Source organism: Triturus cristatus, chromosome 5_2, assembly GCF_964204655.1.
Source record: "Triturus cristatus chromosome 5_2, aTriCri1.1, whole genome shotgun sequence".
Classification (NCBI taxonomy): domain Eukaryota; kingdom Metazoa; phylum Chordata; class Amphibia; order Caudata; family Salamandridae; genus Triturus; species Triturus cristatus.
In genome coordinates, this window is record NC_140588.1 from 647,133,752 (window position 1) to 647,277,930 (window position 144,179).

The window sequence follows — 144,179 nt, forward strand, 5'->3', positions numbered from 1 at the left end:
TTAGCTGTTTGCCCTCCCACAGTCTTGTCAAATCTTGCTTTTGAGCTGGCACCGCAAATCTGTTCCTTAATCAATATATCTATTACTTCCAGTAAAGTACGATCAGACTGGAAGGTGGCTTGATCAGGCCGATAATAAAAAAAAAAAAATTGTACCCACTGATCTAGCTAATTACTGACCTATTTCCTATTTCCCTAAGCTACTGGAAAAAGCATATCAATCATCAACTGACAATCTACCTTGAGGCTAACGTTATTAGACAGCGCTCAGTCTGGCTTTAGACCAGCCGTGGGCGTAGTGGGCATAGTGGGGCTACGTGAAGCAGCGCGTAGTGTGCCCAAATCTACGCACACTACGTGCTCCGCGTAGCCCCACTATGCGCCACCCACCTCTCGCCCACCCTCCTTTTAAAATATACCCTAATTGTAAATTAAATAATAGTAAAGACACTTACCTAAAGCGCGGCGTCTCCAGGGCTCCCTCTTCCTGGTTTCCAACTTCTTCTGACAAATGCGCATGCGTGGACGCCCGCGCATGCGCATTTCTCGCTGGAAATGCGCATGCGCGTGCGTCCGCGCATGCGCCTTTGTCTGAAGTAGTTGGAAACCAGGAAGAGGGAGCCCCAGAGATGCCACGCTTCAGGTAAGAGTCTTTACTTTTATTTAATTTACAATTAGGGTATGTTTTAAAAAGGAGGGCGGGCGGGAGGTGGGTGGTGGGTGGCAGGCAGCTACGCTTCGCCCTGGCGTTCGCGTAGCGCTGCCTGCTTCGTCTACTTCGAAAACTGCGAATCAGGCAGCGCTACGTACACTACGTGGGCGAAGCGTAGTGTCTCACCCAGGGTTACTTTAGACCTCTCCACAGTACAGAGGCAGCAATGCTTGTGGTTACTGACCATATTAAATGTTTGATTTGTCAGCAGCATTCGATACGGTGTACCACACCAAACTTCTTGACAGACTCCAGGATTTAGGGATCCAAGGAATGGCCCTTTAATGGTTAGCAGATTTCCTCTCACAGAGATCCCAAATGATCATCCTTGGCCCGTACTGATCCAGATCTATGCCTCTGGAATATGGAGTACCCCAGCGCTCCTGTCTGAGCCCTACACTTTGTAATACTTACATGGCCCCCATTGCTAAGATCGTCAGATGTTTTGGGTTTGAGATTATTTCATACGCTGATGATATGCAGCTATTATTCTCTTTTGGCTCCAACTTTTCCGAATCTAAAGCCCCATTATCCTACGGGATGAAGGCTATAGCCACTTGGATGTTGGAAAACCGACTGCAACTCAACCCAATGAAAACAGAAATATGGACAAGCTCAACTTCTTTGGGCTCCAGCCCTTCACCCAAATTGGTAGTAAAAAACCTCAGATTCCGTTTAGACGAATCGCTTTCTATGAAAGAAAACACTTAGGCCACCTCAGTGTCCTGCTTCCATATGCTTCGTCTGTTGAGAAGAGTCTTCCATCTTTTACCATGTTCCTCAAGGAAAACCTTGGTTTAAGCCTTGGTAATCAGTTGCCTTGACTACGGCAACTCACTCCTGGCCTTCTTCATTGAGAATCTACTCTCTAAACTTCAGGTGGTCCAAAACACTACGGCACACTCTGTTTCCAATCTCCCTCCGCTCCCTCTGCCTCAGCCCCACTTTTGCAGTCTCTGCACTGGCTTCTGGTGAAAAAGAGAATTATTTTTAAATGATGCTGCCTAACCCACCGTGCTCTTCACAGCCAAGGGCCTTCTTTTCTAGCAGCTAAGCTTCTGCCCTATACTCTATTGAGACTTCTTAAATCCCGCGATGAAGCCCTGCTTAAAGTCCCCAGGTTTAGGAAGGCCAGGGCAGGCTGCAGATCTTTGTCTTTCCTTTCCCCCCACATTAGGAATAATCTGCCTATGCAACTTTGGTATTGTGAAAAGCTTTTAGAAAGGCTCTTAAGACCCACCTATTTTAGGTCATTTCTAGCCTGTCCTCCTGTCATGGTCCCGTGCCGAGATATCCCTTGTGGCTGATTCGAGCACGTAATAAATTAAAATAACATAACAAATTAAAATAACATAACATAACATACACCCAGGGCCAGTAAATTAAATGCTACTAGTGGGGCAGCAGCTCACTTGGACAATGTAAAGGATACTTAATATTATTAAAGCACAATGGTTGTTACCATTGGTATAGTGATGCTGGGACACTGAGCACCTTTTTCTATGGTGCTATAACACAGACATATTATTTGCACACATATTTTGTGTCCTGTGTATTGCATTATGTGTTATTGGTCTTCTTTTTCAGCATCACTATACCAATAGTAACTGCCATTGCACAAAGATAATATTAAGCATTCTGTACATTGTCCACATGAAGCGCAGTCTCTTTAATACATGTTAATTGCGATGGTTCCTTGTGAGTTAGGTTGCTTGCAGCACCTACTGAGCAACCCACCTAAGTAGCCCTTTAAAATGAGACTCAGGTCTGCAATTGCAGCCTGAATGCTGTTTAAACTGCAAATCCGATTTGACAATAACCCATTGCCAAGCCTTAAACTCCCTGGCTCTCTATGGTACTCCTTAACACCTTAAGATTCATGGCCCCAATGAAACAGGGTTAAACCTATGGCATGCAACCACACGGTCATTTAAACTAAAGGAACCAGGAGCTTTTGGTTAGGTCCAGCACACGTGCTTCTTTAGTTGATAGCTTGAATGTAAGAGTGTGCAGTTCTTTAGATGAAAAAATAGTCTGTAAGGTCAGTTGAATGCGCTCCCATAGGAGAAAGTGCCCTTAAACATCCCGAAAGGTGTCATTCTTCATCATCTGGGTTTGCTCCTTGTTTAGCCGGCACTGCAATGCCTGACGGGCACCTGCAAAGGGGCTCTTTACAGAAGATCTTTGTATTTATCCATCTAATGAGTGTGGGTGTGTGGGGTGTAGAGAGTAGTGTGGTGAGAAGGGAGATTATAATAGGTTTAGTGATGGTGGGTTTAGATTTTTACTAGTGAAGCTCACTAACCTTATTAAAAGCAACATTGCTCGTGTGGAATGCAATGGTCCTAAAGAGCAGTCATGATTAATTCGAGAGATGTCAACATGTTTCTTGCCTACTTTAGCCCCCAAGTTGTTTATGGGCAATTCGTCAGGACCGAGCAAAGGTTACCTACACTACAGCGTACCTGATTCTACAATATATACTTATAAGTCAAGTAATCAGTCAGAACCTACGCAAACAAGGTAAGATTCTACCTTGGTAATCAAACTGACCTGAAAGACAAAAAGACAGACAAAACAAAGAACACATATGACGTTTTTTAGAATCTGGTGTATGTATGGCAAAGAAGTGTATTACAAATGTCAGCAATTTCGTGTTTCTCTCCATATAAAAGGAGGAGCCTTGCAGTTACTCCTTGCATCAGAATGCTTTGAGTTGTCTTTTCATTGTGTTCCATGTACCCGGCTAACCTTTAAGTTTTCTTCCTCTTCCCAAGCCTGTGCCAGCCCTTCTATTATTTCCTTCAGCCCTCCTGTTGGCAACATCTGACATCAAGCTCTGAGCCCTCCTGCTTAGCCACCAGTTCCTACTATTGGTGACCTCAGGTGTCAGGTTTCACACTATCCTCATCAGGCACCATTTACACCTGCTGGCAATTTCTGTGGGCTAGTCTTGCTTGCCATCTCTGAAGTCTTTTCTCTCAGACTTCCCGGGGTGTTGTGCCTTTTTTTTTCTTTTCTTTACACCTTACTATATGGAGATCTCTGACAAGCATGTGGAGAGATCTCCATGGTAAAGATGAGGAAAAATGTAAAAAGTTTAATAAACTTCAAATGTAATTTTGTTATCATTTTTGTTAAAAAGTTATATATATATATATATATATATATATATATATATATATATATATATATATATATCAACACCAAATGCTTACTTGCTTAGTACGAAGTAGGCAGGACACAGCTCCGGGGTTTCAAACGATTTTATTACAGCAAATGAAGTGTGCAAAGAAGTCCGTGAAACGCTGAGGCAGACGCGTTTCTAGCCGGGATACGGCTTTCATCAGTGCCGGAATCACAGGTATGATTGCTTCACCTGGAGTTCTTTAAGACATTGAGTTCTTAACTCCTCCTCCTTTTACCAGGTTTGTACCTCCTCTCACAGCGTTTGAAGGCAGGCTGCATGCTGGTTCATGTAGTCACTCGCGGAAACTTAATCAAGTGATCAAGAAAGTCCAAAACACACAGTGGTGTCCCCAAACTTGGCGATATTCCACATGTTTCGCCACAGCTTGCCAAAACAGAATTCTGTCCGATTCATGCCATACGTAACCCCTTCTCAGGCAATAAAGTTACGCCTCCTCTCTCCCCTTGCAGTAAAGTACTGCTCCGTGGCAATTACCCGCTTGGGGGGGCTCTGCGTTTGCAATTTCGTTGCGCCTTCCACAAAAATTTGTTGACTAACGTAGAGCGCCTGATCGAGAGGGCGTGTCCTGGCCGGTGTCAACAATACCGGCTATATATATATATGTTCAATCCAAAGTGCCCAAAGCAAAGTGCTTTGGGCACCTTGGATTGAATATATATATATATATATATATATATATATATATATATATATATATATATATATATATATATATATATATATTACCTACTGGCGGTCGCCAGTAGGTAGTTATAGTTAGGACCCCTTTTCCATAGGAAAACCTCAACATTCTATTTTGAATAACTTTGGCGCCGGTCGATGAATCCTCGCGAATTTCTCAAAATAGGTGGGGCGCTACGCTCCGCTCCTACCCTGAAAGTCTCGGGGGGATTCGTCAAGCGGGGGCTGAGATAAAAGGGGGGTCCCAAAACGCATTTTTCCCATGCATTTTTCCATAGGACCTTTAGAACGAGCTACAGCCCGAACGGCTGAACAGAATTACTAGAAATTTGGCAGAGAGGTAGTCCCTAGGTCAAGGAAGTGCCTTTTGTAGGTTTGGTGTAAATCTGTTCAGTAGATTCTGAGAAAATAGCCTTTAAATCAATATATATATCTGAGCCCGCTTACGGTACGCTTACCGTACGCTTACCGTAAGCGTACGGTGGCGTGCGCGAGCGCGATTCTGATTGGCTCTTAGATCTTAGTAAACATTCGAATCGGCCGAAACCAGGAAGCGGCGGCCGCCATTTTGTCTCTCGCACTGAGTGTTGTTTATCAAACAAGATGGCCAAAAACATGTTACGGGGCTGTTTTGACAACTCCCTCCCACATAGTCATGTTGAGGGAGTCCCCAAACATCCCCCAAGAGCAAAAACGGTTTTATTTTTTTTTCGGCAATTTCGCCGAGTACGCTTACCGTACGCTTACCGTAAGCGTACGGTAAAAAAAAAAAAAAAAAAAAAAACACTATCCACACTTACCCCACCCCCTGTGCTTTTGGTGGCCGTAGGCCACCAAATGTACAGGGCTTATTAATAGGTAAAAAAAACTAAATTTTTGCAACATGAAATTATAAAATCGAAATAAAAAAAACACTATCCACATTGACCCCAACCCCTGTGCTTTTGGTGGCCGAAGGCCACCAAATGTACAGGGCTTATTAAAGTTGATAAAAACCGTGCACGGAACGAACTGCGTTAAGTGGGCGCGCACGCCTCGAATGGCGTAAAGTAACTTAGCATTTAAAAAACCGTACAAATTCACTGAAAAAACCATAGGTTTCACACACGTTATAGTTAGGAATTAGCATTTAAAAAACCTTGCAAATTCACTGAAAAAACCATAGGTTTCACACATGTTATAGTTAGCGGAAATTTTACTGATAAAAAACCAGTGAAATTGCCCCGTTATAGTTAGTGCTGGCAACTATAACTCACGCGACCGCAATCTTCTGCTGATGACATATGTGTCTTTATGAAAAAAAAATATTTGTAATATATGTATAGCTAAAAATGTATGGAAGAAGACATGGGCAAATAAGTGTCTAAATACAGTATTAGCATCAGCAGAGGATTGCGGTCGCGTGAGTTATAGTTGCCAGCACTAACTATAACGGGGCAATTTCACTGGTTTTTTATCAGTAAAATTTCCGCTAACTATAACATGTGTGAAACCTATGGTTTTTTCAGTGAATATATATATATATATATATGTGTGTGTGTATATCAATGTAGAACAAAATTAACACAAACGTGGCCGCACTGTGAACTTACCTGCAAATAAAATGTTTAATTAATTTAAATATACTAAATTAAATTCCTGTTTTTAAATCCTACCTAAAGTAATTTAAAAAAAAATATTAATAATTATTAAACATTATGAATATAACTAATTATAAAGTAAAAGTAATGTAATTATTTTTCATTTCAAAAGAATTTTATTATTTTAAAAGCGCAATATGAAACATAAGATACAGGCCAAAGTGATACAATTGATATCGGACAATAAGGTAATAAATACATTATGATAAAACTAATTAATAGGGAAACAAATCAATGTCATTCATTAATCTGCAGATATCAGATAAATAAGTTACTTAAGGAGGGAAGACCCAAAATGATATCTGGCAAAGAAATATATCAAAAGTATCACCCACAGATGGCAAATTAGGGAAAAGAGGGAAGAGAAGAAAGGAAGAAAGCAAAGGCGGAAAGAGTAGGAAAGAGAAGAAGAAAGAGAAAGAGAGACAGAGAGGAGAAACGGAAGAGGAGAGGATTTCCAAAGGAATCACCCAACACAAGACAACACTAACCAGACAAATCAAAGGGAAATTGCGCCACCAACCCTTCAGAGGCCAACTCCATGTATGAATCTAAGGCTTTCCAAACACCAGAGGAAATAGAAGGAGAAAGATGAGCATGGTCCTCTGACGTATGAGCACTACGTAGAAAGGAAACCCAAGCCCACCAAGTATGATAAGAGACGGACGAAAAGGATTTCCACTCCATGAGAATTACTTTGACTGCAATAGTTAACAAGAGGTCCAACAAGTGTAACTCCATGGGATCTAAAGGCAGAGGGACTGGGGACGCCAACGGACCCAAAAGAATTAATGGAAAAGACAGCTGGAATTTGATGTTAAAGATGAGCATGAGGTGTTTGTGAACTAAATCCCAAAAGGAATGGAGAAGGGAACAATCAAGGAACATATGTTGAAAATCACCTGGTAAAAGCCCGCAGCTCCAGCACAAATTGTCTTCTTTAAGATTAAGTGAATGCAGACGAATGGGAGTCCAGTGAAGAAGATTAATAGAGAAAAACTTAGACTGCGTTAGGGAAGGGGCAATTTTGTTACGAAGAGAAAATTTACCAATATTTTGCCAGGTATCAGGAGAGATATGAGCAGTAACACTCTGATCAAAATGATGTACCCATTTTTGCTGTGTGACAGTTTGGGAGGGGAGTGAAGAGGACGATAAAAATTTGTAAATCCGAGACGCAACGTGACCAGTCCTAATCCAAAGCTGAAAAAGCGTAATCGTAGGGGAAGAAGGATGAAGGTGTAATTTAGCAAGTGCAACCTTAATCTGAAGAAAAGTATAAAAATCTAAATTAGATAAAGAGAAATGTTGAGCAAGGGATGAGAAAGGGGAAGGATCGTTATTAGAATCATAGAGATGTTTAACAAGTGAAACACCCTTCCCAGCCCAGTAAGACATCAACTCAGGGTCAATATTAATTTTGATTTTAGAATTGCGCCAAATAGACGACCATCTAGTTTTATGTAATGGAATTGCTACTCTCTTATCAACCTTACGAACCGCAGCAATAGTGTCTAAAATAATAGAGCGAGAGAATGGAATAGAAAGGGTGTTTGTGGTTAAAAAGGATGCAGTCGGCAGTGGGGAGGCAATTCCTGTTCTATTGTCAACCATGCTGGAGCATGAATAGATGTAGAAGAAAACCAAAGGGCAGCCTGGGACGCCAGAAAAGCAGTTTGATACTTCCCCCAATCAGGAAAATTACAGCCGCCCATATCATAAGATTTCCATAAAAATTTATAAGCAATCCTAGCCCTTCTATCATTCCATAAAAATTTAGAAGTAAGCAAATCAAGTTCATGAAAGAAGGAATCAGAAAGCCTTACTGGAAGCATAGAGGAAACAAAATTAATAATAGGAGTGATCATCATTTTAAGGGTCTGCATACGGCTCCACCAAGAAATATGCTTCGGAGACCAATTTTCTAAGAGACGTCTCACCTTAAGAATAGTTTGGGATTCATTGTAAATAGCCGTAGCATATAGGGTGGAACAGAAATGGATACCCAGATATTTTAGCTGTTTAGATTGCCATTTAAAGCCCGCCGAACCCATATGAGAGGAGAAGCAATAAGCATTTAAAGGAAACATCTCTGTCTTATCTTTGTTCAGAGTGTATCCTGAGACTTTTGAAAAAAGAGCAATCGTATCCGAAATAGCAGGAATGGCCAGTGCAATATCATCAGAAAAAATGAGAACATCATCTGCGTATGCAGCTGTTTTTATTTGATGAGACCCAAAAGAGAACCCCTTAATATCTGGATGCGAGTCAATCATTCTGAGGAGAGGATCAATGGATAACAAAAATAAGAGAGGGGACAAAGGACACCCTTGTCTAGTGCCCTGACACAGGTTAAAAAAGGAAGACGTATTCACCCGTATATTAGCCCTAGGACGGGAGTAAAGAGACATAACCATACGAATAAAGGACTCACCAAGATTATGTGCACATAGAACAGCTCTTAAAAAAGGCCAAGAGACCTTATCAAAGGCCTTTTCAGCGTCAAGGGCCAAGGCTGCCGCCGGAAGATTAGATCGCTTAGCGGCACCAAGAATATGACAAAAAGTACGAATATTATCCCGTGCAAGACGCCCCTTTACGAAACCTGTTTGTGAAGGATGAACCAATTGGGGAATAAAGGACTCTAAACGTTTAGCTAGAATTTTAGCAAAAATCTTGGCTTCCATGTTAAGAAGGGAAATGGGACGAAAATTTTTGGGATCTGCGTGATCCTTCCCTTCTTTGGGGATAACTACAATAGTAGCATCAGCCGCGGAACCAGACACAGAACCATCCTTAATAAAAGCATCAAAAACGGATTGGAGTTTCAGGACAAGCACGGGAATAAAGGTTTTATAAAACGCAATAGGATAACCATCAGGACCAGGAGCTTTACCAGACCGAGTAGCTTTGATCGCGGAAATGATTTCATCAGAAGTAATCGGGCAATTTAATGATTGATTATCTTCCTCCGAAACAACTTTCAAAGGAACCGACTTCAAGAACTCCTGACATTGTTCAAAAGAAGCTTGAGCCGACGGGGTATATAAGTTATTATAAAAATCGCGGAAAACATCAAGGATTTCTGCAGTTTTAAATTTTTTCTTACCAAACTGGTCAGTAATAGAAGGAATTTGGAAAGTATTACAAGAAGATTCCTGAAACTTTAAAGTGGCTGCAAGAATTATGCCCGCACGATTTTTTAACAACAGTCTCTTAGATTTCTGAGCCTGCAGGCCAATATGAGCTCTCTTAGTGACTATAGTATTGTACGAATACTTTAAATTCTTAATAGATTGGAGGCAGGTCTTGTCCTGAGAATGTCGAAAAAGGGATTCCTGACGTTTGATCTCATCTGCTAAGTCCGTGAGTTCCTTTTTAATGGCTGCATTCCTCCTTGACATACATTTAATGACCTGACCACGGAACGTACATTTGAAAGAGTCCCAAAGAACAACAGGGGAACTGACCGACCCAACATTCTCAATAAAAAAAGTCTCAATGTCATTAGAAAACTCTCGCACCAAGGACTCATCATGTAAGATTTCTGTGTTGAGTCTCCACGAACGAGCTCGTGCCCTAGGGACAAAGGACGTAAGAGTAAGTGTCACTGCGGCGTGATCAGAAACTAAAATAGGGTGGATAAGCGGAGAAGAAGAAGATTGAACCAAAGAAGAGTGAACCAAAAGATAGTCAATGCGTGAAAAGGACGAATGAGGGGAAGAAAAAAAGGAGAAGTCACTACCAGTGGGATTATGAAGACGCCAAACATCCTGAAGATGGGTAAGAGAACACATATTAGTCATTTGTTTGTGTGCTTTAGGGGGACGAAAGTTAAAGGCAGAATTCCTATCCAAGATAGGGTCCATTGGCAAGTTAAAGTCACCACCTACAATAAGATTGCCAGAGTGAGGGGTATCCTCGAGCTTTTTGGTGATAGCATTCCAAAAGGACGGGTCATCCTTGTTGGGGGCATAAATATTCATGACAAATAAGTCAGCATTACCATTGGACACCTTAGATAGTAACCAACGTCCCTCTGTATCCTGTTCAGAGGAAACGATAGATAACCCAGAGTGTTTAGAAACTAAGGTAATTGCCCCATTCCTTTTACCACAAGCATCCGAACAAGCAACATCAGAGACCCACTCTTTCTTCAGAAACAACGCCTCCTTGGCAGAGAGCTTTGTCTCCTGAAAAAGGACGAGATCTGAAGAAAGAGACTTACAGTAGTCCAAAATCTTTGACCTTTTTACTGGATGATTTAACCCTTTAACATTAAGGGAAAGTATATTTAGTCCAGACATAGAACCAATATTAGGAAAAAAAGATATTCCATATGTGACATATGAAGCGCAAAAACCAGGAGAGCTAACCAGCAGACATCAACAGCCAACACACAACAGGGTGAGACCAAAGAGGAAATCCGAAGAGAAAAAAGGAAAGAAGAGGAAAAGGACAGCAAGAGAATACGCAGAAAGAGAGAGAGAAGGGCCCATCCGGCAGGTCAGGAAGAGACCAAAATCATAGAAGGGGGGACATGGGAAAAAGAGCGAGGGCCAACAGGAGGAGTAACAACAATGGCATAAAAAGCCCCAGAACAGTGCATAACTGATTATACATTAAAAGGGAAGACTATCTAAAAGCTAAGAACTGGAAATAATGATAGCTACTTAGCTACTTAGAAAACAAAGCGAAATGAGAGACTATAAAGGCAACACGTTTGACCAAATTAATGTATACATAACAACTAAAATGAATCATAAAGAACGGTAAGAGCAGGAAAGATAGAAAGCACTTTCAGGCAATAAGAGCTGATGGAAAGTGAACTAAAAAATAACAATATTATAGGTAGAACCATACCAAAGCAGACTCTATCAAGAGAAAAAGGAACATAATGAAGAAAAAAGAAGAAATACAATCTAAAGCATACTATATGATACAATATGAGAAAAATAAGTGAAACATAGTAAAAAACGGTATATAACCTTCTATCAATATTACAGTCAATGAATCCCTATGGCAGTTAAATAAGAGACCTAATACTATATATAAATGTGTAAAATCTATATGCAATCTTATAAATAACTGATCATGAGTAAATAAAGCCATATACACACAAATTAGCAGAATAAATATGCTTGCCTAAGTAAGAGAACATGTAGATAAGAGAGGCATAAATCTATCAAGTACAAGGCATCTATAAAAAACTAATCTACTCGAAAAAGACAATTAATAACACAATGTAATCAAAACACTCAATGAAAAAATCAATAAAGTAGGTATAACTAGCAACTATATGAACATCACATATTAACTCTAAATATAGCCATAAATAAACACCTAGTAAACATATATGCTTAAAACACCTAGACACACCATACAACAACACGTTGATAACGCAACGGAAAACACAATGACCTACTCCGTAAAATACGGAATAACAGGAAACAAACATGAAGCAAAAAGACCGACCACAAAGGGATAAGATAAACCAACTTTACCACAAAAATCGACGCACCTAACGAAGACATGCAACGGGAGAGGAAAAGGACCATGACCTAATACGTCGAGAGACAAACCGGGGAGGCAAGGAGTAACAAGACGACACGCGAACAGGAGTGAAGTCAAGCCAACAAGAAAAGCTACCACAAAAAATTAAAAGGTTTATACAGTAAAACTAACAACACTAAAGACCAACACATCATACCGATAATAGGGAAACACCAAGAGACGACAAAAATACGTCAAACCCAATGAGCATAAAGACCACCGCGCAGATCTAAAAGCAGCTAGACTTAATAGATCTGACAAAGACAAAAAACAACGCAATATATGTAGCCACATCAGGTGCCAGAAGAACCAGGAACATGTGAAGCCCCTGTTTGAAGATCCATCTGCAACTCCATCTGATTATCCAAAAACGAAGCCAAATCCGCAGGTTCGTCAAAAATCCTGACACGACCTTTGAAAGTAATGCGGAATTTTGAGGGACCAGCAAAAGAGAAGGGGATATTCATCTCAGACAAACGCTTCCGGAGATTAAGAAAACCCTTTCTCCTTATCACCGTGTCCCTGGCAAAGTCTTGAGAAATTGAGATACGATGGCCATTCCAAGAGACAGCTCTAACCTTCCGCATATGGGCCAAAATCTGCTCTGTATGTTGATGACACAGCGGTTTAAAAATTATCGCCCTTGGTTGCGTAGCAGACTTGGGGCGAAAGGAGGGGACACGGTGTGCCCGTTCCAGTTCAAAATCTTTATTGAAAGAAATTTGTAGTGTAGATGGAATCCATTGATAAAGAAACTCAATCATGGAAGATGAATCTTTCTCAACCTCCTCTGGAAGACCAAAAATACGCAGGTTGGATCTACGATTACGATCCTCTTGTTCAGTGAGGTCTTTCCTCAATGCTGCCATGGAACGCTCTATCTGCGTGAGAGATCTAGAGTGCTTTTGCATGGTATCCTCTGCGCCACTAATCCGTGCTTCTGTACCTGAGACACGAAGGGAAAGGGCCTTGAAATCATTCCTGATGGCTAATACCTCCACCTGCAGCAAATCTGTATTTGTCTTAGTAGACTGCGCAATTTCATAGACCTCATTAAGGCGCGTCAGGATGGACTCAAGAGTCGAATTAGTGTCTTTAGGAGCAGACTCAGGAGTTGGGGATACCTGTTTGGACCTCTTAAGAGATGCTTTAGAGTCCTTAACGTCTTTAGCATTCGGTGAAGGGGCCATATTCTCAGCCATAGGGCAAACCACCTCCACAGGAGCAAAATACACCTCCTCAGATAGAGCGAGAGCAAGAAATGTCAGGGGCTGTAAAACACTCAATGTGCGAGAGGAAAAATGAACAGGAAGGAATAATGTACTTGCATCAAAAGAGCCGAGTAGAGATTATGGCAGGCGATCCCCGTCAGAAAAAAACACCACACAAAAAAAACTCACGTGCTGCAGGCGCCAGTAGGCACACACCGACACCTGAAAACAACCAAAATCAGGCCAAGAGCAAGGAAGTCTCACATAGGGAAGTGGCAGTGCGTCTGATGAAAAATAAAGTAGCAGAACCCACAAAAAAAAACACGCAGTGGGCAGCACTACAATAGGCGGCAGAAAAAAACAAAATAAACTCAAGAAAAGTGAAAAAACGTCACCAGCTCCTGTATGCCTCCATTCCTGACAGGACAGACCAGTAGCGTCGTCGTGAAGAGGTGATAGTACAAACTCCCTCACAGAAGAAACAAAATGGCGGCCACTCGTGCAGACATGAAGCGCCACCTCAAAATGCCGAAATATGGAGTCTGGCCACTCTTCATCACCAGAAAAGACCCTTGTGGCGTACACGGCAGTTTCCCAGGCAGGATGTCATCCTCTGCGCTGAACAGGGCATTCCTCAGCGGCAGAAATGTCTCCGTCGGCCCCTGCTCTTTACGGAGCTCAAGCGCGATCCGCCATTTCGCAGCGGCGCGCAAGCCACGCCCCCCAAAGTAATGTAATTATTTAAATGAAAATTAATGTTATATTCATTTTTAAATTAGAGATGTTAAAAAACTGTCTTTTATTTTTATACATTGTTGAATCTTAACTTTCAATTATTTATATTGATTACTATTTCAAATATTGTAAAGTAATTTAACATTATTTCCTATGGGTCCCTATTTTAAGTCCTTATGATTATTTGCTAGAGAAAGCACCTTTGACTCATAAATGGTGAATAGCCCAAAGTAATAAAGTTAGCTTTGCGAAATGGCCTGCAGAGCATGTGTTTTCATGATTTTAATTTAAAATCAAAATCTTATCCTATTGCATTTTATGAACAAAGATGTGATAATTAAAACACACCTGTTGGATTTGTCATTACCTGTATACTTTTACCAAGAAAAGTAACAATATATCGGTGGTAGACAATTGTCACAATCCAACACGTTTGTTGAATCAAAATGGGAATTGCTGTGCTTAAAGAAGCAAGGAGCATGATGTCCTTGCACTGGCTAACACTTTTACATTTGGAGTAGAGCATTTTTATCTGTAAGTCATTCAGTCCAATGGCAAGATGTTGTCTGAAGACAAACCTCATTCACTTCATTGGCATGCACTGAGAGACTGCTGACTCTCTGAAATGCAGTTTCCTGCACAGCAATACAACTAAAGTTCAAACATGGCTGCAACAAGTATACAAGTAACTTGTACCCTCCACAAAAAGTCTTCTAACAAATAATGATACAGACAGAAGGAGGGTCATGTTCTTTCATAAAATGGTTTAACAACACCTGTCATTACAGCCTTTATTGCTGGAGGGGTAAAAGAAGACATAAAGGAGAATCTGCTGTTTTATGTTCAGAACTTGAAAGCAGCACAGCGTGAACAGAGAACAGGTCATGAATCTATGAATCACAAGGATGTAAGGACGCTGTAGCTCGCGCACAGATGTGATGATTTAATTAGCTTATAAAATGTAATTTATTTATGTGCAAACATCTAAGTCACGATGACGTAAATTAGGAAGTTTGCAGAATAGAGATTGTTGGTGGTTTGAATCAAGCAGTTTCTCAAGACGCATCAACACACTTCAATAGAATTTCTCCATCGGGTCTATTCGGGTTGGAAACATTTGGCATGAGAGAAAGACTTGTCAATTGACTGACTTTGGCAAAGGCTTAGTCAATTAGTTTTCTTTAAATTGTCATGAACACTTAGCATAAATATGTGCTCTTTCTTACTGTGAATTTAACTTATTTGTTTTTAATATGACCGTCTTCAAATGCAATACCCTAATTTCCGTCCATGGGCTAGTTAGGTGTCATCTGTCTTCGATCATGATTTGCATCCTAAAAAACCTTTATCAAAACATATTATAAGCAACAACTGTTTTTCTTCTTTAATTCAGGACATGTTTGTAGGTATTAAGAAAAGGCAGTTACAATCTCATAAATATAAATAGTAACAACAGTCTATCTGTTCAGGTCAATGTCTTTCATGAAAGTATAGAGCCTTGGTAAAAATTCATAGAAATAGTTGTCTTTATTCTCATGATAATAAAGGTCATTAAAATAAGAAGATCAACTCAAGTCATGTCAATATTCCTTATAGCAGATCATAAAATATAAGCATATAATTCGAGAGAGAACCACCCGCAATGTGGTACCCTTAGAAAGCTTAAACTTAAAAGAATCAATGGTGCATTAATCATTTTATAACAATATATTAGAAGACCAGAAGCATAAAGTGCAGTTGTGCTCTATATAAAACCAATTAAAAAAGTATTGTCCTCCTCTGGGATAAAATACACTTCAAGAAAGAAGCAACAGAATGGCAAGTGCCATGATCATTAAGTTGCTGGAGAAAAAATAGAGCAACTTTACACTTAGAAAACCTGTACCTATGTAACAATAGCAATACAAATCTCCTTGTAAAAGGTAGGTAGCAATAACAGAATGCAAGAAGGACTGACATGATTGCTCGTTGTATGGACAAATACCTTTGGTTGCAGTAGAATACTGCCATAGTGGAGAGCATCAATGGTGTAACGAAAGTTGAGGGCCCCCCCCTGCAAGGTACATGGAGGGGCTCCCATTCCGGTTTTAATCCAGAGCTCTAAGGCCCAAATACTGGGCGGAGGGGTCCCCCTGCAGCTCGGGGGTCCCCCCGCACTGCGGGGATGCGGGGGCCTGTGTTATGCTCCCTGGAGAGCATATCAGCCAGTAAATCAAGCCCAGTCTAAATCAGGTCAATAATGTTCACTCATTCACATTTGTCACATAAAGTAAATAGGGAGCAACCTCGGGAGACATCTGGATTATGCAATAGCCTCTCACCACTTGTTTCACCACCTCCACGGGCTCCCTAGAAGCCTGCCTGTGCTTAATAATACAGTCCTGTGCCCAGTATTTATCTTTTTTCATAATAGTCTCAGGGCTCACAAAGAAACGTGCGCAGCACAGGGCTGAAAATGTGTCTCTGATATACTTTAACCATGGAATGGTCAGACCACAGCTACAAGAGAGGGAGTCTCTAATGAGAGCCCCACTAAAGGGGCTGCATTAATGGTGTCTTGCACTTGCTCCATGCCTAATTCCTGGTGCAGAGAGAAATGCATCTTTGAAGAAGTAACCGTCAACAGGCAGTGGCAAAATCTCTTCCCCTCCACCTGGATCACCCCAACATCTCTACAGCCAGAAATTCCCATACAATATGTTACAGTTGGCAGACATTTCTGTTTATACATTTCTGGAATCAGGGCAACTGTCTTTCTGCCAATACACGTTGCAAGGGAAAGTTGGTACCCAACGTTAGGGTGAAGCAAATGTGTCTGCTTCTTACACAGGGAGACCAAGTGCAACCATCATCAAAGTCCAGGCCGAGTTATGTAAAGGAGCTCAGCCAGTCCAGTATTCTGCCACCTATGCTTAAAGTACAAGTTTTTGTATCTCCAGGTAAGCACACCATTGTAAATGTTTTTGTTAAGTTTGTCTCTAATTCCAGGCCCTTCATAAATGACAGAAATCTTGAAATGAAGTTATTGAGCCCATCGGCCATTCTAGTGAGAAGGACTGCAAGGGGGCAAGTAAGCAAGAGCAACTCATCTTTTGCAACTATTAACTTAATATATTGCTTTTTCAGGGCCCGATATTTAGCTTTATGTTTACTTGTAGAACAATATGGCAATTTACTTTGTAAACTGAAGAAAATATCAGGGTTTATCAGGCTCTAATGTTGGGAGGAATCAATACTTTCCCCAGACTGAACTGCAGAAAATGTCAGGTTTTATCAGGCTCTAATAATGGGAAGAAACAATACTATCCCCAGACTGACTCAAATAACTACCAAATTGACTGTATTTTCTTCACATTTCTGTGATGGGAAGTTCTGGAATCCGCATGGATCCACAAAATTTGAAATGTTTGAGGTTTGCAGGGCATTTTTGGTAAGAAAACATTGAGGAATCCACCCGAGGTCCAACACCGTGGATGTTGCCAGCTATTTAGTTTTCAAAAATATCTAGGAATGATAGATTTCCCTGGGTGGTGGCTGAATCCACACCCAAATTCAATAGCTACCCCAATTTCTGATATCTCCATATTGTGCTTTTTGGTCTTTTGTGTTGCATGTACTAGGTCAAGGAATGCAAGTGAGGTAGGAGGTTGTCGGTAAAGGGATGCAATGTTGGGCGGTGGGACGTCTTGTGGATCCATGCAGGTTCATGAAGTTTAGGACACAAAAATATGAGGATAATTGGGATTTATCTCTGGCCCATAAGTAAAAAACTACACTAAGAGCAATCAGCATTGCTTGCTATATGGATGTGGATGCTTTAGTTCCACGAGCAGCTAAAAGATTGTTGAGGCTTTAGGGGTGGGTTTAGTCCTCTTGTCAAGATGAGCCAGACCCCATCCCATTATTTTATCAACAAATCTGCCTGACATCCAGTGGGATTTTTTTTCCTCCCCCCATGGAGCAAATGGAGGCAAACCTTCTGTATTCCTCCAGAAAGACTGGGTTGCCCCTTTCGAGGTGGGGGATGGCCAATGCTGGTTGGCCCCCAAGGGGTAGAATAAAGGCAAAGACTTCAATCATGACAGGCCTCCTATGTGCCACTCGTGGGCAGAATGTCTCTATTGCCCTTCTGGGGTAATGATATACCCCCATCCTTTTGTTTGTTTGGTTACATTTTAAAATCCCCAGTGTCCATTGAGTTTTCTGCCTCCAGAGAGGGCAAATTGGGGACAAACCACCATCTGTCCTCCAGGGAGCAGGAAGAAGACTCTGTTGCCCCTTTTACTATGTCCCAAATTGAGGGTGAGTTGTTCAGCTTTCCAGTGATATCTTCCCTTTATCATTGTCCTCTGTGAACTGCGGAAATGGGGCTGGTTTCAGCCCTTTCTGCACTTGCAGGGAAACCAGGAAGCCATTTTCTGGGTGTCAGTCCTGCAACTGACATCACTGCATCACTGATATAATGACATTAGCTGTATGATACGATTATCACACCACCATGGACCAGAGAGGGAGAGTCTCTTGACTGATCTCTGTGTCCATAGCATTCAATAGTGAACACTGTGGATGTGAATGTCACGTCCTTATCACCCAAGGGATTGAATGTTTATTGGGATTGTTATCCTTACTAAGTAGGTCTGTTGGTCAAACCTGTGATGAACCTGTGGCAATATTCTATAAGAGTTAGGAATTATCTACAAACATTTTTTGCTCTGGGGAAAGAAACATTATTTATTGCTGCTACTTTTTCTTCCTGTGCCTTAATCAGCCATTGACCCAATAGGTATCCCAGATATTTTTTCTGCTTACTTTGCAGTTTAATTTTTGGGGGTAATTTTTTAATCCAGCCCTATTAAGAGTAGTGTGGAATTTCGTTATATGTTCTACATGCTGTGACAATGTAGGACTGTAAATGGCAATATCGTTATTATAGGCTCCTGCATATTTATGGTGTGGTTGCAGTAGTGAATTCATCATGCATTGGAAGGTGGAAGGAGGCCAAGACTGTATTGGGAATTAATGTAGTCTGTTAGGAGTCAAGAAAGCTGCTATTTCTCTATCCCTAGGGTTTAAGGGATTCTGCCAGTATCCTATAATTCTAAAGAGATATTATACTGGAATTCTCCTAGCCTAATTTCATCCGGATGAGGCAGAGGATATTCATCAAATTTAGAAATGTTATTAACTTCCCAATTTCAGTGCAAAACGTTTTGATGCCATCAGCTTTTTTGAACTACTACCCCAAGTGTAACATTATATGTACCTCCTTTTCCACAGCTTGTCTCCTTGCCCCGCGTATCCTGTAAGTTCTTTGTCTATTCATTGTATCTTGCTCTGTAATTATAGAATGATGGATTACATGAGTTTGTCCTGGCATCACATAAAATATATTGGGACATTTCCCCTGTACCTCCATAAGATTCCCATTTGCCCACCCTTACAAACTAACTCATTTTTGAGACTCAACAAGACTGATCAGGTTCACCTTTACTGGGACCAGGCCTTCCCAATTTGTTAGTAAGTTCATATGATATATTGCGTCTCTTTCAACCACCTTCCTAACTCTACCTGATAAGTAACAGGAGCCTCTATTTTTAAAACCTTATAACATCATTACCATTGACTTTAGCATGTATTATTAGAGGTTAAAAGAAGTAGCAACGCCCTAACCCCTAGTTGAAATGTTTTCATTTTTTTTTGTGTCATAATTCAGTTTTTGTTCAGTTTTCTCCTCTCCACATTACTTTGGAAAAAAAACTTTAAGTTCCATATTTGGTCCATAGTTGGCTGGCATACTCCAGCAGTGACTTCCCAGTATTTTGCTGATTCTCCCATACCTCCTTAGACATGCAGGCTAATGCAGCTTGATTAAATTTAGTGAGAACGTTCTTTATTTTTTAATCAAGCCTCATTCAGAGTAGTGTAGAATTTCTTTATATTTTCTGCATGGTGTGACCATCTAGCACTGTAAATGACAATAACATCAATATAGGCTACTGCATATTTCTGATAGGGTTAAACTAGTGAATTAATCAGTACGGTATGATGTTACCATATCAATTTATTTGTCCTATATGATACAGTATATAGTCCAACCATTATTGGACCACTTCAAATGTGTGTGTACTGTAATTTCATTAATTGAAATATGTAGAGGGCCTTCTCCTGGTCTAGGTCAACGATCATATACAGTTTTCTTAAATAGAGAACCAATCAGTGGCTGTTGGCTAGAAACATCACAGACTCCATTAAAGGTTGAGGTATTCGCAATTGCAATGGTTGATCTTTTATCCCTTTCTACACAACAAACCATTATTCGTTAAAATAAGGTCCTTCTGCCATAGAATCTTAGTCCTCCTAAGCTTTTGCCACCCTCCTGCAAGCCTGGATCCTCCATCTGAGCTGCATGGAAATCACAATCCACTTTCAAGTTTTCATGATTACAAAGAATCAAAGAATGGTAAATTCTTGTTTCTTTACTGAGCTTCTTCCTCTTTTACTGTTCTTACTTTTTATTAAAAGGAGCCTCTCATGTTTCTGAGGCATACAAGGATTCTGACCACCCTTCAATAAAGTTTAAAGTCCTGGATAATCTGTACCAAGTATCAGCACGTTAGATAACTGGGACACTGCTACCACTCATACATACGTTAGCTTATCCATCCTGTTTTGGATACTGACCATTGCCATGGGATATTATCGTTGTTCCCCACGTAGACACCTTATTTTAATAGCCTCTTCTGGGATGAGCATTTCTGTATTTATGTGTTTTTGGCTGAATCACTGACTCTTTGAAACAACACTTTTAAATAAAAGTAGTTATTACAAGAGGGCAAACCTGTTCCTTAGTACATCCAAAATAATCACACAGGATATCCTAAAAACAGTGAAAGGCACATTTTAAAAAACAAGAATAAAATGAATATTTCTTACATGGTTAAAATCTCATCTAAAAGCCTATCACCCTAAAATGACTTCTATGCACTAACCTAGGAGAGCATGTAGCAAAGTAACTTGCAGTCTAGAGTTTCTTAGGAAGAAGCATTGCACTACATACCTTGGTGACAGCTCAGGCTATAGTTATCAGAAAAGCTGCGGAGGAAAGACAAACAGGCACTGTGGTAGCAGCCACCATCAGGTATTCCCCTCTTATCAGCATCAGGCAAGATCCATGATCTTCTCTGAGTGCTGTCAATTAACTAGATCCCCTCAGACTGTATTTTGCAGGATAATCTGGGGTGAAGGGCCTCAATCCCTTAAGGGTCGAGTGGTGATCCTTAAAAACTAAATATTATCTGGAATGAAAAACCTTTTAAAGAATTTCAGCAATGTAGTGCATAGATTAGGGATGCCATGGAAAGGGTAGGTTCTAGATATCTCTTTAAGGCAACAGGAGATGCAGGGTCATCAATTCAGACTCCACTTCTTTGAAGAATTATCTAAGGATGTCCCTTGATGGCGTTGATGTATTGATAAGGGAGCACTTCCTCAAGAATGAGTCTTACATCAGATGTTAAATCCAGTTCATTATTAGTTTGAGTGGACTCTCAGTTCTAAAAATGGTAAGAGAGGATGACATTCATGCTAGTTATGTTATTGTTCATATTATATATGACAGTGTGTTGGCAACATTGGGGAAACGTGTTGTCTGAGATGGAGTAGCAGGCCTGGTTGGAATGGAGTTGGACCTTAGAGACTTTGCGTCACTGTATTCGGTAGGGCATCCACGTGGTTACCAGTAACCCATTCCAATCAGTGTAACTGGACTGGAGGTTTCCTGATGTAGCAAACAGGCCATTTTGCAAACTCTACTTTCATATGTTCCTCTTCCATTTTCTTTGGGCAGAAGCTTGTAATACAATCCCAATCATCACAATGAAAGCAGTAAGCTCCTGCCTGAATACAGGGCACCCTCAGGACCTACCATAGTCAGGTTTTCTAGGAGTTTTTATGCTGTCAGTTCATTTAATTCCCCATAGCCAGCGTCTTTCCTTTTACCAAATTGCCCTTTTTATAATTCTTCCTCCTTGTGCCTGGGGGAATCCTACAGTTAACATGAGATTGCTATGGCCTTTCACCCACCTTAGCGCTTAGAGGCTGTTTCGGAATGTAATAATTTGTCAGCTAAATCCTCAATTTGCAACAATAGGGCTCTTGTAGGTTACCAAAATTTCTCTTTTTCTTGTCCTAATTTAATCTGATATGCTATGTAATTTATGACCAATTTCTGAAGAATGCTTTACTTAATGTCTAGTGTGAGCCCTCTTGTATTTGTCAACTCAAATGCAACCGGTATGTTCCCTGTGAAGAGGGTTCCTGTATGCTGACCCATCTTTCTTCCGGTCGAGCTGCCCCTTGGGCTGTGTTTGAAATTACGGAACACATCCGGGTCTTCTCCTTCAGTGCCCTTCTGTGATGCTACTGAGGGGATCACAGCATAAGCTTTTTGTTGACTGAAGACTTCTATCAAAGTTCCTACAGCCTTTTCAGACTGTGGGAAACCTGACTAATCTGTTGGGTTTGTTGCAAAGAGTGCTGCTCCTGTTGACAGGTATTGATAAACCTTGCTGTTATCTTTTCGAGTTAATGCTGGCTCTCTGCTGGTTCATGGATTACAGCGTCCATTCCTAGCAATTGTCAAGGAGGACCATCCTGAATCACTCAAGCCTTCCTGCCCATAAATAAGGTCCTATTCCATATTAGGCAGGCAGACAAATGGATGGATGGATGGATGGATGGATGGATGGATGGATGGATGGATGGATGGATGGATGGATGGATGGAAGGATGGATGGATGGATGGATGGATGGATGGATGGATGGGTGGGTGGGTGGATGGATAGATGGATGGATGGATGGATGGATGGATGCATGGATGGATGGGTGGCTGGGTGGCTGGGTGCGTGGATGGATGGATGGATGGATTATAGTTGTATTTATTTAATAATTTAGACCTAATCTTTTAAATCCAAATTCCTTGCGAATGTAAAACGTGTAAAAACGTATTGGAGCGAAATGTTGTGCACATATACGAAGTGGTTATGATTTGTCATTGAACAACCTACTCAGAAAACAACCTGTAAAATATCCAAATTACTGCGCTGGCGTCCTTGTCTCTTAAAACTCTGACCGCTCAAAGCAGCATTGCCAGAAGATGTGGATTAGCCTGACAGGAATGCAATATTACACAGCGAGTTAATGAGGAAAACAAATTCAGGAGATAAAATGATAGCTCGTTAGCTGCGCATAATTGTATGTACGGTTGCCTGCAGAAACAGCTCTTAACATATTAAGCAATCATAATCATTTTATTTGAATTTTCTCTTGCATTTTCCCCTTATCTTTATCGGATAATTACCTGATTGTGTTTAGAGCAGCATCCAGAGAAACGCTTCCTTTTAAATGTAACTGTTGCCAAGCATTCTCTCGGCCCACCCCTTCTGTACATAGGGCACAAAAACACCGCTATCAGGAAAACATAAAATAAATTGTGTTATGTTGATATGAACTGTTCATAGTCATTTTGTTTTCTCTAATTACATTTTGCTGGAGCCAGCATGTCTTCCATCTCAGTCTCCATCCCTAATGGATCCTGCGCGTCTTGTCAGTTTGCAGTGAGGTGGTGGTTGTACAAATTAGGCAAAACAAATCCACGTTCCCGACGTCATTCCAGATATTTTGTTTCTTCTCTTTTTGGCGGACTAGACTCTTAGGGCCAGATCACAAAGCATCTTTAACTTTCACTGTTGCATGTCTGGTGATACGTTAAGACACTTTGTGCCACAAACATCTTTCACTGCTATTTTACAAACGCAGAGTTCTTTCGGTAGTAATGGGCAAGAATGCGAGTGCGTATCTGTTGTGAGGCATTGTGTTGCAGTGGTGATGTGCTCTATTGTGATTTTTGGCTGATGTTGCTATTTGCGCTGCATTATTGCAATGAAATGGAACGTAACAAAGATGAACACATTTTCTTAGCACACATTCCCACCTCCATAAATCTAGGTTTACGCTGCGGTGCAAGGTGTTTGCACCAAGCATTGCCTTACTTACTACCAAACAATGTAGCAGCACGAGTCAAAATGTCCTATGCCCCGGCCGCCACGCAATTGAATAGGGTTCCACTAGGCTGCAAAACCGTCTGTACCTCGTCAGGAATATCCCAGTGATCTTCAAATTCTTCTCAGAAATAATACTGCATGCAGGATCTGTGCATGAAATAATGCTGAATTATTTAAAGTCCACAACCAGCAAATGAATGGTTTGGCATTAACACAGGTGATTTCCAAATTTCAATCTCAGGTGTTTTTTGCCTTTGTAACTATGATAAAATCACGTATTGCCTCAGTAAGCACGCACAATAAGTTTCAGGCAACAGTAGAGCACATCTTAAGGTAACATCAGCTACCACTCCCACATCTGTTTTCCTGGAGTAGACTTGACTACCAAAATCAGGAAGGTGTTCCCTCCCTGCTACTGCTTGATCTATCAGCTGCATTTGGCACCATGAACCAATCATTGCTCACCCACTGGCTCGCCGTGGGTCTGGACTTGCTCAAATAATTTTATTTGACAGAGAACAGACAATTTAGTAATCAAAAGGGAATGGATCACTTGTACCTGTAATTCCAGGGTCGGGTGTTGTGACCTGCGTTATAACCCTCAAGCACGTGCAACAGCGAGGGCGGTATATCTTGATTCTCCGCCTCTATGAATATGAAGCGGTACAAAAGGGGGTGGTGATGGATGGAGCATCAGAACCAATCAAACACTCACACCCAGTCAACAGATGTGGGTTTGATCCATCACTGTTCTTTAGCCCACTCTGCCACCCCAGTTCAGACATGGCCATATGCAAATCAGTCTGACCCTGTGCCTCATGGGAACAGTCCAGCCCGAACTGCCAAGCCATGCCTTCCCTGGACAGGAAACAAGCTTCCTAGGACCGGTTTCTGGCATTTCAGCCATCTTCAGCCAGGCTTGCTTGAATCCAGTGGCAAAGTGAGCAAGGGACTCACGTCTGAGCATACCCTGCCAACTGAGGCACAGGGTCAGACTGATTTGCATAAGGCCATGTCTGAACTGGGGTGGCAGAGTGGGCTAAAGAACGGTGATGGATCAAACCCAGATCTGTTGACTGGGTGTGAGTGTTTGATTGGTTCTGATGCTCCGTCCATTACCACCCCCTTTTGTACCGCTTTGTTCGCCATAAGTTGGCAGGGTATGCTCAGACGTAACTCCCTTGCTCACATTGCCACTGGATTCAAGCAAGCCTGGCTGAAGACGGCTGAAATGCCAGAAACCGGTTCTAGGAAGCTTGTTTTCGGTCCAGGGAAGGCATGGCTTGGCTGTTCGGGCTGGACTGTCCCATGAGGCACAGGGTCAGACTGATTTGCATATGGCCATGACTGAACTGGGGTGGCAGAGTGGGCTAAAGAACGGTGATGGATCAAACCCAGATCTGTTGACTGGGTGTGAGTGTTTGATTAGTTCTGATGTTCCTTCCATCACCACCCCCTTTTGTACCTCTATGAACATGAAAGCATCATCATAGGGTTTAGTTCTGGAATGCTTTCCTCCACCTGGAGGTAGGACCACTGTTTCTTACAGTAGTGACCAGAAATAGGAACAAAAGTGAGGTGAGGGTAGGTGAGAGTGAGTTAAAATTGCTTCGCTCTACTTCCGAAACACTCTTCATTCAGAAGGAGTGATAGCAAGGTTAAAAATGAGTTGGTGCTTCTATAGTAGTGTTAATGTTTTATAGCACCGTGCTGTTGTAGTGAAAATCAAATGGTCGGAAAACAGACAGTACCACCTCATTGTTATCACTCAAGCTCCCTTTGTATCAATTGTAGGGTCCTACAAGTTCACTTGCTGAGTTTAAACTTTTTGAGGGTGTATCTATCCATCTTGCAGCCCCGCGTAGATTATATGTTTTTACATTCTTTTTCAGTGTGCCTAATGCCCAAATACTCATCTAGCTTCAAGGAACATTTTCAGATTCTGACACCTTCATGACTGTATGATTTCTGCTGCGGATTAGATGCATCCAAAACACACTCAAGTTCAATACAGACAAGACACACCTAATCATTCTTAGAGATTAGCCCAACAGCAGGACCTATGCTTTGGGGCTCTGTGTCATAGGACACCCTCACACTTCTAAAACTAAGGTTCGCTTATTGGGATACACTGAAAACTTCTCTTCCTCCTCTTCACAAGTGAATAAAAAGACTTCAATCTATCTCTTCCTAGTACAATTGATCAGGAGTTCTAAACCTCTGGTTGGTGCAGTCAGGTGGAGTGCTCAGCATGGCAAAGTATATGGAAAAGTTATTTTACCGTCTAAAGGTCTCCACCCTGATGGCGGAGGTCTCTGCATTGTAAAGTAGAGGGAAAGTAAAACATTTTTTAAGAAAAACTTTTTTAAACTATGTCTATGTTAAATATTAATGTAAAATAGTTTCAGACATATATTTTGCAATGTATAACTGAATAAATAATGTGGAAGCAGTATTAACAACATTTTGTATTTCAAAATCTTTTAATTGAAATTTGTAGCAACATAAGAATAAAAAACAGACAGCTACTACATCCATTGCTTTATACAGATCAAGTGTTACAGATTGCTTCCAGGTGGATACAGCTTGTTAATGAGAACTTGACCCCTTAAGTACCGGTGTTTCTACGTCCCGTTTTAAACCTTCAGCACCACAACGCCTTCTCAATGTTTAACCCCCCTGCTGTAGGGACTGTGAGCTAATATACAAATGCGTTCTGTCTTAACTGTGTGCCCCAACCGAGGCCTAGTGAGCGTTTCAAAACCAGAAGAAAAGAGAGAAAATAAAAAAACCTAACGAGAACTTAACTGGTGTATCATGGTGGTTGTGTTCCAAAGTGGCAAGCCGTGTGGGGAGTGTCAGCGGGCGGGAGAACAGCTGCTCCCATGCAAGCAAAACCTAGGGGAATCTCTACTTGGCTAGATGTGAAAGAGGTGGAGGGCCCTCAATCTGGGGCTGCACGCAAATAAGGGAAGACTCTCTGTCAGGTATTCTTTAAGCGGCGACCATATGTAATCAAAACCCTTCCTTGTGTCCTCTGTAATGTCCGTCAGACGCTCCAAAGCTAATGCTCGCCAGAGCCTCGCATGCCACTGGGTCATGGATGGGCCTCTGCCTTTTTCCAGGCCGCTGTGACCGCCACCTTGGCCGCACCCAGGCATAACTACATGATGGCGTGGTAACTATTTGTTTGCTTTTTCAATATCGGATCTCGGAGCCCTAGGAGGGTATGTTCAATTGTCTCCGGAATGGGGTAGCCTAAGATCAGTTTTATTTGCAACAGGATGTATTTCCAGAAGGGCCTAATAGAAGGACAGTCCCAACAGATGTGCCTGAAGTCACCCAACAAGCCACAGCCACGCCAGCATCTATCTGAAGTGTTAGGGAATATTTTATGTAGTTTCTGGGGGTGCAAATACCAATCATACATTATTTTGTAATGAGTCTTGCCGAGGTGCATAAATCGGTTATGTTTGGTTATGTCTTTGTATAGACGGCTCCACTGCTTCTCCTCCACTGGGTTTGAAAGAGTAGAGTCCCAGAAAGCCCAATGTCTCGGGCGCTCCTGCGGGGTCAGGGACCAGATGAGCGATTTAAGAAAGGATATAGTACCCTTGGTGGAAGCCACTGATTGTGCAAATTTCTGTATTGGGAGCAGATCCCTAGTAGCAGCCAGCCGCTCTTGTGGTTGTTGCACCCAGTGTTTGAGTTGTGCGTAGTGGACGCCCTTGGAAGGCGCTAGACGGAAAGCATTAACGCATTTCTAGAAGGACATAAGTTTCCCCTTCTTAAATAGGTGCAAAATCATTAGGCATTCCCCCTGTTTCCATTGTGTAGATGGCCCCTCCCTTAATGCCAGGGGTATGTCAGGATTAAAATGTATGGGTTGTAGTGCGAGGGAAAGGTCAACAGGGCGAGCGCTTTAGTAAGCAGGTCCCACACATTCAGGGCAGTGGACGTGGGGGTGCTAATGTATGCGTTCGGTGACCTGCGTTGTTTTTTTAGCCATAAGAGCTCCCATATGGTCCTGCCCGTTATCTGGTGGTCCATATGGAGCCAATGTTTTTCAGACTCCCTAATAGACCACTTTGTTATAACACGGAGCTAGGCTGCTCGGTAATAGCTTCTGAAGTCTGCGAGCGCTAGGCCTCCCTCTGAACGAGGCCTGACCAGGACCCGGTGCGAGAGTCGGGCTCTTTGTCCCTGCCAAATGAATTTGGTGACTGCCTTTCTTAAATCGGTGAATAGTTCCCTGTCCAATGGGATCGAGAGGCTTTGAAATAAGTATAGAAGTCTAGGGAGAATATTCATCTTTACTGCATTTATTCTCGCAATCCAGGAGGTATAGGCTGATTTCCATCGGGTCAGGTCTGCCTTAATGTCTCAGCAAGGGCAGAAAGTTGGCCTTGTAGAGCCCTGAGATTTTTGGCGTGTTCTTAACCCCTAGATAATTAATGTCTTTGCTTGTGCAGCAGAAGTGGGAGGATTCTTTCATTTGTTGCCATGTCGGTACCGGCAGGGTAAGGTTGAGCAGGAATGACTTTGCCCTATTCACCTTAAATTCTGAAACTCGTTCAAAACGCTTGAGCTCCCCCAAGATTGCTGGCAGCGAGCTCTGCGGGTCTGTGATGGGAAGCAGCACGTCATACGCAAAGAGGGAGATCTTGTGGGCGTCAAAGCCGAAGATAACCCCCTTAATCTCCTGATGGTTTGAACTTATACTCACTGCTAGGGGCTCAATAATGAGAGCAGACAACATGGGGAACAGAGGGCAGCCCTGCCTTCTCCCTCGCGCAAGTGTGAAGGTGTCAAATGCCGCCCCGTTTACAAGGACTCTTGCCATGGGGAAGTGGTAGTTGGCCTGAACCATGCCATTGATCGAGTCGTCAAAGCCAAATTGCTTCAGAGCTCGAGCTAGGAAGGCCCAGTCTACCCGATCAAAGGCCTTCTCTGCGTCCAGTGAGAGGAGGGCTGCGGGTATGCTCTTCTTCTGTACTTTTTCAATGATGTGCACTATTCTACGAAGATTGTTGTGGGTCTGATGGCCTTGACTGGTCGGTGTCGATCAGTGCTGGGAGAAGGTCTTCTAAGCGAGTGGCCAGGATTTTGGAGTACAACTTGGCATCTAGATTCAGTAAGGCGATGGGCCTAGAGGAGTTTGGGTATGACTGTAACCAGCACCTCCCCCATAGTATCTGTTACCCTGCGGGCATTCGCTATTTCGTTTAATAGGAGCACCAGATGTGGCTTCAGTTCAGGAGCGAACGTGCGGTAGAAGTGGGAATTAACCATGTCCGGTCCCGGTGCATTCTGCAGCTTCAGGGTGTCTATTGCCTTTTGATACTCCTCTCTAGTGATGGGCCGACTCAGTTCCTCGTTGCTGCAGGCCGAGACCTGGGGTAAAGATAGAGACAACAGGTAGCTGTCCTGTTCTCGAGTATTGACTGGGGCTACTGAATACAAGAATCTGTAAAATTGACCAAAGGCATTAGCTTTACCCTCTTCAGTGCAGTGGGAGACGTCTGCGTCATCCACTATCAGCTGAATATATTCTTTTTCTTGTTTTGCCCTTAGTTGTCGTGCCAGTAATGTGCCTATCTTATTGCAGCTATCGTACCCTCTCGCCTGTGGCCTCAGTATTGTATGCTCCTCTCTGATAGTGAATATGGCTTTTAATTTACCCTTCAGTGAGGTGACTGTGCGAAGTGCATGGCTCAATGGGGACTCTTGGTAGCTTTTTTCGGCACCCTGTAATTCTTTCTCCACGAGGAGCCTCTCCTCTTGATTTCTAAGAATTGTGGCTAACTCTATACACTTGCCCCTAATGACCGCCTTGAATGCGTCCCAGTTGTTTGTAAAAGAGGTAAGGGCTGGGTCATTGTTCCTAAAATATTCAGCAATTACCTTACGTATGTCATCCCTAAGGAGTCTGTCCCTGGTGAGAATGTTGGGGAAAAAACACCGCCTATGTTTTGGTTGCGGAGCTGGCCAGTTTAGTAGGATCTCTAGTGGGGCATGATATGTAAGGCAAATCATGTGGAACCATGTATCCACCACCGCGCAGAGAAGGGCTTGGCTGAATAAGTCGTGGTCTATGTAATGTAATGTCATAGCACATTTGTAGAGCGCAACTGTCACTCCGAGGATCATCATGGCGCTATTCTGGAGTAGGTTTTATGGATGTGAGTAAAAAAAGGAAAAGTCCCTTTTTGTGGGGTGAGTTTCCCTCCAGACATCCAGGAGGCCTAAATGCTGAAGCTTCATTTTGTGAGATTTACTGAATGTCCCACCCGCAGCCCACTGAGGGTGTGTCGTGTCGAGCGTAAGGTCTCATGAGGTTGAAGTCTCCCAACAGCAGGACATCTCACATAGCAAACCCCTCCAAGGTGGTAAGAAAGGAATCTAAAAAGTCCAGTTGCCCCGTGTTTGGTGCATAAACTGTAGCTATGGTGCAAGCTCTCCCTCTATTCTCCCCCCGCACCATTAAAAATTGCCCTGAGGTGTCGGATTTAGTAGCTTGGTGGTTGAAAGGGAATGAAGAGTCAACGAGGAGAGCTACTCCATTTTGCTTCGTGGAGACCGATGACCGGAAAATCTGGGGATACTGCATGTATTTCAATCTACCTTCTTCACTTCTTTTCAGGCGTGTTTCCTGAAGAGTGGCTAACAGAATCTGGTGGTCTGTTAGAAATTTCCATAGGGAGTGTCTTTTATTGGGGGAGTTAAGCCCCCTTACATTCCAGGATTGGCAATTAACTGCCATGATTCAGGTTATGAGTATGACCTTCCCGCCCCCTAGTACTGCTGTCTGCAGACTCTTGCCCTCCCGGCACCCTCCGCTTCCTCCACTCCCCACCCCCTTCTGCAAAAATAAAAAACACTATGATACTAAACACATATAACAGCAACAAACTTAAACTGTGAGTTGTGATGTCCTCTATCCCAAAGGAGGGACTCAATTTGATCAACCCCAGGAGCGTGCCCATTTCCCCTCCCAAGAGCCCCTTTTAGATTATAATTAGGGTATTAACACCAATACTTCTGTATCTCTTCTATATAGCACTTCTCTGACATTTTTCCAGTCGCCTTGGTCGCAGTTCAAGAGTCTCAGTTCGTGAAGTGTCTTTAGGGGAACACTAACCCTTCGTGCCACCTCCTGTGCCCCCCACAGCCTAGCCACCAGTGACGGACTGACTTTGGGTGTTCTACCAACCCAAACTGCATCCAAGATGCCAAAAAACTTCCCACCTCAGTCTGGTGTTTTCTTGTCTCCACCACCAGTGGATCTCCATGGGCCCACTCCTCTCCGTTCCTTCGTTTGGACCCCTTAACTGCTCTGTGACTTAGACTCTCTGGAGGAAGGAAGCGGACTGATTCCCAAGTGTTCCACCGCTTCCTCAAACTCCGTGTAATGGAACTGCTTGTTGTCCATGTGAAAGACAATACCGAAGGGGTAGGTCCATCGATACTTAACGTGCCTCTCTCATAGAGCTTCCGTAATCGGCAAAAACTGCTGCTGTCTTGCCAGAGTGGCTTGGGCTACATCTCGGTACAGTGAAAAAGTGGCATTTTGTAAGGAGACTTTCTCTGATCCCCTCGTCTTTTGAAGCACCAGTTCTTTTGTTTTGAAGGAGCTGATCTTCACCAGGGCATCTCGTGATCTCTTGTTTGATCCGGGCAGTTTCGGCCCCACTCTGTGAGCCCGCTCGAGCTTCACCTCTGGGCCTCCCTCCCCGATGACTGTGGAACGCCTCTAGATCAGGTCCCTCGCATCCTTCCTCTAGGCCTCTAACCCTTATGTTGTCTCACCAAGAGCGATTCTCCAAGTCTTCACATTTGAGGGTAGAGGCCCTTAGCTGCTCACGTAGTTTAGTTGCGCTCTTCTCCAGTGACCTTAGTCGGTCCTCCAACTCTTGGCATTTTGCTTCCACATCCAAAGTGCGTGCTCCAACCGAGTCCACGTCTGCTTGCAGAGCCACCATCTTCCCTCTCATCTCCATTCTAAAGGATTCAAAGGAGGCGTCAATGTCTGCCTTGATATCTTCTCTTAACTCTCTTTTGAAATCCCTCAGGAAGCCAACAAATCCTCGCGAGTGAGGGCCATGCTGCCCCCCTGTTGCGTATCACCTGCCTTGGCTGAGCCTGTGCCCGGTTGGGCAAAATAGTTTGAGGCTTTGTTGGCCGCGATTTTTTTGGGTGGCATATGGGGGCTGGAGGAACAACCCCCCCCTGGGCCTTCTCCATTAGTGGGCTCTTTGTTGGACCAGAGCTGTCTTCTCGTGGGTCTCTAGGACCAGTGTCCCCACCAGCCCTCTGGGATCTCTGCTGGACCGCTGGACCTATTGCAGGCTCCCTTTCTTCCTGCGGTGTCACTCGTAATGGGGCCCCCTGGTGGAAAGACCCCACGTGCTACTTCTGAGGATCACTGCAGGCGAGGACTGTGGCCATGAGGCTTGGTGCATTCGACTGATGGTGTGCTGTGAGAGAAAGGCGCCATTTTGAAGTCAGGCATTCCCCCACTGCGGGTCAGACTTCCTATTTGGAGTCCCGCTTTCGGTAGTCTCGGTTCTGGGGAGGTCACTCGTATAGTGGGGAGGGGTTGTTTTTCACCACGCTACCCCATGGATCGTGCTCCCTCTCACCCTTGTAATACTGGATTGGTGTACTGGACTCGGGTCCGTCTCGAGGCGCTGAAGAGTGTTTCTTCTCCTGGTGGGGTCCCTGGAGTGCTCCCCTTGCACTGTCTTCCAATCCTCGGATCAATGCTTTCGAGTCAGTACCTCGATCAGTGCCCCGCCGCCATTTTGTAGTGTGGGGATTCAAGTGGTGGAGAGTTTCTGATGCATTCCGGGCCTCCTCTCCTGTCTGACCTGCCTTTGACGGGTGCAGCTGGGCGATTTATACCCTGAATTTATTGATTTTATCAGGGCCTGAGACGGAGCCGCTTGGAGTTATGTCCGAGCGGCCATGATGTCTTTTTTTAAATATATTGCATTACTTAAAATATATTACATTACATTAAAATTACTTTTCTCAAGGTTAATTTACAAAAACTACTTCTAGATAAAGTTAAACACATTTTATTATGCCGTAATAATTATTAGAAATAATGTATTCAACTGATTAAAAGAAATGTACTTATGTTTGATAACATTCAACAACATTTATAGTTACATTGATTTTTAGATGCAGGAAAGTTATAAAAATATCTTATAATTAAATAAAAAAGCATACTATTTGTACATACTTTTTAAAATATTAAATTGTGTTTATACATATGTTTGTCTAATGTAAGTAATTTTATATAAATTAACATTAGTTTCTAAATAGTTTATATTTAAGTCCCAGACTCCATAGTTTTCACTGGGAGGTGGTGACGACGTGTCGTCTACACTTTTGAGTAATGTTAAAATCACAAGTGTAAATGTAAATTGACACATGTGGATTTCTCACAAGGTTAACTCACCTTTGTGAATAGCCTGAGATAATCAAGAATGTTGATCCAAAAATAAACATCATCCCCAGTGAGACTCACATAGAAAAAGGACCACAAAGTTCACAAATACATTGTATGGTCCAAAAATGACAGGTCGCAGGGAATGGGAAAAATTAAATGTGAAAACAAGAATCCTATCTATTTAATACTGGCCTTACAGCCATGTCCAAAATGTACCTCTGCCAGGCTGGATTCTAAGAAACAAACAAAGTGATACTAACAAATGTTGATGAGTAGAACTTCCCAGTGTGACAAAAGGTAGCCAAGAGAGTGGGCAACTTTGAAAAAACAGTTTAAAGAAATGTACAGTAATTATGTAGAGAAACCTTGGGTTTAATAAATGAAGCAACGGATCATGAAATAAAAGGTATGCATAATCAATGAAGAATAATAATGAGTTTATCCTCATTCAGTTTGATTGGATCAAAAAAAGTACAAAAAGAGCAAAGATGTAGTGTCAAGTCTCCTCTTGTTTAAAGAAGGCAGAGGAGAAATTTTAATTATGCTTGCAAAAATTTGTGTGATTCAAATGTTTCACATAATGCAAAAGTCCCACTATTACATGAAAAGGGGCATTAGACAATTTCAAGAAATGTTTTGATTGAATCCATCTCCTGCTGCTATCTTGTGAAACTATTTTACCTGAAGTAGTGCTCGCATGAAAAAAATCGTACAAGATACTGCCAAATCACATTTGCCCTAAAAGTGTGAAGCAGTGAATTCTTTAAAATATTTTGTGTACTTTTGTGTGGGTGAAATTTTGTAATTTTCTCCTACGTTTTCATTCTTAGTTCAAAGATCTACATAAGCGTCAAAATCAGCGTCCACCATGCTTTGCTAAAGCAGTTACTATTCATAAATTGCAAGGTTGCAGCTTGGACAATGCACTGGAGGATTCTTAGCCAAAAGTGTTCAAAGACGGAATGGCCTATGTCACTTTTTCAAGAGTGACAGCACTCTCATGATTATACCTGTTTGACATTGCTGTGGGAGAATTTATGGTGGACATATACAGCTAGCTTAAAGAAGAAAGAATTAGTCTGGAAAGCACTTTGATTTGGAACACAAATGTACAAGATGTGTTACAAAGTGAAATATGATTTGAAAAGTTTGTCTACATTAATGATTCATTGCAACATGAAGTGGTAGCTCAATTAAATAACCACAAATGCAAAACATAACATTTTGAAAAAGGCACAGGTGAGTTTCAGATAAAATTGAGAGTTTGTCGATAAGGAATGCTTCTGATTTTAAAATTGCTTAAACAGAGCACAGGGGGACACCGAACTGTGTAGTAATTACTTTAGGTCACTACACATTTTACTGGAAAAACACTGTTGGATGGGCAGAAGATAAGAGAGAGAAAAAGACAAACAAAGAATGTTTGCCTAGGAAATTAGTAGATGCATACTTAATCTTTCTTGAATGCAAATATTTTAGATTTTGAAGATCGATGGTCTGATATCATAACATGCACATACTTCTTCATCGACCGCCAGGAATTCAAACAGGCACAAATACCAAATTTAACTTACAGCGAATGAAGATAAAACAAAAATGAAAGCAAAATATAGTGAAATGAATAAGAGTTAGTGAAAACATATACAGATATTAATAATGTGGTGTCAATAACCCATACAATGCAGAAAAAAGGAAAATCATTGTTTACTTCAAATCAATTTTATTTTTCCTTTTTTAAACCATAGTTGCTTCAGGAGGATGAAATTAACAAGCTACACCCACTTTGCTTCAGCTATCAACTAAGCTAAACTGTGGTTGGGGAAATTGAGTCTGACAACCCATAAAGCATTTTAAAATGAGTCGAAAAATATACAATCTTCCGTCCCCATATTTACTTCTAAATAAACTGGAAAATGGTGAAAAACACAGGATTATATAAATATAAGAAGAAACTTCAAAGATTGTTTTTTTTTCCTAGAAGCATTGCAGGTGACATTACTTGTAACATCACTTATGGCATCAACTGTGTTATAACAGCATAGAACAAAAACAAGGAAAAATCACAGGGTAAGATATAGAGAGAATAGAGTAAGACAGAGAAAGAATCAGTATTAAATCGAATGAGAGGAAACAAGCATGAAAGAAACAGACATAGATAGATGGGAAGATAGAATGAGACAGAGGCACAGAAAGAGTGGTAGAGAGAGGGAAAGAAAGTGGTAGAGAGAGAGAGAGAATTTGTGAAAGTGTCCCAACAAAAGCATGAGTGAACAAGAGAGACTACAAAAGACAAGCAGAGAAAGAAAACGTAACTGAGAGATAGAAAGACTACAAAAGAACAATAGCAAACATAGAAGGGGACAGATGGAAAGAGAATGAGAGAGAAAGCAGCCACCTTGGGAAGTGAGAGATACAGCTATGGAAAGAGGAAGATAGACAGAAAAACAAAGTAAAAGAGAGAGCAAAACATGTAATTGGTAATGGAGTGAGAGACAGAGGAAGGTAAACATACAAACAGAGAGAGCCACAAAAAAGGAAGGACAGATAGCAGGAGAAAGATAGAAAAGAAAAGAAAGTGAAAAACAGCCAGAGACTGAAAGAATCACAGGAACACAAACTTACAGACAGAAAAAGGTAGAAAGACATAGATAGAGAGAAAGACAACACAGATAAGAGCCATAGACATATAAAGTATCTTTAGACAGGACACATGACACAGTCATAGAAAATCAAGTGAATGTATGAAACATCCAGGACAACACATTCTACGTGGCTGACTGGACCAAAATAGGGGAATATACAACAAACAACAAAATTAAGTAATGCAAGGGCACAACCAAGTCTAACAATGTCTGCCATTTGACAATGACAAACAAAAACACAATTTAAACAATGTAGTATATAACTGTAATGGTCTAATCCCAACACATACAAATTTGTCAAAATCAATGTCAGAAATATTGTCAAAAAAATGTGAATGAAAAAATATGAAATCATAAACAATATTAGATACATTTGAAAAACAAACTTGCAGTAACACATTATTAGAGTAAAAATAATAATAAACACATTAATGCTTTAATACTACAGTGCAAAGGTAAAATCCAAGTTTATTACCACAGAAGAGCACAAGTGATATGAGTTAAACTGTTTTATTGATTCACAGATTGGATATAACAATTAATTTACAGAGGACAACAACTACCTTGATACCTTGATATTTACAAGGTTATTTCAATGTGATTTTATGTTACTGCAGTATTTAACTCTTTTGTACACAAGAAAAAATGCCATGGCCTACATCACGTATGAAGATGTGCAGAGTGTAATATACTCTTTATTACCACTGATGGAAGGAGGGGCATTATGATTCACTCAATAGTCATAGCCCTTCCCACACATAATATTATACATATCATATCAAACTCTGCTCAACTTAACAATAAAGTTAGAGTTATGGTAAGAAAACAAAACCTAAAAACTGAAATTCACCAGTTATGGTTAGGTAAATTAACCATAAATTGCACACCCCATCCTGCACACCTTATGACCAAGCCTGAGTGAAATCTTAATTACACCAGTAGAACTTGCAAATACCCCTAATGTGTGTTATGTACAGTGTGAGAAATTGGTTTGTTGGTTGACTGGGGTGTGAGCCCTGGTCAACCAACAGCCACAAACTCTGGCAGGGTTAACCACAATAATTCACTACATTAACCTGTTTTTATCCTGGATAGCTTTGCCAGGCGTAGTCAGGCTTACTCTAAAGGCAATGTGCAAATGATGTATGCAGCACATAAACAGTAATAAAGTGAATGCACATTACAAGTAGAATCCCACACTATTTTCGAAAAATAGATTATTAAATTATTTTAGACCAAAACAACAAATATCCAATTAGTAGAACTGCAGTTATGATTTTTTTTTTGTAAAATCAGTGCCTAAAAGGTCAAAGCGCGAACGGGGAACATCTAGTTGTGTGACACTGGTTTAAAGTTGAAATATATTGCAGGCAATGATGGAGCGCTGGTAGGATACAAGAAGCGTATTGGACCCAGTCAGCTCTTGTCTGCGGACTTAAAAATAATTTTCAAGAAAAAGGTTGTGAAACGGAAAAAGTCAATGGGTCACTGTTGCCGAGAAGGGAGTGTCATAATCAGGAAGCCTCTGTATGAAGTTGCGGTTAAGATTTCTATGTTTGGACTTAGTTACTTTTTTGGAAATCAAAAATCTTTAGTGGGACAATGCAGGAGGCTCTAGCAGAAGACCGCGTCAGGAACTTAGATACCTCTTTGGCGATGTTCTGCTGAACAGGATTTACTGCTGCAGAGAAGAATGCAGCAGGAGTCACAAAGTTAGCCCAAACAGAGATGCACCTTGGGCGGATCCACAAGCAGGTTGGTCCCAGTGGTTTCTCAGTTGTTAGAGCAGTTTTTTGCCAGAAATGTTCTAAGTCCCAAATTTTGGATTTTGGCTATCTGGCCACCTTTAGCACCACACCCAAGCATCCAGGACGGATGGGACATAACTTGGAGGTTCAGGATTCACTCAAACTGTATCCAAATGTGGGGGTTCAAGTTGGTGGGAGTCTTTTATGTCCCTGTGGCTATAAACAGGAGGCCTAGAAACTCTCCCTTGGAGTCACTATGGTAGTCCTGGGTTCAGGTGAAGGTGCAGGGCTCAAGCAGCAAGGTTGGACTCAGCGGGTTTAAGGCAGGTTCCAGTCAGCAAGGTAATCCTTCCAGGTGCAGCAAAGCAGTCTTGTGACGTACACAGCAGGCCACAGCAGCAGGCAGTTCTCTGAGAGTCCTTCTGCAGGTCCAGAAAGTGAATTAAAGAGTGGATCTGAGGGGCCTATTTTTACACCTAGTGCCCTATTTGAAGTTGGGAGAAGGGTTATTCCTTGCAAGAGTGTTGGATGCTTTGAGGGTGAATGCGGTGGAGTGCGTGCTGCAGAACTGCATACACCTCCCCCAGCAGCAGCTGATGCACCGCTGGGCCAACATCTTAGCGAGGGAACAGGACATGCTTGATCTTTTTTAAATGCAGGACAGAGCTGGAAATTGAATCTTCCTATAGTATTTTATTCCCAAACGGGTTGAAAAAGGCCAACCTGATCACAAAGTTTGATATTTATAATTATGGTTTAACTTTGTTCATCCTGAGCAGATAACAATAAAAGAAAACAAAAGGCAACACGTGTTTGGCCCCCTATGGCACGCAGGTCTGGGGTTTTCTCAGGGCTAATATTGTAGAGGGTGTATAAAAAAGGAAAAAAGAGCCAGTATAGAGGAAGCAAAAAAAGACATAAAATTTCAAAATTAGTGAGCGACGAAAGTAATAAATGAAGTGGAAGGCAAGAAAGACGTCAAATGTTCAACATAGTCAATAGTAATCAATTAACCATGTGATCAAGTTGGATTTTTTACAAACCATTGGGGAATACAACACTATGGAGCAATTAATTTGCCAGCTCTGTCCATCTAATTGCTTAACCTGTTAGGCGTCAAGATTGCGGGTTGGCTTTCAGGCCCTATAGACCACAACCCCAGGGCCAAATATAATAAAAAAAGGGAGGGGGATGTGCAGCATCAGTGCGGCAACAAATCAAAAGTCTGCTCCTAGACTTTGAGGGACTTTGTTTTTGCTCACAAATGACGGGAGTTTCAAAAATGCTCAAGCCATGTGGGAACATACATAGGTTTCCCTGCTGGCTCCCCAGGACACATCAAATGAGCTGGCCCCAATGATGGTGTCTCTGGGGCCATAAAAGGCTCATTGGTGAGGGCTATGCAGCCCTCTCCCATTTTTAGAACATTTTGGCACCAGCAGTGGGCTCCCTGTGACCTATAATAGTTCAGTGAGGGGGGTCAAAAACCCCCTCTCCATACTTTAAGAATTGAGCCCCCGGGGATGGGGTTCCCAGGGCCAAATTCGGCTTGCAGCAGGAAGGCCACATGTCCTGTCCCCTCTATTACTGACATTTATGAACTTCTGAGTTTTTTTTTGTCTAAAATCTTAATGTTGTTACTGACAAATTCACCTAACTATACCATTACTTTATTCCTTTAAGTTTATTCCCTGAATTTCTAAGGTTTACTTTTTAAATAAAAACAGATCTTTTTATCACACCTAACTATTGTTATTACAGAACAGTTACTGCATACTGCAGAGAGTGTTCCAAAGTTGATAGTGAAGTCTAGACTCATAGATAGAGGCATTAAAAAGCAGACCCAATGAGTCAAGTCTTAAGGAGTTTTTAAAATAGCAAAATGTCCTCAGTGACCCGTAGTTGTAGTAGAAGAGCGTTCCATACCTTGGCTGCCAAATAGGAATTAGAGCTGGCACACTATAATGTTAATCTAACCTTTGTTTTTATTAGTGCATTTACAGTTTTTTTTTAAATGTAATTTATCATTATGATACATATATTTTATGGCAATAATAAAAATATGTGTGCATATTTAATTTTCACAATGTGGATAAGAATATATAAATATATTTATATATTTTGTTAATGCATACTCTCAAATGTAAATTACACATGTGTATTGAAAATAACTGAGTATATATACTCTCGGTGGGGTGTCCATTAAATAAACTGCACTCGAACGCGGGTAAGCTTTCCCCAAACGCTTTTTATTGGTATGGAAAACACACTCCTTCAGTCCTTGTATCATTCGACTGCAAACGTCGACGCGTTTCGAGGCATTCCCTTCTTCAAAAGCGTAGACAGTCACACGACGGCCACCCCCAGGGCTTCTAAAATAAACAGGTGGGGGCTCAAAGGCCCCCACAAGCCCTGGGGACCACCACCCCCGGGGCTTTTCGAAAATATTTGCGGGGGCCCCCCAGCAGCGGGGACCGCCACCCCCGAGGCTTCTAAAATAAATAGGTGGGGTGCTCAAAGGCCCCCCAAACCCCAGGGACCACCACCCCCGGGGCTTTTTGAAAATATTTGCAGGGGACTCATGGCCCCTCCACAGCCCCGGGGACCACCACCCCCCATGGCTTGTGTTTTATTTTTTTTTTAAAACCTAACCAGTGTGGGGGGGCTTGATCTTGTCATTGGTAATCCGAATTCCATCCTTCTCGAATTGATCCTTCCATGTAATTGGACAGACCACTTTTGCATCACTTACCTCATCCTGGAGTCAGTGCGAGCAAGTAGAGCCCAGCCTAAGAACCCAAAACAGTTGGAAAGATGTCTACTCACAAGATCTGACTGCTCTCTGTGATAACATTCTGCCCACTTCCTTGAACATGTCGGATATCCACGACCTTACGGCCCACTATAACCACTCAATGCTTAATGTACTAGACTCGGTTGCACCACTACATCTTAAAAGTTTGTCCTCTAAACTCTCCAAAACATAGTTCAATGATAGTCTTAATTCCAAAAGAAGAAATTTGAGACTTGCAGAAAGGCTGTGGCGATCTTATCTATCCCTTGAACATCCCTACCATCTAAGAGCCCTAAGAAGCATATACAATAAACTCATGAGATGCTCAAAGGCCACCTTTTTCAGAAATCAACTAGAGGAAGCAAAAAAACATCCCAAAAAACTGTTTGAACTCATCAAGTCTCAAGCTAACAGTCATCCTAATCTCTCGTCACTGGGTCAAGGGACACTGCCGAACTGCGAAGAATTTGCTGACTTCTTCATGGATAAGACTATTAAGATTGAAACTGAATTACGCTCTGCCCTTGATCACCTGTCGATCAGTCCACTGAACACCCTCCTTCCCCCAGAGTTGGTTATCACTGACCCTGCACAGCCCCACCTCCCCAAAAACAACACATCCTGGAGTCTTTTCCAAAACTTAGAATAATGCACTAAATGCAAAATGCTGTAGAATTTGAAACCTTCCAATCACTACAATGACCCCCTGCCATCAAACCTTTTCCCGGAAGTAAGAACCTCCTTACTAACACTTTGGACTATGATCGTCAATGCATCACTTTGGCAAGGTGCTATTCCAGATTGCCCAAAATTGGGTCAAGTTACCCCGATTCTAAAAAAATCATCTGCTGATCCCACGGACCTTCATAACTTTTGCCCAATCTCCAACATCCCCACCTTGGCAAAGCTCATGGAGAAATGTGTGCTCATCCAACTCTGTTACCACATTTACCATTTCCAACACCTGGACCAATGCCAATCTGGTTTCCGTCCGTGCCATAGTACAGAGTCTGCGCTAACACACATTGTCGGTGATGCGCTAAGAATGTTGGACCATAACGAGTCATGCCTACTGATCCTTCTTGACCTTTCATCAGCATTTGATACTGTCAAACACGATAACCTAATTGACCCCCCAGAACACAGGATGGGTCTGTCTGGGCCTGCACTAAACTGGTTCTCTTAATTCCTTCATAACACATTCCAAAGCTTCAAGGTGAACCAATCCCTGTCCCATCCTATGCTGGTCACTCTTGGGGTTCCCCAAGGTTCAGCGCTTTCTCCCACGCTCTTTAACCTGTTCATGGAGCCTCTGACAGAAATTCTGAAATCATCCAACATTCACTATCAAAAGTATGCGATGATACCCAACTATACCTGAAGATCGCCTCCCCCAAGGACATTCAGTCCATCAACTCAGTCATTATGGAAACACAAAGCTGGCTGACATGTAACCACTTGAAGCTAAATGCTCTCAAAACGGAATTCCTCCAAATCGCACCCCACAAGCAATCTCCGGTCATGAGACAATGGTTGAATCAGCTGCTGCTCTTAACTGTAGACCTCACCTCGTTGATTCGGCAACCTCTCTGAGTATTATGTTAGACAAATGTTTGAACATGCAGAAGCACATCAGTACCCTTACCACAGGAGAGAACTTCCAACTCAGCATCCTAAGGAAACTCAAACCATATCTCCCTGCTCATGACCTAAAGGTTGTAGGCATTAGTGATCTCAAAGCTGGACTATGGTAGTGCAACGCTTTGCGGTTTGCCCAGAGTGAAGACACCTCCTGTAAGGGTTGCTGCTAGGCTCATAACTGGCACTAAAAAATACAACCATATTTCTCCGAACTTGCTGGCCCTTAACTGGCTTCCATTTGATGCTCGGATACAGTTAGAAATTGCATGCATGGCACACAAAGCCATCCACTTCAATATTCCGCTGTACCTCGCTCAGAAACTGGAGGTCTCATGTGGTGTGAGAGCCTCCAGAATCACCAGCACCCTATTGCTCAAACCACAAAAATTAAACAACAAAAAAAGACCTACAATCGAGCCTTCTCACGTAGGGCTCAGAGGATCTGGAACTATCTTCCCCCCGAAGTCAGGGTGAACCCTTCCACAGTTCTTCTAAAAAAACAAGTCAAAGGGCTGATGAAGAAATTTCTGCCTCAGTCTGACTATTCCATTTGATATTGGGAATTTGCCGCTGATTTGTGGCCCAGCTGCCTGGTTCACGAAAATGTCGGACTTTATAAGACTGAGAATTTTTCGCTTTGTTGGTTCTGTTTTGCTTGCTTGTACACTTCTTGATGTATAAACTGTAAAGCGGTATAATATCCTCGGTGGTCATGTTCGCTCTATATAAAACTTTCTAAATAAATAAATGTGAAAGGCAGTATATGTGAATGTTGGAGTATATATGTGACTATAAGTGAGAGTGTGAGATTGTGAGAGTGGCTTTATGGATGAGTGTGTGCTTGTGTCAGTGATTGTATAAGAGAGTAAGTATGTGTTAGTATCTGTATGAATAAGTGAGGTGGTGTGTGTATGACTGTATTGGTGAGTAAATGGAAGTGTGATTGAGTCCGGGTGACTGACTAGGTTTGTGAGTATCTCTGTGGATGAGTGGCAGTATGTTATGTTATGTTATGTTATGTTAGCCAAATGTATAAAGCGCACAGCCATTATAGTTAGCTAAACTAACTATAATGGCCGAATTTCTCTGTTTTTTTACGAGTGAAATATCCAACTAGCTATAACGTCCCTGAAACCTGTGTTTTTTTCAGTGAATTTCTAAGTTTTTATATTTGCTAATTCCTAACTATAACGTCCCTAAAAGCTCTGTTTTTTTTCAGTGAATTTCTAAGGTTTTTTAAATGCTAATTTCTAAATATGCCTACATAGGTAGGGCATTTTCAGGAAGAGGAAGAAAGGAGCAAAAAGAAGCAAGAGAAGTGCAGAAAGAGGCAACAGAAGTCCAGAAAGAGGAAAAAAGGGACAGAAAGAAGCAAGATAAGTGCAGAAGAACCCTACTTTGAGTGTACCTTACAACAGACTCATACTAAGTAACCTAATCACTAATCCTTCTCCCAAGATGTCTTAAACCTCACTTTTTTCTTGAAGGTTCACTATTAACTGACTGCTCAGAATGTTAGGCCTACCTACCAAATATTAAAGAGCAATCATAAGCATATCACTGTTGTAATTCTGACCAGGTTGTGAAGATGCATGCATGTCTCTACTTTACCGAGTGACATGTTACAAACAAATAAACATAGAAATACTTGAATACCTGCTCATAATACAGGGCACATGGGTGTTCAATAGTATATTTGAGGGGCTCTATAACACCTCAATACATAAGACATGTCTGCCTGTGCAACTGAATGACAGAGCAGGATTGAGAACATTGAACCACCTATAGCATAAGCTTCCCACTTTTTAAGGTACCATCTCCCGATGCATAACACATGTGAGAATACATATTCAAGTAGACATATACCTCAGTCACAAGAACTTGCAGGTCTTTAAACTTGACAGCTTGCACTTCCCATTTGAGTTCAGAAAGAGGCGAGGGAAGTACAGAAAGAACCATGAGATGTGAAGAAATAAACAAAAGTAGTGCAGAAAGAAGGAACAGAGATGCAGAATGAGGCAACAGGGGTGCAGAAAGAAAAAAGAGTAGTCAAGAAAGAGACAAAGGGGCTGCGGAAAGCAGCAAGAGAAATGCAGAAAGTAACAAAAGAAGTGCAGAAAGAAGGAACAGAGGTGGAGAAAGAGGTAAAAGGGGTGCAGACAGACACCGGAGAGGTGCAGAAAGAAACAAAAGAAGTACAGAAAGAAGGAACAAGGGTGCAGAAAGAGACAGAAGAGATGCAGAAAGAGGGGTATAAAAAGAAAGAAGAGGGGTGCAGAAAGAGGCACTGGGGGACAGAAAGAAACAAGAGAGGAGCAGGAATAAGAAAGAAGTACAGAAACAAGCAACAGAGGTGCAGAAAGACAGATAAGGGGAAGAGAAAGAGGCTAGCAAAGTGCAGAAATCAGCAACAGAGATGAAAAAGAGGGGGAAGAGGGGTGGAGAAAGAGGCAAGAGAGATGCAGAAAGAAGCAAGAGAGGTGCAGAAAGAAACAACAGAAGTGCAGAAAGAAGTAACAGAGGTACAGAAAGAGGCAAGTAGAGAGCAGAAAGAGGGAAGAGGGGTGCAGAAAGGGGCCTTAGGGGTGCAAAAAGAAGCAAGAGATGTGCAGAAAGAAGCAAGAGAAGGGCATAAAAAAGCAACAGATATGAAGAAAGGGGGAAGTGGGGTGGAGAACGAGGCAAGAGAGGTACAGAAAGAAGCAAGAGAGGTACAGAAAGAAACAAAAGAAGTGCAGAAAGAAGGAACAGAGGTGCAGAAAGAGGCAAGAGGGGAGCAGAAAGAAGGGTACAGAAAGAGGCACAAGGGTTGCAGAAAGAAGCAACAGAGGTGCAGAAAGAGGCACGTTGAGTGCAGAAAGAGGGAAGAGGGGTGCAGAAAGAGGCATGAGGGGTGCATAAAGAGGCAATAGAAGTGCATAAAGAAGCAACAGAGATGCAGAAAGGGAGAAGTGGGGTGGAGAAAGAGGCAAGAGGGATACAGAAAGAAGCATGAGAGTTGCAGAAAGAAACAAAAGAAGTGCAGAAAGAAGGAACAGAGGTGCGGAAAGAGGCAAGAGGGGAGTAGAAAGAGGGAAGAGGAGTGCAGAAAGAGGCACAAGGGTTGCAGAAAGAAGGGACAGGGGTGCAGAAAGAAGCAAGAGAAGTGCAGAAAAAAGCAACAGAGGAACAGAAAGAGAGATGAGGGGTGCAGAAAGAAGCAAGAGCAGTGCAGAGAGAAGCAAGAGACATGCAGAAATAAAAAAGAGAAATGCAGAAAGAAGCGACAGAGGTGCAGAAAGACAGATGATGGGTGGAGAAAGAGACAATCAAAGTGAAGAAAGAAGCAACAGAGATGAAAAAGAAGAGGGAAGAGGGGTGGAGAAAGAGGCAAGAGGGGTGCAGAAAGAAGGGAGAAAGATACAGAAAAAAGCAAGAGAAGTGCAGAAAGAAGCAACATAGGAGCAGAAAGAAGGATGAGGGGTGGAGCAAGAGGCAAGAGAAGTGCAAAAAGAAGCAGAGATGCAAAGAGGGGGTACAGGGGTGGAGAAAGTTGCAAGATGGGTACAGAAAGAAGCAAGAGAGATGCAGAAATAAATAAAAGAAGAGCAGAAAGAAGGAACAGAGGTGCAGAAAGAGGCAGGAAGGGTGGAGAAAGAGGGAAGAGGGGTGCAGAAAAAAAGCACAAGGGGTACAGAAAGAAGCAAGAGAGGTGCAGAAAGAATCAAGAGTAGTGTAGAAAGAATCAACAGAGGTACAGACACATGCTAGAGAGGTGCAAAAAGAAGGAAGAGGGTGCAGAAACAGGCACAAGGGGTGGAGAAAGAAGCAAGATATATAGAAAAAAGCAAAAGAAGTACACAAAGAAGGAACAGCGCTGCAGAAAGATGAAACGGGTGAAGAAAGCGGGAAGAGGGGTGGAGAAAGAGTCAAGGGGGTGCAGAAGGAAGCAAGAGAGCTACAGAAAGAAACACAAGAAGTGCAGAAAGACGGAACAGAGGTGCATAAAGAGGCAAGAGGGGTGCAGAAAGAGGAAAAAGGAATGCAGAAATAAGCAATGAGTTGCAGAATGAAACAAGAGAAGTGCAGAAAGAAGCAGCAGAGGTGCACTAAGAGGCAAGAGGAGTTCAGAAAGAGGGAAGAGGGGACAGAAAGAGGCACAAGGGGTGCAGAAAAAAGAAAGAGAGGTGCAGGTAGAAGCAGGAGAAGTGCATAAATAAGCAACAGAGATGCAGAAGGGGGAAGTGGGATGGAGCAAAAGGCAAAAGGGATACTGAAAGAAACAAAAGAAGCGAAGACAGAAGCAATATAGGCGCAGAAAGAGGCAAGAGGAGTATAGAAAGAGGGAAGAGGGGTATAGAAAGAGGCCCAAGGTGTGCAGAAAGCAGCAAGAGAAGTGCATAAAGAAGCAACAGAGATGCAGAAAGGGGTAAGTGGGGTGGAGAAAGAGGCAAGAGGCATACAGAAAGAAACAAGAGAGTTGCAGAAAGAAACAAAACAAGTGCAGAAAGAAGGAACAGAGGTGCAGAAAGAGGAAAGAGGGGAGCAGAAAGAGGGAAGTGGGATGCACAAAGAGGCACACGCGTTGTAGAAAGAAGCAAGAGAAGTTCAGAAAGAAGCAACAGAGGAGCCGAAAGAGGGATGAGGGGTTGAGAAAGAGGCAAGAGAAGTGCTGAAAGAAGCAACAGAGGTGCAAATAGGGGGAACAGATGAAGAGAAAGTGGTAAGAGTGGTGTAGAAAGAAGCAAGAGAGGTACAGAAAGAAACAAAAGAAGAGCAGAAAGAAGGAACAGAGGAGCAGAAAGAGGCACGAGGGGTGCAGACAGAGGGAAGAGGGGTGCATAAAGAAGCACAAGTGGTACAGAAAGAAGCAAGAGAGGTGCAGAAAGAAGCAAGATTAGTATAGAAAGGAGCAACAGAGGCACATAAAGGGTACAGAAAGAAGCAAGACATGTGAAGAAAGAAACAAAAGAAGTGCAGAAAGAAGGAACAGAGGTGCAGAAAGAGGCACCAGGGGAGAAGAAAGTGGGAAAAGGGGTGGAGGAAGAGGCAAGGAGGTACAGAAAGAAGGAAAAGAGGTAAATAAAGAAACAAAAGAAGTTTAGAAAGATGTAGCAGAGCTGCATAAAGAGGCAAGAGGGGTTACAAAAAGAGGGAAGAGGGGTGCAGAAAGAGTGAAGACGGGTGCAGAAAGAGACACAAAGGTTGCAGAAAGAAGGGACAGAGATTAAGAAAGAAGCAAGAGAAATGCAAAAAAAACAAGAGAGGTGCAGAAAGAGGGATGAGGGGTGGAGAAAGTGGCAAGAGAGTTGCAGAAAGAAGCAAGAGAGCTGTAGAAAAAAACAAAAGAAGAGCAGAAAGAGGCATCAGAGGTACAGAACAAGGCAATATCGGTGCAGAAAGAGGGAAGCGCGGTGCAGAAAGAAGCACAAGTGGTACAGAAAGAAGCAAGAGATGTACAGAAAGAAACAAAAGAAGTGCAGAAAGAAGGAACAGAGGTGCATAAAGAGGCAACAGGGGTCAGTGAAGAAAGAGGGAAGAGTGGTGGAGAAAGAAGCAAGCGGCTACAGAAAGAAGTAAGAGAGCTGTAGAAAGAAACAAAAGATGTGCAGAAAGATGGAACAGAGGTGCAGAAAGAGGCAAGAGGGGTGCAGAAAGAAGTGAGAGGTGCAGAAAGAAACAAGAAGAGTGCAGAAAAAAAACAACAGTGGTGCAGAAAGAGGGATGAGGGTTGGAGAAAGGGGCAAGAGAAGTACAGAAAGAAGCAACAGAGATTCAAAAAGGGAGAGCAGGGGTGGAGAAAGTGGCAAGAGGGGTGCAGGAATAAGCAAGAGAGATATAGAAAGTAACACAAGAGGGGCAGAAAGAAGGAACAGAGGTACAGAAAGAGGTAAGAGGGGTGTAGAAAGAGGGATGGGGGTGCAGAAAGAAGCAACAGTGGTGCAGTAAGAAGCAAGAGGGGCAAAAAAAGAGGGAAAGTGGTACAGACAGAGGTAAGAGGGGTACAGAAAGAAGCAAGAGAAGTGCAGAAAGAAGAAACAGAGGTGCACAAAGAGGCATGAGGAGTGCAGAAAGAGGGAAGAGGGGTGAAGAATGAGGCACAAGGGGTGCCGAAAAATGCAAGAGAGGTGCAGAAAAAAGAAGAAAAGTGCAGAAAATAGCAACAGAGGTGCAGAAAGAATGATGAGGGGTGGAGAAAGAGACAAGCAAAGTGAAGAAGAGATGAAAAACGAGGGAAGAGGGGTGGAGAAAGAGGCAAGAGGGGTGCAGAATGAAGAGAGGGAGGTACAGAAAGAAATAAAAGACGTGCAGAAAGAAGCAACAGAGGTGCAGCAAGGGGGAAGTGGGTAGGAGAAAGAGGCAAGAGGGATATAGAAAGAAGTAAGAGAGTTGCAGAAAGAAACAAAAGTGTAGAAAGAAGGAACAGAGGTGCAGAAAGAGGCAAGGGTGTGCAGAAAGAAGGAAAAGAGGTAAATAAAGAAACAGAAGAAGTTTAGAAAGATGGAGCAGAGGTGCATAAAGAGGCAAGAGGCATGCAGAAAGAGGCAAAAGGTGTGCAGAAAGAATCAAGAGGCGCATAAGGAAATAATTGCAGAAAGAAGAAACAGAGTGCAGAAAGAGGCAAAAGGGGTACAGGAGGAAAATAAAGAAGTACAGAAAGAAGCAACATAGGTGCACAAAGAAGCAAGAGGAGTGCAGAAAGAGGGACGAGGGCTACAGAAAGAGGCACAAAGGGTGAAGAAAGAAGCAGGAGAAGTGCATAAAGAAGAAGGAGAAGCAACAATCAATCAATTAATCACATAATTTGTAAAGCGCACTAAATACCCGATAGGGTATCAAGGCACTGGGAGGGGGGAGGGGGAGAGATGCTGTTAGTGGTCGAAGAGCCAGGTCTTGAGTTGTCTCCTGAAAGACAGCAGGTCTTCGGTTTGTCGCAGGTCGAGGGGGAGGGCGTTCCAGGTCTTGGCAGCGCAATGGGAGAAGGACCTGCCTCCGGAGCTGGTTCTCTGGATGCGTGGGACCGTGGCCAGGGCGTGGTCAGCGGAGCGGAGGTTCCTGTTGGGTACATAGAAGGAGAGTCGACTGTTGAGATAGGCTGGGCCGGTTTTGTGGAGTGCTTTGTGTGCGTGGATCAGGAGTTTGAAGGAGATTCTTTTGTCGACGGGGAGCCAGTGCAGGTTCCTCAGGTGGGGAGTTATGTGGTCGCGGCGCGGGATGTTGAGGATCAGGCATGCGGAGGCATTCTGGATTCTCTGTCTGTAGTCTGCTGAAAAGCTTGGATGGGGCTCCGGCGTAGAGGGCGTTTCCGTAGTCGAGTCTGCTGCTGACTAGGGCCTGTGTGACTGTTTTCATCGTGCTGGTCGGAATCCATCTGTAGATCTTGCGGAGCATGCGGAGGGTGTTGAAGCAGGTGGAGGAGACTGCGTTGACTTGTTTGGTCATGGAGAGTTTCGAGTCGAGGATGACTCCCAGGTTGCGTGCGTGGTCGGTGGGGGCCGGGGTGGACCACAGTGAAGTGGGCCACCAAGAGTCATCCCATGCAGAGGGGTTGGATCCGAGGATGAGGATTTCCGTCTTGTCTGTGTTCAGTTTGAGGCAGCTGTCCTCCATCCAGTTGGCGACGGGCTTCATTCCTTGGTGGAGGTTGGATTTGGCAGTGAGGGGTTCCTTTGTGAGTGAGAGGATCAGCTGAGTGTCGTCGGCGTATGAGATTATATTGAGGTTGTGCTGTTGGGCGATGTGTGCTAGAGGTGCCATGTAGACGTTGAACAGTGTCGGGCTGAAGGAGGATCCTTGAGGGACGCCATAGATGATCTTGGAGGCCTCAGAATGGAACGGGGGAGGCGGACTCTCTGCGTTCTGCCGGAGAGGAAGGAGGTGGTCCAGTCCAGGGCCTTGTTACGGATCCCTGCGTCGTGGAGGCGCGTGTATAGTGTGAGGTGGCAGACTGTGTCGAAGGCGGCGGAGAGGTCCAGGAGGATGAGGGCAACCGTCTTGCCATTGATCAGCAGGGTCTTGATGTTGTCTGTGGCGGTGATGAGGGCGGTCTCGTGCTGTGGTTGCTGCGGTATCCTGACTGGGATGGGTCCAGGATGTTGTTGTCTTCGAGATGACGGGCGAGCTGGATGTTGACTATCTTCTCGATGACCTTTGCTGGGAACGGAAGCAGGGAGATGGGTCGGACGTTCTTGAGGTCGCTTGGATCCACCTTGGGTTTCTTCAGTAGGGCGTTGATCTCTGCATGCTTCCAGATCTCAAGGAAGGTGGCGGTCTCGAAGGACAGGTTGATGATTTTTTGCAGGTGGGGGCGGTGGACTTGCTGGCTTTGTTGAAGATGTGGTGCGGGAGAGGGTCAGATGGGGAACCGGAGTGGATTGTTCCCATGCTCTTGATTGTGTCCTCGATGCTTACGTTGGCCCAGGTTGTCAGGGTGTCGTGGGCGGTGGGGTGCAGTGGGTTTGGTGCGGTGTGGTCGGCAGGGGGTCGTCCGGGGTCTGAAGCTGTCATCGATGTTGGTGATTTTCCGGTGAAAGAAGGTGGCGAGGGAGTCACACAGGGCTTGCGATGGTGGGATGTTGTTGGCGTTGGAGCTGGGGTTGGAGAGCTCCTTGCTGTTGTGTGCTTTGTTTTCGAGGTGGTCTGTGAAGGAGGTTCTTTTGGCGGTCCTGATGAGGTGGTGGTGGTTGCGGATGGCTTCTTTGTGGGCAGCGCGGCTGTCTGGCATCTTGTTGTTGTGCCATATGCCTTCCAGTTTCCGGCAGGTGCGTTTGGAGTTTGGAGTTGAGTAGTTCCGGGGTGAACCAGCTGACTCTTCTGCTGGTGTCCTCTTACTCCACCCCACTTCACCCTTTCTGCATCTCGAACGCTGGATGAACGACTGCGCCAACACTATCGCTCCACTGAAAAACCCCACCAAGAAGCAAGAGAGGCACAGAAAAAAGCAAGAGTAGTGAGGAAATAAGCAACAGTGGTGCAGAAAGAAGCAAGATGAGTGCAAAAAGAGGGAAGAGGGGTACAGAAAGAGGGAAGAGGGGTGCAGAAAGAGGCACTGGGGTTCCAGAAAGAAGGGACAAAGGTTCAGAAAAAGCAAGAGAAAGCAGAAAAAAGCAACAGTGGTGCAGAAAGGGAGATGAGGGGTGGAGAAAGAGGCAAGAGAAGTGAAGAAAGAAGCAACAGAGATGAAAAAAGGGGGAACAGGGTGGAAAAAGTGGCAAGAGGGGTGCAGACGGAAGCAAGAGAGGTGTAGAAAAAAACCAAAAAAAGAAGAGCACAAAGAGGGAACAGAGGTACAGAAAGAGGCAATAGAGGTGCAGAAAGAGGCAAGGGGGTACAGAGAGAAGCAACAGAGCCTTAGAAAGAAAAAAAAGAAGTGCACAAAGACAGAACAGAGGTACATAAAGGGGAAATAGGGGTGCAGAAAGAGGTAAAAGGTGTGCAGAAAGAAGTGAGAGGTGCAGAAAGAAACAAAAGATGTGCAGAAAGATGGAACAAAGGTGCAGAAAGAGGCAAGATGGGTGCAGAAAGAGGCAAGAGGGGTGCAGAAAGAGGCACAAGGGGGGCAGAAAGAAGCGAGAGGTGCAGTAAGAAACAAAAGAAGTACAGAAAGAAGAAACAGAGGTGCACAAAGAGCCAAGAGGCGTGTAGAAAGAGTGGAGAAGGGTGCGAAAGAGGCACACGTGGTGCAGAAAGAAGTAAGAGAGGTGTTGCAAGAGGCAAGGGGGTGAAAAAAGAGAGAAGAGTGTTGCAGAAAAAGCCACAAGGGGTAAAAAAGAAGCAAAACATGTGCAGAAAGAAACAAAAGAAGTGCAGAAAGAAGGAACAGAGGTGCAGAAAGAAGCAACAGGGGTGAAGAAAGTGGGAAGGGGTGGAGAAAGGGATAAGGGGTTGCAGAAAAAAGAAAGAGAGGTGCATAAAAAAGAAGTGCAGAAAGATGGAACAGAGGTGCAGAAAGAGGCAAGAGGGGTACAGAAAGAGGCAAAGGGGGTACTGAAAGAAGCAAGAGGTGCAGGAAACAAAAGAAGTGCAGAAAGAACAAAGAGAGGTACAAGGGTGCAGAAGAAAAACAAAGAAGTACAGAAAGAAGCAACATAGGTGCACAAAGAAGCAAGAGGAGTGCAGAAAGAGGGAAGAGGGCTTCAGAAAGAGGCACACGGGGTGTTGGAAGAATCAAGAGAGGTGCAGAAAGAAGCAAAAGAAGGACATAAAAAAGCAACAGATATGCAGAAAGGGGGAAGGGGGTGGAGAAAGAGGCAAGAGGGATTTAGAAAGAAATAAGAGAGGTGCAGAAAGAAACAAAAGAAGTGAAGAAAGAAGAAACAGAGGTGCAGAAAGAAGCACAAGGGGTGCTGAAAGAGTCAAGAGGGGTGCAGAAAGAGGGAAGAGGGGTACAGAAAGAGGCACTGGGGTGCAGAAAGAAGGAACAAAGGTTCAGAAAGAAACAAGAAAAGTGCAGAAAATAGTAACAGTGGAGCGGAAAGAGGGATGAGTTTGTGGAGAAAGAGGCTAGAGAAGTTCAGAAAGAACAAGAGAGATGCAAAATGGGGGAACAGGGGTGGATAAAGTGGCAAGGGGTGTGCAGAAAGAAGCAAGAGAGGTGCAATAAGAAACAAAAGAAGTGCATAAGGAAGAAACAGAGGTGCAGAAAGAATCATCAGGGGTGCAAAAATAGGCAAGAGGGATGCAGAAAGAGGGGTACAGAAAGAGGTACACGGGTTGTAGAAAGAAGGGACAGAGGTGTAGAAAAAGCAAAAGAAGAGCAGAAAGCAGAAAGAAGGAACAGAGGTACAGAAAGAGGCAAAAGGGGTGCAGAAAGACAGAAGAGGGGTGCAGAACGAAGCTCAAGTGGTGCAGAAAGAAGCAAGCGAGGTGCAGAAAGAAGCAAGAGTAGTGCAGAAAGAAGCAACAGAGGTGTAGAAAGAAGTAAGATGAGTGCAAAAAGAGGGAAGAGGGATGCAGAAAGAGGCACAGGTGTTCCAGAAAGAAGGGACAGAGGTTCAGAAAGAAGCAAAAGAAGTGCAGAAATAAACAAGAGGAGTGCAGAAAGTAGGATGAGGGGTGGAGAAAGAAGCAAGAGAAGTGTAGAAAGAAGCAACAGAGATGCAAATAGGGGGAAGGGCTTAGAGAAAGTGGCAAGACAGGTGCAGAAAGAATCAAAAGAAGTGCAAAATGAGGTAACAAAGGGGCAGAAAGAGGCAAGAGGAGTGTAGAAAGAAGCAAAGGAGGTGCAGAAAGAAAGTGCAGAGGTGCAGAAAGGCAAGAGTGATGCAAAAAGAGGGATGAGTGGTGCAGAAAAAAGCAAGAGAGGTGTAGAAAGAAGCAAGCAGAGTGCAGAAAGAAGCAACAGAGGTGCAGAAAGAGGCAAGAGGGGTGCCTCTTTCATGGCATGAGGCATGAGGGGAGCAGAAAGAAGCAAGAGACATGTAGAAAGAAACATAAGAAGTGCAGAAAGAAGGAACAGAGGTGCAGAGAGGGGCAACAGGGGTGCAGAAAGAGGGACGAGGATAGAGAAACAGGCAAGGGGGTGTAGAAAGAAGCATGAGAGCTGCAGAAAGAAACTAAAAAGTGCAGAAAGAAGGAACAAAGGTGCAGAAAGAGGCAAGAGGGGTGCAGAAAAGGCAGAAGGGGTGCAGTGTGAGGTGTAGAAAGAAACAAAAGAATTACAGAAAGAAGTAACAGAGGTGCAGAAGGAGCCACTTTTGGCACCAAGGACCCCACACCCCAGTGCATGGCCTCTTTTTGGGGACCGCGGGGAGCCCCAATGCCTCTGCGGTCCCAGCTGGCTCCCCGCCTCCTGCGGGAGACAGCATTGCTTTTGGGCAAGGTGAGTTGCCCTGGGGGTTGGCAGTCCCCAGGGCCATGAAAAGCTCTTGGAGGGGGGCTGCACAGCCCCCCTCCCAACATGTATGTAGCCCTGGGGAGGTGGATCCCCGTATTTCAATAATTTGTGCCCAGGGGAGGTGTTAATCCCTGGGGCAGTTCGGGGCGGGGCAGGAGCCCCCGCACACTTCTGAAATTGTATTGAAGCCCCGGGGAGGTGGTGGTCGCGGGGCTTGGGGGGCCCGTGAGACCCCCACCCTTCATTTCAGTGTGCCTTGGGTAGGTGGTCTTCCCCAGGGCAGTGTGGGGGACAGGAGCCCCCCACACTAATTTACATTATCGAAGCCCCGGTGAGGTGGCGGTCCCTGGGCTTGTGGGGGCCTACGAGGCCCCCCACCCTATTAAATTTGAAGCTCAGGGAGGTGGCGGTCCCTGGGTCTACAGGGCCCCCACAGACCCGCACAATAAGAATTCACTGCTCGCAGGACCTGGCCCACCCAGGTGCTTAAAGAGACAAAGCGCAGGAGCCCTGAACAGGCCTATGGGGTCAGGTTGTTTCTACCCTGTCCCCTTTTCTTGATTCGGTTCAACAGTTTCTGGTTTGGATGTTGGCAGCCACTCAGAATCAATCTCCTGCTCAGGAGAGTTCGCAGATCCAAAGTGGTCACCAGTTATTGATATCTTTTATTTTTGAATTTCTCAGGAACTACTGAACGGATTTACACCATTTAAAAAAAAGCTCCCTTTCTGAATCAAGAGCTACCTTTTTGCCACATGTGGTTTTATTCCGTTCAGCAGTTCAGGCTGTAGCTTTGTCTAAAGTGTCGTAAAATTAACATGGAGAAAAAGCATTTTGAGACCCCTTTTTTTCTTGGCCCCCCTTGACGAATCACCCCAAAACATTCAAGTCAGGAGCTGACTGGAGTGCCCCATTAGTTTTCAAAATTTTGCGAAGATTCATTAAATGGCGCCAAAGATATTAGCAAAAGTAACAATCTTTTTGAATAGAACTGAGGTCCTAACTATAACTACCTACTGGCGACAGTATACATATATATACATTACCTACTGGCGGTTGCCAGTAGGTAGTTATAGTTACAACCTAGTTTCCATAGGATAAGCAATTTTTGATTTGCAAATAACTTTGGCGTCGTTTGACTAATCTTTGCGAAATTCTCCAAAAATAAGTCTATCCAGGTCAGCTGCTATCCTGAAAGTTTGGGGATGATTCGTCAAGGGGGGGGCAGAGATAAAAGGGGGTCCCGAAATGAGTTTTTCCATGTTCATTTCCATAGGAACTTTTGCGACGAGCTGCAGCCCGAACTGCTGAACGGAATTACCCCAAATTTGGCAGAAAGGTAGAGCTTGGTTCAGAAAGCGACCTTTTTTTTAAATGGTGTGAATCCATTCAGTAGTTTTTGAGATATTAAATCAATTTCCCATAGGAAATTTTAGCCAAGGCTACAGCCCGAACTGCTGAACGGAATTACACCAACTTTGGCAAAACATACCGGAGCTCTGTCTGTGCGAGATACCGCTTTCTTGCTGCGTCTCCCTACATCAGCAGGTAACGCACCGTTTTCCCCCATCAACAGCATACCTCCAACAACATTCTTGGGCCAGCAAGTCTCCCTCTATGAACCACTTGTTGGCTCACAGCTCTTCGGGTATGAGTTCTCGGGCCTGCAGTTGTATCTGTGAAGCCAAGACTGGAAATATCTTGCAGGTCTCTCACTGCGAGATACACTCTTCACGGTCCCTCTCCCCACATCACTGTTCCGCAGCTATACCTTTGGAAGCCAATGGCCAGCACTGTTTCCTATACCAGTCGGCCCGCAGGTGTTCCTCTGTGAGCTGGTCCACAGCTCTCCCTCTGCGAACTGACGGGCAGCGGTTCTCCCTCTATGAGCCTGCCAGTTGGCTCGCAGCTCTTCATTTGCGAGCCAGCCCGCCGGCTCATAAGTCTCTGAGAACAGATGCAATGGAGGCAATGCCCATGCAGGTCGGACACCCAACACTGCTCTGACATACCCCAGCAGGAGCTCCTTGTCTACCATCCCCCCTCACCCGCACCCCCCACAAAAAATGTGACAGTCACGTTAGGGAATCTGGAACATAAAAAAATGGATAATGTTGTATAGATTTACATATAAAACATTTTATTAAAACAAAACAACAACACATAATACTATGTACAGCCGTGCCGTATCATGGCTGGTCCATTTGTGATTCACAGCCTGCAAAACAAAAAGAAAGATAAGATGGAGCATCATGCTTCCAGCAAAGGAGATAGGGAGAGAGATAAAGAGTGAGAGAGGAGAAGAGAGAGAGAGGAAGAGAGAAAGAGTGAGAGAGAGAAGAGGACAGAGAAAAAGAGTGAGAGAGAGAGACAGAGAAAGAGAGATGGATTAAGAGAGAGAAAGAGAGAAAGTGTAAGATACAAGGAAGAGAGAAAGAGAAGCAGTGTGAGAGAGAGGAAGACAGAGAGAGAAAGAGTGAGAGAGAGGGAGAGAGAGAGAAAGAGTGAAAGAGAAGAAGAGAGGAAGAGTGAGCTACAAGGAAGAGAGAAACAGTGTGAGAGAGAGGAAGACAGAGAAAGAGAGAGAAGGAGTGAGATACGAGGAAGAGAGAAAGAGAGAATCAGTGTGAGAGAGAGGAAGAGAGAGAGAGAAAGAGTGAGAGAAGAAGAGAGAAAGAGTGAGAGAGAGGAAGCCAGACAAAGAGAGAAAGAGTGAGACAGAGAGGAAGACAACAAGAGAAACAGTGTGAGAGAGAGGAAGAGAGAGAGATAAAGAGAGAAACAGTGTGAGAGGAAGAGAGAGAGATAAAGAGAGAGAGAGGAAGAGAAAGAGAGAAAGTGAGAGAGGGAGAGAGAGAAAGAGTAAGAGAGAGAAAGAAAGAATGTGTGAGAGAGAGGAAGAGACAGAAAAATAGAGAAAGTGTGAGAGAGATAAAAGAAGAGATGGAGAGGGAGTGTTGATACTGGAGCAAATCTTCACAGTTCACCTTTGTGCCACCGGTGTGTCTCCAACCGCGTGCATAGTGCACCGTCAAGTTTAGTGATCTGAAAGATAGTATAGATTTAGTTATTGCAGAATACATACAACTGCACATGCGTAATTCTCTGTTTCAAGGATGAGAGAAAAAGAGAAACAGTGTGAGAGAGAGGAAGAGAGAGAGAAAGAGTGAGAGGGAGGAAGTCAGGCAAATAGAGAAAGAGTGTGAGAGAGAGGAGGGGAAAGAGTGAGAGAAAAAGAGAGAAAGAGTAAGATGCAAGGAAGATAGAAAGAGAGAAACAGTGTGAGAGAGAGGAAGAGAGAGAGATAAAGAGTAAGAGAGAGGGAGAAAGAGAGAAAGAGTGAGAGAGAGGAAGAGAGAAAGAAAGAATGAGAGAGAGAGTAAGAGACAGAGAAAGCAAGAAAGTGTGAGAGAAAGAAAGGAAGAGATGGAGCGGGAGTGTTGTTACTGGAGAAAATCTTCGCAGCTCACCTTTGTGCCACAGGTGTGTCTCCAAACATGTGCTGGGAGATAGTGCAGCCCTCAAGTTTAGTGATCTGAAAGATAGTATAGAATTAGTAATTGCAGAGTACAAAAAACTGCACATGCGTAATTATGTTTTGCTAATGCGCAATGAGGCTGGTGCACCCCATCCACTCCCACTGCTCGGAGGTGTCTGTGCGCTCTTGTGTGCCCAGACTGCTGCACACTATCCACTCCCACCACCCAGAGGTGACTGCCCGCTGCTGCAGAAAGAAGTATCTCTGCTCACCTTCCGCCACCAGCGTGTATGTAAGAGGGTCCACCACATGCCGAAGCAACTTTGTCATGCGTTCAGGATGGCCACGCATCATCGCAGAATTTTCGCGCATTCAACTTTGGTAGTGTGGGGGGGTGGATGTCGATTCGTGATTCACAGCCTGTTAGATAAAAAGCAAGATAAGATTGTGCGTCATGCAGCCATCAAAGGAGAGAGGAAGAGAGAGAGAAAGAAAGAGTAAGCAGAAGACAGCGAGAAAGAGAGAAACAGTGAGAGTGAGAGAAAGACAGAGAGAGAAAAAGAAAGAAAGTGAGAAGAAGACAGAGAGAAAGAGTGACAAAGATGAAGAGAGAGAGAGAAACAGTGAGAGAGAGGAAGAGAGAGAGAAAGAGAGTGAGAAATAGGAACAGAGAAACAGAGGAAGAGTGAGAGAGAGAGAAACAGAGAGAGAGGAAGAACGAGAGAGAGAGAAAGAGACAAACAGTGTAAGAGGAAGAGGGAGATAGAAAGAGTGTGAGGGAGAGAAAGGAAGAGATGAGGAGGGACACTGAGTGCCCACACTGTGTACAAAACTGTCACAGCTTACCTTTACGCCACCGTTCTCTCTCAACCATGTGCCGCGACCTAGTGGAACTCTCAAGCTCCCACATCTCTAAGATAGTACAGAATTGTAATGGCAGAGCGTTGGGTTAGGATTAAAAATCGGCCCGGGCACCCAAAAAAAAAAGTGGTCCACATTTGCATATTGCCTTTCCTCAAAACACTGCTTCGCCAAAATTTTATTTAAAAAAAGGGGGGTGGGGGAGATACAAAAAAATGCACAGATTTGTTTCCACTGGTGACTTAAAACCAATTGAGGCCACTTCTGCTCAGGCCCCCTGCCCTGCTAGGTATGCATACATTAATGGGCGGCCCTGCGAGAGAAAGAAAGTGACACCTCTGCCTGTTGCTAAACGTGAGGTAATGACACCCATCTGCCTCCAGAAAGGCCATTTAGAAACCCACTGGGCCGCTGGCTGTATCCAAACAACAGCGCCACCGCCCAAATCTGACCCCCAGACTGCTTCAAAAAGCAGCCCACAGTTGGAACTTGGCACCGGATCCTCGGGCATTGCACCAGTGTCTGCATTACCAATCTGACGCTGTGGCAATATATATATGAGTGCGTATGCCTAAATCGCTCTGCCGTCTTTCTGCATTCAGGCGGCTGTACCCCATCCACTCCTGCCACCCAGAGGTATCTGCCCGACGCTGTGCACCAAGGCCTCACTGCTCACCTTTTCGCGGTCACGGCACCCTCCACATCATGCAGCTCCGTTCTGCAAGCTAATAGGTCTCACATTTGGTACTGAGTCTTGATATCTCCGTGGCAGAGGACATACTAGTGCACCTATGATCATCGCAGGTTGTACACCCGCTCAATGTTTGCGGTGCTACTAACTCAGTGAGAAGTGAGGCCACACATGTGGCGATAGGCCCTCACTGTTGGGCTCATACCTACACTGTGGTGCAGCAGAGCACACAAAACATCAAGTGTCCGGACCACCGGGTTGGGCCATCACTGTGGCGGTGTGACTGTGCCAGCTGCAGTGCATGCGATGCCAACAACTCTGAAATGGCGTAGAGCACGTGCACCCGGTCTTTTTTATTAGTAGGGTCACATGTCCTGTGATGCCTATGCTGGATGGGTGTGGTGTGGGTGTATACCAGCCATGAAGGAGTGGCTGTGGCAATCGGGTGTCCGTGTTGGAGTGCTACCATCACCCGGGTTGCAAAAGCCAAAGTGTCACTCTGTGAGCCAAGTCCAACAATATGGCCAACATGAAAGGTATGGGGAATTACTGACCCTATATTCATCCATAGTTCCACACAAGAAAGATGGTGGACATGAGACATCTGTGTGGATATGAATGTTTACTGCACATTCAGTGGAGTGTTGCAGCTGTAGCAATGCAGGGCCATGGAAAGTTGAAGTTTCAGTTGTCGGAGTTAGGCTGCGCCAACATATGTACTTATACAATCACTGCGACGATCCTCACACACTTATAAATTCACTATCCACTCGGCTTGCAGTACTCTAATGATGCAGTCTCTACGTACATACTTGTACAATGACCGAGACAAAGTTACATAACTAAAGTTTTCCCCCACTGTCAAAGGCAAGATGGTTGCAAACATGTCCGGAGCACTATGTAATGTGGTAGGGCCTAGGGGCAGCATGTTGCATACATAATGAACACAAGGACACAGATAGATAGTGAAACTGGGTACGGGCACGTGCGCTCAACTCCTTTTTATTACCAGGGTCATATGTCCAGTGACGTCTGTGGTGGATGCGTGTGGGGTGATTGTAAGCCAACCCTCCGGGAACGGTTGGTGCTGGCAACAAGTTCAACAGTAATCATTGGATCAGACACAGAGATTCAATCATAAGGGTCAATGATTTGTGCTGCACTAAGGTATGGGTACCAGATAGGAAATCATACAGAAAAGTTTCTATCGTAAAGGGTTCATGACTTGTGATACACTGAGGTAGGACAGCAGATGTGAAATTATACACAAAATATTGTATCAGAAAGGGTGCAGGAGTTGTGCTGCAGTGAGATAGGGGCATCAGAAGCATTTAGCGTCTGCGCAGCCAGCGATGATGCGTGGTGCGGGCGAGCCACAGAATCGCAACTCGATGTGAATTGTGAGCCCTGCTATCCCTTGTGTACATCAAAGGCAGTAGTCAGCACAGACATCGAGCAATGTTTTAGTCACTTCCTCTTGATAAAGCTCGAGGACATAGAGTACAATTCTCTCTAATAAATAAATCATGTTTCAATTTAAACGTGAGCTCTGCTGACCGCAGTGTAGGTGTATGGAACAAAAGATGAAACATTTATGGAATACACTGAGGAAATCTTGGTTGTTCTGAGTACAGTTGTAAAGTACGGTATTCTGAAGCTAGAATCTGAACTGGTCGTTCATCATATCGTCTACCTTTTTCAGTAGGGAAGTGCTGTGGAAAACAACGAGCTTCCAAACTTGTTTCCCACACACTCATGGGAGTTCGTTTTGCTTTTTTCATCTGAAACAATTCAATAGTATGTCCTATCAGTTCTTTTGAATGTAGAGGATGTATAGTATAATGTTCATAAATTTCTTCTTTTCTTGAATTGTCCACTTGAAATATGTGTTTCATCTTCGAAAGCAATTTCTTCTCCTTCCACATTTACAATTTTATAGTAAATATTGTTTTGCACCAGATATTATGTAACCTTTTGGACTTTCGTGACATGTACTAACTCTTGCCATATTTTCCAACTCTTTGGACAGCTCTAGCTGGCATTTTGTTTTGTTCTAATTTATTGTAACAATATTTACAAATACATTGTACAGTACGTAACTTAAAACGAGCTTTCACAAACAGATAAGCAGGAAATTCTTTCTATTTATCATTGTTATCCTTATCACTTTTTAAAAACACATCTACATTCCTAGTTTGAATTTTATAATGAGTACGTCGAGAACAAATACAAACATAGTTGGGATTTTCTGTAGAAACTACTTTAAACTTTGTTATTTCTTCACATTAGTATTTTCTTCCATCTCTTCTTCAACACGTACACTTATCAAACTGTTATTTTCGGTACACTTCTCTTGACTAGCAAAGAAACGTAACTCTATATCATCACAAACTTGCTTTATATCATTTATATTAAAACTCGATTTTGTGCTGCAGCAAGACCTGACCTAGACTTATCCAGATGATTCCTCTTGACTTTGAATACAAACTTGCAGATGTCTATCGATCCGAACATTCGTAGGTTCCACTTTCTCAATGTGAAAGCATCTTCAAGCTGAAGCTGTACAATTTTTTGCTAAGTGTCTTCTCCTGTTAAATTTCTTCCCACATTTCTTTCAATTCTGTCTTCTCAGACTTGGTAATATATGACGTGACATAGCGAGAAACAGTAATTGAGTTCTCTGCAACATAATATATGTCCATATTTGCCTTCCACATCATCAAAATCACTGGATTGTAATCATTAGTGTACTTCGATTCTTCTGTTCTTTTTATAAGTGTTTTTGCGTGATTTTGAGTGATAGTATGCCTCACTGCTGACATAAAACTGTTCACTCTTCCTTGCGATGACTTATGGTGCACTGAGTTAGTAGTACCCTTGGCGCTCAGCATGTACGTACCCTGCGATGATGAGTGGTCCGGGAGGGCCGCACTCGGACCAATGTCTTTTGTCTATTGAATTCTGCCTCAATAAGGCCACGTGGTGATGACTTATGGTGCACTGAGTTAGTAGTAACTTTGGCACTCAGCGTGTACGTACCCTGCGATTATGTGTGGTCTGGGAGGGCCGCACTTGGACCAATGTCTTTCGTCTATTGAATTCTGCCTCAATAAGGCCACATGGGGATGACTTACAGTGCACTGAGTTAGTAGTACCTTTGGCGCTCAGTGTGTCCACACCCTGCGATGATGCATGGTCCGGGGTGCCGCACTCGGAGCAATGTCTTTTGTCTATTGAATTCTGCCTCAATAAGGCCACGTGGCGATGACTTATGGTGTACTGAGTTAGTAGTACCTTTGGCACTGAGCGTGTACGTACCCTGCGATGATGCGTGGTCTAGGGAGCAGCACTTGCACCAATGTCTTTTGTCTATTGAATTCTGCCTTAAGAAGGCCACGTGGCGATGACTTATGGTGCACTGAGTTAGTAGTAACTTTGGCGCTCAGTGTGTACGTACCCTGCAATGATGCGTAGTCTGGGGGGCCGCACTCAGAGCAATGTCTTTTGTCTATTGAATTCTGCCTCAATAAGGTCACGTGGCGATGACTTGTGGTGCACTGAGTTAGTGGCACCTGAAGCACTCAGGTTGTGCGCACCCTGCAATAATGCATGGTCCGAGTGGGCTGCACTGGGAACAATGTATCTTGCATACTGGACTTTGTCATCTGCAATCGCTACTCCATCTGAATTGTGATGCCTGCTGTCCGTAGTGTAGATCGAAGGCAGTAGTCTGTAAAAAACATAAGTCTACAGTGCTGTGCCGCTGGGTTTGCAGGGGGCCTGTGTCGAGGAGACCCGCGGTCATGGCAGCAACCACGTGGCAGGGTGAGGCCCGCCGCTCTGGCAGACTCGTTGATCTTCACAGTTTACAAGTGAATCACGCCCAGAGCCCCGGCTTATTTATTCATACTCCTATGCTTGAGTGGCGTATGTTGGACCAGCCCACTTCGCTTCTGCTTCCAGGGGAGGACAACACAGCTACATGTCCGAGATCTTCCCCACTGCCTGAGGTAACATGGTTGCATCTATTGTGCACAACACTACAAGCACCAGCAGTATATGTACAGATGGAGAGGTTTATGATCTGTATAGTGATGTCTGTCCAGCACATCACCGCTACTCTTGGTATTGTGTGCATTATTATTATTGATGGATGAGTTGCGTCCTTCACACATATTTGCTTGCAATATCTGCCAACATTCAAGTATTGTGTGGCAGAGGGACCATGCTGTTTTTGGAAGGTCCGCTGTCCTGTTCTGCGCTGCCTCGGTGGTAGTAGGGAGGGGGGGTGGTCCAGGGGGACGCCCTGAGGCTGGTAACAGTGAGTGTTGTGGCCTTCATGGATGTTTGAGCTGCGTGATCAGTTACTCAATGACATATGTTGCGCTTCAGATGTGATTCTGGGCTGTGAACCCTTTCACATTGTAGGTAGTCGTCCTGGTTTACACCAGTAAAATGCAGATGTTAGATACCTACTGCAAACGTGGCTTATTCTCTGTTTTTGGATCGCACCCCAGATTTGGCTGCTCATTGAAAATATCGGGAACTGGTGCTTTTGTTTTAATTATTGCACGGGGACGTTTACTGTATTATTACCGTTAGTTGTTGTTCTCATTTGTGACAATTTTTTTTTGTGGAAGCTATTGCTGGAAAACTGGGGATATAGGCTATTTTCACTAGGTTGACAATGAAGTGATAATTTAAAATCACTGAAAAAACTATAGGTTTAAAGAAGAAAATAATTAGAAATTAGAATTTAAAAAATCTTTGAAATTCACTGAAAAAACCATAGGTTTCAGGTACATTATAGTTACAAATTAGCATTTAAAAAACCTTTGAAATTCACTGAAAAAACCATAGGTTTCAGGGACGTTATGGATAGTTGGACATTTCACTCATACAAAACCATAGAAATTCCTCCGTTATAGTTAGTTGAGCTAATTAGAACTCACGTCCCCGCAATGCACTGCTGATGACGTCAAATATTACATCATTAATGCCATGGCCAGTGACATCACTGATGACATCTCAAATGACATCACTGATGACATTATCCACGTGACAATCTGATGCACCTCCTCACACCCTAATATAACCTTTGATACACCCCTGACTACCATTTTGAAAACCATCGACACACCAATACCAGTTACTACAAACTCACTCACTAATTCCTAGGTCTACAGACAAATGCACTCATTCATCCATACAACCATTCATACATGTAGTCACTGATCAATACAACACTATCATATGCACTCATACACCTATACAGACACTCACACACCACCACTCATTCTAGTCAGTCATGCACTTATCCTAGTCAGTCATGCAAATAATCAATCACAGTTCCTTTTACTCACCTTACAATGTTATACACATACCACCTCATTTATTCATAAAGATACTAATGCATACTTACTCTCTTATATAATCACTAATACAAGTATACACTCATCCATACAGCCACTCCCACAATCACTGACTCTCACATATAGTCATTTATATAGTCCAACTCTCACATACACTGCCTTTTACTTTTGTACTTACTTGGACATCTACCACTGAGACATCCATTCACTCACCAACTCATCCATACACACACTCACTTACCCATAGAACTGTTTCCACATGCACTCTTAAAGTCATACTCCCAGTCAATCAACTACTCACACATCTATGCACAGAGTCACACACCCCCACCCAACCACACACACACTCAGTCTCCCATACAATTACTCAGGCAACTAATCAATAACCCATATAGACACCCATAGAGCTACTGACCAACTGATGCAGCAGGTTATACAACAACAGACAGACTGATACAGACATTCACACAGTTAATCACTAACCCATGTATTCAGTAAGACACATTTAGTCACTCACTTAAACAGTGAGTCACACACCTACTAAATCCTCCACCCAGACACTTATACATCCACTCATTCTTCAATACAGCTTGGTATTTATATAATACATATTTAAAGTTTTTAAAAAAATCACTGGATGGTGTCATCGGTGATATCATCAGTGATGTCATTTGAGATGTCATCAGTTATGTCACTGACCATGTCATGAATGATATAATATGTGACGTCATCAGCAGTGCATTGCGGGGGCGCAAGTTATTGTTAGCTCAACTAACTATAACTGTGGAATCTCTATGGTTTCTTTTATGAGTGAAATGTCCAAATAGATAGATAGATAGATAGATAGACAGACAGACAGACAGACAGACAGACAGACAGACAGACAGACAGACAGACAGACAGATAGATAGATAGATAGATAGATAGATAGATAGATAGATAGATAGATAGATAGATAGATAGATAGATAGATAGATAGATAGATAGATAGATAGATAGATAGATAGATAGATAGATAGATAGATAGATAGATAGATAGATAGATAGATAGATAGATAGACAGACAGATAGATAGATATGAATGTAAAGATAGATAATATAGATTTATATCTTTCCAACAATGTTTGTGACTAGTGGCCTCATATGCCCTCTGGTGCAAAAAGGACATTTTATTTATGACTGTGGTACCATGTTCAGGCAAGAGGTTTTAGTGTTTGCCACTCACATAAAAAGTACACTTTTTGCATCAGAGATTCGGTGCAGTTCCTTTTACTGTCTTTGTTTCAAAAGAAGTCACCATGTGAAGACTCCAGGGTTTATCGATGCACTTTACTAAGTGCATCAGGGCTCAGAGTTATAAAAATGTCATACAGTGCAGGTCAGCAAGATAATTTAGTGAACTCCATCAAAGGCAAAGGCCAAGAATGCAACATTTATTTATCAATTTATGTCATATACCTGCTCTCTCCCTGCGCTGGAGCACAGCGTGCTGCCTAGCGCCAGCAATGCAGGCTCCCTTGTGACAAAACACCTCCTTGCACAAAAGCAATCGTTAGAGGTAAGGGAAACTCAAACCCTTGTTTGAGTAGTTGTGCATAGTGCCAGTCTGACAGGGAGAGTGCAGGAACGTAGAGGACCTCATGTGAATGACACTGCCAAGATTCTGCTCCAATCTGAGCTAGCCGGTGCTCACTTGGGATGACTTAAGGGATTTCAACTAATGTCACTCACTCTTACAACAGTAGTATATTGGGGTGTTATTAGCATCCTTCTCTGTTGCTTTATGTAGTTTATAGTCCCAATCTCCCTGATGTGCAGTACACAACTTGACCCATCACGAGGTGGCGGAGAAGCAAAATCATTTGTTGGAATTCAAGAATAGTTCACAATGTAATTTTAGGTTAGGATTAAGAAACTAGGATTATGCTATTTGATTTAAAAAGTACAATGCTGTGACTGTCAAAATGCTTTTGTACTGAGTTCTACCAATCATTGTTTTTCATCTTCTTTACTTCATAAGCATCTAACAGCAAGATGGTACCTGGGCCTGCCACCACCACCACCACCAGTGCTACGTCAGGTAGAATGACCAGTACTGCTACCTTAGCAGATGGTTCTGCTCGCCCCAGTAAGTCATGTTTATAGTTTACTACTTTTTAGTCCTACTAGTAAAGTTATGGTCTTGTGTAGACTTATCATTTACTTTTTTTTCCAACTCCCATTCTAATGTTTGCTATCCCTGTCTTTCCCTGTGTTTTCTATGTCCGCAGCTGACCTTCTGCTGTCTGTACCTTTCATCTACTCCCCTTTTTTAGTATTTTTCAATGCCTTACTTTTACATGTATTGTTAACATAGAGAGAATCACAACCAGGACTAAGTATTCTATTTACAAAATATTTTGGTTGAAAAGGTTTTCTTGATCAAACAGTCAAAAAGTACAGGGACAGAGATAGAGTGACCATGGACCCACCAATGTTGTCTTATACTAGCAGTTTCCATGACACTGCAGCATAACAGGAATGAGGTACCTCAGCTAATACCATATGCCCTTGGCATTCCCATCTACCACTTATCTTTTTGTTGCCTTAGACCCTTGCCTAATCCTTTATCCCTCCACTAGGCGAAAAAATATTCTTGGTTGACTCAATGTCTAGCTGGTCTTTATAATGGCTTTGTTAATGTTTCGTTATTGGGCAGCAAATATATGCCTTACTCATAAATGGCAGCTAATTATTTCATTAACACATATAAGGTGTCTGTTCAGTTTCACTATGAAATCATTGAAACTAAAATCACTTTTTGATTATGTTGGTGTTCTTGTTTATTTCTTTGCAATAGGTGCTTTTGCATTATGGGATGCATGGGCAGAAGAAGCCCAAGCAGTGACTAATCATCATATTCAAATAAATTGAAATAGCCATAGGGGAACAACAATGTTCTGCTACTGTGCCACTATAGACAGTATAAATAAGTGTTACCGCTGAGCATCAAAATTTATGTTTTTGTTTTTACTTTCTTTATATAGCTACTCCTGCTGCTGGAGCAACCACCTTCCTGGCAGAAGATAGCCTCCCAGATGGTGTAGGCAGTGGCAGTGGAATATTGCTGGCTGGTGGCCTTTGAGGAGGAGGAGAAAGAGAAGGAGTAACAAGCCTCCAGTTCCTTGGGCCAGAAGGCCAGGCCCACACCCAAACCCTGCCACATTAATGCCACAGCTGCCGCCACTTGCAGTCAGGGTTCACTACCCCCCAGAACACCACCAGCCCCCCTCCCTCCTCACTGTATGACAGCCTCCTCCACTGTCCCCAATGCAAGTTGGTGCTGCTCAGACACAAGCAGCAGAACCTTGTCCATGAGGCAGTCAACATTAAAACTGAACCAGTTGCCCTCAAAGTCCTTTTCCTGTTGGGTATGTGTTGGTGGGAGTGACTGTTATGAGTGGAGCCGGTGGGATTGGATGATGGTGAAAGGGTGAATTAGAAGGTTTTTTTTTTTGCTGGGGGTTGGGCCTGCTGTGGGTGGAGAGGGTAGGATTAGAAAAGGGAAGTTGAGGAAAGGGACAATGGGAGGTTTGTTTTGCTTATGGAGGGGGTGGGCCTGTTGTTAGTGGAGAGGATGTGTTTGAATGTAAAAAATAAATGGGCTTTCGTTTTTTCTCTTTTACTATCTGTGTTTGCGTTGCTAGTTAGCATAGCATAGTATTATTATTTTGTGCCGAGAGCAAGATGAGAAGATATCCTCGGAAATTGTCACACACTATACTGTACATCAACTTTTTTTCCCCTTAGACGTTCCCTACCGGAAGTTACTTGGCAACTATTTATTCTTCAGTAGGTTACACACTTCTTCCTGCACTCCAGTATTTATACACTGCCACCAGAGTGACCCTGGGGGATAGAAGACCGGTTAATTGATTTTGATTTCACATTATTGCTTGATGAGTTTTTGGAGCACCCAGCCACCCATTGATATTGTGTACTAGCTGGTTTGCCCTTGTCCTACTACCCTCTGTAACCATTGACCACTAATGAGGTCTGTAATGACATATACAAAAATACAAATCTTATTTATCTCTCCTTCCCAAGAACAACTTTATTACTAAGCTATTAATGAGTTCTTTTTACATGAGTAGATTAAACAATGTCTGCTTCCTCTCACACTCTTCCCAAGCATTATTGCAGGGTTTCCTTAAAAACATTCCCAATGCTGGTGATAGACACTCCCACTTATTCTGAACTCCAAATGTAGGAATATTCAGAAGGATTGTCCATTACAGGCAACTAGACTGCAAGAAAACACAATTAGTGGTTAGTCAAAGACAAAAAGTCATAAAACAACCAACTAGCAGGAGTTGTCAGCTATCAGGGCAGATAGTATTACTTTTACATTTATTTAAAAAAAATTATAACTAAACTTCCCAAAAACTTGAGTCAAGAGTTAGACGTCATTACTCAAAAGAAGGTTAGGTTAATCCATATTGCATAGAATTTGTAAGCAACACAAAACCAGGCCTGATTCACAAAGGTAAAGCAAACATTTGTGGTTACAATACTCTTGCAGTGTAAGTTTACGACTCATAATCTTTCTATCAGTAACTTTACTAGTGGTAATGTTTTCAGTAGTAAGTAACCCCTGTCACTTTAGAGTGACCCAGAGTAGGTTCCCTCTCTCCATCACTCTTCAAATGTGACTGCTAGTTAAAAAACCTTAGATATTCATTGAAAAAAACACAGGTTTCAGGGACGTTATAGAAAGAAAATAGCATTAAAAAAACCTTAGAAATTCACTGAAAAAATCACAGGTTTGAGAGATGTTATTGTTAGAAATTAGCATTTAAAAAACCTTAGATATTCATTGAAAAAAACACAGGTTTCAGGGACATTATAGTTAGAAATTAGCATTTAAAAAACCTTAGATATTCACAGAGAAAACCAAAGGTTAGCGGGACGTTATAGTTAATCTGACATTTCACTCTCACAAAATCAGAGAAATTCAGCTGTTATAGTTAGCTGAGGTAACTATAACTTACACCCTCGCAATGCACTGCTTATGACCTCATATGTTACATCACTCATGACATGGTCAGTGACATCACTGATGACATCTCAAATGATATCACTCATGACATCAATAATGACATCATCCACAGCATCTCTGACGCACCCACTCACACCACTCTAGAATCTTTTATACACCCACTGCCAGTCCCACAGGAATGTGCCCCTTCCTACACAAAATCAATCCACTTTACAATGCAGGCACCCTTAGAAATGGTGCAAGGGGGCATGTATTGGTGCTGGGCAGCCAAAAGGGCATCACACAGGGCAAAAGTCAATAATGCACCATATTGCCTTAAATACAGTGCATTTCTGCCCTTTCCCTGTCACACAGTGCAGCACAACAAGGGGATTTTCTGCACTGCACTACATGACTTGGCCATAAATATCGCTCCACACAGGCACAGAGGGGGCAACCTTTTCAAAATGGTTTTATTTGTGCATGTACTAAACTGTGCAAACCCAGCCATGGTGTTGCACCTGTTCTTAATGTTGAGGGCCGCCAGTGCTAAGATGCACTCTGAAACAAAATAAAAGAAATCTCAGGACATATTTCAGAAAATGTGGCGCAGCACAGCAAGTCACCATGCTGCCTTGCATCAATGGGAAAGGGCAGGAATATTCTGTTTTTAAGGCAACATGGCACATTCCAGTCCTTTCCCTTGCACTTTTCCCTCTTTCTATGCAGGATTCAGAATGCAGCACAGATCAAAAGAGGAAAAAGGGAGGAGAAATAAAGATATTTCTCTTGTTACGCCTCTTCTAGACAGGCATATATTTTTGGTACATTCCCAGGTTTACTTGTTTTTATAAATCTGAGAGTGTGAATCAAAATCCATTGATGTTGCGTGGGAAAATCCACACAACACACATGGAAACGCTTCCCTGGTACAGAGTAATGCATTGCAGTGATTTGCACTGATTCACATTACTTGAGATTAATGAAACCACGCAGGGCCACACAAGGTGGCCTTGTGTAGCTTCATAAATCTAATTTTTTATTTGTGTTCTTGTACCATATTGTGTGGTACAAGAGTGACGCAAGGGGCTCAGACATATGTCCCTTTATTTTTTAAAGATAGATCAACGACGTACTCATTCTCTCTTTCTCTCTCTCTCTCTTGACTGTGTACCCCTGCAGTTCTGTAGCAGCCTGAAATAATGAATTATACAATTGTTAACAGAAGTTGGATATGAATAGCACCTGTTACTTATAGTGTGTAAAAATTACAAATATTCAGTAGCAATTGCTCCATTATACAACAACTGTTTAAAAAGACAACTGTTTAAAAAGACCAAGATAATCTCAGGTTGCTTTTGCTGGAAATTCTGAGGATTTCCAAGTATGATTTCAAAACGTAACACCCAACTTACAGATTTCGTCCATAGGAAATCCTGATGACTTTAAACAAGGTTGACAGACCTTTTCCACAGTTCGGGGAATTGAGCTACAATAAAATATGAATGAGTCATATATCATTGACAACCAGAATCTTAGATGTTCAGTCAGTGATGAGAAGTTTCGGAAAGTTTCAACACCTTTATTTATTTTAAAAATTAGTAATCATTTGTGACATTTTATTCAGATTAGTCAGTTTTAATCAATAAAGAGATTGATTAGGGAAAGTATACATCAATACACAGTGTTCCATACAGGAAATTGTCACTGAACTATCTAAAGAACCTACTCTACATTAAGTAGAACGTATAAGGAGATCCTTTTAGAAAGAGCAAATAGAACTGAGATGGAACTTCCCATGAAGATTTGTTCTGGAAACTCAAACGAGTTCCCCCACTGTTGCAGTAGCAACAGTCAGTAATAAGATGATCTCTGCAGTAGCATTGATCTATAGAAAAGATTTAAGAATGGAAGTAAGTCACCTTTAGCAGTAGCCATCAGTAACTAAGCAAAAGAAACTCTTCAGGAGAAGAGTCACAAGACAAGGATGGTGGATCCATCAGTACAGCATTTGGGGTTCTCCAAAGATCTGTCTGCCCTACATAGCTAGGAAGACTCATTATTATAAACCAGGAAATATTTTAGCAACAGTATTAGTGAGTCAATCCTTCTAATCCAATGATATTCTTCATTTCAATGGTGTCAGCAAGCTTCCAGCATCTCTTCCTTTGATTCTCATGGTAAACATTTAGGCTAGTACATTAGTATTATCAAACAAAATAAGGGAGTACTTCCCAGAAGACAGAGAACTGTCTATAGGATATTGGCATGAGGAGTAGGTGAAGAAATAATCTTTCTTTAGAAGACCCCTCACTCACCAACCTGGTTGGTGACATGCTTCATCATCGGGGTCCCACCCAGATAGCCGAGTGCCATCCGGGTGTGCTGCGACACCTGACTACAGTGGAGCTGGGTTTTTTGGGGGTGAACAGTGAATTTTTAGAATACAAATTGGCCAGATTTAACCCAATTAAAAATAATTTATTCTAGGGTAACTTGGACAATGGTTAAAAATTAGTGAAGATACCACGAAAGGTTAAATTGACCTATGGTATCTTAATAAAAATTGTGAAAAAAGTGTGTTGCAAGTCTACATGTTTCAACCATTAATTCGATATTACTAAGGTTTTCGTCAGGACCATTACAAACAAGTTCTCTGATAGTATATCATTAGGGGACTGGGAGTGATCCCCCTGTTAATGGTGTTCCATAAATAAAATCCCTTTCTCTCTCTTTTTGTTTTGTAGTACATTAGTATAACACTGTTGTGGATATCGTTATATGGAGGAATGTTGTCATCAGAACCTTCTTTACTGAAGCTAAAGGATGCTGTGCGTGTTTCAGTGTAAGGACGAAGGCTTGCTAGGAAAGCAGAGGCAAACTAGTAATGATTTCTTATGAAGCACACATAAAATGTCCAAATCGGTTTTTAATATATCAAACACAGTGCATTTCATTGTGTTAAAGTGAATTATCTAATATGAGGAGAGGAAGCAAAGTAAGTCACATAATAAGCGTCAGCAATCCTTAGACAAATGCTGGTGCTAGGCAAATGTTTGAGCAAGATGTGAAATGAATAGCAACTTCTATGACCTAAACACAAAGTACACGTTTAAGAATAATAGACTGGGGGGGAGGGGTGATTTGCATGCTGGACAAGACGGAGGTGTTTTGTTGAGCTCTGTTAGAGCATGGAGCTCCTTTATGCAAAATAGCAACTTTTTGCTACTGTTTTGCTGCTGAATTCTCTCAATATTACAGCTAACACCAAAACAGTATTTGGAGCTGATATTCAGTGCTGATGAAGCCTCTGCTTTACCTGACACTGTGGAGGTAAATTTGCTGTCAGATGCAAGCAGCCACCATTTTATTTGTGTGCCGCTCGCAACACCGGCTTTCCCGACACAGCATGCCACGCTTACTTCAGCATACGTTTTGTGCATGCACTTTTGGACTTTAATTTTCAGCACTGCAGTTGCCCTCATATACCTGCTACAAAAATGGCTTGTATTTCTTCTCTTTTTAATCTTAAATATATATATGGCCACCATTTTACATGCATGCTGCTTGCTCCTCATAATTCTACATGCTGCATGTTACTTCTAGTCTTGCATGCTAATTGCATTCCTGCATCTCTTGTGGTACTTTTTCTAATACATATAATAATAGAGTGAATTTTATTTGCTGCATTTTTTCTTCTTTCACCACTTTTTCTAGTATGTGTAACTGCCTCATTGATCTACTTCAGACCTCATAATGCTATGCTGGATTAAATACCACCAGTTGCCTTTTTTGGTCCCTGGTCTATCTCAATGACCTGAATTGTTTGCAGTTATTACTGCTGTGCTTTCCTTTATTTTACCATTATATTGTTTACCCATTGTCATCATTATGTATGGGCATGATTTGTTCTCACCTGAAGATTCCACATCGCTCTATACACTATACTATTTTTAAACCTTCTTCCTCTAGCACAAAACCTAAATGGGCAAAAAATGATCCTCCACCCACCATGTTATCTTCTCATATTCCTATTTTTGACAGTATATTTGATGAGGTGTAGGGCCTGAAACCCTTTATGAGTGCTACAAATGAAAAACTTCAAACTAATTGAAGATTGCTGGATTGTTATGGAGAGCAAAATATTTGACATGGAAGAATGAATTAATGATCTCCAAGATGTTGCCAATAGGATTCTTTACTGAAACATGAAATCTAAAAACTAAAACTACATACTGATGATCTTGAAAACAGAAACAGGCGTAACAACGTTCCTTTATACGGCCTGCCAGAAAATCTTGAGTGGCCTGATCTTCTTAATTTCCATAGGAAATGTTTGCCTGCACTTCTGGATCTTCAGAATTCTCATGCTTTGAATCTTAAATGAGCGCATCATCTTGGACAACTTCATCTTCACTCGACTATACCCAGAGAAATAATAATGCTTTTTCTGGAATTCACAAACTTGATTAAGGTCTGAAGGGCTGCTAAAGAAAAACCTTGTCTTGTCCGGACTGGCCACAATATTATTATTTCTCAAGACCTTTCTAATGCTACGAATGCTAGAAGAAAAATAATTTATTTCTCTTCGACTTCAGATGAGGCACTGACCATTCATTATGGCATTCTTCCTCCTTGCCTTTATAAAATTATTTATGAAGACACTTCACGATCCTTTGATGACGCTGCTAAACTGAAAGTGTTTATTGAAAATATCTAGTCTCCTTCCATGGACACTACTGTTCAGAGCGCTTAATAATATCTGTTATGTTTAAATTTGTTCTTGCAGTTTTATCTTTCTTTTTCTGTATTTTTATAAATTATATTTTCTTCTCTCTATGCTGTCACCCTTGTTTCTGGTGCTACACATCCAATGCTCATTCTCTATGCTCTGTGTCTCAGATATGAATCTCTTTCCCTGGTCTGTCTCTTCATCTTACTATCTATCTCCTATCTCTTTTCCCTATACTCATAATATTTTTCTTATGTCTCCCCTGCAAGTGTATTCCTGTTCTCCGTTGGTATCATGCTTGTACTATTCACATGTTATGTAGATGTAAACATATGGTGTATTTTTGTTTCCTTTCATGTTTTTGCAACTTGTCACCTCTGTGCCTGTCTCCCTACTCCTAAAGCCCAATATGTTTAACGTTGTTTCATGGAATGTACATGGTTTGGACCATCCTGTTAAATGACGGAAAGCACTCTCTCATTTGTCAAAATGCAATTCACATGTTACTACTTTTTTACAGGAAACTCATTGTAATGAAGTAGAATCACTGCAATTAAAAAGGCAATGGGTTGGTCAGGTTGTTTATTCTCCAGCCATTCACCATAGAAGGAGGTGTTGAAATTATTTTTCATAAATCGGTGAATGATCAGATTCCATCAATTCAATGTGATGCTGATGGATGATGGTTAATGCCTACTATAACAATTCAGAACAAACAGATATCTTTATTTAATACCTATGGCCCTGTCAAAACTGACCCTACGTTTTGGATTATTACTAAAATAAAATTGGCTTCAATTAATAGCCCCAATATAATTGTTGCACGAGATTTCAATCAGTGGCTAGATCCCTTTACTGATAGGAAATGCAATTGTAAATTAAATTCTGATAAATCTCATAGGCATTTGAATCAGCCATTGCTACTTGTCCATTATTTGATGTCTGGAAAACTTTTAATCCTGATGTTTGTGAGTTTACTTTTTTTCTAATGTACATCAAACAATTTCTAGATTGATTATATTTTAGTTTCCAAGTCCTTCATTCCTTCTATCCAGTCCTCAGAAATTGGCTCTATTTTTATCTCAGACCATGCCCTGTTATTTTCTTCTTTTGAATTATCATGCCCTAACTCTAAATCTCATCACTATTTTTATTACAGAAGCCACAACTTTTATTAAATCATTTTATCAATTTAACTGTCCTATTTAAACCTCAACTTCTAACAATTGGGATGCTTTCGAAGCTTCATTCTGGCCCTACATCAGAGCTTACTCTGACAGCAAATTTCCAATACAATACGTTGTTGCAACAAATGTGGGGCCATATTATCAAGAACGCCACAAACATTATCGCTGCTTTAGCCTCAGGAAACGGCCGCTAAAGCGGTGATAAGGGGCTTGATAATATGCCCTAGAGAATTCCAATAGAAGCCCAGGTTTGATGTCCTTGACACCAGAAACTGGGCTTCTACTGGAATTCTCAAGGGCATATTATCAAGGCCCTTATTCGCCACTTTAGCTGCAGTTTCCTGCCGCAAAGGGGGCGATAATGTTTGCACCATTCTTGATAATATGGCCCTAAGACTCCAGAACATAATTATTTTTCCCCTAAATCTTCTTCTGTCATACATGAATTGATTAAGGCCAAGTCTGCCCTTAATAAACTTGCTACCACTGATGCATGTAACATCTTAATTGAAGTTAAATCGCAAGATCATGGTGGTAATATTAATGCAGGCAAAATGCTGGCAAATTATTTAAAAATCAAATCAGAATGTAAAAATATTGGACCTATTTGTAATGAACTTACAGATAATATTGCATCCTCTGATGTGGATATTTCTAATACATTTTAAGAATATTATAAATTAATATATTCAGAAGATATTAATGATTTGGAGCATGATATACATACCTTTTCTGAGGTTCTGAAACCCCCCCCTCTCATTCCTGATACATTTGATTTATTGGAAGCCGATATCACCCTCCAGGAGATTATGGACGCTATTAAATCATTTAAAAAAGCTAAAATCTCGGGCCCGAAGGATTTTCTATTAAATTGTTCTCCACTTCTTCCTTCACCCTTGCCCCTATATGACTTAATCTTTGTATCCTTTATTTTAGATTCAAAAACTTCTAGATCTTTTTGGGAATCATTGATATGTTACCTGACAAAGAGCATGCTCTATGTAAGAACTATCACCCTTTTTCATTAATTAACTATGATTGTAAAATATTTGTCAACATTTTTGCATCTTGCCTTGACTCTATTCTTCCCCTAATTGTCAAATCTGATCAATCTGGTTTCAATAAGGGTAGCCTAGACACAGACAATGCTACAATGTTCTCCAATATTCTTGCATTCAGTAATAAATATCACTCCCCTCTTTTAACCTTGTCTCTTGATGCTAAACAGGCATTTTACCACATCAATTGGCATTACATCTTCACCACTCTTCAGTGGTTTGGCTTTGGACCTGAGTTTAGTTATTTTATTAAATTATTATATTCAGACCCCTGTGCCAGTATGTTTGTTCATAGACTTTTTCTCCTCATTTTAATTTACATTACATAGAGGACACAGACAAGGCTTCTCCTTCTCCCCTTTGCTTTTTGTTTTTTGTTTAGTGCCCGTCCTTGAACGTATTAGCTGTAACACCTTCATATCTGGCTTTAAACACAATTTTCTTGAAACCAAACTGTCAGCTTATGCTGATGATATTTTAATATATATATGTCTAGTTCTCTATCCACATTAATGACCTTTTTACAAGAAATTAATTTATATTCTATTGTCTCTGGTTACAAAATATATTTTTCTGAAACTAAAATCCTACCCTTAAATTTCTCTTGTTATCAATATGTGTTTACTTAAACACATTTTGACATGGTGCCCCTCTAAAATGTAATACTTAGGTGTTTGGTTTTCTCCTACTATTTCCTGTACTCTTAATCACAAATGTAATACTTTAAAACTTCATCTATCATGGTGGGGTAGGCTGGATACCATTAAGATGATGATAGTACCATATGTCCCTTTCATATATCTATGTTACCTTTTAAAATACACACTTATTATTTTTCTCAGATCAATTCTCTTTGAACTACATTTCTTTGGAATAACCTTCAGTCTTGCATTACCCAAAGACTGAAGGTGATTTTAAGCTGGACCACTCTGCTTTTTAATTCGACAATTTTATGCTCTAACTAATGATTTTTAAGATTCTACCATACCACGTTGGATTGTATTTGGATGCTCTTTACTAAAAGATTTTTCATTTGCTGATGTAGTTTATATGTCAAATTGTGCTTTTATTTCCAAAAACCTTATTCTAAATTTTTTGGGATAATAGAGCAATTCTGACCCCTGAAACTCTCTGGAAATTTGATCAAACTTTGACTCCATCATGTTGGTCTTGCTCTATCACTTTGGGTTCTTTAACCCATTCACTCTATTATTGTCCTTAGGGGTTTCGTTTCTGGAAAGATATTCGGTGGAAATGTTTTCTAGTCTTTCAATGTAATATTCAATTATATATTCAAAATGTTTTTTTTGGATCCATGGCACTTGACTTTGACCCTCTTTCACCTAAACCTCTGTTGTTTGAATTTTTATTACACTTGTGTTTAAAGTTATACTTTCCTGTTGGAAAGATTCTTCTAAGATATCTATATCAACATGGTGGGATTTGATCTGTGATGAACATAGAATAGTCAGTGTATATTCATTATCTGTTTGTCAAAAGATTGAATCAAACTTATATTGGTTACCATTTACCTCTTCTGTTCTCTCTCATTTCTTCCTTCTTGTTTTTTCCTTTCTATCTTTTCATCTTCTCTAGTGTTCTTCCTTATAACAAATTAAACGTTGTAACTGTACACTCATATCCTCATTTATTGCTTTTATTTCTTTAATAGCCCATATACTAAATTTAACAGCACAATATTTCTGCTACATCGAGGGCATTTTCTTTTGAAATGGATAGAATTTGCTGGCATAGAAATCTGCGATGAGCAAAGATTTGTATATCGTGGCCACCTATTTTCTTGTGTGTGGCTAGTTGTGCGAAATCCTTTGCAATTTTGCCCCAAATACATGCCATAGTTTGCTCTCTGCACTCTTGTGGCCACCATTAAGGGCATGCCTTGTGGACTTTCCAGGGTTTAACTGAGCTCTATAAACATGTGCTTTATCTGCATACTGACTTCCAGTCTCATGCACAATATTCTCAACATCTCTCATATGGTACGCATGTCAGATTTTGTGACAGCAGGCATGATATACCTTCCAAAAACGACATATTCCAGAGCACTTGACCTTGTGGCATACACCAACATTGATTTACAGCTTCCTGGAAAAACATTCTGGATTTCACTCTCATTCAAAATCCCTGTTGGATTTGTGGCAGCCTCTATACGTTTCTTGCCAAAATCTCCACTCCCTAGAATTCCCTCCTCAGTGCTTCGTATCTATCCCTGCAGGCCAGGAATGGTGTAGGAATCAGCACAACTATGTCTCGCAGGTGTTAGCTTGATGACACCTGAGGCATTTAACCATTATTGATATTTTTATGCCCCTGTTTTCTTCAGTCCAACTTTGGTCATTGTAGCGTGCTCCTGTTTGGTTGGCGCTCTGATTGCAGAGGATTCTAGCTATCCAAACGTATAGCAACATCTCTGTTACAAGAGCTAGCCCTGTTCTACAGTGCTTCATATTTCCTCTCACTTTAGTTCGTTCCTTGTTTCCTTCGTTCCTTGTTTCTGGAACTCCCACTATTTAAGTAGTTAATCTTTTCCCTGTTCCAGCCTTCCTCTCTCTCTTCCTTAGTTAAACTTTCCTGTGTCCTATCACTGCTGCATTAGCTTTCAGCTCTTCTCTTCTCTTCCATTTGTTTTTGAAAATGAAAACATTATTGTCTAAAATCAGTTCGATCATTGTAATCAACATTTCTGTATGTTCCCATGTGCTTGCTGAGCGTCTACTAAGTATTTTTCTTATGGCTAGCAGTCCGCACTCTCTTCTGATGCTCGTATAAAGAGCTGTGACATCAAGGGTTACTAATGTCATTTCTTTGTCCCATGTTATATCTGCCAGTAGCCCCAGCACATGTTTTGTGTCCCGTATATATGATGGTAGGTTGTTAACCATGGGTTTGAGGAAGATGTCGACATATTCAGATAATCTTTCTGTCGGGCCCTCTATTCCAGATATTATGGGTCTTCCCGGTGGAAAAGGCAAGTTCTTATGTACCTTAGGGAGTGTGTAGATACATGGGAATCTGGGTCTATCTACTTGTAGGTAGCTATATTCTTCTTGGTCCAAGATACCCATCCCATGCCATTGTTTCAAGTATGAATTTATATGTTCTGTCAGTTTCCAAATGGGATTGACAATTAGTGATTCATAACATTCCGTGTCCCCAAGTTGTGTTAAAATTTGATTGTCATAGTCTGCAGTAGTCATAATGACAATGTTACCCCCCTTTTTATATAATTGTAAAATATTGCCCCTTAAGTTTTTTTCGTTTTTTTAAACTGAAACACCGTACTGTGTGTTTTCTCATTTAGCCGTGAACAAGTCGTGTGTATTAAACTACAGAGACGACGAAACACGTGTTGGCTAAAGAACACCCGAATGGATTAAAAGACAGAAAAACGAAAAGACTTCGCTTGTGTTTTTATGCTATGAATAATATGGGAAATTAACCTTAATCATAAAATTACGTGTGCTAGGGTGTTTAATGTATGTATTTTTGTTGCTCTTGCCACAAATCCTTTGGGGGAGGCTGGTGGTTCTCCCTCACCTTTTAGCACCGTTCGTAATTAGTGAGTGATCGTGAACACTTGAAGTGTGAATACTTGTGGCGCCTATTCCCTATTACCTATACCGCCAAAATCTGTTGAAAATCGGCATGGATGCGCCAGGGAAGATGCGTCACGAAAGTTTACCCTTGCGCCACAATAGATGCGCCGCATTTACAATGCAGAGCATCGTGGCACTAGGATAAACAGATGCGTTACGCATCTGATGGCGGCAGGTTGGCGCATTGCTGGAGTTGCGTCGCAAGTGCGACGCAGCTCCAGCAAGGCTCGGGGGTGCCTTATCGATACAAAGCTGCGTCAATCCTTACCCTGCTTCAAGCAGGCGCAGGGTTTTGACGCAGCATGGCCATAAAAGTGACTGAGTGAAATCTTGTAGATTTCACTGAGCAACTTTTCGGAGGCGTTCCTGCACCGGAACGCCCCCCCCCCCCGGTGCAGGTACGCCCACATGTGGCGCAAGCTTTACAACGTGACGCATCTCCCTAGATGCGTCACGTTGTAAATGGGGAGCAACATGGCGCAGGGTTTAAGCCGCCACTGCGTCACAAAAGTGACGCAACGGCGGCGTAAAAGTGGCGCAAGTCCGTTATAAATCTGCCCCTATGTATTTAGTTGTACATTTAAGAAGGATTTATTTTTTTCTCTCAGCATGGGCACATTTTTCTGCCTTCCATTTTTAAATGAAAACATTTCCGAGGCAGCTCTAAATGCATTTTAGAGGTACAGTTCTAACGCGGTTTGCAAGTCGAATGTCCCTTTTTTTTCAATTAAACTTTACCACTATTTAAACCAGGCAAATAGCAGGGGAAAGTAAGATGCAGGGCACCAAAGGAGTTAATTGAGAGCGACAAGGAGAACAATGCCCCCTCCCTCCTGCACTCAGACGATTTAATAGACATGGCCCAAGGGAGAAGCGATAACTGACGAACGTCCACGAGCTGTAAAAAGGAAAATCAGGCTTTGGAGTGACAGGCGGTCATCGGCCAGAGCGACATGACATGGAGAAATACATGATGTCTCTGTGTAGTAGCAGCAGCTCTCTAGGCGATAGCAGAGTTGTTTCTGCTAGATAATTTAAAATGATACAATTTGTACTACAAATGAAATAAAACGAGCACATGCAACCCTGGTGAGGCAGAAACAGAAGAGTTCCAGGGTGATGAAAACAACTTCAGAGAAATTAGGCTTAATATCCGGAGTCCGGAGGCGCTTTACATCAAACAATGTGATGCACATATGTGGAGATCTGAGGAGTGGCGTGAATATCAGCTGCTTGTCAGAAGGTTTGCAAATGCCTGTACATTAGGATGCTGCCTTGAGAATACGAAAAGAGGAATCTGTGCATGATGAAACACGGGCGTTCTTATTTTATTTCTTGCAGGTACATCACGCTTTGGATTCAATACTTCGGACCGATGCAGGGACCATTTTTCACCGATGTACCCAGATTATAATACATGGTCACTGTCGTCTAGTCAGCTATTACAACCTCAGAACGCTTACAAATCTCAGTTCCCTGCATCAGGATTTGTCTTTGCTTTCTAGGTCCTGTAGGCATGATTTTATAACGGGACTAGCAGGGCCAAAAATGCCACAAGAAGAGATAAACAATTATAGTACGCGCACAATGAAACACTCTCTCCCCTTACTTAATAGTCCCTCACCCGACACAGAATGCCATTAGTACTCGTCGCAGCAGCTTGCTCTCCCAAAACAGTCTGTCATGACCTAGGACCTGAGCTGCTGCCTACCGTTCCGCACTCATCCTCCTGCAACAAAAGCACCACCAAAGCGGATCTGTGCCACACCGCGGCGAGATCCAAGGCCTGGTACTGTTTATTGCAATGCAGGTGGCCACACCCCCCACCACCAGGCGGACAGGCCTCTGCACACCATGGCAGCCTCACTACTTTCCAAGGACGCATCTCCCCGCCGAGGCACGAACCCAGGCGAAATTAACCCTTATTACCACCGCTGCCGCGGCTGTCCTAGACATAACACATTGGTTGCCCCAAATTGAAATAAAACTGCTAAATGGATACCAGGAATATAACCCATACATTGAAATAAAACTGCTATATAAATACCAGGAATAGAACCTATGAACTTGTGTCCAACTAAGGATCTCTGATTTGAATCTACAGTCCTCCGCTCTACCAACTGTCACTATGAGATTAATAGGCTGAGCTAAACAGCTCGCTGTCTACAACGCTACGCCAGGCCTCCTTGAAACCCACCGTACCACACTGCCTTGCTTGTTTTCCAACGCTCTTGCGGCTTTTCTGGATCCAAGGAGACAAAAAGGAGGAGACACGAGGGATGCCGCCTTATAAACCTAAATGCGGTAAGTTTCGGTTTTGATACGTGTACCCACACGCCATCACGAAATCACTGAAACCAGCCCCTCCATCTGGAGCTCGGTTTCATGACGCGACTACAGGCGCCCCTCCTCTAGGCGAGGGGGGCGCCTAGTCAATCTGGAAGAGCTACTCGTACATGGAACTAGGAAACTTGTGAGCTGTGCACCAATGACTGATTAATACACCTCACAACACAAAGAAGCTGGTGCAGAAAGATCAGAATGGCTTGGCTAGTCATAGGTTTGTGCCTGAGAACATAGGTCCCGAGGTGCAAAGTGTATTGTAAATTATTACTCTTGGATGTGCTACTGCAGGTGCATGTTTCCGACTTTATCTTATTCACAACACTCATCAGTAGCATGTATATCACTTTGATTTCTATAGAGACTCTAGTTCCTCAAAGCGTCACTGTACATAGCCAATCCGAAGTAAAAATACACGTATATTCTTTTTTGTTTACTCCAAGTGTAAAACATTTTTTGCCTAAAAATTCTGAGGGGCAAATTCACAAGGATTTATCTCCGAATTCTCCCCACTTTAATGCATCAAAAGTGGTGATAGAATTAACACCCCGTTCACAAGCTGGTGCAAACTGCAGAGAACACCAGTATGCCTGCGATAACTGCCCCCAAATTTATCTCCACGGTGGACACCACCAACTAACACTAATGAAATGCAGAGTAGGCGTTCCAATGCAAAAACACACGAGAAAACCGCAACACCACATTCACAACGAACTGCCAGATCTGCGAAGCAAAACAAAAACGGGATAATCCGCGTTAGCACCAGGGATTTTACACCTGCCTTTTGCTGGTGTTAAGCAGGACGACTACCTGCAGCATGGAAGGGAACACAGCCAGGAGCCTTTTAAGATGCAGGTATTGCAGATGAAAGGTGTCTGCCTAAGTTAGCCCCACTACAATTATAGTATTTTTGGATAATACAAATGGTCATTCTTCGAGGAAGCTGATTGCCGTGGTCACCATACTGCGAGTCTCACAGTGACACCTGGCTTCTAGCAGGGGCAGTGTTGGGCCGGGAGCTACAAGTAGTGATGGTGGGACTTTTCAGCCGATTATCGGCCATTCACAACGTATCGCCGGCTAAGGCAGGATTTTAAATCGCCATCGCGATGATTAGTACGTGGGTTTTGACACCCCTTCCCTGTTACCATCGCAAAGTACCGCAGGCTTGAAAATACCCCGCTAACATGGCGATATTAATCAGGGTTAGGCAGCGTTAAGTTTCCTTGTGATGACTGACGATGGTGATAGTTATCGCCCGTCTTTGTGAATATCCCCCTGAGTGTTTTGGGTGGGTATCCATTCCCCTTCTCCCCCTCGAAGTGGTAGGTGGATAATTCCAGCTCAAAGTGGAGTAGAACACTGACATTACCCAGGGTGGGAAAGGGTTGGAGCGATGTTTGTGAATGCTTACAACCTTGGAAGTTTCTTGGCATTCACAGACATCTTCCTCTCACTCCACATCATTTATATTTATTTATTAATCCAAAATTCAGCACACTTGTGGAGGAAAACTACACAGTAGTTAAAGCATGTATTCCTGGCAAGTATACTTTTGTGGACAGGTGAAAATGGATCCATTTACAGCCGCAGTGTTAAATTCATGTCAATGCACCTGGAAAGTTAACAGTTTGTAGATGTATTCAAGTTGAAAATGCACAGGCTCTTTTCTCCAACTAGAAAGTATTTACATGTGGAGGAAAACCATACCAAAATCCCATATGTACTGTGGGGTGATTGGGTACCCCTACCCCTCTAACCCAGTTTTTACAAGCACAGATTTTGCTGGCATGAGCATTATGTGTGTGAGTTGGCTGAGAAACATATTTGAGAGTGGTTGTGAATATCGAAACATTTACTAATGTGCGGGTGTTCACTAACCAACAATCAGCACTCCCTCCGCCTACCCTGGGAACAAAATTCTTTCTAGCCCATATACTAAATTTAACAGCACAATATTTCTGCTACATTGGGGGCATTTTATGTTGAAATGGATAGAATTTGCTGGCATAGAAATCTGCGATGAGCAAAGATTTGTATATCGTGGCCACCTATTTTCTTGTGTGTGGAAAGTTGTGCGAAATCCTTTGCAATTTTGCCCCAAATACATGCCATAGTTTGCTCTCTGCACTCTTGTGGCCACCATTAAGGGCATGCCTTGTGGACTTTCCAGGGTTTAACTGAGCTCTTTAAACATGTGCTTTATCTGCATACTGACTTCCAGTCTCATGCACAATATTCTCAACATCTCTCATATGGTACGCATGTCAGGTTTTGTGACAGCAGGCATGATATACCTTCAAAAAACTACATATTCCAGAGCACTTGACCTTGTGGCATACACCAACATTGATTTACAGCTTCCTGGAAAAACTTTCTGGATTTCACTGTCATTCAAAATCCCTGTTGGATTTGTGGCAGCCTGTATACGTTTCTTGCCAAAATCTCCACTCCCTAGAATTCCCTCCTCAGTGCTTCGTATCTATCCCTGTAGGCCAGGAATGGTGTAGGAATCAGCACAACTATGTCTCGCAGGTGCTAGCTTGATGACACCTGAGGCATTTAATCATTTTTGATATTTTTATGCCCCTGTTTTCTTCAGTCCAACTTTGGTCATTGTAGCGTGCTCCTGTTTGGTTGGCGCTCTGATTGCAGAGGATTCTAGCTATCCAAACGTATAGCAACATCTTTGTTACAAGAGCTAGCCCTGTTCTACAGTGCTTCATATTTCCCCTCACTTTAGTTCGTCCTTGTTTCTTGAACTCCCACTATTTAAGTAGTTAATCTTTTCCCTGTTCCAGCCTTTCTCTCACTCTTCCTTAGTTAAACTTTCCTGTGTCCTATCACTGCTTGTTAGAACCGGCGGTCTCTAGTTGCCAGAGGTATACACTTCTGACAAATAGGGACCAACCAACTCTAGTCAGGGAAAGGGGATTACACACTCAGATAACCCCTGCTACCCCCTTGGTAGCTTGGCAGAGCAGACAGGCTTATCTCAGAGGCAGTGTGTTAAGCATTTATGACCACATACAGTAATAAGTGAATACACTACAGATGGACACGACACAGAAGTTAAATATAAAAATAGGATTTTTATATAAGGCTTAGCACAAGACCAAATAACGACAAAAATATACCACAGTCTGAATAAATACTCTTTGGAAGGGAAAATAATAGTTCAAGTAAGGTTTCTTCTTGGCAAATAGTTCTTTAGTAAAGTATTCTTCTGAGCACAGTTCGTTGGCAACAATGTAACCCCCACAGGAGTCACACGACGTCGAGTCTACAAGATTCCCAAGGTTCGGCGTCGACCGCGAGGAGCGCTACGTCGAGCCTGGAGTTGCAATAGACCCCACAAGTACATTACCTTGAGAAACGAAGAAAACGATGATCCACGGCTTCGAGATCGGCGTCGATCGTGCCTCGGAGTCGGGTCGATCTGCAGCGGCGTCGAGGGATGTCGGGCCGGAGCAGCGCTCACGGCGTCGAGAAGGGCGTCGAGTCGATGCGATCAGCAGCGCCGTCGGGACGGGGTCGCTTGGAGGTGGAGCCGATACTCACTCCTCACTGGCGTCTTTACCGGCGTCGAGACGGGGTCACTTGGAGCCGGGGCCGATACCCACTGCTCACTGGCGTTGCTGCTGGCGTCGAGACTGCAGATTTTCCCTTGTGTACTGGAAACAACACTTTCCAGCAATACAGCAACTGGTGAAGTCCTTTGGCCCTGTGACTTCAGCAGGAGACTGGCACTCTTCCAGTCCTTGGAGATTTCCTAGCAAGTGTTCAGAGAGTACACACCAAGTTCCTCTCTCCTTGTTCCTTGGCAAAAATAAAGAAGCAGCTTTCAGGTTCCTCCACAGCAAAACAGCACTCTGGCAGAAAGGGGAGGCAAGTCCTTAGATCAGCAGGCTTCTTGTCCTTGGTACAGGTTTCCTTGTCAGAAGTGATCTGAGTTCTTGGTTCAGGGGTCCTTCTCTTATACCCCATTTCTCCTTTGTTCCCTTTGTCCAAACAGGGAGATTCCCACCATCTCAGGTTTGTTGTGGGTGTTGCCAGGCAGAGGCACCTGGCCCATTCACTGAGCAGGGCAGAGTCCTCAGCCGCCCAGCAGGAGGCGGAGCCAGTATTGTCACTGGCAGGAGCAGGGCTATCAGTCGCCCAGCAGGAGGTGGAGCCAGTATTGTGTCAGGCAGGGCAGGCTACTCTTCCCTCACTCTATGTGTAAACGCCCCATTCACCCCACACTGACTCATTCAGACCTCTGGAGCCACCCAGCCCCTGACACACACACCAAACCAGCAGAGACCGGTAGATAGTTGGACAAGAAAATAGCCACTTTTTAAAAGTGCTATTTTCAAACATAGAATTTAAAAACCATCCATCCTAAAGGGTGTGTTATTAAATTCTGAGTTTAGGGATACTAAACTCGACTTGCTACCATGCTCCCTGAGTCAGATAGATTATAATGGAGTTAATAATCAGTCTGCCCAGTCTGGCCTATTGGAGGCAGGTAGCCCTTCAATAGTGAAAAACGAAAATGGCTGTAATTCACTATTAGGTCATGCCACACACATCATGACCTACCTTTTACCAACAATGCACCCTGCCCTAGGGCCTACCATAGAGGTGTCTGAAATGTGGCAAAGTGAAGGTTTAGAGACTGGTAAGTAGGTTTCCTTACCAAGTCGACATGGCAGTCAGGGACTGCACGCAGGCGCTGCGGTGGCAGGCCTGAGACACATTTTACACGCTGCTTCTGTGGGTGGCACAACCAGTGCTGCAAGCCCACCAGCAGCAGTTAACTTACACGCCCTTGGCACACGCAGTGCACTATACTAGGGTCTGAACAGTAAGTCAACCAAGCCAATCATGGTAACACCAATCAATGTAACAATTTAACATAGGGAGCACTTGCACTGTGGCACTGATCAGCAGTGGCACAGTGCCCAAAGCAATAATCCAGCAAAAACATCGTAAACAGAGGAGGCAAACAGAAAAAAATGGAGGAGAGACTCATGCCAATGATGCCAGGTCTAACACGTGTCCCCTCCAGCTGAAATGTGGGGAGAACTACCCTTCACCCAGGGAGTCCTCATCACTAAGGCGGAAAAATCTGGACAGACCATCAGCATTGGCGTGATCTGTACCAGGGCGGTGTTCCACCGTAAAGTCCATCCCCTGTAGGGAAATGGACCACCTCAACAGCTTTGGGTTCTCACCCCTCATCTGCATTAACCATCTGAGGGGCCTGTGGTCTGTCTGAACCCAGAAGTGAGACCCAAACAAGTAGGGTCTTAGCTTCTTCAGCGCCCAGACCACAGCAAATGCCTCACGCTCTATCGCACTCCACCTTTGTTCCCTGGGAAGTAACCTCCGGCTGATGAAGGTTACAGGTAAGTCTCGGCCCACCTCATTCATCTGTGCTAGAACAGCCCCCACACCATGCTCTGAAGCTTCCGTCTGGACAATGAATTCTTTTGAAAAGTCGGGTGCCTGGAGGACCGGTGCTGTACACATTGCAGTTTTCAGGGTGTCAAAGGCTTTCTGACAGGCGTCAGTCCAGATCACAAGTCTCGGCTGCTTCCGGGAAGTCAGCGAGGTCAAGGGGTGCACAATGTTGCCATACCCCTTGACAAACCTTCTGTAGTAACCCGTGAGACCCAAGAAGGCTCTCACCTGAGTCTGGGTTTTGGGCGGTTCCCAAGCCAGGATGGTATCTATCTTGGGTTGCAGGGGGGCCACCTTGCCGCTCCCTACTTGGTGCCCCAAGTACACCACGGAACCCTGCCAAATCTGGCACTTACTAGCCTTGATTGTGAGGCCTGCTCTGCGCAGGGCCAACAACACTTCCTGGAGGTGGCGCAAGTGTTCCTCCCAGCTGGCGCTGAACACTGCTATATCGTCCAGGTAGGCGGCGCTGAAATCTTCCAGCCCGGCCAATACCTGGTTAACCAACCTCTGGAATGTGGCAGGGGCATTCTTCATCCCAAAGGGCATCACACGGAACTGGTAGTGCCCATCTGGTGTGGAGAATGCAGACCTCTCTTTTGCCCCATCAGTCAAGGCGATCTGCCAGTACCCAGACGTTAGATCAAACGTACTAAGGTACCGGGCAGCCCCCAACCGATCGATGAGCTCATCAGCTCTGGGGATGGGGTGCGCGTCAGTCTTGGTGACCGAATTGAGTCCTCGGTAATCCACACAGAACCGAAGTTCTGGTGAAGCACCAGGCGCTGCAGCCTTTGGGACCAAGACCACTGGGCTGGCCCAAGGACTGCTAGAGGACTCAACCACCCCTAAGGCAAACATCTTGGAGACCTCCTCCTTGATATATGCTCTGACCTTTTCAGTCACCCTGTAGGCCTTGTGCCTCACAGGAGTGCTGTCCCCAGTGTCCACATCATGGACACACCACTGAGTGACACCAGGGATTAAGGAGAACAGATCAGGGAATTGTACCAACAGATGGCGACAATCTTGCTGCTGCTCAGGGGTCAGTGTGTCAGAGAGGACAACACCATCCACTGACCCATCTTTTTCTTTTGCACACAGGAGGTCAGGAAGAGGCTCACTCTCCTCCTCCATCCCAGCATCTGTGGCAAGGAGCATGCCCACTTCGGACCTTTCTAAGTGGGGCTTTAACCGGTTGACATGCAGGACCCTTAAGGGGTTCCTGGGAGACTTCAAGTCCACCAAGTAGGTGACATCGCTCTTTTTCTCCACAACCTCAAATGGTCCAGTCCACCTGTCCTTGAGCGCACAAGGTTCCACAGGGGCCATGACCCAAACTTTCTGACCAGGTTGAAGCTCAACCAGAGTGGCATTCTGATCGTACCACCGCTTCATCTCTTCCTGGCTGGCCTCCAGATTTGCCCGAGCAAGATCTCTGAAGCGCCGAGTCTGGTTCCTAAAGGCCAGCATGTAACTATATACATCCTGGGGAGGTTTCCTGGGAGATTGCTCCCAGCCTTCTTTGACCAGACTCAAAGGTCCTCTTACCGGGTGACCATACAAAAGCTCAAAGGGGCTGAACCCTAGAGACTTCTGTGGCACCTCACGGTAAGCAAACAGCAGGCATGGCAAGAGGACGTCCCATTTACGCCTCATTGGTTCTTCAAGACCCATGATCATGCCTTTTAGGGTCCGGTTGAATCTCTCAACCAGCCCGTTACCTTGAGGGTGGTAAGGAGTGGTAAACTTGTAGGTTACCCCACACTCCTTCCACAGAGACTTCATATAATTCGAAATGAAGTTGGTGCCCCGGTCTGACACCACCTCTCTGGGGAACCCCATGCGGGAGAAAACACCCATCAGTGCCCGTCCCACCACGGGGGCCGTCACTGTTCGGAGAGGGATGGCTTCCGGGTACCGGGTGGCATGGTCCACCAAGACCAGGATAAACCTGTTGCCCATGGCTGTCTTGGGGTCTAGTGGCCCCACAATGTCAATTCCCACTCGCTCAAAGGGGGTACTGACGACGGGAAAAGGTTGGAGGGGAGCCTTCTGCTTCCGCCCACTTTTCCCACTTGCCTGGCAAGTCTGACAGGTCCTACAATGGATATCTGAATCCCTTCTCATCTGAGGCCAATAAAAATGGGTGACAAGCCTGTCATAGGTCTTGTCCTGCCCCAGATGTCCAGCTAACGGAACGTCATGAGCCAACCCCAGTAGGAAGGCTCTGAAGCGCTGGGGTACCACCAGCACACGGGCTGACCCAGGTTCAGCAGCCTTAGGCTCGCTATACAGGAGGTCGTTCTCCCAGTAGACCCAATGTGATCCTGACTGATCACCTGTCGTTTGGGCTGAGGCCTGCTGCCTCATACCCACAAGAGAAGGGCACACTTTCTGTTCAGCACAAAATTCCTCCCTGGAGGGACCACCATCCTGCTGCCAATGGGTCAGCTCGGGCAGGTCTCCCAGTTCGGCCACTTGTTCTCCTGTCGGTTCCAGGGCATCCCCCTCAGGGTCTGCTCCCTCCTGGACCGCGGGAACGATGGGGGACGGTTTCCCGCGCCCCCTGCCTCTTCTCTTCACGGTTGGGACCTGGGCCATACTTTCAGGCTCCGGGCCCCCATCAACACCCTTACTGACTGACATGGACCGGGTGGTCGCACACACCCACTCAGGCAGACCCAACATTTCCAGATGTGCTTTTCTCTCCACCTTAGCCCAAGGGGAGTCCTCCAAATCATTGCCCAAGAGACAATCAACAGGCATGGCGGGCCTCACAGCAACCTGAAGAGTACCTGAGACCCCCCCCACTCAAAAGGAACTTGAGCTACCTCACACTGACTCTGTGAGTTGTCAGCAGCTACAACGGGGTAGAATGCACGCGGGACCACCTGCTCTCTGGACACCAAGTGACACTTGACAGCTGTCACACTTGCTCCGGTGTCTCTGAGAGCTTCCACCCTATGGCCATTAATGGTCACCCACTGCCTATATTTCTTAGTGTTACTAGGCAGAGGGGTTGGAGGAACCATTTCCACGTCTCCTAAAGAGACCAGGGACATTTCTGCGGGACCCCACCCACCGGGGGCACCCATCTCATCCCCTCCCAGGGCTACACTCGCTACCTGACGAGGGGGTGCACGCGGCGGTGCATTCGAATCCTTCATGGGACACTGGGGATCATAATAACGGTGTCCCACCTGCTTACAGGCATAGCAGGTCATGGGGCCCCTGTGAACAGGTTTACCTGTCGGGGCCTCTGGCTTCTTTACAGGGGGAGGCTGGGAACCCTTCCCTTGGTTCCCTTGGGGACTACTTTGTGGCCCTTTCTGAAACTCCCTCTGTTTACCCCTGTCCCCCCACTCTTCTGCTGGGGACCCTGCCCACCTTTGGCTGAGTCTCCCACTGGACCCTTGTGGACCCTGGTACTGACCCAGCGGTCCGCCTCCTCAGCAAGTTTTCTAGGGTTAGATAGCTTGCTATCAACAAGGTGCTGGCGTAGCTCTGGAAAACAGTTATTAGACAAGTGCTCCCAAGCAAACAAATCATAAAGAGCATCATAACTATCAACCTTGCTACCCTTTATCCAACCATCCATGGTTCTGCAGAAAAAAGACACATATTCAACCCACGTAGTACCAGGCAACTTCTTACATTCTCTAAAGGTTTGTCTGTACTTTTCTGGAGTTAAGCCATATCTCAGCATTAAAGCATCTTTCATATGAGTATAAGACATCCTATCCTCAGCAGGAAGGCTCAACAAGGTATCTCTCCCCTCGTTTGTAAAGCGGCTCCACAACCCCGTTCCCCAATCCTTCTCAGGGACCCGGTGGGCCAACAATGCTAACTCATACGCTTTAAACCATTGGCTAATATCTTCATTCTTACTGTAATCCTTGATCACATCTTTAGGAAAATAAAACCTACTTTCTGCAGGCACAGAGGGAGTGCTGCCACCAGAGGGATTCAACTCTAAACTCTTAGTTTTAAGTTCCATCTCCCTCACCATCTTCTCACGTTCAAACGCTAATTTCTCTCTCTCAAAATCTAATCTTTTGCTCTCCATTTCAGCTTCTCTCTTGCTTCTCGCATTCTCTAATTCCAACTGCCCTCCTAATTTAAGTTTTGCCATTTCTAACTTGTACCCCCTCTCCTTCTCCCTGACTTCTAATTCTTCGGGGGAAAGGCTCCTAGAGGACGCACTACTGCCTGGAGATGACACTGGCCCACCTGTGGGCTCTTCCTCTTCCTCCTCTTCTTCCTCTTCCGGTACCACCACCGGATCAGAGGGATTTCTGGCCTCTAACCAGGCCTTCAGCGCTTTGAGGAAGCCCTCTTTCTTTGAGACACCTGTGGTAGGAACTTTAAACTGCTTGCAAAATCCTTTTAGATCTTTTAGCGTGTAGGAATCTATCTTCTCCTTATCAAATTCCCCCACAACATTCTCCACAGGTGTAGCAGCTCCGGCATTCTCCATGGTCAAAACTGGCAGTGTTTAAGAAAATAAGCTCCAGGAAAGCGGAGAACAAAAATAGAATATCCTACCAAAACAGATTGTGGCTGCGTTATGGTCTGCTTTCACTATGTAGCGTACACTAATCACTGCACATGAGTCATAAATGCAAAGTTCAATCCCACCGCTGCCACCAATGTTAGAACCGGCGGTCTCTAGTTGGCAGAGGTATACACTTCTGACAAATAGGGACCAACCAACTCTAGTCAGGGAAAGGGGATTACACACTCAGATAACCCCTGCTACCCCCTTGGTAGCTTGGCAGAGCAGACAGGCTTATCTCAGAGGCAGTGTGTTAAGCATTTATGACCACATACAGTAATAAGTGAATACACTACAGATGGACACAACACAGAAGTTATTATAAAAATAGGATTTTTATATAAGGCTTAGCACAAGACCAAATAACGACAAAAATATACCACAGTCTGAATAAATACTCTTTGGAAGGGAAAATAATAGTTCAAGTAAGGTTTCTTCTTGGCAAATAGTTCTTTAGTAAAGTATTCTTCTGAGCACAGTTCCTTGGCAACAATGTAACCCCCACAGGAGTCACACGACGTCGAGTCTACAAGATTCCCAAGGTTCGGCGTTGACCGCGAGGAGCGCTACGTCGAGCCTGGAGTTGCAATAGACCCCACAAGTACAGTACCTTGAGAAACGAAGAAAACGATGATCCACGGCGTCGAGATCGGCGTCGATCGTGCCTCGGAGTCGGGTCGATCTGCAGCGGCGTCGAGGGATGTCGGGCCGGAGCAGCGCTCACGGCGTCGAGAAGGGCGTCGAGTCGATGCGATCAGCAGCGCCGTCGGGACGGGGTCGCTTGGAGGTGGAGCCGATACTCACTCCTCACTGGCGTCGATACCGGCGTCGAGACGGGGTCACTTGGAGCCGGGGCCGATACCCACTGCTCACTGGCGTTGCTGCTGGCGTCGAGACTGCAGATTTTCCCTTGTGTACTGGAAACAACACTTTCCAGCAATACAGCAACTGGTGAAGTCCTTTGGCCCTGTGACTTCAGCAGGAGACTGGCACTCTTCCAGTCCTTGGAGATTTCCTAGCAAGTGTTCAGAGAGTACACACCAAGTTCCTCTCTCCTTGTTCCTTGGCAAAAATAAAGAAGCAGCTTTCAGGTTCCTCCACAGCAAAACAGCACTCTGGCAGAAAGGGGAGGCAAGTCCTTAGATCAGCAGGCTTCTTGTCCTTGGTACAGGTTTCCTTGTCAGAAGTGATCTGAGTTTTTGGTTCAGGGGTCCTTCTCTTATACCCCATTTCTCCTTTGTTCCCTTTGTCCAAACAGGGAGATTCCCACCATCTCAGGTTTGTTGTGGGTGTTGCCAGGCAGAGGCACCTGGCCCATTCACTGAGCAGGGCAGAGTCCTCAGCCGCCCAGCAGGAGGCGGAGCCAGTATTGTCACTGGCAGGAGCAGGGCTATCAGTCGCCCAGCAGGAGGTGGAGCCAGTATTGTGTCAGGCAGGGCAGGCTACTCTTCCCTCACTCTATGTGTAAATGCCCCATTCACCCCACACTGACTCATTCAGACCTCTGGAGCCACCCAGCCCCTGACACACACACCAAACCAGCAGAGACCGGTAGATAGTTGGACAAGAAAATAGCCACTTTCTAAAAGTGCTATTTTCAAACATAGAATTTAAAAACCATCCATCCTAAAGGGTGTGTTATTAAATTCTGAGTTCAGGGATACTAAACTCGACTTGCTACCATGCTCCCTGAGTCAGATAGATTATAATGGAGTTAATAATCAGTCTGCCCAGTCTGGCCTATTGGAGGCAGGTAGCCCTTCAATAGTGAAAAACGAAAATGGCTGTAATTCACTATTAGGTCATGCCACACACATCAGGGCATGACCTACCTTTTACCAACAATGCACCCTGCCCTAGGGCCTACCATAGAGGTGTCTGAAATGTGGCAAAGTGAAGGTTTAGAGACTGGTAAGTAGGTTTCCTTACCAAGTCGACATGGCAGTCAGGGACTGCACGCAGGCGCTGCGGTGGCAGGCCTGAGACACATTTTACACGCTGCTTCTGTGGGTGGCACAACCAGTGCTGCAAGCCCACCAGCAGCAGTTAACTTACACGCCCTTGGCACACGCAGTGCACTAGACTAGGGTCTGAACAGTAAGTCAACCAAGCCAATCATGGTAACACCAATCAATGTAACAATTTAACATAGGGAGCACTTGCACTGTGGCACTGATCAGCAGTGGCACAGTGCCCAAAGCAATAATCCAGCAAAAACATTGTAAACAGAGGAGGCAAACAGAAAAAAATGGAGGAGAGACTCATGCCAATGATGCCAGGTCTAACACTGCTGCATTAGCTTTCAGCTCTTCTCTTTTGTTAAGCCTTATTCCGTGCCAGCTTCTTGCCTCTTATGAGTTATGACTGCATGTTTGGATCTCTACCATTGCTGTTATCACTAGGCCTGGGATAAATGTAAATTACACTGGCATACATTGTGGCATTTTAGGTTATACTTCTTACACAAAGCTCCTGAAATTGCACCATTGAGTCACATATTGTAATTGCATACCATTGGTGGTAAAAAAGAATGGCAAATGAAGCAACGCACTTGAATTCAGAACGAGAGTAGCTTCTGTTCTGCCGCTTATGTTTAAATACATCCTCACTCCACAAATTTAAACAAGGACATATTTCACTCTAAGAAATAGTGTGAAATGATGGATTTGCATTTGTCATAATTTTGCCAAAAGTCATGTAATTAATCAAAAGCAAATTCTACAAATTTCGTACACCCCTAATTACCACCTTAAGTGCTCCTGTATGATTGCCAGGATTTATTGCCGCAGGTAACAAAGTAGGTGGTGTTTCTCATCTTTATCAACTCCACATACCTTGACTTTACATATATATCCTACATGCAGTTATTTGCAGTCATTATCTATAAGAGCAATTGTGTGTGACAAACACACTGAGCTTCACTCTTAATGTGTGAAGCTCCTGAATGTTTTACTCACATTCTATTTATGATTAATGATTTTATCTGCATGTCTTGCAGTCCCTGGGTTTTCAAAATGCTAAAATTAATCTTAATGCATTTTATTTCTGAGCCTAGACTTTCTTTATTACTCCCTGGTGAACATGTAGGCATAAGTGATATCCACAAACTATGTTCTACCATACTTTCATGCAACAAAACACAGCAAGGCAATCTCCTGCACTCGGGAAAGGGTAAAAATGCTCCATATTTACAAAGGAATGGAGCATTTCTGCTCTTTCTTTGCGCTGGCACACTATGTGCTGCCTCACGCCAACACAGGCACCTGTGCACAATAGTGCGAGGGTGTATGCATTACTGGGTGTGTTTGTTTTGTACAGCAAGGGGCGTCTTCCTGTACAAAAACAATCCTTAGAAGCATCATCCTCTTTCTATGTGTGCGGCAGAGAAATTAATGAGGAAAATAAAGATATTTCTCCTCATTCGCCTCTGTTGGGTAGGCACACAATTTTGACATAAACCAAGATATACAAATCTTTGTAAATCTGAGTTTGTTTCTCTAAGAAACTGGGTTATTGATGGGCGGGTGAAACCCTGCTCAAGCAACAACCACAATCCTTATCATGGTGAATCACAAAAGTCATTAAATGAACCTGTTCTTAAGCCTCTGTTAGCTTGGTACAAAAGCATTCAGGCTTAAGTTAGAGGCACTGAGTAAAGAATGTATGTAGCACACAAACAGTAATAAAGGGATAAAACAACATAATGAAAATCTGAAACCAATTAGGAAAAACAGAGAAAATAAAGAAACGCTTTATAAATAGATTGAAACCAAAACAATTTACATCCAATCAGTAGAACCAGAGTTATAAATAATTTCGTTTTTTAGAGTAACATAGAACTTAAAAGAACAAAGCGCCACTAGTGGTCATCTGGTCACACTAGACCAGGTCACAAATTCAGGCCAACGGTAATGGAGTGGGGAGAGCGTCGTGGATGGTCATTGTGGTAGCAAGAAGAGAAGGCCTAGCAGTGTTGGCTATTGTCACACGGCACAAAGAGCCGGTAGGGAGTTGCAGATGGTCACTGCAAAGCTTCATGCTGGTAGTCAATGTGGGCTGTCATTGCGGTCACTACAGCCCAAAGAGTTCTGTCCACTAGAGCTTTGTATTGGTGGTCAACGCAGATGGCAAAGACTTGCTGAAAATGGGCCCATTCATGGTACTGAAAGGCCCATAACTTCAGGATTCCACCTTTCCTCACAGGAGGCGCTCAGCTGATGACAACCAAGGGTATAGGACCGGAGGAGGCACCCAATGGAGATCATGAACTCATTCCAGCAGTTGCAGCTAGACCTCTGGAGCTTGTTGCATCCCTGTACCTCAGACAGGAAGTCAGAGGACAGATCCTTGGAGTTGCTCAGGTCCAGTCTTCCTTCACAGAGAGCAAGACAGCCCTCAAGCATCAGGTAAGTCTGCTACTAGCAGCAGGCCAGTCCTCTGGGGAGAGGCAATCCATCTTCTGTAATGTCCATGGGTCGAGGAGTGTACTCGAGAGTTGTCCTGAAGATCCAATAGCTACAACTAGTGCCAGCCTTTGAAGTGGTGTGATACTCTAAGCTACCCCCAAACCGGGTTCTGGAAAGTTCCCCTACCAAGGATCCAAGAAGTCTGGGGTGACAAAAGGCTAGTGTTAGGGTCATTTGTGTGTGGGAAGGACAAGCCCTTTGAAGTGTAATTGAGGCAGGAAACAGTTCCGCCCCCTGCCATTCTGGCAGGATGGCCCATCCTACCAACAATTGGTCCCCTATTGCCTCACTGTCTGATAGGGATACACAAAGTCCACCAGCAGGGACATTGACAGTCATGTGACTCTGGAAACTAGCAGAAGGTACAAATGGCTAGGGCAAGAAAATGGCAACTTTTTAAAGGAAGACACAGAAGCAAGTCGCCTTCCAACCGGAGAACCATGGAGAGATACAAACCCGACGCAGGGTCTACAGATGGTGAGAAGGAAGCAGAACCCTGTAGTCGATATCTCCTCCTACACACTCAAGGATGAAGAAAACAGTGTCCTGAGTAAAGGCCTTTCTTTGGTGCCCACAGCACGCCCCAATGAATTTTCATTAAAAAACAGAACCCCACCGTTTCTTCAGAAAAATCCATCTTAGGTTTTTTTTTCAAGCAGTCTCCTACACCTGGAATAACCTCTCAGACAGGATTGCTTCTACTTTTGTTCCACCGTCCAACCGCATGACGAACAAGATCCTAGCATATGAGAGCATTGTTCTGAGAGATGTTTCTAAAATACTGAGGGAACATAAACACACTAAGTATAACATCACCAAGCTGGAGAAGGATGCACTGACATCCCTGAAGAACAAGAAGAATATAGTGATCAAGCCAGCTGACAAAGGGGGTGCCATTGTGGTTCAAGATGTGGGCAACTACAAGATGGAGATTCCGAACCAACTCCAGGATGGAGTATGCTACATGAGGATCGGTTCAGACTCTTTCAAGGATCTGGCCCAAGACCCATGGCCTGGAACAAGGCTTCCTAACCAAGCATGGGTTTATGTATTTGAATCAGAAGCAACCCCGTTTACCCACACTTTACACACTACCGAAGATACACAAGGACGCACAAAATCCCCCTGGGCGCCCTATCGTCTCGGGGTGTGGCTTCATGCTCGAGCCCTTGAGTAGATAGATTGATCATTTCCTCAAACCCATAGTTGAGGCAACAAGGGCCTATCTTAGGGACACAATGCAAACAATCAACCTGGTTGACAAACGCCCTCCTGACCCCAATAGCCAACTTCTTGTGACCTGCGATGTCGTGGCCATCTACACAAGTATACCGCAACAAACTGCCCTTGAAATAATGTGTGAAGTATTGGACCAACGAACGGCTCCCCCGACAGAATTCATCATTGATCTCCTCAGGATTACCATGATGAAAAACATTTTCTTCTTTAATGGCCATTTCTATTTTCAGACAAAGCAAGTAGCAACGGGGGCCGCTTTTGCCCCGGAATTGGCCATTATCTTCATGGACCACTTCGAAAGATCCTTTATATTTGGGGAAAAAAAACCCTACCTTGAAAAGGTATCCCGATGGAGGTGGTATATCGATGATATATTTATGATTTAGACTGGGGATTCAACTGAACTGGATATGTTCCACTCCTCGCTCAACAAGAGAAGCCTTGATATCCAATTCACTATTCATTCTGATCCAAATGAAATCGACTTCTTGGACATAACCATCAAAACCGAGGACAACCTACTATGCACTACCTTATATCACAAGCCTGCAGAGAGAAATTCCCTACTTAGATACAATAGCCATCACCCCAGGGGACTCAGAGACAATCTCCCATTTGGGCAATTACTGCGTATCCGCAGAAACTGCTCCAAGAAGACTGACTATCTGGATCAATCAGATGATTTGTTGAATCGACTCATGGAGCGTGGCTACCCCAAAAGACTCATCAGAAGGGCACAGAAAAGGGCTTGGTACAGCCCTCATGAAAACCAGCTCACACCCAAAGAGAGGGATGATGGACCCATGGAAAGTATGATATAAGTCACAACTTTCTCAAGGCAAAGCCGTGCCATTAAGACGACCATTAATAAACACTGGGGTCTAATATCAGATGACACTGGACAAGACAGTCCCCCTATGCATTCTTTTAAAAAAGCAAAAAGCATTAGGCAACACGTTGTCCGCTCCTTCTTAGAGACTCCTGAAACACCCACGATCAGATCAATGTGGAATTTGCCATCAAAACTGGGACATTTTAGATGCGAGCAGTGCAAGGCCTGCCCGACAACCATCCAAACAAAAGACCCCTATAAAGACCATGTGATTACTTTGAACTTTTGCCCAAACTGCAACACAAGTAACGTAATCTATGGCATTCTATGTCAGTGCAATCTCATCTACGTAGGCCAAACACAAAAGAAGATCATTTCTCCAGCACTGCAGTCGGAAAAGATATGCTGTGCAGGGAGCACCGTTGGTAGAACATTTTTCAACTATGAGCCATAATCCAGACGACCTGCTATGGGTAGTACTAGAGAAAGCCTCCCTGGGCCTCAGGGGAGGGAACATTGGTACGATTCTCAATTTGAGGGAATGTAAATCGATGTCCCTTCTGGACTCCATTAGGAATGGCCTGAACGAATCAGAAATTAGTCATGCTCAATTTGCTTGCCTGTCATTGGAATAATACACACGGAATCTTCCAAACTGATTATGTCCCAGTTAATGCAATGTTTCACTATACTGTGTTTTACTACAACAACTGTGGGAGCGCCCCCTTGACCTCCTTACCAGGCAAGATTCTAATGTGCTTGCCTATCATTTGACTATTGCACATGTAACTGTCTATTGTAATGTTTATCTAGTAAAAAGAATGGTCCTTTATAAATGTAACTTATCATAACAAATGTTGGAGCGCCGTTTGACCCCTAGACCAGGCCTGTCTTCCATATACTAACCACCCTTTATAAGCTATTCTTTAATAATGTTAATACAGCATCAGGTGTTACAAATGTACTTTTCAGAACTGTATGGACATACAGATGTGCCATTATCACCATGTTAACCTGTATGATACTATCTTTAATATGCACTTACTAAGCGCTATGTACGAACTGACTGGCGTTTTACCAATAGAAGAGGAGATCCAACAAATGTGCATTGTGATACGTTGTTAATTCAAATTTTATACATGGTTTGTCCGGGTCATCATATCAGAGACACATCCCTCTTTTTACCACTCTAATATAGTGTATTTACATGTCCCACTCTGGGCCCAGAACCACTTTACTGTTATTGTGTTTAACTTTTAACCCTCTTCCCTACGAATCTTTTCTAATTTGACGCTCGTCCATAATTTGTATTTGGACGCTAGTCATTCTTCAGTGACTCCACCTGTCTTGCCTCACTCGGCAAGCATTGAGCATCTGCACCCGTCTCTCTGACATGCGTGATGGATAGCTCTACTTAAATAGCTGGTTTCAGCCCTCCGTGTCGCTCGTCTTCCACGGAGGTTCCCCAGCAGAGTAGCGGTAAGTTAATAGCAAGTGCCCAGCTTTAGACGCTTTGTTTTGTGCAATATTTTCAGACTTGGGCATACTTTGAACGTCCCCTTTTTCCTATTGAATCTAGGCGTTCAAGAAACCAGAAGATTCTGGCCCGCACTGTTAAACGCAGGTAATTGTTCTTGTACTTTTACCACGTGCGTTGTGTCTACCCTGTGTGGGTTTTTACCCTAAACGTACTGGTTCGCCTCTAATTGCATTTTTATACTTTATCATCAGATTGACTCAGATACAGTGCTTATCTGATCCATTATTTTGTTTAATGTCCAGGTAATGCATTTCTTTTCAACGCGTAGCATGTTATATACTATGTTTATGGTTCAGATCTAGAGGTGGTTCCACATGCGGTCCTGCTTCGCGTTTTTCTATGGATTTACTCTTCCAGATTATTTATTATATCAGTGACAGCTGATTAATCCGGCATGACACAACGATAACTTCCAATAGAGTAAGAGACCATTTTCCGGTCCCCTTTTTAATCGCTTTTAACCTAGAATTTCTAATACTGACGCTGCACCTTAACCTTTCAGGTGCCGGTTCTCGCTCTCACGCTCAAGGAGCCTACTTGCCCTTTCACATCTGCAGCCTCTTTCCAGAGGCTGCCTATGGTAATTTACCGCTCTTTAGATTTAGCTAATAAAAACATGTTGATCTAAACTCCGGTCTGCATGACTATATTTTTTAAGGTGTTTTTATGCTCTTCCCTAGATCACTTCCCCCCCACCCCTACATTTCTGTCCTGATGAAGACCCCGGCATAAGGGATACAACAGCCTACTGATCTTTTGGGGTTGAAACGTCGACTTTTAATGATTGAGCCAGCGTGAACAGAGATTTTGTACTGTGTTACTGTTTAAAACCATGACTACTTAATGTTTTAATAAAACTGTGACTAATAGGCTCGAGGAATGAGCCAAGTGTTTTCCAAGTTATGTATTGTTTTGATGCACACTTTACCCTGCAGTCCCTTTCCGATCCTTACTTGAATCACAATCACCCTACCCGCTTTTCCCCTTTTCATTCCCATCTAGGGGCATTTTCGTATGTAATGGTATGTGAATATTGACAATAACAGATCGATGCCCAGTGTGAATAAAATATTGTGAGCAACAAATACTCTTTGTCCGAGTTTTGCAATTGAATTTATGTTTTGATTCATGTGATTTTTTGCATTGTAGTACTGTTTTCTGGGACCATTGTTCCTATGTACTAACTTTCTAAAGGTGGCATATTCCGAATTGTAACTTTAAATCTGACTTTATTAAAGAGGATTTAACATTACAATTCATTTGCATTTAAACAAGACATTTCTACCTACTTCCAATCAAATGTTAGCACTTATTAAATTTAATAACGCAGCCCAATGTAAGTCTATTGGAGAGGTAGGCCTGACAGTAGAGTTTTTTGGTTGCATTACAGAGGCACGCATGGCTAAACAACACATACCTCTACTACGCAGTCCCAACAATAAATGTGCCTAAACATCGCATTCCTTTACCATGCATGCCTTTACCATGCATGCATTTATCACACAATTTTGTGGTAAAAGCATGACTGGTAAAAGGATGTGTGGAAAAGATCACACCACAACCTATCCGGCCCTGAGCCCCAAAATCTACCCTGACCCTCCCTTAGCTCTAGAAATAACCCCAATCCCCCCTAAACACTACTCCAAGCCCCTGAGCCCTAACACTACCCCAACCCATATACACTACCCTGACCCTCACAAGCCATTATCACCACCTGACCCCCCTGAGCCATAAGCCTTGCTTGACCCCCCCTGAGCCCTAAAAAGGGCCCCAACCCCCTGACCCGAAACACTACTACGAACCTCTGAGCCGTAACTGCTACCCCAAACCCCTTGAGCCCTAAACACTACCCTGAACCCAATGAGCCCTAAAAACTACCCCAACCCTTAAACAACTACCCCTACCCCCCAAAACTCTGCCCCAGCCCCACTTACCTCACCGCGTCCTCTCCCAATCGTACCTATACCTTGGCCCACCCATTCCAGAATCCAGGCCAGGCACTGCCTTAACCAGATACATACATGGTTAAGGCATATGCGTGGTTAAGGCATGGATGGTTAGGCTTGCAGGGAAATGGCATGCTTGACTTTGCCTGTGTTGTAAAGGCCGTTTCCTGAGCTAAGTGCCACTTCTCTGGCACAATGAGTGCTGCAGGCCAACTAGTAGCATTTAATTTACTGGTTCCGGGTACATGTAGTACCATATACTAAGGACTTATAAGTAATTTAAATGGGCCAGTCAAGTGTAGGCCAATTTTACTATGCTTTATGGAGAGAGCATAAGCACTTTAGCTCTGCCAATAAAAACGCATTCAGAAACTAGGAGGGGTGAAGGAAAAACACTGGGGGACTACCACACCAAGATGTCAGGTCTAACAGTGTCAAAATACATGGGAGGATTCATGGGAACACCCATGCTCTACCCATGTAATGCCTACCCGATGTAAAGAAACACAATGAGCTGTGTTACATTACTTTGTATTTATTAAACCATGCAAAGTGGCTTTGCGTGGCTTAGTACATTCCAGTTTAGTACTTGCATTGTCTTGCGGCGACGTACAACAGGAAAGAACAACATAAGTCCCAAGTAAATCTGCCCCTTAATGTCTGTTCTTACATGAAGGAATGTCTTTAATTATGGTTTCTCTTACAGATCTTAGGAAATTGTATTTTATTTCCCCAAGTCTCTCTTCTTTATGGGACATATTTTCATAGGCTGTAATACGGTATGGCGTTCATCTCTCTCCACCAGTAGTGGTTTTGTTTTGTTTCTCAAGAGAACACAGATATGTAGTAGTGAATGAAAATAAATTACTGTAATCATAATTAACTAATTTCTTTGCCACACACTAATTGTTGTGTTGTTTTTCCTATAGTTTTGCTTCTTTAAATCTGGGCTTTTAAAAATCCTGCTTCACAGATGAACATATTCCAGACATGAATATCACTTTGATTAATTGCATGTGCAATCAAAACATTAATTTTAGGCTGCTCGTGGCCACTTGACAATGTCTTATTGCATAATTACAACCGGGCTTAGCATAATTAAAGGTTATTTTGGGTTATTGGCAAACTGCATTGGCCTAATTGTGGGTTCTATTAGGATTGTGTCATATATAGTAATTTTTTCCAATTACACTGAGGTGATGGAATGAAAGAAATGTCAGTCTGTGCAAAGGTTGCTTCATGCATGAGCTGATGATCTCTAAACAATATTGTGAATAATTGATCAGATATGAATATTCAAGTGTGGACATGGTTGAGTGGTACTTTTTCTTCCACCATTAGCCTGCCCATCACATGGTCGTATTTCTATTATTTGTTTTGTTCTCACGTGATTCATTTTATTTTTTATTTTATCTGCTTCATTTATTTTTCAACACCTCTATATGTATCACATTATTATCCCTTACATACTGTTTCCTACAATAAATATTTTAATACACAATACCAATCCTTTAAAAATGTCGTAAAAGATGAAAATATGCTATTTGTGCTTCCGGTTGCCCAAGTGGTATGCTTTTGATAACAGGCACTTCATTGAGTGAAATGGTTTGAACGTCCACGGTGGGGGGCGTGGGGGGGGCGGGGGTTGGTTTCACAATGTAGCTTAAAACCAAAGCTGGTGTCATCAAACAAATAAACATCATTGATATGCTATTGTTGATTATGGTCATGGATGCAGGACGGGCCAAAGAGACCTGTTTTTCTCTACATTGGATGGGCAATTTATTAATACTCAGTTACCTAATTCTTTCAGTTCAGTCATACTCGAACAGTCAATTTTTGTAACCCTCCTATTTCAGTTTGAATGATACATTTTGGCAATCCCTGTCAGTGTTACTGCATGTGTGGTAAATAAGCAGAGGTTCGGGAACAAAGGAATGATAGGGAGATGGTATGGCATATAAGAACGTACTTGCCTAGCTTTTCCTCCAACAATTATTATAAAGGTTGTAGATCACATATATCATGAATAATGTCAGTCAGACGAGAGTGTACATGTATGTAGTAATCTGCATCTTTTGGCTTGGCTCGCCAGTATTGCGTGTCTGGACATATTTAATCTTGTCAACAAATCACAATGAAGCAAAATTATATTATATGTAAATTTTTAAGAGTTATTTTTGTAAATGTGATTGGTAGGCAATGTTGCTATCATATTCACCCTAGTCGGGTGTTTAGAAAAGTCAAGTCATCATTTCTGATGTAAATGATTGTAATGCAAGATAGCGCCATGGGATAGATCTTTCTCTGAGCTCCTCATTATTTTACTGCAAATGAACAAGGATAGGTAATAGCCCGTAAATGATAATATATAGGAATCAAAAAATACCTATATTTTGAGCACTAGGGGTCAGATGTACAACCCTACCAAATTGCGAGTCGCAAACTTTGTCATTTTGCGACTCTCAAATAGGAATGTACAACAGTGTCTCAGACACAGTTTGTGATTCCTAATGGGGTCTCAAATTTCCATGCATCATTAATATTCATGAGGCAGGTGTTATTTGCAACCCCATTAGGAATGGCTAGCACTCCAAGGGATGGTGAACTGCATTTTAAATGAAGCAGTTTTTTTTTGTACATGCAGCCTGTTTTCCGGGATGCATTTAAAAAAAAGAAAAATGCAACATTACAGTGTCATTTTTTAGGAGTAGGTAGTGGTTTATGAGACCACTGACTGCTCTTAAAAAATATTTTAACTGCCAGTCGCAAAGGGGACCCCGTCCCGCTTGCGAGTGGCTTACCACCCATTTGAAATGGGTTGTAAACAGCGAGTGTTTTGAAGCCACAAAACAATTTTACATTTAACCCCTTCCCCGCTCATGACGGAGCCGTTCCGTCATGAGCCACGGTTGCCGTGTGCTCATGACGGAACGGTTCCGTCATGTCACGGCCGTTGGCGGCCGCTCCGCCTACGTGGCGCTGTTTCCCCGCCTGTGCGGGGGGACAACGCAAATGGGCGGAGTCATGACAGAACCGTACCGTCATGAGAACAGCTCAACCGTGGCTCATGACGGAGCGGCTCCGTCATGAGCACAGCGCCACCGCTCTTCCCCCCCGCACCCCCCAGCGCTGCGGCGGAATTCCCGCCGCAGCGAAAGGGTTAAGTGTGAAAATTAGAAAGGGATGCCCTTGGCACCCTCCTTCCTAATAGCAAGTCACAAACCCTATTATGCAAGTCAGCAATAGGTTACGAATTCCAAAATAGGGTTCATAAATAGGGCAGACCTATTTTAAGGTCGCAAATGGCCGATTTCATGTTTGCAAGCGCAATATATGGTCAAACATCTGGCCCTAGGTTAATTATTGATAGTGTGGTGCAAGCAGCCATGCAGTAGTGTATGCATGTTTGAAATTATATAGTATAAGAGTATTTCATATGGTTTGTCAGGTTTTAAAAAACAGAAAAGGATGACTGCTCATTGTATAACTGCAAGGCACTATAAGGCTTTGATTGCAGCTAGTGTAAAATAGTTTTAAGTCCTGTTTAGCTTCTGGATTCAGAGGATATTGAGCCTGCACATGGGGCTCATTCCTTAAGGGAATGCCTTGAAATAGATTTGTTCTTATCCCACTTGAATTCAGTACAGGGCTGCGGTCTGTTTTAAAAGCCCATTTTACAGCAAAGTTTACTTTGAGCTCTTCAAGTAGTAAGGAGGAAAATGCCAACATTATTACCTCCTCACTTTGAGGTGCATCCCTTATACAGACTGAAGGTCAATAAACCCCTGCAAAAATGATATCACAAACACTAGATATATGCAGCCAGAATATTGCTTATACTTTGTGCAGTATGTGTTACGGATGTCAGCTAAAGTTACCACCAAATGTTCTTTTTAGATTCTGCTAAACTCTTTATTGATTGATTATATGTATTGCATGTATTGCACCATGCACATAGTGTGCAGATTTGATAGGAACTATTCTGGTAAAAATCATTTGTAGGACTTATTTTCTAAGCCGCCTATAGGCTGGCACTACTTAATTGAGTAAATGTGTTGCTATTGAGAGTGTCAAAAAATTGTATGTCAGCATGTGATGCAAACTCCGCCAACATGGGATAGGTGGCCCTGTCAATATTTAGCAGACCGCTTCTAACCTTCTGTGGCGTATGAAGTATTTATTCACCAACTCATGTATATTGCTCATGATGTTCCAAAGGGACATATTCTATCAACAACCTGTGTGGGTTTGTATGTGCAAAAGTGCTCAGTGTTGGAATCTAAAATCTATAGCATCAAACTCTACCCATAAGTAGAACATTTCAAAGAGGATTGCAGGGTGTGCATATACCCCACTCTTCCTATTAGGAACAACTCTAGCAAAGAGGTGTGTGTGTGTGTGTGTGTGTGTGTGTGTGTGTGTGTGTGTGTGCATGTTTGTACCCCTGAAATTGTCCGATATCACAGCAGAAGAAACATGCACCATTTTAACAAACAGATATAAAACATGAGAATCAAACCTCAGAAATCAAAATGGGGAATAACAAAGTCAACTGCCTGGCAAACCTACAGTAACTGTGTTTTCCAATGTAACTTCTAAGAGATAACAAATATTAATACGCATGGTCTGCATGTACCAGTTTAAGCATAATAATTGGGCGTTTGAATGTGCACTCAAAAACTACTACTACTAAAATGTCCAAGAACTCTGAGAGCTGACATTGACTGCCATGTTGCGTGTACCAGGTATAAGACCCAGGTCTATAAGGATTGGGATTCTAACTCATGGGTGCAGAGATTTAGGGGGCATATTTACGAACCCCTTTGTATCACTCTTGCACCATGCATCGCTCTTCCACGCAACATGGTGCAAGAGTAACACAAATTAATTAGGCGATTATGAAGCCATGCATGGCTATCTTGCGTGGCCTGAGAGGCTTCATAAAACATAAGTAATGTAATTCAGTGCAAATTGCTGTATTGCATTACCCTGCACCAGAGAGGCATTTCCATGGGCATTGCATGGGTGTTCCCACACAACATCCATGTATTGTGACGCATCACAGATTTACCAGAGGTGGAAGACCTGGTTATGTGCCAAAAAGCTACACCTTCCCAGGTGAGGAGTAACAAGGAGAAATATGTTTTTTTCTTCTTGTTTTTTCCTCGTCCTATGTGTGCTGCATTCTGCGGCACACATGGAAAGAGGAGAAAGCCTCAGGGGATTGTTTTTGTTCAGGAAGGCGCCTCCCTCTACAAAAACAATCCTCCACATAAAGCAGACACCTTTGCATCATGGTGCCAGGCACTTTGTGTGGCTCTGAGTGGGTAAAAAAATCGCTGTGTTGTATTACTCTGCCCTGGGTAGGTATTTCATGGGAATTGCGTGGGTGTTCCCACACAACTCCCATGGTTTTTGACACATTCCTAGATTTAAAAGACCTTGTAACATAGGAATGTGCCAAAAATCTATTCCTTCCCAGGAGAGGCGTAACAAGGAGAAATGTGTTTATCCCGCAGCACATTTGGAAAGAGGATAATCTCTCAGGATTGTTTGTGTACTCAAAGGTGCCCCTTCCTGCTCAAAAACAATCTTGTCTACCGTAAAGACATTCTTGTACCATGTTGCCTAATGTAACGGTACCAGCGTGAGGGAAAAGGGCAGGAATGCACTGTATTGGATTAATATTGAACTTTTCTCCCATCTCCCTGTGACACAGGGCAGTGCAGCAAGGTGACTTGCTGCACTGCCTTGCACCACTAAATTTGTAAATATGGCCCAAAGTTCAGAGCAGCATTACCTTGTAAAGAAGTGCAGGTTAAATTGGTTCCAAACAACCCACTGAGCATTTCTGCAGTTGTGGTGTTTCTGCTTTCTAGGTTACTAAATGTCCCTCAAATCGTTTTGGGACACAGTGGTAATCCAAACTGTCTTTCATCAATGAGTTGCACACTCAAGGATCACTAGAAACCTAATATGTATGTACTATATTTTATGGCAACTTCCCAGAAGATAAAAATTTGAAACACCTAAGACTTTTATGAAGACTGAAAAGTACAGGGATAAATTGTTACATGACAATTTGTAGCCCTAACACCTTACTCTGCTATCTAAAGGCACCATGCAAGTTCTAGTGGAATCAATAATTAATAAGTCTATTTCTTAAGTTTCAGAGGTGGTGCTTATTCCTAGGTCAAGGTTTGTTGTCTGTTTGGAATAGATTACCAGCTAATTTTAAGTGCAAGGCCAAGGAGATTGTGTCTGTTCGAGAACACAATCCTGGCCTCGTTCAGTGCAATCAGAGCCTTCCAACAGTGTGCCAACTTCAGTCAAGGCAATGGAATTAGTTGCTGTGCCTGTCTGGATCTGGATTTCTCTCAATCAAAAGTCAATTGCCAAGGTTTATATACGACATTGACCACTGATTCTTATCTTACGTTTTCAGAATCAAATGGGGGTTTTAAAACACTGGATCTAACAGGAATAAACTGGTGGGTTGCAAAATATGTCACCTAAGTAAAAAGAACATAAGCATTTGTGTCAGCTTTAGTTCTTGTTTACTTTAGGTGTCTACTTCTAAAACTTTGAGATGTAGATATCAAGAGAATGTACTATACATGAGGTGCCTGATTTTCTAACTATTCAGACAGAAGTTTGTTAATCCCTTGCATGCTTATGACAAGCCCAGCTTGTCATGAGGCACAGTGGAGCTGTGCTCATGACGAGCTGGGCTCGTCATAACGGCAGCGCTCCGCCCACGCGCGATTGATTCCCCGCCTGTGCGGGAGAATCAATCAGTGGGAGGGGTCGTGGTACCCCCCCGCGCCATGGGGGAATTACCCCAGCGGCAAAGTGATTAAGATATGAATATCAATTTCATAAGTTCTTTGAAAGGTGATAAAGATGCTGTATGTGATGATAAGTGCAGATAGGCTAACTAAAATGGAAGCTTTTTCTAAAATGCAATCTATCCTGTATTTATTTAGAAACTTCAAACCTTAAATTAAATTTAAAATAAAGAAGCCTAGAAGTGTGTGGATAAAATACATAAAATAATAGAATGATGAAGGGAAACGACCATAGTATTTAAACATTGCGAGAATAGCTTCTAAACCTAACAGTCAATTGATATGTTTTTGCATAATCTTGCTTATCATACCTTCATGGAACATGTAAAGAACAGAAGTATATGCTAGAAATGTGTGTTTGATGGAATCATAGTACATCACTTATTGCTTGTTCAATAATACGTTACCATACTGAAATAAAAGGGGTCCCAGCACTGGAAGTGACAAGATCACAACAAAGGCTCACTTAAAACCACATTCATTTCTTTCTTGTGTCAGTGTTCTTTTTAGCATTTGCATTCATCTTCCTGTAGTTCTCGTATTTTCTCATGTCCCCCTGTCCTTTACATTCTGGACTAAATCTTTGATATGAGCACGCAGGCTCATTAGACCCATGTTCGGTATTTCTGCTTCACACTCAATTCCATATTGTTATTTTTACGCAATCTTATCTTTATGTGTAAATCCACTCCGCATTCTTCTTACGAGTCTCATTTTCACACCTCGTCGCTTCAGCATTATATAAAAGTAAACCTATTTATATGAATTGTTTCCTGCAAAAACTCTCCAAATTCAATTTTCAAGTTAGCAATATTCATTTCTATATTTTCAGAAAGTGTAGTAACCACTGCTTCAACAACAGTAGCAACTGTATCCGCAGCAGCTGTAAGCCCACTAAGACCAGTTAATGTTGTCAATGCTCTCTAGGGTGGGGCAGTTGCAATTGCAGAACCAAGTGTCATTAGTTCTTTGTGTTCCTGCTGGGTCTGGTGGTTTAGTGGACTAAACCGTTCACTGTAGAGGCCTGTCTTCGACCTCATGGTCACAGGTTCAAATACCCGGGGTTCACTCAGCCTTTCATCTATCTGAGGTCGTCAAAATGAGTACTGTTAGGTAACAATAAACACCTGTTATTTAGTACCAAAATACACTTTCTGAGGGAACATTCGCTTTACAAACACTTATGATATGTTTTGCCCACACCCATATACGGCACTGGCGGCCTCTGTCCCTGTGTCTGTGCACCATCTGTGTAAGGATCATTTGGAAAACTCAGCAGGTTATTTTTTAAACTATCCTCCTCACCTGAATCAAATCCCTCAATCCAATTTTGATTTTCAGCATTGGATTGAAAAACTCTCTTTTGAACTCATTTGTTAACAATTGCAGGAAAAATCCGGACACCCTGCATTGTATCCTCTATCTATGTCATTTTCTGTTTCTGCCTTTTCGATTCCAACCAACTTTAAACTTCCTCTTGATCTTGCTTCTCTCTTTCTCTTTAGTCATCTGATCATATTCATTTAGGGCCTCAAAGTGCTTTCTCTCACATAATTCATACAGCTTTCTTGTGTTAAAGGTACCCTTTCAGCAAAAGCCTATGTCCCTGTCACCAGAAGTATGGTTATGCAGTTATTCTACCACATGCATGTATAATATACAAGGTCCATCATCATTTTGAATGCAGGAGAACTATTGGGAGGAATCTTCTCACCCTCCATAAGAGATACATTAGGAATTTTAGCCTTTTTAAATACCGCACTGATTAATCTCACTCAAAATAAATGCAAAACGCACAAAATAAATACATGAACAATCAACTATTCTCAGAGCGGATATGGCAAAGGTCAACCACTCACTGCACGAATACAGCGGCAACCATTCAATAAAAGCGTGACTTGTGATGACGTCTCAACAATCCTAGTGCAGCTCCCAGCATCAGTTAACCAACTGCCAATTGAGACAGATGCCCACAGCCATAAAGCACACAAAATAAAAAAGTATTTCCTTATTTTTTCAACCCAAACAAAAAGAAGAATCCAAAAGGTAGATAAACACAATCATGTGATTGAGAAAATAGGGAACAGAATTAGTAGATCGGAGGTACTGGTTTGCAAATCACACTAGGCAGATTCTCGTTAAGTGGTAGTCTACCCATAATAAGCACTGGCACACTAAAGAGAAAATTATACCAATACAGTTAACCAGTGGTCCTGTGCTGAGAATGGAACCGTTTCATCCTCTGCACATGACCAGGACGAAACTCTCTGTTTGGAAACCCCTCTGTTAACAGCAAAGGGGTTTCCATTTTTATTTCTCAGACTCGTGACCTGGGGAACAGCTTCCACAGATGCCCAGGGTTTTTATTTATTCAGTGCAATGACGATCTGCGCACACGGTACATTGAAAGTGAAAGTAAAAAGAGTCGACCGGCTCATTCCACCTTACTGCTTCGGTGTTTGTGGGGCTCTCTCAATGCTCATTGAGTGAGGTAGAATTTTTATTGGGAGACCAGGGGGAACTCAGGTGGAAGGAAATTTGTCAAATAAAAGGAGATGATGGTCGGAGCGCTGAAACTTTTCAGACACTCACCCCCAGTCACAGATCTGGGTTGAATCCATCATTGTTCTTTAGCTCACTTTTCCACTGTAGTTCAGACCCAGCTATATGCAAATCAGTCATCACCCTGTGCCTCATGAGAACAGTCCAGCCCGAACTGCCAAGCCAGGTCTTCCCTGGACCAAAAACAAGCACCCTGGGACCGGTTTTGGAGTAACACCCATCATCAGCCAGGCTAGCTTGCATTCAGTAGCAAAGTGAGCAAGGGACCCACGTCTGAACATACCCTACCAACTTAGGGCGAATAAAGCAAACACAAGGAGATGATGGACAGAGCTCTGAAAGTTTTCAGACACTCCCCACAGTCGCACATCTGGGTTGAATCCACCATCATTCTTTAGCTCACTTCACCACCCCACATCAGACCCAGCTATATGCAAGTCAGTCTTGACCCAGTGCCTTATGGGAACAGTCCAACCTAAACTGCCAAGCCAGGTCTTCCCTGGACCAGAAATAATCATGCTGGGACCGGTTTTGGGGTAATACCCCTCATCAGCCAGACTAGCTTGAATCCAGTGGCAAAGTGAGCAAGGGACCCACATCTGGGCATACCCTGCCAACTGAGGTAGAACAAAGCAAACACAAAGAGATGAAGAACGGAGCGCTGAAACGTTTCAGACACTCACCCCGTCACAGATTTGGGTTGAACCCATCATCGTTCTTTAGCTCACTTCACCGCCCCAGTTCAGACCCATTTATATGCAAATCAGTATGTTTTGGGTCATTTCCTGCAAAGGGCACTAGGCCTATCAACACAAGTGAGGTATCATTTTATTCAGGAGACTTAGGGGAATGCCAGGTGGATGGAAGATTGTGGCTCCTCAATGATTCCTGAACTTTCCATCACAGAAATGTGAGGAAAATGCAGTTGTTTAGTCAAAGTTTGAGGTTTGTAACGGATTCTGGGTGAAAAACATGGTGAGAGCAATGGAAGTCAGCCCACCCTGGATGCCCCTAGCTGTTTAGTTCTAAAAAATTCACAGGTTTGCTTGGCTTCCTTAGGTGCCAGCTGAGCTAGGACCCAAAAATCCACAGCTAGGCACATTTCACAAAAAGGGTCCGTTTTCAGTGTAAAATTGTGATCTGTCCATATTTCATTTTTTGGCCATTTCCTGCTACCAGCCCTAAGCCTATCCACACATGTGAGGTACCATTTTTATCGGGAGGGTTGAGGAAATGCTGGGTGTAAGGGTGTTTGTGACTCCCCGCAGAGTCCACAACATTCCATCACAGAAACTTTGTTTTTTTAGAAAAGTTTTGAGGTTTACCAGAGATTTGGGGAAAAAAAACATTGAGAGAGCCACTCAGGTCAGCCCCCCAGGCTTCCCCAAGGTGTCCCTGTATGCTGGCTGAGCTAGGGCCCAAAATCCACAGCTAGGCACATTGCAAAAAAAGGATCAGTTTTTAGTGTCTACATTGTGTTTTGGGCCAATTGCTGTTGTGGGCACTAGGCCTACACACACGTGAGCACCATTTTTATCAGGCGACTTAGGGGAACACAAAATTGTAGAACAACATATTATTGCCAATTATCTTCAATTGCATTTTTGCCTTCTAAATGTAAGTCAGTATGTAAAAAAAGAAGTCATTTTGATAAATGCCCTCTAATATACAGGTTCGTATAGGTAACCACAAATTCAAAAATGTGCAAATAACCACTGATTCTAAACTTCATATCTTGTTACATTTTGAAAATACATACGTTTCCTTGAAACATATTTTTTGCTCTTTGTATTTTACCGAATGATTTGCTGCATACCCAGTACACAATGAAAAAGTTATTGACTCTGAGTACCTCGGGTTCTTGGAGAACCTACAACCCTATATATTCCTTCAACCAGAAGCATCCAGTGGACATAACAGTATATTGCTTTAAAAAATCTGCCATTTAAGAAAAAGTTACAGGTAAAATGTAGGAACACATGGCTAGTTTTTTAACTCAATTTTCAATATTTTTTATTTCAATTGATTCTTTCTATAGAAAAACTTCGAAAGGATTTAAACAAATTACACCACACTGAATTTAGAATGTTATCTTCTTTGCAGAAATGTATAGTTTTCCAGGATCCGTTTTTGATTTCACACTCATTTCAAACACTAACTGGAAAGAAGATAAAAGCACAAAACATAGGAAAAGTACGCTATTTCCCATTAAAATTCCAAAACTGTGTAGAAAAGCTTGGTTTTCTGACAAAAGACTGCCTATTCCTGAAAATTGCTGAAAGCTGGAAAGAAGGTGATGTTAGCACCATAAACCCTTCATTGATACCATTTGCAGGAAAAAAACAGACACTTTCATCTGCAGTACTTTTTTCCCATTTGTCCCAAAAAATCATACTTCAGCTGTATTTTGGCTAATTTCTCATGCTCTTCCAGGCACTGGGTACCTTTAAAAACCTCAGTATGCTGGAAAAATAGGACACAAAGTTGATGTGGATTCCTTATGTGGACAAAGCGTTATGGGGGCCTAAGTGAGAACTACACTAATTAGCCCAAGAAAGGCTCAGCATGGGGGAGGCATAGTAGCAAAGTTGTTAATACACGAGAACCCTGAAAGGAAAAGTTTGGTTAATTCAGAAAAATTGCTAATCAGTGTGAATGCAGCACCTTCCAATTTGCCATACTATTTTAAGACAAGTTCAACAATATGACAAAATCTTAGATTACAACCAATCCAATTGCCTTAACCAACAAACAAAACTAAAACATTTTCAAATAACTTGACAAATATTACAAATACATCTAAATTGCAACAATAAAACAAATAATTGGACCAAGAATCAACAACATAAAACCAAAACTCTCACACGCAGTATAACAATTATTGACTCAACATAAACCTGCACTCTCCGCATCCCGCAATGCATCATTAACACACCAATACACTCTATTTTGATAAAAATACAGAGTGTATAACAGGTATTATTGCCCAGCATTGAACTCTCAGAACACTGGTTATCCACCAGTTTTTTTGTCTTTTGCTCATGGAATAATAATGAAAATCTCTCTGAGGGAAAAATATAGAAATGCCTGTACCCAAATTTATAAAGCATTTTTCTTAATGTATGAAGTTCATATATTCTCGGTACAAAAAGTAAAGCAATATTCCCATCATTTCATATTGGAAGTAAAATTGAAGTTGATTCACAACATTACACTGGAAACATTGTTGTAAAGATCTCATTAAGCATCAATATGGCAGACATACATCACATTTCAAAACAATGTTGCAATTTGCCATATAACATTAAAGCAGCAGTCAACACGTGTTTTGTGATACGTTTCATCAGGGTTGTTAAAAAAATATATATTAACCAGTTTTCAAAAATAATTAAATGTAAAAGGTAACATTAAACTCAAAGAAAACACATATACTTGTAACAACAATAATGAATACTTCAAAGCTTAACCTCTGTGAATTTGTTTGTTACAGTTGTAACATATTTCAAAAAGCAAAACAGGGCACCAATAGTATACCAGTATACTATTGTCAGATCCCAATCTTGAGCAACATATCCTTTACAATATTCAATGAGATATACTTCATGATGGCAATGTGGGATCTACTGTATGAATAAATCTAATGCATGTGAATTGTTTCATTTTTAAATAATCCCTCTCATTTACACCTGAGTACATTGTTCATGTTAAATATCTTGATTTATATATTAATGGCATAATATTAATTTGAATACCTGTTATATGCCATCATTCAGTTGATACATAATATAATACAATGCATATATTGTATTTGTTAAATTAACTCCAATCAAAGTAATTGTATAGTAATCCACTTTCATTTTGTGGTGTCTTTATTAGCTATTATTCTATCAGTTTTCAAATAAAATTGCATCTTTATAAAGAATGCAATTTCAAAATAAAATGATAATCAATTAAGAAAAGACTAAAATGTCTGTGTTAAATGTACAAAAAGATATATATCCCAATATGCTCACCATATAAATATTAACTCTATAAGATGTTATAACTTACAATTATATATCATTGTCTGGTGAGAATACTATAAAAATATTGCTGAAGAAAAAAAAACTTGATCTATCACATTATTCATTAACCATCATAAAAACTCACAGACTCTCTGAGGCCTACAATCCAAAAATCTCAATGAGTCTGGTTCACAAAGGTAAACTTACACTTTTGTGTAAGTGTATTATTTCATATGTATTCACAAACTACAATTTTAATTTAACTAAAAATAATTAAACTTCAAATTTATGAATACAAAAAAATAAAGTAAAGTGTATGTTTACGTTTATGAATCAGGCCCCATATGTTTTTGGACCAAAATCAAATAAGTTCACTATTTATGGTAAAAATCTCAGAACATCATCTTGAATTCAGTATGATTTTAGCCAGTCCATAATCTTTGACAAGTTAACCTAAAAACAAAGATCAATGAAAAGCTAATTTGAAATGATTCTCTGAAGTAAAATGTGGATTTAGTCACATCACCATCTAACATATTCCTTAAAGTACCAGATAGGGATAACACAATGAACCACAGGGTCCGAATGGGACCATGACACATTTCAAAGGGCTGTGATTTTGGTGTTATGTTGTATGGCAATGCATATTGCCCGCCAAATATGTAATACACAGGTAGACCTCAGAAGGGAAACAAATCACTTCTTCGGTCAAGATCACATGAACATGACTGAGATTAACAAGAAACATCAAATACTAAATTTTAACACATCATGTATGTAAATCCAAAACTGCTTTTTGATAGGAAGGATGTATTAAAAATCCACCAAATAGCCAATAATTACTATATATGTTAATGAGGAAACATCAAAACAATATTAATCAAACTCCCTAGTCAAGATTAGAATAGAACATCATATCCTCACACTTTAGACCAATATAGATTTGATTATGCAATAGTTGTGGAGACTTCCCTATGAATTGAAAATTGCACTTATCTATTTAAATGCAACACACCTGGAATGTAGAATCACTTAAATTGATAGTGCCTACAGTTACAATAAATCAATCCCCTTAAAGTTATAATAATATATGAACTCACATTGTGAATTATAATAATTATTATTGTAAATACTAATACTTCATCAAGATTCAAACCCTGAATTTTTACCAATATCAAATTGAACATTTAGCCACAATGCTTCTTTGTTTCTGGCTATCATATGATTTTAATTTCCATATTAATACACCGTTTCCCTCTTCACCACTATATTTTTGATCATATCCAATAAAATAGTGATAGTACTACCTACATAAAATAGATTTTGGTTTATTTGCATCTTTAATCTTAATAGTTTTTTCTGAATCAAACATAAGACATCAAAAACGTTAAACCTATGTCACCATACACCAAACATGCTCTACTTCAGACCTATCAAAGAAGAAAGCACTGGTGAAAAAGTATGACCTTAATGTAACTTGTAGAGCTCCTTATCTGTATTTAAACCAAGTTGAACCAATCTCAATCTGTTTATCCAAACTGTTTTCATGGCTCTTAATCTCAGTTTTAAGGTTTCCTCCACTTCTACTAGGTAATAAATGTTTGATGCCCACAAGCCTGATTTTACCAGTCTATTCCATAACATGTTCCATCCTAAAAAGAACTGGCATTGAATATTTTGAATCCAAATGTTTCAAAGCTCTGATGTCTTCTCTCCATCGTTCCTTCAGTTTCCTTGATGTCAAAGCCATTCATTTAAAGTGATCTGGCATTGGATACTTTGAATCCAATTTGTTCAAAGCTCTGATGTGTTCTCTCTTTCACTTTCCTTATTGTCAAACATATTGAATGCTTCTTTTCATGGGACAGTCGTTGATCATGGCCGTATAATAAATGTGGATTAATGACTACATGCAGAGCAGTCTGAAAGGCAATTATATTCAACCTTCCCAGAGATACTCCACAGCACTTTAAGATCATTAAGCATGTACTCCTTTTTTTATCAAGGAAAATAACGTCTTCATTAGTGACCAGGGTTGAGGGTGTGGTGGGTGCAGGCGTCATATCAGTGGTGTGCCAGATTACCAGGGTCCATGGTGCTGGGTGCGCCACAAACACAGACGGGCGCAGATGGGCAATAGAGGTGCATCCACATAGCGGCCACCAATAATCAGTGTGTGGGAGCTGGACAGGTGGGAAGCAGGAAATGAGGGGAGCAGGAGAATGGCCCTGGAGTGTGGCAAAGCAGGTTGGTATTGCAGTGGCAGGGACAAAGTGTCTAATTGGCAAAAGGTGCAAAAAGTAAAAAAGAGCAAAAAAAGTTGAAAGAGGTGAAAGGACAGAAAAGGTTTAGCGAAAGGCAGAGCACAGCAGAGATGCTCTTGCACTAGACCACCAGGGATGAGGCACAGGCAGGAGCCTGCCGGTAGAGGAGGGCTTCGAACCACTGACCAGAGTATCAGATGGTCAGCAGCAGGGAGCTCAGGGCAGAAGCTACCAGGCGGAGTCATGCAGGAAAGGGAGCAGTCCACTGATGAGATCAGTGGATTGCACCTTCCCCACGAATTGGCCGCCATTTAGTAGTGTGTGGAGGCTTGGCAGCTGGGATATGGGAAATGCGGGGAGTGGGAAAGTGGCACTGGATGGGGCAGAGCCACGGGGATCGCAGAGGCAGGGGCAAAGCAGCATAGTGGCAAAAGGGAAAAAAAGGGAAAAAGGTACAAAACAAGGTGAAAGGATAGAAACGATTCAGAGAAAGGCAGAAGAGAGAGGCAGGAGAGTGCAGCAGCAGAGCAGAGATGCTCTACCACTAGACCACCAGGGATGAAGTGCAGGCAGGAGCCTGTGGGTGGTGGAGGGCCTCGAATCACTGAGCAGAGGGTCAGTTGGTTAGAAGCAGAGAGTTCAAGGGCAGCAGCTACCAGGCGGAGTTGTGCAGGGAAGGGAGCAGTCCACTGATGAGATCATTGAATTGCACCTTTCCGCACAGAAGTCATGATTAAGTAGTGTGTGGGGGGCTAGACAGCTGGGAGGTGGGAAATGTGGGGAGCAAGAAAGTGGCACAGGAGGGGGCAGCCTGTGGGAGAATGCAGCGGCAGAGGCAAAAGGTGCAAAAAGGAAAGAAGTGAAAGAGGAGAAAGGAAAGAAATGATTCAGAGACACTCTACGACTAGACCACCAGAGATGAGGTGCAGACAGGAGCCTGCAGGTGGAAGAGGGCCTAGAACCACTGACCAGAGGGTCAGATGGTCAACAGAAGGGAGCTCGGGGACAGCAGCTGCTAGGCAGAGCTGTGCAGGGAAGGGAGCAGGACACTGATGAGATTGTCATTAGATTTCTTAAGTTTCATCCAGCATCCTTAAAGAGACAACAATGGCTATCAGTGACTTCTCAAGAGCCTGTAGGTGTTTTAAATTTCACTTTCATCACACAACTGACAATTTCTCTTTAGTTTAGTGCAAGATTAAGAATATGCAGAGATAGTATTAGGATCTAATGTTGGAGCTTGCATTCCTTCAGCAAGAAGTTGAGTTTGATATGTGCTCCTTCATCCAACAAGTTTAACCAGCAACCATGTAGGCCTATAGAGAAAAATGGGGTGGCCTGAAGGAGGTAAAGCATTTTGAAACATTGTGTAAGAGAGTATTCTAGGGCTCAACTAACTCTTCAGTGTTGTAACTGTGACATGCCCTTGGTGCTGATCATTTTGAATGATGCACTTTATTAAACACCACAGACAAATTCTCTTTAGTTCCCATTTGATAAGGTTACAATCCTAGTTCTAATCTAGTTACAATCACATTAATTCTAGTTACAATCATTTTTAATTGGATCTGGAGTTCTCTCCTGCATGGTATTCAGATTTCTATTTCTACATATCTGTCAAGGGTGAGGGAGCTTTTGTGCATTTAAACCAAAATGGTTATTGATACGAGTTGCTCTGCACCTTAATTCACATGTATATACTAACATTGAGTTATTGCAATAGAAACTAAATCATTGAAATGTGTTTTTTTTTACTGCTTAGGATAACTCAGCTTCAGTTAGGCATTGACGTTATCGTGCTAAAAATTGATTTCATTTCAAGATATTCATTGTGTTTATATTTCTCGCCTGACACTACCTACATGATGTGGATTGTTTATTTCTGTATGACACTAATCTTGACAGTCCCTCTAGAGGAAGCCCTTTCACCACAATACCCAAGGCCTTTTCTGGCTATACACTGTATTGCATTCAGTTACAGTGGTTCAGAGGTGTTCAAGAAACTATTTTGTTTTAACACCTCTGGATGATAATAGATCACATATGAAGAATCAAAATTGATATCATGGGTTAGTGCTAAGATGATAGGGTTATACGACATTCTAAAATGAGACAATTAGATTTGGTGGAGCATTGATCACAGCATACAGACTGGTGCAGTTTCTGTAATTTCTGTGCAAGAACATTTTATTTAATCCCTTTAGTTGTGGGGGTGGGACAGATTTTTCTGGCCTCTAATAGGGATTATGTCCAATTTCTTATAGATTTTGCAATTTAGCATATCTCTAACTTTGACCTGCATTCAATGGCCTTCCTCTAGGGATACATTGCCTCATATATTTTGAGTTTGACACCGTACTCTATCCACCCAATGTTTGTGCACTATTTTTAATGGAGTTTTCTTATGGCCCTGTGCACCCTCAGTTTTTGGTAGCAGAGAATTCTGTGAGAAAAGAGGATGTTTTATGTAGACAAGATAAGAAATCTATGAGGATTTGGATTTTTTTCCCTAATACCAATAGTCCAAAATGGAATATTTGTTGAGTGTGCATGCTCTAGTGCTCTTCCATAGCAAAATGATTGCCAGAATAAATAGGATGAAAAAGTTGTGGAGATTGAGAGCCCTGTTTGTCAAAACATTACCTTCCTTTAATGAAACTAAAGATCTGTTATGTTAATTGGTTGCTATAATTTGGGACTCAGAAACGTTTTGGTAACTAAGGGGCATATTATCAAGCCAGGCGATAAAATTATCCATAGAGCATATTATCAAGCCCATTATCGCTGTTTTAGCAGCAGTTGTCTGCCGCTAAAGCAGCGATTCTTTTATCGCCTGGCTTGATAATATGCCCCTATGGATGTAAGCTGCCAGTGTACTTGCATAGACCATCAAAAGGGTCTTAAGGATATTACATCTTTTTTCTTTAGCAAATCAGTCAGTTTTTACAACAATCTAATATGATTATTGATTTGATTAAATCTTCCTTAAATAATTATAATTTCCTGTATCAGAAAGCCTTATATCATAAGGGGGAATGGCAGTGAGTTTCAGGTTTGCTCCCTCTAATGCAAACCTATTAGTGGCTCTGTATAATAGAAAACAAGCATAGACAGATCATTTATATAACAATGAGAATTATTTTGCTGGGTGCATTATATAGCTGGCATTCTTATAATTTGGGAAGGATCTTTATTTGAACTTAAAGCTTGTCACGCATCACACATATTTGAAAAATAACTTATTTAATGTCACACTTAGCCTTGAGCACAGTAAGGTTAATATAAGTTTTTTAGATTTAGAATTGTGTGTTGACAATGGCAAATTAATATTGAGAATTTTGCCAAACCCGGGCATCCCAGAAAATTTAAGAATACAATTCTCTTTTAAGAATGTTTTAGAGCTAAACAGAGCTGTAGTTTGAATCCTGAATGTGACAACAAAGTTTTTAATGTTGTAGAGATAGTTTTAAAGAGAGGTGATGATGAGAACATCTTTGAGGCAGCAATACACAGGAGTAATAAAATTAAGAGAGAAGATCTATTATGAGAGAGAAAGATTAAAAACAGTTCTGACATTAATTATGAGATGATATTTAACACAACTTGCAGTAATCGGAACAACAATATGTTTAAAATTTTGATCCATGAATTGAGAATGTCTTGCCTGGAAAAGCCATTATCACATATAGGAGAACACCCACTGTAGGAGGGATCTTAAGCTCAGGTGATACTTTTAAATATAAATAATTAGATTTAGCAACCACAAATCAAACTAGCTAGTTTCCTAAGCTACACAAGGGATGTTATCAATGTGAAAATTGTATTTTTTGTAGGTTAGTAGTGGACACTATAATGCTTTAAAGATGTCAATAAAAATCGAAGTCGACGATTGCATCCATCTCTAATTTCAATACTTTCAACTCGATTTGCATGTTAATATGTGCCTGAGGCTTTCAATAGGTTCAACAACATCAATGGCCACATTTTCCTTCATTGCATAGGGCGCAACTTTAAAAAGGTGCACCCAGCGTAATGAAGGAAAATGAGCTATAATATGGTTAATGCGCTGCCCTCAAGGCAACCATAAACTTGCCCTACCCTGGGGGCAATGCATTCACGTGAAAGAAGGAGGGTCTGCTCCGTGTTTTCACTGTGCATGCTGCAACAGATATGCACTTTGATGGGGGATTAGAGATTGCCTTGTAGGCGGGTGCAGTCAGTGACTGCATCAGCATGCAAGAGGTTGTCTGGGGGTCCATAGGACCCCCCTTTACCCCCTCCGGAGCACTGGTCTCAGTGGGCACACTGACAGGTAGGGGCACTGTTAGTGTACCTCCTGAGAGCTTCTTTGCCTTTGCGCCCATGTCTGTAATACTCAAAACTTTTCAGCAATAATCAAGAACACGAAAAGACCAAATGAGTCACAAAACGAAAAACACAACAAAAATAGATCAAACAGAGTTTGCATTTAAGGATAGAGCCATATATTGTTTACATGTTGTTCCAGCGGCGCAAGTTATATGGTGCAAAAAGTGTGAAAGAAAATCTAAATGTGAACAAGATATATACAGTGCTGCAAGAATTGTTGAAATTAGTCATTCAGAGGACATCCATCCCTAGGTACATGAAGCTCCACACCGCTTGGGATTTAAAATTTCCATTTTGCGTGGGGTGTAGCGAGTAAGGTCAGGATTATCACAAGTACGTTGACGTTTCGACCCAGAAACGTGTGTGATTGACTAGTAGGCACAGCGGGTCTTCCTCAGGACTAGACGAACCAAGGTATGGTCCACCGCTCAGTTGGATTCAAAGCAATGACTGAAGTGAGGTCCTTGATGGTTCTCATTTCAAGAGCTGTGCTGGAGAGCTACAGTACTGTGCCGTGCCATTGATGTGATTCACAACCATCAAGGACTTCACTTCAGTCATTGCTTTGAATCCAACCGAACGGTGGACACTTCCCATGTTATGCAAGGACTGGAAAGATGAAGATGATTTGTGGGTAACAGATCCTACTTCCAACTTTGATAACCTATCCAGTTTGAAATGAAAGAATCACTTTAGTCAAGCCTGTGCTTGGTGTTGCCTAGGGTAAAAGATTCAAATGGCCAAAAGAATAACATCAACAAAGTACAAACCCCCTACTAGCTTTTGTCAAGTACTACAAGACAGATTTCTTCACTTAGAGTTCCCCTGATGGAGCCAAACAAACAAATCTTTATTTCCCAAGTTTTAAAAACAGTGTATTATTCAGTGTATCTTCACTACCAACAATTACACTCAATGAATTGGTTAGGGCCAGTGTTCATATAAGCTCTTCACAAATCCTTCAACTAGCTCTCCCAACACACTTCAAGAGAATTTGGCCAGACATATTTTAGTGTCTTGTAAAACTCAATTTAAATGTTGTCTGGATCTACATTTTCATGGCTGGCATATAATGTGTCTTTAAGCTATCGAGTAAGTTTAAAGGAACAAGAAGTAGTTCAGAACTGTTTAGGTTACTCCCATCCATCAAACATCTATTAGTGGACATCAAAAATGTTTTAAGTTTAACTTTGCTCGAATTTAGGTTTTATTAACCCACAGTAACTTGTCTTCCTGAGTAATTTCATTTCAATATAGGTTGACTGAGTTGAAATAAAAATCTAAGGATAAACATAGATGACATGATGGCTCCAGATAAGCAGCTTTCAAATGTCACTTCCACATGCTTTGGAACACAGATTGCTATGCAGAATCCTCTCCCATCTTCACATTTTCGCATCTGCAGTCCCATTTTATAAATGCATTAATTTTGAGTTTAATATTGCATGGACAACACCTGAAAGAGTGGCTGAACACTTTTTCCCCAAGGATGCCAAAATGGTTTTCATTAAAGAGACATTTTTCAGAGGAAAAATATATTGTTTGCAAACGCATCATACATAAATCAACTTTGCAGCATAGTTCCATAATACCAAAGCAATACAGATATGATAAAGTAAAATGCAGGAAGGAGAACCTGATGAGCTGTATAGATTACTAAACTATGAAAACATGCAATGTCAAAAAAAGGAGCAGCTTGCTGTCCTTGACTTCCTCTCCTTTATCCAGCTTTTGTCTTTTTTATTTTTTATAATAATATTAAAAGGTAATGGTGATAAACAATATATAAATCCACATATCTCTAGGGGTGATCCAGAAATATTTCAAAGAATACTGCAGCATGTCTACAGTGTATGTTCCTTAAAACTTAAAATGCCACTGTGAAATTGGTGCTACAACATGCTTATACTATCTTTTAAATCCGCAGCACATTATACATTGAGGGGCATATTTACCAAGGTTTTGTATCACCCTTGTACCATGTTAGAGGACGCATGGGCAATGCAAAACCTCAATGAGATTTAACAAGCCACACAAGGTCACCTTGCGTGGCCCTGAGTGGCTTGATAAATCTAGAGTAACACAAGGCATCACAAATTGCAGCCTTGCGTTACTCTGTGGCAGAGAGGTGTGCTTTGGGTGGAGCATGGGTGTTCCTACACACCCATCCATGGATAAACCAACATTGGTAGACCTGGGAATGAGTCAGAATTGTATGCCTTCCTACCAGAGGAGCACCGAGGAGAAATATCTTTTTTTTCTGAAAATGCCTCTGAGGGTTGTTTTTGTGCAGGAATCTGTCCCTTCCTGCACAAAAACGATACTGTATGCAACACTGGCTCCTTTGCAACATGATATAGATAAAAGTGCACCAGCACTAGAAAAAAAACAGGAATGCCCTGTATAACTGTAAATACAGCACATTCCTGCACATCCCCTTTCACGCAATGCAGCACAGCAAGGTGGCTTACTATGTTGCGTTGTGTAATTTTTTAAAATAAATAAGTCACTAAATGACTATTCCTTAGATAAATAATTCACATGTAACCAACCAACGCATGTGTTCACCCTTTATCTCACTGTTATGAGAGTTACAAGACATCCTCCCCATGAGGTATTGTATTCCAAGAGCTAGTGTCTGGAATTTGACCGTGTAAGTTATTGCTAATCTCTTAACTAGACATATTCAAGAATGTGCTCCAAAGGTCAAACTATACCAGTCTGTAATTGTATTTGTTTATTGAATGTTCAAATGGGGCTAGGGTATGTATCTCGTCATAGCAACTTTCATAATTAGTAGCGTTTTGTGATTTCCAAAGATGAAGAATGCCCATTTTGGCTACTGCTAATGCCATGGCTAGCCATCTACTAAAGTAGATCAGCATTGTTGGTAACACTGACATGTCATGTCAGTGACAAATGCATATTAGATTTTAATTGAAAATCTTACCAAACTTGCCCCAGTAATGTTTAAGTATCCGGCATAAGATGTACACTATTTCACTTTCCTCTAAGCCACACATCCAGTAATCATCATTGGCAGTCAAATATGCTTTATACATTACATTTGAATAATTAGTCCTCAAGTGGGCTTCACTCAAATATGTATAATGATTATCCATTACCTCCATCCAATCGACATCATGGAGTTGTATCTCGAGTCATGTTTTCCATCATTGTTTAAGTGCTGATTAAGTCAAAAGTAGAAAAGTGCATCAGAAGTAGTTGAGTTCAATTCTGATACTGTAGTACCCTTTCCATGTATGTGTCTACTCTCAAGGGGTATGTGAATGGTCCTAAGAATACTTTAGAGGCAGTAGGACTGTGGAACATGATGTTCTTTCCTCAGCACCTGGAAGGATTTAAGAGATCCATTGTTTATGACAGAGTCTAGACTTATGACCGCTTCATTTATCCAGTGTGGCCTCTATAATTCATCATCATCTACGTGTATGGCTGTGTTATGCCAGATGGTTTCAGTGATGTATATCTTTGCTAGGATCTGAAGAAATGAGTGTGGCCTCTACCATGCATATTAGGAGGCTTGATGTATTGGGTTCAACTCTTGATCTTTGTGCAAATGACCCATGTAATATCTAGCTAGACCACTTTGTGTGTTTGTTAGGCTTCCTTCTATCTTGACCCAGAAGGAGGTTTCGATATGCATGTGTAGCAAGTAGACAGCAAGACATAACTGTGCCAACTAGTATGACTCCATTAGCGGCTATTTCAGTCCTCCTTTCCTAAGTGTATATTTTGCTCCTCTAAGCTAGGCCGTTGTCTGGTCCAGAGAAACATTTGTTTAGCATTCTCTAACTTCTCGATTAATTTTTTCAGCTCTTTCAAGGGCAGCATTCAGAGCACATATTCAGATTAATGACCTATGATCAGCCCCAGATAGAGAGGCAGTGATAACCACCTCTTGAAGTCCACTGTTGTTTTATCTGATAGAAGCAGAATATATACCTAGATATTTCAGATTAGATTGTTTGGTTTGAGAAAAGTGTTCTCTTCACAACATGTCTGGTTGCATTATAATTCACAGGAAGAGCCTTGCATTTCGACCAGTTCACATTACTGCCGAAGAACACTAAGAAGTAATCCATAAGGGACATAAGTGCAGCGATAAACATTTCTGGGTGGGAAATGGTTAACAACATGTAATCCACACCACTTTTTTGTTCCTGCATTGGTGTGAATACCATTGATCTTTTGTTCTGTGTGAATGACCGGCACCAGGCTTTCAATCGTTAGTAGGAACAAAAAAGGTGATTGGGTCATCCCTGTCGCATTCCTATTTTAATGTTTATCTTTGTGGACAAGTAGCCACCACAGTTTATTCTTGCTGTATTGTTGGTATAAAGCTGTTTCACTTTTTTTTAATATAATGTTGTGACAGAGTCCCATTTTTTCAACTTATATGGAATAAGTATGAACATTTAATGTGGATGAAAGCTTTTTCAGTATCTAATGAAATAATCAGTTGATCCTCTTTGCCATTTTTTTTGCCGAAGGAGATGCAGGAGCATTGTAAGGTGGTTGGCACAAGATCTACCTGGAAAAACCCTACTTGTTCCATTTGTACCAGATATGATATGCATGCTTGCTATGCAGATTATAAAGCTTGTAGCTACCTGAAGGCCTCCCAGCACTGAGTAAGTTGTAGCATGCACCTACATGTATCTGTGGCAGTACATGGCTAGGGCTAGTGGATGTATTTCAATCTATTGGGGATTACCTTTTGGGATGGATGGAACTCGTGGAGTTAGCTCTTCAGAATTCCATGGATGCCAAAAAAACTGTTTTTTATGTGCCAGGAGCTCGATGCGCACTTCTGCACTGCAAAACCAGCGCAAACGGCACCGCGCAGTTTGCATGGGTGCAGCCATTTTGTTGTACCTGCTTTCCTGTTCTGTGCATGTGCTGGGCCTGTTTTTTTGTTCCTAAATTACATCTATGCAGTCCTCCCCACCACACTGATCCACCCCTCATTTACCTTTATTTTATTAGTGTGTGTCTTGGTGTATTTAACTTTTTTTCTTTTTCTGTGATTTTTTCCTACTTTTTGGTTTTTCCTTTTGTTACTTGGCTCTTTTTTCTTCTAACTTCCTTCATTTTCCTATTTCTTCTTTTTTCCCACCGAGCACAATAGAAAATCAGGGCACGTGCTAACCACCTACTTTGCACTTATCAGCACCACCAACAGATGCAGCCACACTCCATTTTTTCAGAGGTGGAGGTGGCCACATTTGTTTTTTAAATGCACCGCTGCCTCCTTTTCAAGCTGGCAGCAGGAGGCAGGCCTGGGAGCTGGTATGCCCTGCAGGAGCATTGGTTGCTGTGGGGGAGGGTGTGCTAGTGTGTCAGTCGGAACAGTTGGGGTCCAGCGCACCCAATAGCAGTTGACGCACTGTTGCATGAACATACTGGCACGGGAGCAGGACCCGCTCATCCTGTTGGGTATAGAGGTTGTGGGGCTCAGTGAGTAATTATATATTTGTTGTGCTGTGTTCTACAATGCTAATATTTATTTTTTCAAACATCATGCTGCTCACACTCAGAGGTTAGTTAAGTTTACATTACAAATATTAAGTGTTCCAGGTTGATCTAGCCCAGTGCCAGCGCTACCTAATCATACCCGCCGCCAGTGCTCGCTTTGGCTGAATTTTAAGAAGCCGTGCAGACTCCTAAGTAATATCAGTGAGAAAGCATTCTCTGTTCCTTTCTTTATGTAGCTTGTGCAGACACAAGCGATCTTACAGTGATGTGTAGTATGTGCATTTATACATTGAAAAAAGGGACACTGTGTTGGCTTATTATAGGGGGTTGAGAATTAGATGAGAAGCAAAGATTAGTTTAAGTTTTGGAAATGTGGAATAGGACATAGGTTTAGAAAATTAGGAATAGGTGAACTCAATACTAGTAATATAGGTGATCTGATTTAGAAAATTACAATGTTCCTGTGTCTACCTGTGCCTGTCAAAACATTTTTGGGGAGATTAACTCTACCACTAATCTATTTTTGTTATCTTCAGAAATAGCTCACAACAGCTGCAGTTCCTGACGGTGCGTCATTAATAGTTATCACAAGAAAAAGACACATTTCTTTCTTTTTCCATACAGCCAAAGCTTTATTAGTCCTGACAGCGTACACTCTAACTATAAGACTATCTTCTATAGTCCTTATTCGTTAGACATACCATTTGACTAATGCGATATCGCTATGCTTACACTGTAGCTCCCTCATAAAAAGACTACAAATAGACACACCTATAGACCTTTTGGTGTTTTTTCTGTTATTTCTGTTTTTACAATCTTCCGCTTTAATGAGAATTTTCTCCCTTTTCTAATTGCTTCTGCAGTTACGGTAGCAAAAAAAACCCCGATCACGAGACCGCCCCCCACTGGCCACCTTAGCGGTCTAGTCTTTGATCTCACTTCAAATACACCACGTGACTAACGTGATGATGCTACACGTCCCCGGAGCAAAGCACCTCCTTTATCAGCTTCGCTCACGGGGCGAATGACAACATTCGAGTCCGAAGGAGGGACAAGTAGGTTTCCTGTGGGTTGGAGGCTTTGGCGTAGTAAGTAAAGACTTCGGTTTTCTTTACCCTGTTGCTTCGCCATTACAACGTAAGTTATGTCCAACCTGACTACTCACCTTTTTCTACCTAGAGTTTGACTATAAGTCTCGCCCCCCACCTGGACTCATGCTGTGACGTTTAATCGAACATCACGTAAGCGCCAATCACCAAACTCAGTGCTCCGTTTTGGTGTTTGCGGATCAGTGTGATAAGCCTTTCTCCATTTCTAAATCCAAGCATTTCCTTTTTGCCTCCTATAGTCAGCCAAAGCTTGTCGCTGATTCATAGTCTGATGGCCATTTTTCCTTGCATAGAACGCACGCCACGTGAAAATTTCACCTCTGTCGTAATCACTGCTAATTAGGGTGTAGCTCTCTTTGCCCAGTAGTTTCTTTGTTAGTCTCACTAGCATCACCACAAATTGTGCCCCGATAATTCACTATACCCGCATGGGTTGATATGAGCGTTTATTCCCACCTGTCCAGGTATAAAAGCAATTCACATTGTTGTGCACGTAATGTGTGTTCACAAACGAAATTTTTCCTTCCCTTGTTTTCTGTTATTATACATGTATGTTGTGAATCACTGTTTGTTTTGTTTTGTCTCCTCATCCTTTTTTGCTTCAACAGAATTGAAAGCTTTCAGCAATCCTGAAGGCCCTTTTCCATAACCGTAAGTGCTAGCGGTTCTAGACCCTACTGGTTAGGGTGCGCCTTAGCGAGCGTATACCGCCGTGGTTGTCCATAATTAGGTCCTGAAGAATGCTTCATGTAGTATCGTTAGAAGCAGAAACATGTTGACCATTTTGCACTTTAATTAGGACGTAGCTGGTCTAATTATCACCAGAGTTCACACGTCCACCTCACCCCTTTTAACCGTGTCCAGTTTACCACCATTAAAGCTACCTCTTGGTTAAAATTGCGACACTTTTTAAACCAGCACCTTCACTGATTGCACTGTCTCCACACAACAAAACCAGCTCCGCTATAAATCAGGCGTCGTAGCACACCGGGGAGACATTCGGTCTCTCTGGTGGGAACCCAATGATGAAGCATGTCACCAACTAGGTTGGTGAGTGAGGGTTCTTTTAAAACACAGTGATTCACTTTCCTTTACACTTCTTTCACTTATTCAGCCTTTGATGGATACACTCTTCTTTTGTTTACTTATATTGCAATCTTGCCAGCCGGACCTCACCCGGGTTGTTGGATTTAATAGCAAGGACCAAGCTGTCTTTTTTCGATCTGCAATTCCTGTTAAACCACTTCTGTGCTGGCTTAGCACTCGACTGACGCTTTTTACTATGGTCAAGAAACAAAATGCCGATCGAGTCTATAGTTTCCACATAAACTTTTACTGCAGCAGCAGGGCCAACCCTATCCCTGCAAACTGCAGAAAGCCTAAGAGTCTGATCAGCAAGAATTTCTTCAAGGGTGGTTAGTTTTAAATTGCTCAAAATAAACTTAGGCCATTTAAGGAACCTGTTGCAGTTAGATGGTAAGACTGTCTTGGACAGCATCCGCATTCACAAAGTAGGGGTATGCTCCTTCCTGTGCCACATTTCCAGCATTTTGAGGGACAAGGGGTTGTGATCACTATTTGTTGTTGGTATGATAATAATATCTACCATAAATTTCCATGCCCTCCTGTCAACCAATATATAGTCAATTCTGCTTTGGCAAAGGACCAGTGTTAGCTCCCATTGCGTCAGAAATCGTGCGCCCATTGACAGCTCTTAGCCCAAATTCTATCGATAGAGCATTTATTTGAATTACAACCGGTGACCATCTCTTCACTGGCTTAAGTGACAGTGAAGGAATTCCCCATCTAGCATCCTCATCATGTATTCCCAGGATGTCATCTGTTGCAAGGGGCTCAAATGAGCAATTAAGGTCACCAGCAACCAAAAAAAGGGAGTCGGAGGGACAGCAGTGAAGCATATCTGAAAGAGCTGAAATAATAAAAGATTTTGCGCCCCCTTGAGTTCCTCGGGCATAAACATTAAAACGTTCCCACATGTAGTTACTCTTAGTGCACTTGATGGAGAGTCTCATTACATCTAATGTAGAGCAAATATGATGGGTGATCTTAAGATTAAGTTCTGCCCTGACCCATACCATAAGTCCACCAGATGGACGGCCTCGACCTATCGAGGAAGCTGGTACAAAAAAACAGGAGAAGCCCGGCTTGTGTAGCGGCTCAAGGCTCCAGGTTTCCTGGAACATACACAGGTCATACCCATCAATAAAAGAATTCCAATCCGGAAGAGAAAGCTTGCTGCGCAAACCTGCCACATTCCACGAGACAAGCTTAAGGTAGCTAGAAGGACCATTACAGGGGGTTAGAACACTTAAAGAATGATCCAAATGTGAATCAGTGATGTTAGTAACCCTCTGTGGTGATATGACCGGGGTAGATAGTTCTAGACCCAGAGGCTTTGGTGATATAATAGGACCAGATGTACAACAACCTAGGGGGAGCAAGGAACTAGTTGATGCTCCTCCTCTACCCTGGAGTCAGTCGACAGCCTCCAAACTACTGAATCAATTTTGAATGGGGATAGGATCTAGGGGTGGTAAGGGTCTGAGCCAACCCCCTTGTTGCAATCCCCTCCCATTCCGCTGTACAAGTGTCCACCCATCCAATAGTGGAGCAAAATGACCAGGGGGATAAAAATAAGTCAGGGGAAGGGAGCGAATAGATGCTCCTGAGCTAAAGTGTCTCCAATTACAAATGTACTCAACTATTTTGGGGTCATTGAAGTTGATTAAAATACAAACGCCCCTTATGTTCTTAGCCAAGTGACCTACCCATGGCACCCTCCTAACCATGAGTATCTTGCACGCTGTGTGTAATGGCAATGGTCTATTTTTATTGAGCCAATCCACAACCCTGTTCCTCAGAGTTGTAGGAGATTCAACTTCATGCTAACCCAATTCGGGGACCCCTGTTAGGATTACCACAAATGGAGAGACGTCCGGAGGCAAATTTGGAATGTTTTCCCCCCTAGAGACCTGGGAAATAGAGATCCTACCATCCTCTTTAGGCTTAGATATATTGTGCTGAGAAGGTTTTATAGCAGCAGGCGCTACTGTACCCTTATTAGCTTCAGTTAGAGCCTGATAGTCTAAGGGCAATACTAGGTGATCTTTAGAGACACTGTTCCCATGGGGCACAGGGTCAAGACTGATTTGCATATGGCTGGGTTCAAACTGGAATGGCATGGTGAGCAAAAAAACGATGGATTTAGGCCCAGATCTCTGTACTGGGGTGAATGTATGACATTGTTCTGCATTCTGTCCATCAATTGTTATTTTTGATCTTTAGAGACAGCCAGGACTTTTTCTACTCTGGTATTATCCGATAATTTGGGGACCCCAAGTTGGGGAATGTTCTTTAAAGAATCAACAATTCCCCCGAGTCCTTGCTCAATCCTTAATAAATGTTGTTCGATCTTACATATTCTATCCTCCACAGGGCGAAGGAGAAGTCTGATTGTATCATATATATTGAGCAGCTCAGGGGCCATTCCCTCAGCCCTATCAGCTTCACTTAATCCCCCACTTGCAACTTGATGCACCATTCTGGTGGATAATGAATGGTCTAAAGGTGCAACTTTATTTGCTAAGGCAGCCAAAGCAGGCTGCTCCAGTAAAGCAGGGGTCATTCTAGAATTTCTGGTATGACTCACAGCTTTCTGTTTCTTTCTGCCAGTCTTGCTCTTCTCACCATTAATAATAGAAAGCCCTTGCTTATTGTTAGAAATAGCCCCAGGGTGCCTCTCGCGCAATTGCCTAGTACTAAGCTCCGGCACTATGCTAGGAGCAAAACGGCACCAAACAGGGGGATATCAACAACGAGTTAGAGACCGTGGACTGTTCCCCCAGGGAAACAACAATTGTTCCACTGGGTAAAAGATCTGTGGTCGGAGAGTCGATGCTTGAACATGCAGCAGCACCACCGTTAGAAGCTTGGTATACAGGAGAGCGTGCGTTAGCAATGTGTCCCATTGAAGAACTCCTGGCCACCGTAAGGTCCTGTGAAACTCGGCGTTCCAACAGCGTAACCTCTTGGTCAATGACACAATTTACCTTGGTAATAAACTGATCCATAGTTCTTGTAAGATGGGCGTTGGCCACTCTACCTCTAGTGTCTTTAGGTGGCATAGTAAAGCCGGCAAATCAATTTAATAAATTTAAGCACAGTGTACTTCACAGATCAAACAAGCTTCAAACAGGACAAAGGAGGGAAATAGACCCTAAAATCTATACAACACAGACAATACACACCTAGCGCTGTCCCACAAACAATAGAGCACAACAGTACCTTGTAATCATAGGCTGGGATTACGTCGTTAAGGGGGTCGCCCAGTCCAGTCAGTGCCTGTCAGTGACGGGCAAGGACGGGCCCGCCCTTGGCCCGGGTTTCGCCCGGGCGCCGCCCGCGCGCGTCCCGCGCTCGCAAGTCGGCCGTTTCCCTCATGGCTTGTGCTCCGATAAGGTAGGCAGAGTTTAGCTACAATTTAAATCTCAGGCGCGTCCCGCGCTGCGGAGTGATGAAAGCGTTTTTATGAGCCCCCGGCGCTGCCTGGAGGCGTCAAAGGCACGTGCCGCGGGGCTGCTGGGAGATGTAGTTCCTGTCAGCCGTTCCCCTCACGGCAAGGTGGCAACCAGTGATTGCAGGGTGAATGGCTGCTGGGCTCGCAAGTCAGCCGTTTCCCTCACGGTTTGTGCTCTGATAAGGTAGGCAGAGTTTAGCTACAATTTAAATCTCAGGCGCGTCCCCTGACAGAAAGACAGACCCTGAAGTCTGGAGAAGCGGCGCACTGGAGCCACAGAGAGGAGCCGCACTGACCATGATATAGCTACTCCTGCTGGTTGAACACCTACATGGCAAGAGATAGCAGCAACACTGTGTCAGCAGAGTCTGGAAGCAATCAGGGTCGAATTCCAAAAACTTGTGGCCCTGCAAGAGGAGAATGAGAATAGTGCTTCTATGTTCGTTGATGCCAACCTTGACTTTCCTTGATGTCATGCCCACGTACATCAAATTACAGGGGCACGTCAATAAATTGACAACATTCTCGCTGTTACAGTTGCTGACATTTTTAAGTATCCATGGTTTGTTGGTTTTTATGTCAACCTCTTTTGTCATGCTGGTGAGGGAACATACCACACAACCTCCGCACGGGTAGTGTCCAACTGGTACTTTGGCATGGACTAGTTCATCACGTATGCTTCTGTTTCATTTGAATGCAAAAAGTGGGGAGGCTCACTGTTTTTGTGCCCCATTCAGAATATGCCAGTGTTTTTGTAGGACTTTGTGAGATGGGTCAACACGAGAGATGAACATCTGAAACGTACGCACTTGATCAGCAAAGAACAGGCAATTTTCCTGTACCTTGTTATAAATATGACAACAGACGGGCTCCAAACCAAAGTTCACAACAAGCGCATGGGCAAAAACAGCTTACTACTGTTTGAGAGCTTTCACCCTAGGTTGTTACGTCAAAACTCAGGATCCGGAGGAATTGCTCCAGTACGGAAACCTCTGAGGAACAGGCTGAAACATTGGAGAAAAAACCACTTGACCAACAATATCCCAAAAACATGATCCGGAAAGCAAGAAAGAGAGCCAGAAATAATAACCGGGAGGCTATACTTGAGGACCAGGAAAAGAAAGAGAACCAGAGAATTGTATGTCACCACATACACTCCATTATCGAACAATGTACAAATTATCGTACAAAAACACTGGCATATTCTGAATGGGGCAAAAAAACAGTGGGCCTCCCCACTTTTTGCATTCAAATGAAACAGAAGCATACGTGATGAACTAGTCCATGCCAAAGTACCACTTCCAAAGGATGAGGACCAAACCACACTGTGGGGCCATCAAAGACCAGTTGGACAGTACCCGTGCGGAGGTTGTGTGGTATGTTCCCTCACCAGCATGACGAAAGAGGCTGACATAAAAACCAACAAACCATGGATACTTAAAAATTTCAGCAACTGTAACAGCGAGAATGTTGTCTATTTATTGACTTGCCCCTGTAATTTGATGTACATGGGCATGACAACAAGTAAAGTCAAGGTTTAAATCAACGAACATCTTAGCACCATTAGATGCAAGAAGACAAACACAAAGTTGACTAGGCACTACTTAGAACACAACCACATAGATACAGATTTGAAATGGGTACTGCTAGAGATAATCAAGAAAACAGGTTCAGATATTCATAGGTCCTTCCACAATACAGAACAGCGTTGGGTATACTACCTACGCACGTTGGACACTACCCTGAATGACAAGATACCTTGGCTCTAGATGGGGAAGTAATACAACCATTGGGAATAGGGTCATTGTTCCCCCTTGCCCTGTCCACCTCCACCACCCGAATGTGGATGATTGTAAACCTGACATTATGGAGTGTAAAACCTGACATAATTGAGTCACTAGAGTACTTCTCCAAACCTGCACCACCCTTGAGTTTCAATCATGTTCTGAATTGATTGTATTGCTATTGGATGCGATACAATTACAACCTTGTACTCCCTCATCTGCAATCTCACACAGTAGTACCTGCATGCCATCACGATAGACCCTCTATTCCGAATCGATCAGGACATGTGATTTCATGATATAAACTCACATAAGTTTAAGGGTACACATGATGAATACGCATATGTAAACACAAGCCTAGTATGTCCCATAATGTACACGAATACAGCGCCCAGGTAGAGCTAATCACAGCTCGGTGTCACATTTTGTGCAACTATATTTTTGGAATTTGTTTAAACTATAGTAGACTAGCAAGTATGTCCCACACTATACGCAGCCGTCCGCCCCGTGTTATTCCTTTGAGCTCTCTATATATTATGTAATGCAGTTTCATTGTATAACATTTTTTCCAAATTTCGTCACCATGGACGAGGATACCAGACTTGACACTACACGCAGCTGTAACTCGCTGTGCTTTTTTTTCCTTAAAGCTCTGCATGTAATATCACGTTTTTTCTTTCAGCGCTTGGTGTTACTTTTTTCTTTGAACACTTGGCGTTACTTTATTGAACCCGTCACCATGGACAAACTAAACCCGACCCGCATTATAAGCAGCGTCTTCACATTGAGCTTTTTCAATTCAGCGTAACTTTATTTAACTCTATCACCGTGGGCAATCATAAGCAATTAATTTGTTCCGTTCTTAAAAAACGGCTGGCGCAGAGGTTAGACGCCCTTCTTACTATATTGAGACATCCATAAGACACAGGAAGCCCATTCCATTATGAGCGTCCGCCCTAATTGAGGTCCTTTGATATCAGAAATGGCTGATGTAGGGGTCAGGCACTTTGCCTGTGACTTTAACAAGGGCTTCCCCCGGACACTGGATACCTTGCAATCACAGGTGTTCAGCCTCAGCACAGATCTTTATGTTTCTCGACTCGGCTGATGCGTACGTCAGGCGAGCTGCCTATAATTGTTAGGGCATTCTCACGACTCCAGAACCCTTCATAGTTACAAGCACACGTGAATGTAATTTCCCTAATTCCACCAATTTGAGGCACTATATAAGTCAGACCTCTCCGCTGTTCATTTAACTCCAGGGAAGAAGGGTATACACATCTAGGTGCAAGGCTGCTGCCGCAAGTTGATATAGTAAGAGAGTGAATTGGTGTATGAATGTGTATTTTCCACCATTTAAGAAAGTGTTTTTGATGGATGCTGACTTGTGTTGTGCTTACATCCCTTCTCCAGAGTTTGACTACAGGGGTCTCTCCTCCACTTTCTTCCCATGGGGTATGTAAAAAACTACCATAGGGTAAGAATGTGAGTTGGGTCTCTCATTGGTTATTTTGTGTGTAACACATGACACATTGGTTTTTAATGACACTTTGTGTGTTCACAGTTGCAGTGACACGTGTTACACACAAAATAGCCACTATGTATAAATTTGTGCATATGGGGCAATTTCGCACTCATGATCGAATGTGTTGATGGCAGTCCTTTTTCTTTCTCTTCACTTCTGTTCACAGGTTTATTGAAAATCTTCCCTGGGAGAGTGTCACACAGGTCAACCTACCAAATGGTAACTTCACACTATAATTTTGGTAAGAACGGAGCCAATTTTAATTCTTTGCCCTTATGAATGCTGCGGACCCTCTGGGCCAAGAAGGCAGAAACATGTTGACGAAATTAGCCACTACGGTGAGGGGGGTAATAATACTCCCCCATTCTCACCGTTATTGTATTTTTAATACCATATAGTTGCCTTTCTCAATAAATGTAATTCGGTAATTATACTGGTAATTAAAACTTTACTAACTTTCACGGCCCCCATTTAGTTTTGGAATTGCCTCCCTGTCTCCAGGTGAAGTCCATGCTCTCTATCAAACCTAGTTTTTAGAGAGCATGGACTGCCGATAATGAAGAATGACACCTGGTGGTGTGTGAGGACAGTCCTTCGCTTTTTGTGAGATTCCAGCATCTTCACTTAGGATTTAGCAGAGATTTGGTCAAAAACTCAGGACCAGTTTCTGCTTTGTATTCAAACACTTTGTCAATGCCATTTTTGACAACATCTGAACCCTTCTAGGAATCACACATAAATTAGTATCAGCCTACCACCTCCAAAGCAACGGCATTGTGGAAAGGCTCAATGGCCTGTTAAAAAAAAAACACAAGAAAAATGTGCACCCCCCTTAACAAAAATGGCTGCACTGCCTTCCCCCAGCTCTATTTGCATTAAGAAACACACTTAGCAGTGATGATCATCTCATATACACCAGATCACAAATGGTAGATTGATGAGGACAACTACTACGTCCAGGTTAAGTTTCGAGGCCCGCTCCAATGCATATGGAGATGAGTTGCATATATATCTTTCAGAACTAAGCAAAACTCCTAGGTTCTTATCCACGTAGGTCAAGCACAGAACATGTGTACCAACTCAAAGCGGCCATATCAAACACCATAGCCTGGATAGGAAGTGTACATTCAGAACTTTGTAAGAAAGTGGAAAGAGGTCAAATTTGAGGGTCCTTATCGGGTGATCTGTGCAACACCACCAGCCCTATAGGTGGAGGGGAAAATGGTTTGGTGCACGGCTGAAACCTTCCACAGTTAACCCAACATGTTCCTATCTGGTGGAGTAGAACAAAAACACAGCTATCAGAAGAGCACAGATGGCCCTGAAGGGACTCACTTCTCAAAATACAGTATCACAGCAAAAGTTATCTATATGTGTGTGCATATGTACCCTCTGTCTGCCATGGGTAATACCACAGTTACTCATCACTGAGGAACTACTGGTTAAAAATGGATAAACAAATGAGGAACTACAGTGCCTATGTAAGGACCTCTCATATGTCATCTATATTTCAACAAACTGAACACTAGCATCCCACATTCACTTCATAGAGCCCACTTACATAACACTTGGTATCAACACATGACCTCAGACAGCTCCCAAGCATCAGCCAGGTCATGTTATGTCTGTTTGCTGATCCCACATGTGGTAGGCGATGATAGACTTTACCTGTTCCAAGAGGTAGCCCCTCAAAAAGTGCATCATTCAACTTTACTTATGTAGGATGAGGCCCAAGGTCCAGCCCAATAAGATGGAACCCCAGAGGGTAGTTGTAAACCTGACCACATACAACACCAACCCCACACTGAACCCAATGATTTTCAAATCAGCTAGGCAGGATGCATAGGAAAGGCACCATAGGGGAGGGTGCTGTTTGTCCCTGAGACTTCCCAGAGAAGAGATTCTTGGAGGTAGCACATCTGCCAGCTCAGTGCACAAACTAGTCTACCCCAGCATCCATCTGTGGTCCTAAGGAGGCCCTCTGTATCCCTGGGGCAGTCTTTTTTTATAACACATGGTCTCCCTATATGGAGTTCCTGTGTAGGGCTGTCCAGCTCAGGGATAGGACAGGGATTGGTCACATGGGAGGGTTCAATGAAAGTGTGGCTAACCCATGTTAGGAAATCTGAGACACTGAGGTGGGTGGGTACACTTGGCTAGAAGAGAAAGGTCAACCACTGATTGTATGGAAACTTACCCTGTATTCTGTAAGTTTCAGAGGAAAAGGAACACTTGGCTAGAAGAGTGATACAGAGCATTCTGGACATGCAATGGGACACCTCTACCCTTTTAAATTTCTACTGGCAGTGCAGAGAGGATGGCTACAGTTGATTCCTGGATGGAGAGGTTTGTGTGCTCCCTGATGATGTTGAACACTTCAACCCTGGTCATTCCTGGAGAAGAGCTAACAGACTTGTACCAGCAATCGGCATGAAAAAAGACTAAAATAGCACCATGTAGCCACACGGTTGTGAAAAAAAGAGTAGCAAACTATTTTGGCTGGGCTCACTTCAAAACCATCCCAGAGAGTTTAGACTGTTCACAGAGACACAGGTGAGGGCAGGAGGGTTGAAACTTCTTCTTCACCCCGCAGACAAAAGCTCTGGTTACAAATCAACTGTTTGGAAATTATCAAAACCATGAACAGCACTGAGCTCAGCCTCTATTTGATCAAGCATTAAAGGCAAGCCATCCTCCTCATGATGATGCAGCATCAGAATGGGCTGGACTTAATAACCAGGAAGGAGAGAGGCGTCTGAACCATGATCGGCACTGCCTGCTGCACTTTCAGCCCAGGGAATGATATGGATAATGGAACATTTACACTTGCTAGCTAAGCACTGCATAATCTACAGGAAAGCCTTCATGAAGAAAGAGGTGCCCCTGAGCAGGAGTGGTTTTTGAATTGGTTCTTCTGGCTTCCACAATAGATATCAGGTCTGTGTAGATCACTTTGCCTGTTATTATTGTGTTCCTGTTAGTTTGCAGGGTAAGGCACTAGTGAGCAAAGGGAACAGCAGGACCCCGGGAAAGTAACGGCACAGATCAACTAGAGGGAGGAACATTTAATAAGGATATTGATGTGTTAACGATAAAATGAACAGTTATCCTTAGTAATATATTCACCTGTCACAAACTCCACATCTACCTTGACATTCAAGTATGTATTCAAGCAGGCCCTGCAACCTAGGTATAGGCTAACTGATTGATTGCTCACAGGTGGGAGGGTGCATAGCTGGAAGGCAAATACGCAGACAGGAAACTCTAGATCAGTCCCACAGATAGTTGCAGAGTCACTCCAATGGTCAGAGGAGATTGCCCCCAATAAAGCACACATGGCCCAAGGGGGTATGCACGTTTCGTAAAACACCATAAAGTCAGATACCAAATGAATTAGGAAACATAGCCAATCGGGACCTAGCGCACGTATTGATTGCACGCTCCCCATGCCTGACATATGGAAACGTATATCACAGGCCACACATTAATTTGTGATTTTAAGGCAGCAAATGATTTTCCTCACCATATATGGTCACACAGAAACGTTTATTGTTTGTTGTAGATTATATATAGGATGTGTGTGAAGCCAATGTAAACTGAGACAGTCCTCAGACCTTGAGCCTGTAACTGTTCTCCCAGCTGCAATGCTTAATTGAACAAACTGTTCTTGCTTTTGCCAAATGCCTCTTGTCCCTCTTTTTTATTGTAAATTGAACCCGAGCCACATTTCCAAGTTGTTTGCAGTAGTATAGGAGTTCTCCATGGTGAACATGGCTACTGTTACCTGCCGCTGAATGCCCTTAAAACTTTCTTCTGCGCTGAGCTCTAGCGATACCTGTTGTTTGACCTGTCAACCTTAGGGTGGTCTCCCCTTACATTTTTGCCCTTTTTGCCTCCCACTTGACCTCATATTTTTGTTGGACTTAGGACTCTGGGCACCTTACCACTGCTAAACAGTGCTAAGGTGCAGGTGCTCTCCCCTAAAAACATGGTGACACTGGCATACCTGTCACAGGCCCCTGCTACCGCAGTGAGGCCTACCCCTCAATAGAATAACATTGGGAACCCGCCTATGGGATAACTTCTGAATGGAACCTAATTGGTATGTCATGTTTGGTATAGTTGGAATCGTAGCGGGGAACCCTTTCTAGTGATATATGGGGTTTGGGCACTACTACGTTAGAAATCCCACTTTTAGAAAGTGGACATTTTCCTACCTGCACTTCATTTGTGCACTGCAGACTCCCCCCTCCCATCTGCATGCTGATAGCCTTCCTGGGCTGTGAGGAGGGAGTGGTGATTCATACCTTTACACATGAATAGGTTGGACCGGCTGCCCCACAATAAACGATCCTGCCTTTGTCACTCTAGACAGCCAGGAGCCAGGTCAGGGAAGTCAGGGAAGACCCCAGAAACCCCTAGACCCTCCCAGAAACTTCTACCCCATTCTAGTGACTGGGCACCAGGGTATAAAAGGGAGGGTCCTGGCTACACATCTTGGTTACACTACTGGACCAGGAAGAATCTCTGCTGGAGTGAAGACTGCTGTGCCAGGAGTATTGCTACACTACTGAGGATGACTGCTCCCAGGAACTGCTGCCCCAAGCTAGCTGAGATGCCCTGACTGCCTGCTGATCTTGCCCTGCCAGAGGGAACCTAAAGACATCACCTCCAGGGTGTCTCCACAAGAAGACTACCTAATCCCCTGGTCACTGGGATCATGAGAACAATGAAAGAAAAAGACTTCAGGGACTGTCCCCGCCACGCTATGTGCCAGGAACTAACGTGCTTCCACAGGAACAAAAGAAAAAAACTTCAGGGACTGTCCCCGCCACGCTGTGCGCCAAGAACTAATGTGCTTCCACAGGAGCCACAACACTCCCAGGAACTGCCTCCGCGACTTTGGTAGCATGTGAAAAACTATTTGCTATCACCCCCAAAGTCACCACCGCTGGCCCGGGCTAAGGGTATTCTCAAATCACCCCCGTAACGTGGCGTGCTCGTGCCTGCACTCCGCCCTGCTGCCTGGCTCGTTACCACTGCTGGAGTGGGCGAAGCAGTTTTGTTTAAAATCACCAGTGCACCGCCGCCGGCCCGAGGACCTGTACGTGCAGTTTGCCCCTTTCAATTACTGCCATGGGCCCGAGCTACAACAAGCCTACTAGGGGCAGCGAGGACGCCGTGCGAAGATCCGGCATTGCACGGCAACAGAAATCCCTGTGGGACGTCATTGTTGAAGCCAAGAGGTGCGGCCATGCTCAAGCCTGGAAGGGCTGTGCTCCTCCTGTGCAGCCTCGTCGAGAGCCCAGCGTCCCTGAAGACCAACGAAGCATCGAACTGGCGCCGGCCCCAGGTAACAGTCAGCGTTCCAAGCTAAGCTGCCATGGGGGTTAAATAGACTTAGGCGGGTTACGGGACTGCGGGGACTGTTTTGGGGACATTCCTGATAGCGGGATCTTTCCCCCTCCACCTAAGAGATCACATTATTCACGGCCCGTACTCGCATAGTAAGGCATTGCGGTACTGAGGCCCAGTTATTGACTTCGGTGGCACTAAAGCGTTGCGCACACCAGTTTTCTTGCAGTATTCGTGCTGTAGGCACGGCGGGGGCATATTGACATAGACATTGTCCGCATTCTTGCTATAAGTGCGGCGGGGGCACATTAACGCTGGAAGCCTTACTCTTGCGGCAGAATTTCAACCCGGGACTGCACCAGGCCGTTCTGGGCCATATAAGAGCATACCAGGGGAACACCTCTATTTTTAACAGCAAACATGGATAACAAAAGCAGCGCTTAAGCTAACAGCCCCTCTTTGACCCCTGAACATTGTCAGAGACAGAGCCTGAAGAGAAAACCACTTATGTCTGCTGGATTCAGATCATTTTGAGCTTGCCTAAAAACTGTATTTAGCTTATTCTTGATCTTGTCTGAAACTTGAGATAAAGATATCAATATTTTTTAAAATAACTGGTGTGGTGTCTATTTCTGGTGTTTCACTGTGTTATGGTGAATGGGTGTTACACAAATACTACATTGTCTTCTGAAGTTTAGCCTACATGTTCTGCGCCAAGTTACCAGAGGGTGGTCTGGGGGTATTCTGAGATCTACCCTGTTGGAAGCGGTGGTACCTACTTGGACAAGGGTACAACCCCTGCCAACTAGAGACCCCGTTTCTAAAACCTGTTCCCTACGATCTGCAATAGGGATCCAGTGTTCAGTGATACACATGTAATTAGTGGCTTAACAAATGGTCCACATGGTCCACATGTCTGTCGTCAGGTGGATGGTGTGAACAGCAATCTTCTGCAAAGCTTGTCCAACCAACTGCAGATCATCGTGATGGAGAGCTGGAACAGCAACTCTGGCAAAATACGTCCAGCTGGGAATATTCTATTTTGGACAGATGGCCGCCACAAATTCTAAAAAACCCACTCCTTCCACAAAAGAGAATGGAAGTGAAGTGCTAACATTTTATCCAGCTTTCTGTAGTACAAATATGCCATTGGGTTGTTGCGTTCGTAGGGTCCATCCCCCCTATACATGCCCGTAATAGTAGTCTGGATTTTTTTTCTTTTCTTGTGCCACTGACACAGGCAACGTCTGGAGAGAACCAGGCGGTGGTGACTCAAAATGTGTCTTGAGGCTTTCACTGTCTGCTGTTGCTGTTATTTCTCCTTCTGACTCTTATGCCATTGCAAGGTTGCTGTACAAAAGGGGGTGGTGATGGACGGAGCATCAGAACCAATCAAACACTCACACCCAGTCAAGAGATCTGGGTTTGATCCATCACCATTCTTTAGCCCACTCTGCCACCCCAGTTCAGACATGGCCATATGCAAATCAGTCTGACCCTGTGCCTCATGGGAACAGTCCAGCCCGAACTGCCAAGCCATGTCTTCCCTGGACCGGAAACAAGCTTCCTAGGACTGGTTTCTGGCATTTCAGCCATCTTCAGCCAGGCTTGCTTGAATCCAGTGGCAAAGTGAGCAAGGGACTCACGTCTGAGCATACCCTGCCAACTTATGGCGAAAAAAGCGGTACAAAAGGGGGTGGTGATGGACGGAGCATCAGAACCAATCAAACACTCACACCCAGTCAAGAGATCTGGGTTTGATCCATCACCGTTCGTTAGCCCACTCTGCCACCCCAGTTCAGACATGGCCATATGCAAATCAGTCTGACCCTGTGCCTCATGGGAACAGTCCAGCCCGAACTGCCAAGCCATGTCTTCCCTGGACCGGAAACAAGTTTCCTAGGACCGATTTCTGGCATTTCAGCCGTCTTCAGCCAGGCTTGCTTGAATCCAGTGGCAAAGTGAGCAAGGGACTCACGTCTGAGCATACCCTGCCAACTTATGGCGAACAAAGCGGTACAAAAGAGGGTGGTGAT